General features: G+C 40.7%; 5 protein-coding genes across 16 annotated transcripts; 1 reads left to right on the top strand and 4 right to left on the bottom strand.

Moving 5' to 3' along the window:
* Positions 1 to 8272: 8272 nt before the first annotated feature.
* egflam (EGF-like, fibronectin type III and laminin G domains) lies at positions 8273 to 45947 on the bottom strand. Of its 4 annotated transcripts, none has more exons than XM_071917992.2 (27): positions 45838 to 45947; positions 44306 to 44307; positions 39138 to 39247; positions 35303 to 35389; positions 34751 to 34777; positions 34333 to 34450; positions 33669 to 33804; positions 29586 to 29752; positions 25451 to 25525; positions 23989 to 24101; positions 23520 to 23767; positions 21534 to 21721; positions 19896 to 19996; positions 19710 to 19810; positions 18731 to 18875; positions 17914 to 18103; positions 15964 to 16089; positions 14554 to 14797; positions 14257 to 14368; positions 13260 to 13376; positions 12622 to 12802; positions 11282 to 11305; positions 10942 to 11020; positions 10407 to 10550; positions 8987 to 9070; positions 8530 to 8633; positions 8273 to 8424 (listed from the first exon to the last, which is right to left on the bottom strand). In XM_071917992.2, exons 1-27 carry the CDS (start codon positions 45945 to 45947, stop codon positions 8273 to 8275), a joined length of 3285 nt encoding a protein of 1094 aa, XP_071774093.2. The 4 variants fall into 4 exon arrangements, with proteins under 4 accessions (XP_071774093.2, XP_078141431.1, XP_071774094.2 ...); XM_078285305.1 differs by lacking the exon at positions 44306 to 44307 and adding an exon at positions 27653 to 27670 and having other exon boundaries at positions 21534 to 21740; positions 23605 to 23767; positions 25451 to 25504; positions 29574 to 29752; positions 45842 to 45947; XM_071917993.2 differs by lacking the exons at positions 25451 to 25525; positions 44306 to 44307 and having other exon boundaries at positions 45830 to 45947.
* Positions 45948 to 57120: 11173 nt separating this feature from the next.
* LOC139926312 (glial cell line-derived neurotrophic factor-like) lies at positions 57121 to 58927 on the top strand. The gene is made up of 2 exons (XM_071917996.2): positions 57121 to 57358; positions 58338 to 58927. Exons 1-2 carry the CDS (start codon positions 57124 to 57126, stop codon positions 58925 to 58927), a joined length of 825 nt encoding a protein of 274 aa, XP_071774097.2. The 5' UTR covers positions 57121 to 57123.
* Positions 58928 to 78890: 19963 nt separating this feature from the next.
* Positions 78891 to 89609, bottom strand: ndc80 (NDC80 kinetochore complex component). Its single transcript, XM_071917990.2, has 17 exons — positions 89558 to 89609; positions 88957 to 89055; positions 88203 to 88286; positions 87837 to 87963; positions 87102 to 87274; positions 86556 to 86658; positions 86242 to 86331; positions 85720 to 85813; positions 85318 to 85418; positions 84758 to 84902; positions 83961 to 84166; positions 83399 to 83551; positions 82764 to 82841; positions 82524 to 82616; positions 81888 to 82018; positions 81699 to 81801; positions 78891 to 79229 (listed from the first exon to the last, which is right to left on the bottom strand). Exons 1-17 carry the CDS (start codon positions 89563 to 89565, stop codon positions 79101 to 79103), a joined length of 1917 nt encoding a protein of 638 aa, XP_071774091.1. The 5' UTR covers positions 89566 to 89609; the 3' UTR covers positions 78891 to 79100.
* Positions 89610 to 90496: 887 nt separating this feature from the next.
* nipbla (NIPBL cohesin loading factor a) lies at positions 90497 to 119083 on the bottom strand. Of its 3 annotated transcripts, none has more exons than XM_078284989.1 (47): positions 118953 to 119083; positions 118522 to 118687; positions 117754 to 117854; positions 117420 to 117534; positions 116769 to 116932; positions 115051 to 115199; positions 114517 to 114610; positions 113957 to 114178; positions 113327 to 113581; positions 112433 to 113187; positions 111678 to 111888; positions 111270 to 111446; positions 110633 to 110809; positions 109911 to 110072; positions 109450 to 109553; positions 109056 to 109142; positions 108408 to 108639; positions 107843 to 107994; positions 107538 to 107618; positions 107153 to 107253; positions 106708 to 106837; positions 106459 to 106541; positions 105927 to 106059; positions 105085 to 105228; positions 104411 to 104497; positions 103796 to 104016; positions 103460 to 103562; positions 103191 to 103289; positions 102733 to 102879; positions 102005 to 102139; positions 101554 to 101652; positions 101298 to 101351; positions 101091 to 101199; positions 100298 to 100428; positions 99415 to 99555; positions 98466 to 98559; positions 97860 to 98014; positions 97356 to 97446; positions 95838 to 96011; positions 95188 to 95378; positions 94886 to 94993; positions 94396 to 94596; positions 93550 to 93696; positions 92997 to 93367; positions 92664 to 92838; positions 91933 to 92130; positions 90497 to 91804 (listed from the first exon to the last, which is right to left on the bottom strand). In XM_078284989.1, the coding sequence occupies exons 1-47, from the start codon at positions 119014 to 119016 to the stop codon at positions 91442 to 91444; spliced, it is 7653 nt and encodes a 2550-aa protein (XP_078141115.1). In that variant the 5' UTR covers positions 119017 to 119083; the 3' UTR covers positions 90497 to 91441. The 3 variants fall into 3 exon arrangements, with proteins under 3 accessions (XP_078141115.1, XP_078141116.1, XP_078141117.1); XM_078284990.1 differs by having other exon boundaries at positions 114517 to 114607; XM_078284991.1 differs by having other exon boundaries at positions 114517 to 114607; positions 117420 to 117531.
* Positions 119084 to 126766: 7683 nt separating this feature from the next.
* On the bottom strand, positions 126767 to 142378 carry slc1a3a (solute carrier family 1 member 3a). Of its 7 annotated transcripts, XM_078284994.1 has the most exons (10): positions 142195 to 142378; positions 140723 to 140860; positions 132172 to 132376; positions 131702 to 131744; positions 131304 to 131348; positions 130486 to 130757; positions 129692 to 129925; positions 128767 to 128961; positions 128095 to 128229; positions 126767 to 127089 (listed from the first exon to the last, which is right to left on the bottom strand). In XM_078284994.1, exons 1-10 carry the CDS (start codon positions 142376 to 142378, stop codon positions 126882 to 126884), a joined length of 1659 nt encoding a protein of 552 aa, XP_078141120.1. In that variant the 3' UTR covers positions 126767 to 126881. The 7 variants fall into 7 exon arrangements, with proteins under 7 accessions (XP_078141120.1, XP_078141121.1, XP_071774085.2 ...); XM_078284995.1 differs by lacking the exon at positions 131304 to 131348 and having other exon boundaries at positions 130486 to 130650; positions 131634 to 131744; XM_071917984.2 differs by lacking the exon at positions 131304 to 131348 and having other exon boundaries at positions 130486 to 130754.
* Between the last annotated feature and the right edge of the window lie 1801 nt (positions 142379 to 144179).

Genomic DNA, 144179 nt, shown 5'->3' with positions numbered 1-144179 from the left:
TAAGAATAAAGATGTTATAAAGAAGAAGAACTGAATGTTTCTTTGAGATCCTCTAATACTTTGGGAAAAGGTAATGAAGTATAAAATAACTTAGTGGTTAATAACTCAGAACAAATCCTTGGAGACAAAAAAAAAGGTTAGTCTCTCAGTTCTACACAATGCATCTCTGGCGTCTTATATTATATGTATAATTTATTTTAAATTCAAAAATACACTTGGGTGTCAAGTTGACACTAAGAGGCAAAAGCGGACTGTTCTTTTTACTCTTCTAAAAATAGAGCCAGACACCTTAGTGCTGAGTGGTTAATATACTTACCTGAGAATATCTTATTACCTGACCATATAGGTCTGAAACCCAGCTCAAGCTGCTCGCTCTCTCTCTCTCTCTCTCTCTCTCTCTCTCTCTCTCTCTCTCTCTCTCTCTCTCTCCCTCTCTCTCTCTCTCTCTCTCTCTCAATTCTCAAGGAGGATAGACTGAACTCGTCTTTAACAACAAAAAGATAATGATGAAAAATGGTTGGGATTCCAGAGTGTCGTGCGTAGCTCTGAGATCAGACTGTTGCTGGTCAGTGAATCAGATCGTTTCAATGCTTTTTGCAGACTGACGTCTTCCCTGTTGAGTAATACCATTATCCTCCAGCCTATTAATGAATCATTGATGGGGCACCAAGCTAACTGCTCATTCAATCCTCATGCGACTGTCCTAGTGCATTAGCTTTGGAACAGAGTGTTCTGTTCTCCAAATTACTTCAGTAAGGTGTTTATTAAAGTTTATGGTAACAACAACATTACAGCAATATAAATACATCATGTGTCCAGAATGAGTGATGATGGTGTATCAAACTTGTACTGTGATGATTGAGTTATATTTTTAACATTTCAATTAACATTTGCTAAAAGGGACCCGTACATCAGGTGTGACTGTGACCTTATTGTCATGAGACAACATGCTGCTAACTGAAAAAATGCAATTTACGTTGTGCTTGTTATAAATGAGATTGGCTTACTATTATAAAAACAGAGCAATTGCCTTGGATTGCATTTTAAAAGTAGGTAATGCAAAAATGTATTGTTTTAATCAATGCATTTTATGTGAAGCACTTTGAGTTGCATTCTATGTATGAATAGTGCTATATAAATAAACTTATTATTAAAAATATGAGTTACTTTTAATAAAGAATAACTTTGTAAAGTAGCCTAACTAGTTACTTTTTAAGGTCAGTAAAGTAAAGTAACTAATCACTTTAAAAAGTAGCTTTTCCAACACTGCTCATAAGGTCTGTGCAAGAGCATCATATCAAACAGGAAGTAAATGCTCTTGAATGATATTCAGATAAGATACTGGCCAGTGGAAAAAGACTAGGGTGCAGTCTAAAGCAGTGAAAGCTATTGAACTAAAACAAATCTCTATTTGGCGGTGCTCAACTGTATCCGGCCCTAAATATGTTATCATAGGTAGAGATTACAAATCCAACAGCCATCATCTTGTTTGGTGGTGTTTCAACATTAACAGCAGCAGTCCCCTATCTTGTCTATGAGCAAAGATAGAAAAAACAAGTTAAGCATTTGTTGATGGCTCCGCTCTGCTCCAGCAGTGTGTACCAAGACAAACCTACTACTGGAGTTGTCCTTTACATTACTTTCCCTCCATCACTTAGATTTAAAGCTTGTGGCCTCTGAGTGGGCAAAGCAGCTCGGCACAGAGACACAAGAGCCACAAGATGATGCAAAGAGTGCAATTTTCTGCTCTACTCCAGCTCTCCCACTACAGCTCACTTATCACTTCTTTCCTTACAGCAATAGCAAAGCAACAGCCATGCAATATGTGGTGCATATGAAATGCTTCACCTTTATTCTATCTCTAGGCATCAGATATACTATAGTATGTACATATACTTGTTGTATATGTTCCAAGATTGTAATTTAGATTTTAATTTAGCAATTAAAAATAGCTGATATCATCATAGCTGATAAATTAACATTGTGATTGAATGAGGTATAGAGATTAAAACAGAGATCATCATCCTCGCTGCTTGCATTATGCACTCATCTCTCCTTAGTATCACACGCTGCCATGCAATTGTTTTTCAATAGGCTGCTTGCAATGATGCCGTTCACCAACACTAACCCTGCTGTTTAATTTCTTATAAGTTGCTCTGGTTAAGGCATCAGTAAAATGTGTTTCAATTGTAATTGGAGCTGCTACAGAATGAGGTTAATTTGTTCCTTTGCTCCTGCTCTATTTTAAAAAGTAATGTTTAGTTATGTTTAAGTTATTAACATTAATGTTAGTGCTGTGAAACGAGCAAATACAAACCCATTCTGATGACATCATTAAAAAAAGGAACGTATGATCAGATCAGACCAATTTATGACTCGCTCCAACCAGCATTCATTATCACAAATCAAATCTGACCAAATTAAAGGGCCCAAATCAAGCAATTCCTTTAGGGATTAACCTTTAACCTTAAACTATTATAAGCTGTGAATGACCTCAATATAACTGAAGGCTTCCACCTAGATGAAAAGGGTGCACAGTTTTTGCCTTAATAAGCTCCTTTGGGTGCAAAAGTTCAACAGTTTAGTATAACTCTAGTTTCATATATGGAGTAACATTGGTGTTCAGTACTGCTGGTATTACTGGGCAGACAGCAGGAGAGAAATGGGGCCAGACATGGGTTGTGGGTGTGCGTGTATGTGTGCATGCATTTGTGTGTAGCTGTGTCCTGCATGCGTATGTGTATGGGTGTATGTGCGTGCATGGAGGTGCCACGTGACAGGACAGAACAATAGCACCAGGACAACTGAATGAAATTCAATATAAACTCCTGAGTGACATTCAGACACCAATTAAATGTGTCTTCTCATTCCCAGCTCTGTGGAACTGAGGTGGTAACAGATGCTGGGGCATGTTAATGTTGCTCAAGCCGGGTAACCGGGGGAAACCGGATCTAGGTTATCTGTAATATATTTAGCTATTAGCAACTTACATCACAAGGGGAACTCTAATCACTGATATGATTACATTACCGTGATTGAGCTGTGTGCTGAATTTAACCAAGAAAATGTAATTTTTTTTCTGATCTGAACAAAGACCGGGACATTAGCTGTGCTAATACATGTTACAAGATTTGAACTCAATTGAGTCCCAGTTAGGTTGTTAACATGCATTTAGATAACTGGAGTAAAAGCGTGGCAGTCATTTTAGATGTAAATGAGGACAAAAGATGTTGAAAATGAATGAGGAAGCTGATGTAATCAGGAGGACCTGACATAAGTCAACAGATTTCACACATCACAATGCTGATGTTTTTATGCATTCAGACCACTGCAGTGTGCGCACCAACTGTCAAGTCAACTAAACTAAAACAGGGTCAAGTTGGAAAACACAAATCTGTGTCCGTGTTAACAGATTACCAAATTCTTATCAGTAGAAATAACAGTCACTGCAGTATTGCCTCAAATACCATGAATGCAGAGTCTGCAAAGCCTTGTTGTCGTGGAATATCAGAACCAGAGGCCGATTGAACAGATGAGTTGTATTGTAGCTTACAGAGATGCATCAGACTGCCTTATTTTCAAAGCACAATAGAACCATGTCACTGCCATATGGAAGTCAATATATAGCCTTGTAACAACACATTATGTAATAACACCGCATTATGTAATAACATGACAAAATGTAATACATTTTCACTTCATTATGTAATAACACCCGCATTTGACATGAAGTCCCTGAGTTTGGCTGTATTTGTAAGATGATAAAAAGCTGATCTTGTTACTGCTTTTATGTGGCTATTTAGACTAAGATCAGAGTCAATTATAACGCCGGCCTAATTTAATATTTGGGAAGTTTAATTTAGCTTAATTGTTAAAAATATAACATGTGTACAGATGAAGACATCCATTTTGGTTGGTTATTACATAATGCACTGTATTATTAAATTTTCATCATAAAAAAAGTGCAACTCCCGCATTTTGTAATAACCACCGCAATATGTAATAATTTATTATAAAATGCGGGGAAATGTATTACATATTGCGTTCAAGCTGTGTATTACAAAATGCGGCAGATTATTACAAAATGCGGGTGTTATTACAGAATGAAAATGTATTACATTTTGTTGAGTTATTACATAATGCGTTGTTACAAGCCTACCTGATGTGAAAAACTCCTAGCCAAGGTTGTGTGTGAAAAGACCTTTTCACAAAGGACCAGAATAAAAGGGTTAAAGAAAAAAAAGCACAATAAAATAAAAATTACAGTCAGCCAAGGTGTCATTATTTTACTGCAGACCAACCCCCTTCTTTGAATGTTATGTTCCACTGCTTCTGTGCGAAGTGTTCAAAAAGGCTCTTAAAAGTCTGGCGCCACAATATATTCTTTTTTTATTTAGAACTGGTGTCTGGGTATTACACAAGCTGCTGCTGTGTCACCAGTTGATACTCATGGTAGTTTTTACTAGAGTCTACAGAAACAGGCCTAACCGCGACTAATTAACTGTTATTCATGCCTCTCAGTTTCCCTCAAAATAAGTCTGAGTGATTCCGTTAGCTTCTTGTTGCCACTACTGGGGATTTGTCAGCTTTGCCATAAACAGCATTCAATTTTGTTGCATACTGGATGTCATTTGTAGGGTGTCTCTTCACAAAAAAGGCATGACTGATCAGTTGACAGGGGATTGTAATGAAGTGACAACTGCAGCCAATGAGCAGTGGTTAGGTTGTGTATGTGTGTGTGTGTGTGTGTGTGAGTGTGTGTGTCTGTTTCTGTTTCTGTGTCTGTGTGTGCCTGCATGTGTGTATGCGTACATGGCGGTAATACATGACAGGACAGAACAATAGAACCAGAACAATCGAATGAAATTCAATATGAACTTCCACTGAGCGACATTCAGCCACCAATTAAATGTGACAATGAGATGGCTCTTGTTTTCTGGTTGATTCCTTTGGCTTCTTGTTGCCAGTAGTGGGGATTTGTCAGCTATATGCTAGAACAAGTATTTAATTTGGTTTCACATTTGATATCAGTTGTATGGTGTCTCTTAACAAAAAGTGTGACTGATCAGTGTTTATGTTAATGTGCCGTATTGGTAGGACATGCATGAAACACTATGTGAAAACTATGAATACTGATGTAGTGTTTTTGTCATGGCTGTGGAAAAGTAGCTTTCACTTTCCTAGAAACAGATCCTAGTAATGGGAGATGGTTAGAAAATGTATCAACCATGAACACAACCTAGGATTTCCCTCCCCACTCCAAACTTTACCCCTTTTCCTTGTAACTTAAAACGTGCCTTCTGAGAATTTATTTCAGTATCAAAGATTTCATTTATTATCATCTTGACTGGGCAGGATAACCATAAAAAAACAAAAAAACACAAAGCCTACTTAAAAAAGGACAGCTGACCTTTCCATTAAGTGCATACACACCACACACACACACACACACACACACACACACACATACACACGCACAGATACTTGCATATGGATATCATGGTTTCATTTAGAACTATAAACAAAACTATGCCCCCCCCACTCCATCCTTCCAGTCCCATTTCCCTGTCTGCTTTATATCTAGTAAAGCGTAAACAACTTAAAGGTCATGTCAAAAAAATATTTACTGCAGGAGAGGGTGTTTACTGTGATTATGGATACAATCATGATGTGGAAAGGTATGAGGCGCATGGGCCAACCACAAAGGATCGTAAAAATACTTGTGATCACAGTACAGAGCATCCTCTTGTGTGTTGATGTTCTAGTCTGGGACATAACAGATTGAACTCACATTCAAACAAGCCCCACCCTGATAATTAATGACACAACTGTCTGCACAGTAGAGTCATATACATTTCGAGGCACCACCATCTCACACACTGAGGAAAAATGTCTCATCAATCACCAGGAAAGCACAACGACGCATGATCTTTCTCCGTCAACTTAAAAAATCCCACATATCACACACAGAGGGTACAGCAGGCAGTGTTGACAGCACAGCACAAAAGCTAACTACTGCAACTACCAACTATTTCTGTCTAGAAAAGTAAAGAAGGGAATTTAGTTTTTTTTTCATCTTTTTATTTCTTATCGCTGCCTCTCATGTCTTGATTCAACACCATCCCCAAATGAAAATGTAGAGTGACGAACATCACATACAAAAGAAACATTCCTTGCTCTTCTACCTGTGATGAACCCAGATGGGTTTTTTTGGTTTGTGTTTACATCCAGACTCTGGTTTCCGACAGGCAGCTGTCACAGTGAGGCCATTACAAACACAGTCAACATTTCTTGCACTTCAGTTCAAATAAAATAATTTTTTTGGTAACATCCTTATCAGTTATTTGCAGTCATTTGATTTTGTATTATATGACATGGCAGATTAAATCTTGTTTCAAAGCAGTTTTAACTACTTTTTTCTAAGTAACTTTAATCAACAAACTGTATTTCTCATGAGGGTAGCTTTGCTGGAGTTCCTCGTCTTCCAATGGGAAGTAACTTAGCGTAGCTTATAATGTAGCTTATAAAACTATTCTTTTAAAGTAGCTTACCCAGCACTGGAAATCCTTGCCTAGCGTTGTCTAGCGCCATCTAACAATGTTGCCTCCCAGAATGATACACTGGATCTAATTCCTTTGAGGTTAAGCAGACAAAGTTGGAACATTACCAGCTCTGACTGGTGTTAATGACTGGTGGAAAAAACTCCTTCAGATAAAATGAGTATGTACTTTATGTGCAGTAGATGGTCAGTCTCATTCAGTGGACATCATGTTCATGGTGTATGTCATAAGATACAGCTCCTGTCATCTGCAATGCTTTGCAAACTAACTGGGTGAAAATGCTGCAGGCAACAATAAGATCTGATCTTTTTCCCCTCCTAAAATTAACTCAAGATGTAAGTTCATTGAATACATTTAACTTTTAATGCAAATGTTATATTTTTTAATCAGATTATTCATCACTGGAATTGCAATTGAATATTCAGCTGTTAAATTCAAAATGTTTTCTTTATCCCCAAATACCTCTCATTAATTATTCTTCTTGGGACATTGGGAGTACAGTGTCACCAAAACATTTTCACAACAGCAAAAAAAATAAAATAAAATAAAATAAAATATGGACAAGATGGAACATTCGCAGAATGTCCCTTTTAGGAGTAAAGCTCTTATTGCAGGAAACCTGGGCCTGGGAGAGAACTAAATTGACAATTTTGTATTTGAAGCATGGAAATGCACAAATAGGAGACATGATCTATTTTCATTGGTCCAAAAAGAAAAGCTACAACACAACTCAACTCAAAAGCTGAGGTATACAGTACAGTGCATCATGTCAAATTATTATAACAGGCTGTCACACACACAATTTCTCCAGTATTTTGGCCGGTTTACAGTGTCAACAACAACAAGATTTTCATGTGACTAGCATCTGAGAGACCCAACTGAAGGATATATGGATACTAAAAGAAGAAGGTAAAAAGAAACAAATATTCTATGCAGTTGATTCTTTCACCTTCCAAAACTAGCAACCTTTAAAGAATTGACAGGAATTAGATTTAAAAAAAAAAAAGTAGTCTATAGACTGAAAAACAAAAAAAGATCACAACACAAGAATACAACCAACCACAACAACAAAAACAACGGAAATCCTATAGCGCCAAAATCCTCTACAAAGAAGTTTACCTCTAATTGTTCTAGGTCAGGTTCATGAAAAACGTCTTATGATTCCTTGGATCATTTGGTTCTTCCAGCAATCAAATAAGGATTTACAGTAGAAAAAATAAAGATAAGATTGAAATCATCCCATGAAAAAATGTCCTTCAAAAGCTTTTTCAAAGACCCTCATGTACCATGATACTAAGTTGTTTTTCTCCTTTCACAGAGCACTTGTGCTTTGTTATGTCCTTTGGTGAACTTTGGTCATTTTTCCTGTGGCCATGGGTTGAAATTGTTTTCCAGAGCAATTCATGTAGTTGATAAAAGTGTTAAAATAGACCTTGCATTTGACATCTTGGTTTGAGAAACTCAAGTTCTGCACATAGGAGCCACTTAAAGATATTCCAGTGACTCTCAGCAGTGTTGGTCTTTTTCCAGTTCGAGCTGATACCCTGTAAGCATTGAATTGACAGAGAGTGAACTGGCAAGGTTGTTTTAGTTTAGTTTTGACTCATTTGGTCCTGGTAGTTCAGCTTCAAGATGACAAATGAGCTGGTGAAGATGTTCACTCCTGTTGGAGATGATGTTCAAAATGGACCCTTGTCTGTTCAGGTCAGTTTCTAGTTGGAACAGGTGTTGATGTTCTTTCCGTCAGCAGCGTCCTCCACTAGTGCGAGGTGGTAGTCAGTGGAGAGTGTGAAGTGGGACACGCAGCCAACCAACCCTCCCATGTACTGTCTGTTGGTGTGTAGCGCTATTTCCTTCATGCCACCTTCACAGGGAGATGAGAGGGAGAATAATGAGACATAGAAGTCAGCATTATTGTGATATGTACATATATGTATATGTGGGGTCATCAGATGTGAGCTCCACCTACCAACATATAATGGCCCGTTGATGTTGAGTTGTCTCATCTTGCCAGATGACCTGCCTGTCTTTGCTCCATAGTCATCCACTGTCAGCTTCCCTGACTGTCCGTCCCTGGAGAGGTGAGGGAGACTGGTGAGCTGATCATCAAACTTGAGATACATTACAAAAACACTGGTTTATAATTCCTGGAATGGCACAATAGCTTGCTTTCACTTGCACTATTTTGCATCCCCAACTGAATTACATGTTTTATTTGAACTAATGTCCTGCAGCGGAACGGACAGCAGAATGCTTTCTAAGAGGGATGCAAAATGGCCTCTGCGTTATGGCTACAGGTAGCAGCTGCAAAATCAAGTGAAAGCAAAGCATAGATGTGTTACTTCTCTATCCTTCATGGGAAAATGTACAGTAAATGACAGTGTGGGAACATTTCCCAAGTGAAAAGTGAATGTGTTAGTGCTTACCTGACAGCTTTGACTCTGTGCCACTTCCCATCACTAAAGGACCCGTTGACAATGATGTTAGCCATGCCACTGCCCAGGTTATAACTACAGCAACATGGAAACACATGTTAATTAGTTTACCTGAGTTCACAATCGCACAGCACTCCACAGACAAATCCTGGTGCTGACGTACAAAGCTGCCACTGGATCTGCACTTCCATAACTCCAGGTCAGGGTCCAGTCGGAGACTCCAGGCCGTGTCTTTGCTCTGCTGCCACTGGGTGCTTAGCTCTCCCTGCCCAATGGTGGAGTGAGCGTCCCACTCCATCATCTTCCTCTTCTACTTGCTCTCAATTTGCTCCTGTCTTTTTAAAAAAAACACTCTCTACCTTTTCTCCCTAGATCATATTTCTTCACCTGGCACAGGGATGGCCATGGAGAACCAGGAGGTGTTGGACGTAGGGCTGCGGGGGGTTCGGCCGCACCACAATCATCAGCTTTATTGGTGCTGGTCTCCTGGTTTATGTGTCAATATGCAATTACGCACGGTTGGCTCTCCATTTTAGGCACCGCATTTGAGGACAGCGAGTAAATTCACAAAGGCGATGACTTGCTTTCACAACACTTGATGTGTAGGCTGTGAACTGTTACAATCCTTTTAAACATGAGATTATTAAAATCGTGTCCGACTGTGAAAGTAAGGAAGATGAAACGTCTCCCACAAGTAACAGCCTGAAGGGGCTTCAGCAGCAAAAGGAAGCAACACCAGAGAAGCCTTTTTGATTTTATGTTGAAAAACATGCATTTTGAGCAGTTTATGTTTCACACTGTTTTAGGCATGAGCTTTTGGATATCCTCAATAACAGTTGTGGCATTTTACTTACTTTTACTTGAACTAAACATAATTTTTGGGCTGAAGTCAATTTCCCACTGCAACGCACTGAGCATCGAATGAAAATTACATTTTATGGGCTACCCCAGTCGTTCGTTTGGACATTTATTTGTATTCATCTATGCAGAATAGATAAAATACAGTGATTTCATAAAAGTTCCCACATGTTTTTATGCATGTTTTAATAATCCAGACATTTCAGTCTCCTGGATGATCTCCATTCCTGATGTTAATAGTCTATACTTGAATTTATTTTGCCTGCTATGGAGAAATATTCCAGACATTGAGAACCATGGAGAATGACAAGAGTGTGAAAGGACACACACACGCATACACACTCACACATATCATACTGACAAACATATACACTACGCTAAATGAAAACAGAAGAATGTATTTTTTACGCAAACCAATCTTATAAAATTATTCTCTTAAAATTCACCAAAAACTGCTCATTTAAGGAGTGCAATGCAAACATTTCTCCTCGCCCCTCCCCAGCCAGACAGGACAGCAGCTGATTTCACTGATTAGTTCCTCGCATACACACACCTGAAGATTAGTGCGCCATCCTGAAGCCCCATAGACAGGAAGTCACTGTTGGGTCTCATTGGACTCTCCCCTCGCCATAGCAACAGGCCATCCTTGGCTGTGCTCTTAAAACGCATGAAAAGGTTGTTCCTGGCCCCAGACACCCTGAGGACACGGAGAAACAAGTAACGAAAGGAAACACTTTAGTCGGGTTCAAACCTCAAACCAGCATATTTCTGATATATTATATAATTTTCTTTCTTGCTGGACAAACTGAGGATAGCCACCTGCCTTTCTTTTTCCACAAAATTATGCAGCAGGAGACTTTGGTGTGTGTGTGTGTGTGTGGGTGTGTGTGTGTGTGTGTGTGTGTGTGTGTATACACTGTGCCTTTGCACATCGGTACATGTAATACATGACCTTTTCAGAATTTGTATTCCTAGAAAGTTAAATGTGGTGATGTCATTGGAGTTGAAGGGACCTTTAAATATTCAAAGCAGAAACAGTATTATTATTGTTATTATTAGTTTTATCTCAGAAGTGTTTAAAGACCAACCTTTTCAGGATGTCTCTGTTGTCGTAGGTCAGGTAGCTTCGGCCAATGAACTGTGGAATCTCAATGGCCTCAGTCACAGCTGGTTTGGAGAAAACATTGCACTTACTTATTATCATCACAAGGTGGCAGCATGAGCATGTATCCATGAGCTCAGGCCAACCAACTACATACTAACTTTACAGTGAAGCATTACCAAAAAGATATGAGGGTAAAAAAATATGAATATTATATTAATGATGAAGTTTATTAAGGATTTGTTTGTTTTAAGGTTTGTTAATTTCTTAAATTCAGTAATTTCTTTCAGTAACTGCTTTTTAATTCATACTAAAAGAAAACTTACTGTTCAAACAGTAATTTCCACATTCTGTTCAGCGAAAGCATTAAAAAAAAGCAAAAAAACAAAAAAAAACAGAGAAGGCACAGATAGGCTTAAGGGATTAAGTTGTTCAATACATTACATTATATTGAATTACATGACAATGGACAAAACACAATATTTAATCCCTGAGAGCAGGAGAACACAGCTTAGAAGGGAGAAAGATCTGGCTTCATGGTGAAAAACAAATATTAGATACTAACAAAATAAATCACACATTAGTCACTGCTCTGATTAATTTCTTAGACAATGAATTATAACTTGAGTTAACTGCTATAGTTCTGCTCTTATTCCTCACTGAATTGTGCACAAGTCTCTATTCAGCCATAAAGAAGTACTCAAGTGTAAGACGTGTACAGTTTTAGTTTCACTGTATCTACAACAGACAGACATGGCAAAAACAGAAACAAATTCTCAATAGCTGTAGAAAGCACATGCCAACAGTTTCAAAACATTCTTTTTCATAAGCATCACATAAACCATACACAGCTTACAGTGACCAGTTGATCCCTGATGCTCATTAATCACAATCCAACACACTGTGATATGGCAGTCCTTCTTAAGTTAACCTGCTTCTACACATATTCACGTTGCTGAACGCGTATAATTCTGCTGCTACTGCGTCCCGTCAACCTGTGGGACGTTCACTGCTGGTAAACACTTCAACTTTGGTTCTGCTCTGTATGTGAATTCGTAGTATTGTGCGAATGCCTGTGAAACTCAAGCACACTTGCCTAATGTAATGTAGCGAGCAACTGGGCAGAGGCATCAATGCCAAGTATAAGTGTGTGACGATCTTACATAAATAAATGGTTACATTATGACCAGAGTGTTTGCTGACTGAATAACAAGCCGGATAGATGCTGCCTTTTAAACTGTGGATATTTTTACAGACATTAACCTTTTTTCTATGCTTTATAATGTTTTTCAGTCAAGTTTGAATCTCTACTAATGCAATCACATTCGTTTTTTTTCTTGTAACTTTCTATAGCAGTATTACACTTTACCCTTATACACATTTGTATGTACAGTGAGTTATAGAAGGAGTTGGGCAGTGAGCTGAAATTACAGTTTTCTTTTTTCTGTCAACTCATCGAAGGAGTAATATGGATTTTGTATCAAAAGATGAGTTTGGGGTATAAGAGCAAAGTGCCACCTTTTCATTATGGGCCTTTCTTGGCCTCTGTGTCAAAAACTGTTCAATGTCATTGGCAAAGAAACCCAACTTTAGCTCACTGTACCAAAACAAAAGCCATTAACTGTATATTGTGTAAAAATAAGACATTGAAGCACATGCGGCTGACCTTTCTGGCAGTGCCTGCCGTCGTACCCTAGGGGGCAGTCACACTCATATCCATCCCACTTTGGCCTGCAGGTCCCTCCGTTGGCACAGGGGTTCTCCACACATGGGTGTGGAGCGTTCGCTATGTTAACCCCACCAGCAGAACCAGTTGCTATTGGGATGGTGCGGTCATTGAGTATCAGCTGGGGAGGTGAAACGACATGAAAGGTGAGAGGAGAAAAGACAGAGAGAGAGATGGTAGAGATGGGAGAGAGAAGAACAGAGCCAGAGAGAGAGAGAGAGAGAGAGAGAGGAGGAAGGAGAAGCATGAAAAGGTGTAAAAATTCACTGTGAAACTTGTCATATCTTATCAACATCAAGTTTATTGCTGTATAGATGGGATGATCCTCCTCTTCAGAACAGATGTTCATTAAACTGTTTCTGCCTGGGAGGCAAATTTAAGAAATTCAGTTATTGCCCTGACACCCAGGCTGGTGTAAACATACAGTGGGCTCCAATTCAAAGTTGGTGCATGTACACTTGCATCCTTCAGCCAAGACAAAAACTACGTGAGACAACATCCTCGTATTCTGAACTAAAGATTGTCTTTTTGCTGTCTACTCATCACCAGTGTAATGGATTTGAAATGTATAGTCATACCTTTTGAATTGTTCCAGTGAAGGGCTGTAGCACACCTGCAGTGCTCTTGGTTTTATCATATGCTGGTACTCCACCGACATAGAGAGGAGAACTGCATTTAATCTGAGTGAATGCTCCCTTAAGAGAGAATATGACAGAGGGATATAGATGAATTACGTCAAACATTCAGAAATTAATATAAATGAAAGGAGTCATACCATATAAAAGCACAATAGCATTTAAGGGGGCTATTTGTTTTGCTTATCAAAGACTTTGTGACTGCTGGTCCATTTGCATAGTTGTATGTCCCTTTAGGGTTGATGCCTTCCATTTTCTCTTTATATGGAGTGTCACATGAAGCATGCTGAAATTTGTCAGTTTAATTTTGCTTTGCTTAGGGATTCATGTTTCACCAGGCAGCACTCATTTGAATAAAATGGTTGTTTTTTTTTAAATTGATTCGCACTGATGCTCACTTTGCCCCTCAACAGTGTGTATTTGGGGAATAACTACGCAAAGTACTTTTGAAAGTTGAAATTTTGCTTGATGGATGGTATGTATACATAGATTCTGGATTAAGCAGTGGAACCTACTGTAAGAATTGGGAAAAGGTCTTAAATCATGGGGTCTATGGGGTATGCATGTTTGTCAGTAACCAAGGAAACATTAAACTTCCAGATTTTGGTATGGAGAGTTTGACATGACATTCTCTTCCATACAAATAGATAAAAAGATAATGGTCCCTTTACTCCTACTTGGGAAATAAGCATGCATAAGATACAATCTAGAAATCCAAATACATGAACCACTCAAGTTTAGCTGCCACATACAGCCAATTCCTGTATCAAAAGCTCAGATAATACATCTCATCTACAAAAAAAAGTCTTAAATCCAACAAATCACTCACTGTAAATAAATGTGATGGCAGGGGAACCACACTGCACGTATAATTTTACGCCTTTAAGCAACACATAAAAGCAGAGATAAATGCACCGAACAAGTGGCAGAATTGAAATACCTCTGCAATTGCTTCCGTCGGCCTCTGGTTGTCCACCTGCAGGATGCCGCTCTTTGCTGTCCGAGAAACCCTCAGCTCGTGCCACGTGTCCATACTAATCTGCTCCTCACTCCTACAGGACAAATCATCACATACATACACGGCATCTAGTCAGAAACTACAGAAAAAGAGTGCAAAATGGCGTATTTCATAGCAAGAAAACAAAACAGAAGTGGAAGTTTAAAGCTCCACTGTCACACCAAAGACATACAATTAATTATTTCTTTTTTACTGACACAGAACAGAGTCCATCTGTACCTTATCACAGCGCCTCCAGAGCCGCAGTCAAATCTGAGCTCCACATATCTGTCCACCAGGCTGATGGCCAGGAAGTCTCCGCTGCCTGCGTCATCGCTGTACAGCAGCGTCCCGTCGGGCGTCGCCGGCCGGAACGTCAGCTCGAACTCCATGAAGGACAGATAACTCTGGGAGGACTGAGGCCACGGGACGACGGCGTAGGAAAACACTGTCGCATTGAAGAGGGGCAGCGACAGCGAGAAACCTGAGGGGTGGTGGGGAAGTGATGGGGGAGAGGAGGAGAGAAAGATGAGATGAGATGAGATGAGATGAGATTACACTTCCATTTTCATAGAAATTTGTTTTGCAACCAGTGCCAGAACAACATACATCACACATCACACCAAACGGGTAAGATCACAAGACTAAAAACAACCAAAAACAATATTGCACTAAAAAATTACAGTGTCCAGACAAGATACATATTTCTCACCCTGCCTCCTGCCTCCATAGACCAAGTCTTAAAAGTGTGTACATGTGTGCTTATATGTGTATGTGTGTACTTGTGTATGCCTATGCAAAGACCTAACGTGAGTCCCAATGTTGGTTTAGAGTCCTTAGTGACTAGTGACTAAGTTCTTAAATGTGTTCTTTTTACAGTTCAGCAGTCTAAACCACTTCCCCGTAAGAGCTGATATTCGTCATGTAGGACGTGGGAAGGGTCCAGAAAAATGTTGTCTGCCAGTCTCAGAAAGAAAGAGCACAGGCAGGAAAATGAGGAGGAGGAAGATAGGGGAAAGGTAGAATGTGCAGGTGATATTGTGTGGAAGCAGGTCTTATTTTCACTCAATCCCTTTGCCTCCATATAAGAAATAATAATCCTTATTTCAACCAATTTTCCCTCATTTTGCACTCTACACTGAGGCCCTTAAACTGTTCAGTAGCTACTTTAGCTCATCTAACTACAACAAAGGTCTGTGCAACAATGTAGGACAGCCATTATGTTGGATGAAAGGACAAGGGGATTTTACTTTCTGCCTTCACAGAGTGCACCTCCGAAACTCCTGCTGCAAACCCAGACAGGTGTGTGTGTGTGTGTGTGTATGGAAGAGTATTAGGGCCATTGTAAGTGCATTTTTTTGCAGTGAATTGTATGTGAGGGGGGGTAATATTCTGAGAGAAAAATGAGAAATTTGAGAGAAAAAAACTGCGAGAAAACATTTCTGAGATTTTGAGTTTTTTTCTCACAAATTTCTGAGTTTTTTTCTCGCAAATTTCTGATTTTAATCTCAGAATTTCGGAGGGTTTTTTTTCACAATATCACCCACCTACAATGTCCCTAATGCTCTTCCGTAGCGTGTGTTTGTGTGTGTGTGTATGTGTGAGAGAAAGAACAAGGAAAAGAGAGAGAGAGCACAAGCACCGACTCACTCTCTTCGCAGAGCGTCCCCCTGAAGCCGAGCGGACACAGGCAGATGTAGCCGTCGGCACGGTTGGCGAAGCAGGCCCCTCCGTTGGTGCAGCTGACCAGGTCACACACACTGTCGCTGCACTCACCTGGCACACAGCAGATTAGGACACACACATATGAAGAGACAGACCCGGCATACGTGCACTGTACATAGATACCGATGAATAAAGCAGGGTTTCAATGGTTGTATTATTTCTAAGGAGTGCACATGCTCCAAAATTGGAAAAAAAAAAACACAGAGACACAGAGAAGAAATTTAGGAGCATGAACTGTGAAATAATTCAAAAGGCTGATGTCTATTTTGAATAATAAGTTGCATCTCATCTCAACTTTCTTTTTCAATTTTTCAATTTTTGAGCTAGCATGAATTTATTTTAATAACATGGGAACACTGAAGAACCCTGGAAAGACAAATACATACACATCCACCCACAGATACAGATACAGACACACACACACACACACGCACACACACACTGATGTAGACAGGCAGAAGTACAGAGCTTATTAAAAAAAATGAACCCAGAATTTGTCATACATGCCTGCTTCCCGCTGCACGGCCAAACTGGCCAGAGTTTATTAATTTGTTATGCCATTTAATTCCCCTCAAAAGCAATTTTTCTGTCATTGTGATTCTAATTTTAGAGGGTAATGATGATGACTTTGTTGGCCTTTTTTACACAAGATGATGGTAAGTTGTTTTTCCACATATCCCTACCAGATACACAGATGTTTTTGAGAAAGATGAGAGCATAGAGTCACCCATTGTGCAGTGTGCCTGGATGGGGTGCAATACTACTGCTGACAAGGTTTTTTTTGTTTGTTTGTTTGTTTTACATAAATAGATAGAGCCTTAAATCTTGTAAACATTTTGAGTCGGCCCTGGCAAGCCGCTGTACGGCTCTGTTGTGGAAGAGCGGCTGGCTGTCAAAACCTCTAAACCAACTCAGACTCCTCTGTCAGATGGCATTACTGTTGGCTGTGCCTGTTGAACTGCAGAGCAGAGATAAATCCACTCATCAATACTCTGTCTGACTGCTGACCCACTGGCCTGTACAGTAACCCAGAGCGTGCCAAAGACAACCGCACAACGGGTGGGTTCAATTTACTGTCAAGTCAATTCAAAGAGAGTTTACATGATGAAATTGTATCCATCGAGCGGATTATAAAAGTGTTATACCACCCCTCTCAAACGGAATGAAATGTCATTCGGAATGGGACAGTTCAATTCATTACCAAAGTGGGTTCTTCTCAAAAATATATTTTTTTTTTTGCATGAGAGGGTTGTCATAGTCATTAATAAAGACTAAATACTGTCATTATCATATGAATAGCAGTTTTCATTTGGATTTTATATAGATTGAATTGACAATAGCCCCAGGCTGTACAGTGAATGAACACTGTGCCATCCAAATTCAAGCAAAGGCCTCAGACTTGATCAGAATTATTTATGTCAGAAGCCCAAAACTATGTGGTTCTCAAGACCACAGAGAGACCTGTGCAATTCTCTCAGATGAATTCTCCTCCAGATGAATTCTCTCTGAGCCGCTGGCCAGCAGACCCGGCTTGTACAGCTGTAACACATCTCCCATAATAAGGTGCCAACTATACTGAGCACCAAAACCTGAGCAGAAAGCCAATGCATAATGGGCAACACGGACGTAATTACAGTCCAACGGCAACAACCAAAGAAAAATACTGAAACACCCATAACACAAACTAAAAAACTCAATTACTGAACTTAATTTCCACAAAAGAAAACCCCAGCCCCGCTTCCCCTTACTATAATTTCATTTATAACTTTCTGATGCAGTCATGACTCTAGGGGCTTGTTAATGCTTGTAGCTGTGTGCGCATGTACTGTATCTGCACACACACACACACACACACACACACACACAGCTCCTCACCTATATCGGCCCCACTCAGCGCTCTGCCCAGAGGCCACGGTCTGATGTCTGTCGCCTTGTTGTTGATGGTCAGACTCTGAACGCATCCCATGAAGCCGCGGTTCGCCCCTGTTGCCCTGACCAGCCAGTAGGCGTTCGGGGATCCGCCCACATACAGCGGGGAGCGGAAGGTGATCTTGGTGTACTGGCCCTGCAAGAGCGAGGGTGAAGAGAATAAAATGTGTTTCATCCTTCACTAAATTCCTTCACTTCTATATTGGGATTTTGAAGGAGATCCAATTCCTGAACTGACTACATTTAAAATGAACTACAGCCAATATTGTTTGTAATGGACAAAACATCCTGTGTTATTAAAATAAACAGTTAGACATTTGCAACGGGAGAGGAGAAACTCCGTTAGATTCTTCATGATGGTTCCTTAGAGTGATAATGATCTCTAAATCAATATTGTAATTAACATATTTACAATATCTACTTAAATGTGTATATAAGGCGACATAAACAGCGTGTGTACTTTCACTAGGTGGATTTATCCACAAGGAGACTCAATTATTTCCATATGTATAGAATGTTAACAAGAAATATTGGACCAAAATCGATTTAAATAATGAAACATACATGCTGATTGATTCAAAGAGTCCTGAGTCTTTGAATAAATCAGCATGTATGTTTCATTATTTGCAGCTGAAATGTTTTCCCTTGCCCAGCAAAAAACACACAAAAAATAAATAAAAATCCACTTCCATACTGATTTGTTTGTACATTGCTTGATATATTATGAGGCCCTTCATCTGTATGTACTGTATGTTGCTGTTACCTGTGAGCGTCCAGATATGGGAGTGTCGTTGTCCATGCGGAGCCAGCCGCTCATGCCGTCTCTGAAGACGGTTACTGTGTGCCACTGGCCAAGCACAATACGACTCTCACTAACGATCTGAGCTGCTCCTGTGCCACAGTTAAACCTGAAGGACAACAGAACAGACACACAGTTTTAATTGATATGTAAACTGTCAAGAAATAAAATGGTTCAAATGGTATAAATGTGCCCTCAAAGGTACACTGCTGCTAACATGGTGTTAATATGCACACATTTGGTCCTAAATGTGCAAAAGCATGTATCCTTTTCAACAGAAAAAGGTATAAGGGACAGTAAAAAAAAAAAAAAAATAGAGAAAGCCCAAGTGAGAAAAGTTCAGTGAAAAGATTTTTTTTTCTGAGGGGGTATATTCTCTTTAAAAACACTTACAATTTGTTATGAATTCACATAAAAGTTCGCCTTTTTCTCAAACGTTGCATTAGAAAAGATTTCCTTTAAATCCCTTTTCTCAATTCAGCACTCACTACTTATAAGTGAGTGCTAGAGACCAATATACCTGACAATGTTTCATGTAGGATTTCACTACATGAAATCCCAGCTAAATTTAACATTATAATGACCATTGGTGTTTTGTTTATATCCCCTTTGAGCTGCTTTCTATCATCAGTTTTCATTTGTTTTCCTCTTTGTTGCTTCTGAAGAATTTGTTTACCAGTGGAAAATTGTTCCTGAAACTGTCAGCTTTATTCCAAATAAAAGCAAGAACCAGTTTTTTTTGTATTTTTTTTATATAATCTAAACCATTGAGTTTGCTCTTGACTGACAGTATATGTCAGATAACATCAGTTTTAAATGTATTTATTATGTCTGGGTTGCCTCTCAGCAAAACCTTCAAGAATCTACAGAGCCATAACTGATACACACTGGATTGGGGCTTCAACATAGTACCAGGGAAACAGTCAGTTAGTGTTGTACTCACCTGTAGTGCAGCTTGCCCCGCACCAGGGCCAAAGAGGTAAAGTCTCCACGACCGTGTTCGTTCTCCCCACAGTACAGCAGCAAGCCATCCTCAGAGTCTGACTGCACCAGAGAGAAACTACTTTAGAGGCTTTTTCAACCTTTTACGAAAAAAAAGTTTTGGTGGAGAAACTACACGGTGCCTTACCTTGAACTCAATAGTGACCTGAAAGGTCTGGTAAGAGTTCTTCAGGGGTTCAAAGGTCATGTGCGAGTAGCCAAAGAACCTGGGAAAGTTCACCAATACCGCTGGAGAACACAGAGGATGAAATAATGACAAATCATTTGAAAATAAGGATAAGATATTTTATCCTTTTGTTCAATTAAAAATGTTATTCAACAACACAATTTGACTACGAACACGTTATTATTTATAGTAACAGACCTGGTGGGTGGAGCTTCATAAGGAGGAAGGGCTACATACATACAGACAACCACAGCTATGATGGCCGCTAAGCAGTTTTACTGCAGCTTGTACCCATCTAAAGGCATGAAACATGTATAATGGGCACTCTGACAGGAGCTGTTCAGGCAGGCAAGAGAGCTTTTTTTTAACTTCCCCTCACTCAGACTTTCTTAAACTGTGAGATTTGAACAGGCAGAAGGAGAGATGGATACAATCACACAACAACAAAAAAACAAAACAAAAAACAATGGGAGAGCAGAAATCCAACTGAAGTGCATGGAGGAATGTTGCATCCAACATCCCTGCTGACAGACAGAGTGGGAAGGACACACCGTAATCTCCAAAAAAGGACATCTGGCTGCAGACTCTCTTTGAGATCCTCTCTCCAGACAACTCTCTATTTCTCAACAATGAAATAACATCAAAATCCTCTGATTACTGACAGGTAAGCCCTTCTCTCTGACGTCCGAGAGAGTTGCTGATTTGTAGGACACATCACTCATGTGCCTATGTACTTACTCACTCAAACACACACACATGCACGCACACACACACACACACTCCTTTGTAAAATCGTAAAAACGTGTAAAAAGTGTTAAATGGTGTAAAATGTGAGGTTTTTACCCAATTCCTCAAAAATTGACTTTTTGGAGATTCACAGGATGCTAAGAAAACTATGGAGCTGGATGAATATAAGTTTAGTTTTTATGTGATTAATGTCTATAGGTGAGAAAGGGCTACTGCAAAACAGATTGAAAGCCTACTCTGCATTTCTAATATATTAATATGAAGTGATTATTGCTGTACAAACACTTGCTAGCACAGGGAGGTAGAAGCAAACAGAGTATATTGTAGGTTGTAAGAAGCCAATAGAACAGTGAGGATGCAGTGATAAACACCATCAAAAGTCCCAAATCTGTATCAACCCGGTTTCTAGCCTCCACTAGTGATACTGCAGCAACTGCAACCTATTTTTCCTCAAATGTTGCATAAGAGAATTCAGTATGCATACTGTAACACACAACTCATGCCTCTAAAACAACAGATTGCCAGATTATTCTCTCTGAAGGCTGAAAATGGGAACACAATTTGAATTTCCCAAACAATAGCTTTCTAGAGAGGGCAATAGTGCAGCACTATTTACTATTTCAGTGTGTGTGTGTGTGTGTGTGTGTGTGCATGTTGTGGGGAATAGGGTTCTGCATGTGATATGTGATATATGTATATTTTCTCTATTTCTACTATACTTTATAGTGCGGAGCAGATGCCTCCTCACTGTCTATGCTGGAGTTCATCTGTGTGTGTGTGTGTGTGTGTGTGTGTGTGTGCTTGTGTGTGCATGTCTGTGTGTACCTAACCACACATCTATGCCTCTCTCACCCTCAGAGCAGGTGTCCCCTCTTCGCCCCAGGTTGCAGTGGCAGCGCGAGCCTCCGCTGTCGTAGTCGCTGAGACAGAAGCTGTCGGGGGGGCAGACCGTGTCGTCGCAGGTCAGGTCGTACACACGAGGCACCTCGCCCTTCCAGGGGGACATGGTGGGGGCGGGGGTGGTGGTGGGCAAAGTGGTGCTAGGGGTGGAAGGGGAGGGTTATTGTAAAAAAGTAACTTTTCAAGTCAAATTGTTGATTTGACACCACTGACTTTTGATATTTTACAATGCATTATCAGTGGTTTGGCTAATAACAATTTATCAACTGCAAATGCAATGCTGTCTTGCATTTGTTGCATTTGTTGTATCTAGCGCTGCAACTAACGATTATTTTCATTATCGAATAATCTCTTGATTATTTTTTCGATCAATCGATTAATCATTTAATCTATAAAATAATGACAAATGCCCATCACAAGTTCCCAGAGCCCAAAGTGACACTTAAAATTGCTTACTTAGTCTGATCAGCAGCCAAAAAAACACCCAAAGTATTCATTATATAATGATATGAAACAGAGAAAAGCAGCAAATCTTTGCATTTGTGAAGCTGTAACCAGGAAATGTTTGGTATTTTTACTTGATAAATGACTAAAACGATGTATCGATTATCAAAATTATAATCAATTAATTTTCTTTCGACTAATCGATTAATCGACTAATCGTTTCAGCACTAGTATCCTCGGGTTGTTAGACCCAAAGCTATAGGCTGGCTTGAAGTGCAAAGCAATGTACAAGCCAGAGTGTACGTGACAGAGAAACAGCCTATATTCCTGTCTGTGAAAAGTAGCCAGTTCTACAGTGTGACCAGTAGAAGAGAGTTGCAAAAAACACAAATTCCATCAATACAAACAGCAGCTCAAATTAATGTGACATTTTAAATTGCCCCTTTCCTCTGAGGGACCCTTTGTTCCTTGTATTTTAGGGGTAGAATTTAACTGTAAAAAGCAAAATGTTCACCCACATGTAATGAAACAGCAGTAAGGCCAGCCTACATTGGCTCCAGTTAATGACATACCCACCTGAAAGACAGCTCAAATTGATGTGACATTTAAATGGGAGAGTGTGGAAAAAGCAAATGGTAGATAGCTTTTAGGGAGAGCACAGAACTGAGAGAGATAGCAACCTAGCAAGAGGTGTAGCAATACAGCTCCAACAGGTATTTGGATTTTCTCCTGCAGGTTTGATTTGGTGCAATGAAAACAAAAACTTATATTTGAGATTCCTGTTTTTTTTTCTTTTTCTCTCCATAGAAAAGTGCCTGTATATGATCAACTTTGTCTTTAAAGGTCCCATATTCTACACTTTCCAGTGTTTTATTTTATGTCTTGAGGTCCATTCAAAGCTGTTTGTGTGGTGTCATGTACCAAAAACACTCTCAATCCATTTTACATGTTCATTTTCCAGCATCTCTTTGAGCCTTGCCAAGAACAGGCTGTTTCTGTTGCTGTGCCTTTAAGGCTCATTAACATTAACGACCCCTCTGTTCTGATTGGCTAACCGTTTCAAGAGTGAAACGTGAGACTCCACAGACATGGCAGCTACAGACAGCAAGAGGCAGGGAAAACTCTTCGGTAATAAACAATGACAACCGCTCAACCGCTTTGAAAAAAACACTTTGTTAGCCTTTTATTTATTACAAAAATTATAATGAACGAACCTTTGTGACGCCACAAAGTTACAGAAGTCCAAACAGCTCGTTAAGAGTCTCGGTTTTCTAATATGGATTGTGTGGATTTAGTTGGCGACTGTGTGTTTTGATACTTTCACAATGTTTAGATAGCACATCCAACTCCTTTATAATCAAAGACGCAAGAGAAAACCCGTTTTACACACATTTTTAACACACAGCACCTTTTTAATTCTAAAGCTGGGTTTCCTTCAACAAAACAGATATCACTAACCTGGAAAAAAAACAATGTTTCCAGAGTGTGTCTTACCTGGTAGTGGTGGGTGTGGCAGATGTTGTGGTGCGCAGGACGGTGCTCTGCTCTGAGGTGGTTGAGAAGACCAGATCTGTGAAGTCTGGGAGGATGGAAGAGGAGGTGGAGGAAGCTGGGGCGGCAGTGGTGTTGGGAGGAGCGACGGTGTTCATGCGGTAAACCACGTTCTGACCGGACGGCGGACCGGAGCGGGAACGGAGCTGGGACTTCCTGTTGTCTTCATTGATGCCCGGGAACGGCTTCAACTTGGAAGAAGAAGAAGAAGAAGAAGAAGAAGAAGAAGAAGAAGCAGAGAGGAAAGGAAGGAGATAAAAACACAGATGAGGAAAGTAAAGACATAGTAAAAGATGTGAGAAATGATGCGTTTAAGTGAGACGCTGCAGTGTAACTCGCATTTTTGAGGCTGCTGATGAAGTGAAGATGAATGCACCTGAAACTTAAAATATTTGCATCATTGATAACCCACCTCTTCAATAAAGATATCGTAGTCAGAGTCGTCAACGTCAAAGCTGTCCTCATCTTTGATCCTTGAATCTGTGTAACGCTGCCCGTAATCTCCGCTGCCAACATCTGACGTACCTGTTGAGAATGTCCATGATGATAATTAAAGTTAAGCATTTATTTTGTTGATGAAAGTTAAAAAGATCCATATAATATTTGGAGTGGGTCACAAAGATAATTTCAAAGGGTAAAATGACAATACATATGAGTTAATTAGTTGTAGCAAACAAAGAGGTGGTTACAGTGAAATGGCTGAATGGTCAAACACAGATCCACAGTTGGTTGAATGGTGAAATACAAGTCCAAGTATAATGGATGCTGGTCAGAGAATAATTAGAAAACAGGAAAGAATGCATGTGGCACTGTAGACTTTTAGCTGGAATTTATGGTACAGGTGAAAATAGTAATCGACTTTAAAACTTTTTTTTTTTTCACTTTGTAGCATGAAATTCCCAATGGGCAGTCAACCACTTAAACTGGCTGCCCCAAATATCTGTAGTGATGACACTCTTTTTTATTGTTCAAAAACTCTGACTTCTAACATCTATATAAAAAAAAGGAACAGTGACCCGTATAAAACTTTCCTGTGTTCTCATAAGTCGTGATTGTGCCTTTTTGCCATTATCGACAACAAGAGTTACTAAAAAATGCATTAACATTGTTGGTTAATATTCATGGGTTATATTCATGGATTCAAATTAGGTTATGTCGGTTGAAAACAGTGATTTCTATTTGACTGAAATATCACAAGGAAATGACTGCAATGGTATTAGCCAGACACACTGAGTCACTGACACACAGAAGAGTGACAGCATCTTATAGGTAACTTTTGTGGTCTACTGTTTGCTGTACTATAACTTAGCGAGAAAGATCGATGTCTCCATAATCCATTAACATTTCACCAAAAATATTTTGGAATTGTCAACGGTAAAACGCATCAGAATTTTGTCTTGAATGAATATGACCACCATGGGTGCTAGTTCCCGCTTTCCCTCCATATTGCATTATGCAGTATGACCACGTATGTGTGACGTCATTAATGATCTTTCAATGACACAATGACAGCTACGAATATTGATGATCACATTGTTGTCATGACCCTGACAATGAACAGCAACTGCAGTCACAGATACAGCCATCCTAGAGGTCCCATTTTACATGCTTGTTGCACTGTTGCTGTACTTTTGCTTTTGCTTCTTTTACTACAACCCATCAAACAAGAGGAATTGATTAGAAAATCTTGCAGTGCTGACACACACAAGATGGTAAAGAAAGATGGTTGACTGTTGTGCAATGGCTGTTCCTGTCAGGCATGATCATGGATGTGTGATGATGTGTCACTGATGATGCTTCAATGATGTTAGTTGAACATCATGGGACAAAGACACTGAGCAGTAATACAGCTGTTGCCGGCCTGATGGCTCTACCTGTTAGCCTGTATCCAGGCTGCTGCACCATGTAGTGAAAACTGTCTCCTAGATACACATCAGCACCAAAGGCTGCTCACAGAGTAGAAAGACAAATCCAGACAGTGAGTACAGTAGGTAAGCACAGTGAGCATGGCATGAAACAATCTTCTTGGTCAACTAACCGCAGTGGCATGAAAAGACAACTTAATTATTTAGCAGCAAAAAGCAGTGTTTAGGATAGAAATGGCTAGTTGAATAAAAGTTGATGAATTCTGCCCAAGATGAATAAAAAGAGAGGGAGGTTTTCAACAATAATCCCCTTCGTAACATTGAGAAACTGACATTTTCCCTTCCTTAAACTTAGTCTAAATATAGTGTTATATATTTGGTATATGTTTGATTTGTTGGGTAATATGCTGTAATATATAGATTTTACATTTTAAGTATTTAGCTGATGTTTTAATCCAGAGCAATTTTCAGTGAGTGAGCAGGTAGGGGTTCAGTGTAGGAACGTAGTGCAAGATATTATAGATACTGTAGCATCAGTGGCAAAAAAATGTGTTCAAATTCACAGCAATTATTAGAGGGGATGTTGAAGTCTTAGCAGATGGGAATGGGAATAATGGGAACACAGTACATCCAAATAAGTGGGAACAAGTTGTTTAATTGTGCCATAAACTATAGTAAAGGACAATGAAGATTTTGACCTGTTCAAAAAAGACAGTCCCCTTTGTCTTTAAATATTGACCATAAGATATTCATAAAAGAAAAGGTGGACAATCACAGAGCACAGGTGCAAAGTTCCAAATACAAACAAGGGGGAAAAAACCCCAATATACTCAGATGCAGAGTATCTGTGATACTGAATACTGGAAATATTGCCTCAAGATGTTCAAAATGACAGTCCTTTCCACATAAAACAGTAGAAACAGTTGGAAAAACAGAGAAGTGCCTGTTCAATATGACAGCTCTCCTCCCTCCTCTCCTAACCCCCGGAGAGCCTAATCTTGTGTTACATAACAACATCCCCTCCCTCCCTCTTGTCTGCTTGCCCTTGTACTTCCCCATTCATCTTATTTACACCAAGTTTCAGAAGTGAATCTAGTTATTGGACAAGTTGGGGGATTAATATGTAATATATAGGGATATTACACAGCATATACATTTAGTATACTGTATAATTAATCAGATATGCCACAGAAATAGTCTTAAATAGCTTGACTTTTAAGCCTGAAATGGATGCAGAGGTTTAAACTGTTAATTAGCAAAGCCTAATAACATTAAATCCTGAATACGGAGTGCTGGCATACAGAGAGGGGGAATGCCCAAAACAGCCTTCAGCAAGCTAATCTGCTGTTGTGTAACAGTCCCCCTTGCCCCATACTACCCCCCTTCCAACCACTACACACACACACACACACACACACACACACACACACACACACACACAGATCTACCAAAACCCCTCGTGAAGCCTCTGCCTTTTATGCGAAATGGGGGTTGGGGCAGTTAATAGAGAGAGGGACAAGAAAAGTATGTCAGTCGCGCCCACCCCCGCAGTTCACTGGGGTGGCGGTGCGTGGCGTGGCGTGTGTGTGTGTGCATGTGTGTGTGTGTGCATGTGTGTGTGTGTGTGTATGTGCATTAGGGGCATGGATGGGCAGAGAAGGGGTCTGCCATCCCGCCCTTAATCCTGTCTGATGAGACTCGGACGTAACCCGCTTTCATCCCCCGCTGAGAGACCACGCTTCTCTTTCTCTCTCTCTCTCTCTCTCTCTCTCTGTGTTTATGTCTCTCTCTCTCTCCGTCTGTCCGTTTCTCTCTCTAACTCACTCATTTTTATCTCGCTTCACGTAACGTTCATCGACAATATCGCGACAGCTTCTCTCTATCATTGTCTCTCTCTCTCTCTCTCTCTCTCTCTCTCTCTGACCAAGCCAGCATAGCTTAAGGTGCTTAATTCAATCTGCCCAGTTTAACAGTTTGACAGCTAGTGTAGCGTGTGACGCAGCGGCCTGTGTGTCCGCCCACACGGCTTTCTAGAAAGAGCAGGGTTGTCAACAGGTCTCCAGGTCACAGAAAAACCCAGGATATAATGTGTGTCTGCGTGTTTGTGAAGTGTATGTGTGTGTGTGTGTGTGTGTGTGTGTGTGTGTGTGTGTGGATGTGTGGGGGCTGGGGGGGTTGAGAAGAGGTTCATTTTGATGATTATGTCTAATCTACTACCACTCCAGCTCACTATGCACATGCATACACACACATACACACACAGGTCCTGTGCATCCTGTCTGCACGTTTGAAACACACAGCAAGTTAAAAACACACACATACACAAGAAAAGAAGAAGATCAAAAGAAGGGGTGTTACTATTAATAATATAGCATTTAAAACATTTTCATTCATTGGAAAGAAAGAGAAGATATTGCAAACATAATAAATAGTCACAGTAGACCTATATATATATATATATATATATATGTGTGTTCAAACGAACACATTAAGCTCACTAAGCTTTGTTGGTATTAGCGCTTATGTCTGTAGTTAAACTGCTTGAATGTCATGGCCTTCAGTCCATTAAGACATTACTGTTGCTGCATGTGTGTGTGTGTGTGTGTGTGTGTGTGTGTGTGTGTGTGTGCATGCATGTCAGTGTGTATATGTATGCCTTTGTGTGCATCTGGCATTCGCAGGTGTTTCTGTGCATGTGTATGTGTAACTGGTACACACATATACCTGTGTTTATGTGTGTGTGTGTATGTGTGTGTGTGTCCTCGCATTTTAATATCAATCAGGCCGAAACGTCCCCCTCCCCCACATACCACCAGCAGCCAACCACATCAAAAATAATAAAGTAAATGACTCTGTTGCTCCGTATCTCCCTCCATGTATTTAAGGCTCCGGTCAGAAAACCCACTGACACACAAACACAGGCGCTGGCCTACATGCAAGCAAGCGCTGAGAGAGGCAAACTGCACGGCAGGTCGACTCAGACTGCACATTATTTTAGAGTGAAAATCTTGATTCTTTTGTTTGGTAAGTTGAGAAGATTCTGTGACCCCCAGCACCCAAGAAATATATTGTAAAATTGAAAGAAATTGTCACTTACAGTAGCTGAAAAAAAGATGATCCTACTTTTTGGGGATGTGAGGTTTTCATTTGACGTCAGCAATATGTTTATTATGGATTCAAAATTTGTTAAAGATGCTACATGTCATTTTTTCTCATTAAAATATTGTGACATCAGTTGTGATTAATTCACCCTAATGCTGGCAACAAAAAAAAATGCTGTTTCCATTGAAAACAGCACCAACAATGATCTGCTTCTTGCTTTCATTTGGTCCAGTTTGGGAGTTCTCAGGCTTGATTCACCATGAAATTGATGCAGGTAGACTTGTGAGTAAAACTGGCTGGGGGAAAAGCTCAAATTTATACTACAGTACAGAACATAGTGCTAAAGGTCATTATTACACTTGGGTTTCATATGAAAATACTACAAGGTTGGCCTTAGTATATTTGAAAGAATTTCAAACCAACTTTGTCCCAGCAGGAACTTCACCTCCCACAGTGCCACATCTCAATTACTCAATTTTCAATTTGATATAGAGGGGTCACAGTTTGGAATACATTTTCATATTTAGCAGATTCATCTCCCTCCATAATGTATTTAAATGAGAAATAAAAGAGGTTTTGATTTCAGGTAGCTGCTAATGCTCTCAGTTATACATTTGATGGATTACCTAATATCCTGGAGATTTACATGATTTATTAATATTTGTTGTACCAGTTTACTAATCACTATTATGTAACTACATTTCATTAATTGTGTTTTCATTATTGTAACTACTTAAAATTAACTTGTAACTTAATTAGTACAACCTCGGTGAGGTTTTGATATAAGCTCATAAGTTCAGTGTGTTTCTCATATGTTTGTTTCAAATATGTGACCATTGCCGTGAACACAGTACATGTTTGATTGTGAAGAGGGATTCGGTGACGTGACAAATGAGCAAAGCCTGATCAGTCATAGTTGTAGTTGTAGTTGAAACCAAACCAGTGGCAAAGTCCTGGCTGGCTCTGTTTGGGAGTGTAGCTGAAACCTGGCTGCCACACCACAGGCACACTCTTTGGCTCGGAGATGGACTTTCGATCTTACCGAGAGTTCGCACGGGGTTGTTGATTTGGCTCGGCGGGCTGGCTCCGTGCACGTTGACGGCCCGCACAACAAACTGGTACTCGGTGTCCGGTATTAACCCCTTCAATACCATGGAGTTCGCCTCGATGGGTTCGCGGATGTACGTCCACTCCGTGTCCATTTCTGGCCTGAGAAAGAGAGAACGTTCATAAAGCCATATAAACATTTAAATTAAACGTACCATCTGCATATTAAAGATTGTTAGATCTTAAGAATTTTACAATACATTATCAGTGGCTCGAAATGATCCTGGCTTCATAAGCATTTTTTATTTCACTAGGAGAAATTTGTTTGTTCAATTTGGTTGTTTAAGTCACTGACAGTAATGTAAATATATAATATATCCAAAGTTAGCATTTGGTAATTTTGACTTTGATGAAGTAAGTTTGCTTTTACCCAAGGATCCCAAGGGAAATCAAATACATAAATGTTGCAATATCAAAACCACATGTGACACATTGAAGTTGCACACATGCATATCACTGCCAAGCATTACTACACACACAAAATACACTTACATAAAATCAATAACATTGTTTTGAGGAAGCTTTGTGTTTTGAGAGTTATGTTGTGCTTTTGTGAGAGATTCCTTTCAGGGTTATTTGTATAGATTATCTTTGACATGTTCATCCTGCCGTTTCACATTCAGATACCACATTTGCATTTAAATGTGCATACAACTAATTACAAAGAATGTAATGATAAGTATACTGGTAACACTTTACAATAAGGGTACATTAATTAAGGGTTAGTTAATGCTTAATAAGAATTAACTAACCCTTAATTAACAGTTAACTAATGTGTCTGGTAATCATTTACTAATGTGTTCATGTTAACTACGGTATTAATTTATACATTATTTAATAGTCATCTTTATAAACTATTAAAAAATGTATAAATTAATACCTTAGTTAACATGAACACATTAGTAAATTACACATTAGTTAACTGTTAATTAAGGGTTAGTTAATGCTTATTAAGCATTAACTAACCCTTAACTTAGTGTACCGTTATTGTAAAGTATTACCAGTATACTATAGATATACTATATGCTTTTCAAACAAAACATGCGATGTTACTGTTTATGAGGCTGTTTCAATCTCCAAGTCTTCTTTGCCTCAGTCTACTCGGAGAATTATAAAAGTATAGCAAACGGCGACATCATGACCTCTTGAACTTCTCTTTTTTTATTCTCCCTATCGTCTCCAACTTCCATCTGGAGCTGCCATCTTTGTCCCGACTTTGGTGACTTGGACAGGCGCCTGGAGCCACGACTATTTGTTGAATAGAGTCATCTTCGCCGCCACTCAGTGTCTCTCTTCAGCGAGATTTCTTTTGATGTGTGAGGGGAAAAATTTGCCTCTGAGATGGCTCTTGTTTGAGGAAAATGCCCCCGCATGCAAACACAGACTGACTCATGTATACTCTCTCACAGTAACTGACAGTTTCTTTGCCTCCATCTCTCTCTCTCTCTCTGTTTCTCTCACTTTCTTTACGACACCCGCCTCCCCTCTCTCTCTTCCTCAGGATCAGGACAGTCAAGGATGATGGTTCTCTGTGTTATGCTTTTTGATCTCTCTTCCTTCATGTTTTCTATATCTTTCCGAACTTTGCTTTTGCCGTTTTCTTTAACCTGCAATTCTTTCAATCTGTCTGCAAACACAGACTGACTCATGTATACTCTCTCACAGTAACTGACAGTCTCTTTGCCTCCATCTCTCTCTCTCTCTCTCTCTCTCTCTCTGTTTCTCTCACTTTCTTTACGACACCCGCCTCCCCTCTCTCTCTTCCTCAGGATCAGGACAGTCAAGGATGATGGTTCTCTGTGTTATGCTTTTTGATCTCTTCCTTCATGTGTTCTATATCTTTCCGAACTTTGCTTTTGCCGTTTTCTTTAACCTGCAATTCTTTCAATCTGTATCTTTTTGTAGTGGAGGATTTTTTAGAATCTCTCTGCCTTTCTCTCTTTCTGTCTAGCAAATCACCAGAGCACTCCAGGAAAATTATTTTTGACTAGGGCTGAACGATTTTGAAAAAATATCTAATTGCTATTTTGACTGATATTGCAATTGCGATATGATTTGCGATATTAGAGGGAATGATCATTTTTACATCATTATTCTCATTTTCATTGAAAAACGTATTAAAATGATTATGGTGTGATTTTTGCGGGGCTCTGTACCAAACAAAGATGTTTTCTTAAGTCTGTAGAATATGATGTGTAGGCCAGGTCATCTCTGCAGCACGACAATATTTAATTTAAAATGGTATTTTGACACACATTTCACCTTTAACAAATATTGCGCCTCCTGCGATGTGAAAATTGCAGTAGGCCATATTGTGATTTCGCTAAAATTTCGATAAATTGTTCAGCCCTATTTTTGACCTCAACTTCTTTGACATTACAGCCTGAGGACTAGTCTAGACATGGGAGGTCCTGCATGTGTGTGTGTGTGTGTGTGAGAGAGAGATAGAGAGAGAGAGAGAGAGAGAGAGAGAGACTAGCTACTACTGTAATATCTGGACCCAGAAAGCTATTCCGAGAATCTGAATTTCATTCTTTCTCATGTCCCAACTGACCCTGGTGTCAAAACATAGCGGGGTTACACTGAACAGACCAGCAAGAGCCTCACGCAATTCAAAGTAAAAGAGAACAGTGCACTATGTATAAAACTGTATTGCAGAGAGAGAGAGCGCATGAAAAATGTTAAAAAGCAGCATGCAAAGATTTGAGTTAAGTGACAGCGAGTGAATACAGACTGAATATGCAGCTACCTACATACGCATGAACATGGATACAAGATTAGAAAGGGATTTCATGTAAAAATGTTGATCTTTTATCGAGATGGCAATGGGTTTTTTTTTACTTTGATGCCAATAAAACACTCTGAATTCAAAAATCCTAAATATTTTCATCTTGCTCAATCAACTCTTTCCCCAGATTGTGTCCATCAAGTGTTCTACAGTAAAAAAAAAAAAAAAAAGCTTAATATGATCAGGCAAATTGGCTGAGAATGCTTGATATGTTGGAGCAATGCTCTTGGAAAAAAGTTTATCTGCATTGTCTCTCTCACCAAGTTTTGTCCAAAGACTTACGGCTCATCAATGAAATGAATGAATGAACAGACAGCAGATAAAGCTAGTCAGTCTTTCAACTGTTCCTCACACAGCCAGTGATGGAGCAAGGCTTTCACTTAGGCCTTTTCTCCTCACCCATAACCACTTCACACTGCTCCTCACCTGCTAAGTGTCCATACGGGCGGGTTTGATGGAGATTTATGTGACCTGTGTGTGTGTGCGGAAGATCATTTCTGTAACCTTGAGCCTACGTCTGAAAAGCTGAACAGAATCACGAGGCTGCTGCTCACGATCAGGTATCTTGTGTAAATGTACACTACCAGTCAAAAGTTTGAACATGCAAATTTTTCTTTATTTTTACTATTTTTCACATTTTAGAATAATAGTAAAGACATCAAAACTATGAAATGACACAAATGGAATCATGCAGTGACCAAAAAAGTGTTAAACAAATCAAAACTATCTTATAGTTTAGATTCTTTAAAAAGTATCCGCCCTTTGCCTTGATGGAAAGGAAAAGGCTTTGGAAAGAAATTCATACATAGGATCAACTTCACTATTTATATGTCTAAAAAATAAAAGCATTTAAGCATAAGCTTTAGATCAAAATGGCAGTTCATTCAATCAGGTGTGTCTAAACTTTTGACTATAGTGTATTTGCACATTGGCTTTGTGCAAATATATTCATTGATGGTTAACGGCCTTATTTAATATAACACTGCTGCTGTCACTGCCATGTTGCTGCCCCCCCCCTCCTTCCTCCCAATTAAGAAAATCAGCTTCTGCTTTACTGTGTAATCTGTCATAGTTTTTGGAAACTGACTTATGCATGTGACCATGTGACCATGTGAGGTTGATCTCCGTCAATGGCGAAGAATGCTGTTCTCCGTTCATTAAAAATGAACTTTCATTCGGTTTATTTATCATTCAACTGACTGAACATTCAATTAATCATTGATGACTTACCTGATGTAAGCTACCAGGAAGTGCAGGACAGGTGCGCTTCCCTCGCTCTCTCCTTGTTTCCATGACAACGCCAACTCTGTGTCAGATACAGCCGCGACGACAGGCTGGGCGGGGGGTGACGGGGGCATGCACATCTCTGTTGGCAGAGAAACAAATTGAAAATCATTGAAACATTACAATGACAACAGTATTATAACAGAAATAATATCATTAACTCAATGGATTCCTACCAAAACTCTAGTTCCTTAAGACAATAACATAATAATAACTATAATGGAAGGAAAGGAAACATCAAAATTCAAATGTAGTAACTCACAAAACACAAACAATACTATAAATACTAATAAACTACACTAATAAAATCAATTCTATAGGCAGAAGAACACAGAAGTATAATCTCACCATACTAACACTAATTACAGTTACAAGACAGTACCATAATATCACATTTTACAGGTGAACACGTGTGTGTGTGTGTGTGTGTGTGTGTGTGTGTGTGTGTCTGTGTGTCTGCAGATGCATGCACATGTCTGCAGGAGTAAATTTACGTTTACATTTTATGCATTCAACTGATGCTCTTATCCAGTGCAACTTACACTGAAGGTACATGCATGTATGTGTGTGCATGTGTGTGTGTGTGCATGTGTGTGTTTATTATTCCTACCATGTGCCGCAGTGCTGACGTCTCTGGGCATACTGGGTCTACCCTCCCCTGCCCATCCATACGCTCCAACACTGACTCGGTACAGTGTGTTCACCTTTAGGTTACCGATCTCCACATCCTAGAAGATGGAGCGAGGGAGAGAAGAAGGAGAGAGAAAGACAAAAAGAGAGGGCAGGAGAGAGGGAGAAAAAGAGAGAAGGGAGAAAGGAAGGAAGTGGAGGAAAAGAGGGGTAAATTACTGATTGCGGATTCTTTCACAGAGTTCAAGTTTGCTTAGTTTATTATTATATATTATTAGAGATGAGTGGGAAGTATATCAAATCCAGACCTAAGTAAAGACACACAAATTGTCAGCTGTGATAGAGAGCGGTAGCAGGGTCTAATCCAGTAAAAAAAAAAAACGCCAAATGATACTTACAAAGCTTGCTTGTCCATCAAACTGCCCCTTTGAGAAAATAAGAGCAGAGATATTCAGTAATATTTGAGTGCAGAGTACAGACAATGTAATGCCATTTCATAGTGAGTCCAAAATAAATCAAAATGCAACATACTGTAAGAAATCTGCAGGTTTACCTTCTTACAGAGACCTTACATCTAGCCTTAAAGAAATATGAGGGTGAACTGCTGTGATTACTGGTTTTCTAAGATTTGGTCAGTAAAAACGCTAAATGCTGTTTTTCACCTGCAGATTTCATTGTCTTTCTCCTGCCTCCATTGCTTTTTAAGTAGTACACTAATAAAGCCGCCCTGTTAAGATTTTGCTGACTATAATACCTGCAATTTCCCATATTGTCCGAAATAAAAGCCAGAAGCAGATAGGTGAGGGTAATGATTATAATGGTTATAATGGGAGCAGACACATTTTCCCTAGCATCTTGGCCACTGATTTGACAAAGATATATTGATGACAAAATGCAGCACTTATAGCTGTGAAAGAGTTACAGCTGTTAAAGAGCGTAGGCCTACTCACAGTGGTCAGCATGTCCAAGCTGAGAGGAACCTCCAGCAAGGAGGCTGAGCCCAATGGACGGTTGCTCCTCATCTCTGTGTAGAAGACCTGATAACACACACACACACACACACACACACGGATACATATAAAAGATATGATCAGAAAAAATACAGCAGATGAATGACCTACTAATATATAAGCTGACAATTTATGCAAAAGTTACATGGGTGCCTCAAACGTGTCACAAACTCTATCAATCAACATAGGATCCAAGCCAATTTCCCAAATTGACTCCCCGACAACATCTCATGCTCCCATAAATATTGACAAGAATATCATTCTACAGCGTTACAGTGGCTTTCCTCTTCTGGATGACTTCTTCATTCCTATCCTCCTATACTATTATACTACTATCCAAAAGTGTAAACCAATAACATCCATAAATAACCCATAGTGTTGTTATCCATAATACATACATTTAAATAATTGAATGTGAATAGTGAATATCAAAAATGAAACATCAATAGTTGCTGTTTTTGCACTGAACTTCCCAGAGATCACTTGGCAATACTACTGTGTACTACTGGTACTGTGACGTCTTTTTATTTGAAGTTTCTGTTGAGGAACTTTGAGTCTGTGTAGGTGTTGCTCTTTTCTTTGCCTGTTCAGCCATGGTTGCTATCGCTGCTCACGCTAACTACCCATTTCTTCTTCTGTTTATTCCAAACAAACCACTGTTGCTGCTGCCAGAAATATAAAATGCATTGCTTCCTGTGCGCCACGGGATTTCTTTCTGGGAGAGACCTACCTGACACCGGGTGCTTAGAACAGAAACTGTAAAAGCTTTCACATGAAAATGTTGCGGGTTATTACTGTAAATTTAGTCATCAGAGAAATGAGACCTGTTGTGTCTGTGGTAGGTTTGGCAGGCGTTCATAAATGTCATGTTTGAGATGTTCAATTAAAGCAGTGAGTGTTGCTGACAGGAAGGTAACCCTACTGATCGAGCACTCTGGTTGATTGACAAGGCAACATACCAGTATCTCACTGACAACAACACATTATCAAGACGTGTGTAGGCAGGGACAATGCAGACAAGGCATCATGAGGAGGAAATACTATGAGAAAACAGGATTATTTACGAACTTCCAAAGTGACTGGCCAATTGAACACACACATGCTAATCTGTGAGTTGTGGGGCAGCAAGCTAGCCGACTAATCCTCTTAGTGCAGACATATGGCAGAGCACACAGTGTCAAACTGATCTACACTTTGTTAATGTCTTCCTCAAAACAAACACTAGGAAGGGAGGGAGGAGAAAAGAAAGGGAGGAAGGAAGGAAGGTTCAGGAAGGAACGGAGACTTATTTGTTATTGAGTATCTCCAACTCTTTGTTGATTAAATTATTCTCTTTGATGATTCAAATATCATTTGTTGATCATTTGTCTAATGATGGATAAAAGGGGGACTGCTGGTTACAACACTGTTAGGTGTTGTGATTATTATTAAACCCAATTATTTTCCCTCTAACTGGAAGTTTGTGACTGTAACTGTGAGATGATGTTGAAAGGCAGGAGCAATAAAGCAACACAACAAGATGATTTCTGTTTAGGATTCTTCAGTAAAGGTTGAAGGCTGCAAATGAGTTTGTCTAGTTCCAGCAGAAGAACAAACTGTGTTCTTGCAAAGGCTTTTTATCTATTTCAAAACATAAAATAATACAACAGAGTGCATGAACACAAACTTTACCAGTGCAGCTTGCCTCTGACAAGCTGTAGTAGTTATAAACAACCCAAGAATGCTGACATAACAACAAAATGCAGACATGCACTGGAAACTCGAGAAACAAGCTACAGAGCAAAAAGAAAACTGAGATAAGCTTTTGAGGACAAATCACCATACATTGCATACATGTTTGCATGTTAGTATCTGTTTACCTTGTTTTGAACAATAGACACAATTATGTGCAGTTTGGCAATCTCTTGATTGCCAAACAATTTTGGCAATCAAGGGACAAACCCTTGACCCTTGATTTGGCAATCAAAGGACAAACCATGATGTTTCTCCAGCAGAACATACCTTAAGTAATACGAATATTACAAAAAGTATGAAAATAGTCAGAAACTTTTAGTGACAGAGCTCCCCTAAAACATGTGTGGCCAGGTGGTTGATATGTCTGCAAAGGGTAGAACCCAGGACAGACTAAGACAGCATGATGAGATGTGTTTGAGAGGAACAGGGGGGTAACGACAAAGATGATAATTATGTCAGTAAAGTAGAGGTTATGAAACAGTATGTACGGTCTTGAAAAGATTGTCCATGAAAGTTTTACCATAAACAGACAACATAAACTCAACCGTATGGTAGACTAGCAAACATCAAAATGAAAAAAAATGAAAAAAATGTTGGAGGTTGGTATTTGGGTTGCTCGTGATGAGAATTTAAAGTAAATCCTTTTTTTCCTTAGCTCTTTCCAAGGGTCACTGTTAAATACATTTCAATTCAATCAGTTGAATCCACTTTACTCTACAGGTACCTAGTGTACGAACCTACTGTAGCATATAAGACTGCCCATTGTAAGCAAAGAGAAAGAGCAACTGTTTATGTTGCCGTCTAAGCAATGTAAGCAACAATATGGAGAGAAGCAAATGTTTCTGTATGTGTTTATTGATTAAGAACATATTGCTTTCTATCAACAAAAGTAAACACCACTTCTGTCCTCAAAGCACAGCTTGTCCTTCAGGAGATGTTGACTAGAGTGGAGCAAACACACAAAAAATCAAAAATCAATCGACGAAGTACTAGCTAAAAGATGTGTGACCACATCTTTCAGTCCAAGATTGCCCCTGAAAAACATAAATTTGGCTCTGTGAAGGGGCTCCATCAAAACACCAAGAAATTTCGAAATGTCAATCCAGCCCTCAAGGCCATCTTGCTGGACAAAGAGTTTGACTGGCACCTTAAAAGCAAATAGGGGGAGCTATCTGCATCAGTGGCTGGCAGAGAAAATGGGCTTCCCATGCAGGAAAAAGAGAGGAAATTTGATGTATGACATATCTGATAAGATATTTTGACGTTTGCTGGGGTGAAAGCCTTTCATTGCAAAGTTTTAAAGATGAACAAAGTGATAAAGATGAAGATGTGAGGCAACGCATTTTAGCCCACGATTGAAAAGCCCAAAGTTTTCTCAAATGTAACACAAACTGCTACGGCAAGGTATGGTTGTGAGGGATTAGCCTTAATATTACCTATGCAAAGGTTTCTTTTAATTCAAACCTAAATTTCCAAATACATTAATGTAATATAGAACAGTGGTTTTCAAGTGTTAGTCTGTGGCAAGTGTTCTCTAAATGGTGTGCCATGGCATTAACTCAAGTGTGCCTTTTTCTTCTTTGTTTTTTCCCTCAAATGTTATGAGAATCAACATGGTGTATGCTGATAAAGTGCTGGATTCTGGTGCCATAGAAACTGACCAATGATTTTGTTTTTTAACCTAAAATTTACAAAACTTTCTCTTGCACCAGTAGCTCTTCGCATTTTCCTATCCTGTATGATCATACTATGCTTTTTGTTATATTTCCAAGTAATTCCTAAGTAGCTGTTCCTGAAAATGTCATGACTTGCATAGCGTATCCAAGTATTAAAATGGCATGGAAATGATTTTGTGTTGGGTACCTGTGAAATAATCTTCACACGCAATAAAGTTTCACTGATGTGAACGTGATGTTAGTAGCCAGTGAGGGTGATAATGCAACTTTTTAATGTTCACCATAAAACTTAGAAGTAATATTAAAATGGTAATGCAAAGTACTACCTTAGTATTTTACTAAGTCACAGTTTGTGATTAGCCTACCTTGTATCCAGTAATGGTGCTAACATGGCGTCGGGGCATCTTCCATCGTACGCCGAAGGCCGTGCAGTTGACTGTCTCCAGCTGAATGTCCAGCGGAGGACTCAGACGATCTGGTTTACACAGAAACACAGGCAAACAAAATCATCAACAACAGTGTAGGGAAAGTGGATACAAGGTAAAACAGCTAAGCAAATATCTTGAAACAGCTTGAATTATGTTGAAACCAGAATGAATATCTTTTTTTCTTTTTTTGTGGAAGGAAAGGTTTAAAGGATTTCAATCAAGTGCAAAGATACAGTTTTAAAAGATTTTGTGTCATTGTAATGATACGTCTGAGCTTTATTTTATAATGGAGATAATAATGGAGGACACCCATTTTCAGGAGCCAATGTTCAGCGTACTGAAATGCCTGCCTGTAATTGTTTGGTCATTTGGATCTATGCTCATCATGAACCAGAGTGAGTCTGTTGCAATACCTTTCTAAAGATCCCGCAGCAGTCTGAACAGAGAATAGGCTACTTATATGTCCAAATGGTTGAGGTGGCCACTGAGCCTATATTTCAAAACCCTTAAGTCTCTTTGAAGGGTGAAAGAATGGCCACTTGAGATGACGCAACCTATAGCTTGATGTAATGGCTTATGATAACAAGGGGCTCTGACTGTAGATGTTATTACTTTCATGGTCTGAGGTAGAAAGGCATCAAGCCCTGGCTGCTTCTGTGACACTTCAAGAGGTCAAGATGGGGCAACCAATGTCCATATGTCTGTGTTTCAGTCTGTATTTCAGTAGGAACAAAAAAAACAAAAAGGAGCTATCAAGACCATGAATGTCCCTAATGGCCTGCATGCATTACCTGGCTTCAACGGGGAGACATGACCAGAAAGAGACTCTCGAGACTTCAGCCTCATAGCGGTGCACTTTATGTCATAACATTTACACATAGCTGTGACACATAATAGGAGGTTGCCACATAAGCGAAAAGCTACTTAAGAAACACTAGATTCTGATAAAGCTGAGCATTATGTGTTCTTGCCTAACCTTTCACAAAATTTATTTCAATTTTTTCCAATCATCATTTAACCATCTTTTTTTATTATTTTTTTTGTCCCCTTTTCCCTTTACCCTTTGAGAGGTCCTTTTGTCCTCTTGCTAGGCCGTCATTGCAAATAAGAATTTGTTCTTAATTGACCTGCCTGGTTAAATAAAGGTTAAATAAAAAATAAAAAATAAAAACAGGTGATTTAATATATGGGTATGGCCTGGTGAAAGACACTTATGTAGGCTATCCCTTAAAGGAATAGTTGCACCCAAAAATGAAAATTCAGTCATTATCTACTCACTCCCATGCCAGTTGAAACTCTGGTGAAGCTTGTGAAGCATAATCTAATTCTTTTTTTTTTCACTCACAGAGCAATCGTATGGCGTCAGAAGACTTATTATTATGCTGTATGAGCTGCATGGAGTCATTTTATGGTTATTTTTTGTTATTTTTGGAACTCTAAAGATCGGTCCTCAAAGACTTCAATTGTTTTGGAGAAGGCTGCTACGGAGTCGTGCTGGGAAGCTCCGGGACTGTTATATGGACTAACAAACTTCACCAGAGTTTCAACTGGCATGGGGGTGAGTGAATTTTCAGTCATTATCCTTTGATATTCCTTTAATCTGTCTGCACAGTTATATTTCACCTACAGATTCAGGTTAATGTGTATAGACACAGTTGATCATTCTAAGCTAATGCAGCAACTCAGGATTCAATTCAACACCACGATATCAGCGATGATCTGACCTTCCCCTGTCTGAGTGACTTAAAGGACAGAATTCACTGGTGTAGATTCTAATAGGGATCAAACAAGACCAAATACAGCAAAGCAGAGCTCAGTAAATGGAAATCTCATGTAGGGACGCCACTGCTCCTCTCCACTTATCTTTTCCTCTCCTCTTTATTCTGCCTCTCTGCTATTCCCCTCTTCTCCTTTCCACTCCTCCTGTGCCTCTCTCCTGTCCTCCTGAATCCTCCTTTCCCCTTTCCCTTCTTCCTGCTTTTCCATTGGAGCGGGTAATGCAGTATGTCAGCCGAATTCCTTGTTCATCCAGCGTGGCCCTGCTAACCTACAGGTGAACTTAACACCTAGAATTAAAACGGATAGAAAAGAGGCTTCCTCATCTCTATCAAGATACCTAAGATGGAAAGAGCATCGTTTCATGTGCGGGGTAGTATGAATCGAAAGTTGTAATGTTCAATACAATGAGGAATCAAATGATGGAAAGGTAACTTCTTGACTCTCTAAAGGTGTGTTCATAAATGCAATATAATGTGTCATTTCATAAAGGAGAGCATTCTGAATCCAAGTGCAAAATATCAAAGGGCAGGTCAGATAACAGATTTAATGACAACTCCCGAATCGCTGAGTTCCTCACCCTGTCGTGGAGACAGTGATCCTCCAGAGAAACTTCATTTCAGCCATTTGTACCTGCAGTCTGATTCTGACACCACCCACAGCTGGTGACCACAGGTGAGGGTCAGATCAATAAATCAAGAGCTCTGCTTTGTGGCTCAACTCTCTCTTCATCGCCACGGTCGGACACAACGCCCAGATTACTGCGGCCACTGCACCTAACCGGTGGTCAATCCCATGATCCCTTTGACCCTCACTGGTGAATAAGACCCCGAGAACTGAGCCTGAACTCCTCCGTTTGGGGCACTCCCCATATAAATGGTACAGGCCACCTTTTTCTAAGAGATATAGATGATCTCAGACTTGGAAGTGCTGACCGTCATCCTGACTGCGTCACACTCAGCTGCAAGCTGCTCCAATGTGTGATGACAGCCCAATGAGGTAAAAAAGACAATATCATCTGCAAGCAACATGGATGCCACCCTTAAGTCAACAAGTTGCACACTCTCCAGACATCAGCTGCACTCTCATATCCTGACCATATCTTGGCATCCTAGTAAGAGTCCAGCGCCTCCACCTTGAATGAGCCTCAGAGAATGCAAACATGTACAGGGACCAGATGGCCCCAGCATCCCGTACACCGCAGCTCCCACCGGATATACCTAAGAGAACATGGTCATAGGCCTTTTCCAAATCCACCAAACACTTGTAGTCAGGATTAGCAAGTTACTTAATTATCTGTGAGTGGGTAAAAAGCTGATCCATGGTTCCGTGACTTGGACAAAATCCCCATGGTTCCTCCTGAACCTAAGGCTCAACCATCAGCTGGAGTCTCCTTTCAAGCACCTGGCATACGATTTTGTGTTAAAGCTAATAGTCCAAATATGTTGTCATCTAAAGACTGATCTTTACTGTTGTGGAGTGATAACTAGCTTGCAAGGAAGTTTAGCTTTTCATTCACTAGTATTGTAAACATTTCAACGCTCTGTTCAACCGATGCTACTTCTTAGCCAAAAAAAATCAAAGATGAACTCATAATACTTGCTCTAAATTTATAAACAATTCAGTTTAGAGTGCCTATTTCCGAACACAGCACAACTATACATTCTCTTCTATCATTTTGATTCTGTGACTGCACTTTAAGACCCAGTCATGTGGAACTGCTGCTCTTGCCAGTTCTGAGTTATCCCAAAGTGAACGAGCAATAACACACACGCCACTGTGTTGCCCTTACATGCGGCTCAGGGAATACTATGAACATTGAATCTGAAGGGAAGTGTACTTTCAAATGTGTCAGCCCCATGATCATAATAAAAAAAAAACAGATTCAAATATTGATCGAATTTTGTCATCACTGCCTTCCGGAAAACAATGTTTATGTACTATGTTTGAGTGTGATGTGATAGAGAAGATAATGTAAAACCCATGACCTTCGTAACAAGTAAATAAAGTTAGCATATGCATTATATTAGATAGTAGATAATAGTAGTAGTAAAATAGGTTAATATATTTCAAATATTTGAAAAAAGACATGAGGAGAAATTTATTTGTATTTTCCCGGAAAATTATGTTTCCACTAGTGACTAAATTGCACTTATTTGAAACATTAAATTCAAATTTCTGCATCTGGTTGCTAAGAGAAAGCCTCTGAAATATTAGGATTGTCTAAATGTGTTCCAGTATTTGTAATTTGTCCAACCGGAGCAAAAGCTGTCAAAATCTTGAAAAAAATGAAACCACCCTAGGGCACGAGCACTGCCATTCGATATTTGCCTCTTTCCTAGGACCACCAGTCCTGTCAGTTTAGGCCTGATGTGATTCGTCTGGACATAAAGCCCAATTGACATTCTCCCCTCTTTTTAGAAAGGGACCAGAAGGACCTCAAACCATACAGCCAGAGTGAAAAAAACACAACTACATATGTCACTGGCATCAAAACAGAACTACAGCGCTCTGTAAGGCAGCTCCAACTGTGGTGAGGTTTTCTCTGCTGACAGACAGACAGACAGACAGACAGACAGACAGACAGACAGACAGACAGACAGACAGACAGACAGACAGCTGCAACAGTCTGCCTGCTGTGGCCCGCGGGTCAGAGAGAGGGGGAGAGAGAGAGAGAGAGAGAGAGAGGGAGAGAGAGAGAGAGAAACAGAGACAGACTGAAAGGTGAGAAACAGAGAGAATGAGGGAGAGACGGAAAGAGAAAGAGAAGGAAGAGGCCGAGAAAGAAAAAGGGTTAGAGAAAAAGCCCCAAAAAAAGATAGAGACAAGGACAGAGTCAGAGGAAGGGCCAGAGAGAGAGACAGAGGGAAAAGAGAGAAAGAGAGAGAGAACAAGAAACTTACTTTGCCAAGTAAGCACATGTATTACAAGTATTTTATGATTATTTTTTGTAATGATCACTGTTATTACACAGACATACTTTATGTAAAGAATCTATTGATTTAATATGCAGCTTATTTCATTTTATTTTCATTTATTTCGATTTAATTTGTGTTTGAATCTATGGATTGGCAACATGTGCACATGTACATCATGCCAATAAAGCTTTGAATTGAATTGAATTGAATTGAATTGAATTGAATTGAATTGAATTGAATTGAATTGAGAGAGAGAAAGAGAGCACATTTAAAGTTGTCAATAGCTTGACAATGTACAGACTCAGTGACCTGATAGAGACAGGCAGATACACAAGAAGCTGGAGGCCAAGGGAAGAAAGACTAGAAAGAAAGAAAGACATTGTGACTCAGGGGAAAGAGAGAGTGAAGAACACCTCTTCTCTCCTTTACTAAACATTAATTCATCAGAAGCGCAAACTTTTCAAAAATCTCTGAAAGAATAGAGCATTTTCAAGATTGAAGTATCAATGACGAAATGTGTATTCTCCTCTTGAAACAATGGTGCTCAGTATGTGATGTCATGCCATAACTCATCAACTCTGTAATCCCTTCTTTTAACTTTGCCTATGACAGTATTTTATGATTATTTTTTGTAATCATCAGTGTTATTATCCAGATATATATTGATTTAATATGCAGTTTATTTCACTATTTTATTTTACTTTATTTCTGTCATTTATGTTTTAAATGTATGCTTTGGCAGATGTACGTAGTGCCAGTAAAGCTCATTGAATTGAGCTGAGAGAGAGAGAGAGAGAGAGAGAGAGAGAGAGAGAGAGAGAGAGCGAGAGAGAGAGAGAGAGAGAGAGAGAGAGAGAGAGAGAGAGAGAGAGAGAGAGTAACAAAGAAAATAGAAAGTGTCATTGTGCTCCTGAATGAATCAACATCCAGGTTTGCTGGCATGCTGGGAGTCTGTCAGTCTAAACTACAACCTTTCTTTCTTTGGCACCTAGTTACACATGCTGTAAAATGTATGTCAGGTTTTTCAACACAAATTATACAGTTTGTTTAGAAGAAGAAAAAAAATCCTCCACTGCACTCTCTGTCCTCTTTTCCATCTCTCTTCTCTCTTAACCGTAATTGTCATGCCTCCAGTATTAGACTTGGAGAGAGTGTTAAAATTACAGCCTTCTTGGACAGGTTTCACATATTCACACATTTTAATGGTGGCTGTCATTGTGCAAAAAGTGTTACTAGTTTGTAGCACAGTGCTTAGAGTGAGGTAGAATACAGCTATTATGTGCTGTCCAGTGCTGAACTAAAAGTAGGGATATTTTAAGAGGGTAAACCCAATAGGTAAACCCAGGTTAACCAAGCTGATGTATTGAATTGATGTAAGTTACATGAAGATTGGGTCTTTTAAGAAGAAAAAAATACTAAATTAATCTGAAAATCGAAGTTTTTCTTGTTATTGGTGTTTGCCTAATGTTGAGCACTGACGGCAGGTGATAGTTTTCCCACCTTAGTCACTTTGATTAATATTGACATGTAGCCTTGTTGTAAGCTTTAATGAATGGGAATTTCTGCTAAAATGTTATGTTCCATGTAATAATTGAAATATTACGCTACAAAATATTAAAGCATGCTTAATAACAGTGCAATGGTACTGTTTGCAATGGCAGTTAAATGCATTGTCTACAGAATCACTAATGTTATCGACAGTGATAAGGCTCTGGTGTGCAATCAAACTAATGGAAAGGTGAGGTTTGTTGCACATACATGCAAACTATAACTAACTGCTGCCCTCATCCCGCATGTTTCATATTCTACCAAATGTAATTCCACATATGCTACATGGCGTTTATTATTATTATTTTATATATATTTGTTTGATTACTATTGTTGTTGTTCTTGTTATTGTTATCACCTTGTCACCTCTCTGGTTTTAAGGTCAGCTGGTGAACTTACCAGATCTCCGAGCGTTTGATCTTTTTGCACAAAAGCAAACGTTGGCCGTCCATATTGCGAACAGAAGTAAGTATAAAAGACTCCTTTCTTTACTTGCAGAATCCATGTCTTCTTTCGGTCGAAAGTTTAAAACGGTCAAATGCTCATCTTAGTCACACATTCAAACGTCCCTGTAACTGTAAACGTCGCTGATTCCTTGGCTGCTAAAAGTTTCCGCAAAAAAACAAAACGGTTTTATCCAACAATTGGCGCAAACGCCATCCAAAGAGAGCCCAAACTGAACAGAAACGGCTACTGTCCGAGAGGAAAGGGCAACTACGGTTTGACACTGATAAGATTATAGTCTGCAAAAGATCAGTGGGTTGGACATACTAACGAACGGACGGATGGCCACTCTGCCCCAACAGGCGCGCGGATGGAGAGGGTTGTCCCGACAATCCACGCGTAATGCGTAAAGACTAAAACAAGTGTATGGGGGGGCACTATATTTTGATTTTTTTACGCACGAATCTGGTTTTTCGTTTCACGTCCTGGTCGCGTCTTAGACTGCAGATGAGATGAACAGCGAAGTCAGGAACGTGGGGCCATTTAGAGCTAAGAGGATAATAAGCGTCTAATCCGCACACTGGACACAGATGGAGAGCATGTCTTGAAGCAGAAGCAGGGCAGCCACTGCAGCAACAGACTCCAACTAGTACAACTGTGTGTGTGTGTGTGTGTGTGTGTGTGTGTGTGTGTGTGTGTGTGTGTGACCAAACGGGGAAAAAACAATTAATTAATGTGAATTAAAGTGATGGCTTGTGTTTTTGGTTTTGGTGTTTACAATACCTAACAATGACCTGAATCAGAAAAGAGGCATTAAAGTTTGAACAAGAGGAGTGGTAAACTCCATTGTCTGCAAGGGAGTGTAAACTCACTGTGTGTGTGTGTATGTGTGTGTGTGTGAGAGAGAGAGAGAGAGAGAGAGAGAGAGAGAGAGAGAGAGAGAGAGAGAGAGGAGAGCAGTGTTTGCAGGAGAGCCAAATTGCTTATGCTTAAGTGACCCATGATATCAGATGCATGTTTTCCTTATCAAGGAGGAAATAAGAAAGGGTGGGAAAGTAATTGGCACAACTTTGTACACCCAAATACTACTACTACTACTTACACTGTTTGACATGACTGGATTTTCAAAATCTAATAGTAGTGAGCGGTGTTGACTGTCGGTCCACAATGCCTCCAATATCAGGGTGAAAATGCTCTATCATCACTTTGACTTTCATCCCTGGTTCTATGTGTCCAGCAACATATTTTGTCAGAATATCCCCATACTGCTAAACCAAACCGCAGGCAAACTGTGCTGTAGTCCAGTGGGTAATAGCCCAATCTTTTCCTCTGCGGGACCCACATTTTCAAAAGATTTTTTCTGCCTGTCCTCATTATGCAGGCTATTGTATTTGCTAATCTAATATAAAATGTACCCTACATTTAAAGGAAATAACCTCCTGGCTGAATGTATTTTATTCAGTCTATGACATGTTGAGCAGGTAGTGGCAGCACAGTTTACACAGCAGCCAGGAACATGACTGATTTGATGAGCCATTTTCCATCTCACTCTGCTGGTCATGTGTAGGCTGCTTAGACTTGCATGGCTTAATTTCTGAGACAAGCATATTGTATTGACAGACAGTAATTCATACAAAATCAGTATTCAAAATCCCTCAGTTGTTGAAGCCATCAATTTGTACCGAATAATTTGAAGATCCATTTGAATCTAATTATGATCCAACTTCCACACTGACAGCTGAGTCTTTTCATGTAGGAACGTGTATTTAAAAGATATTTCCAGGACCAATGAGGTACAGTGGTAGCTACTGCATTATGTCAGGGTGTGGCTACTTCAAAAAGGTGAGGAGAGAAAAACTTGTTTGCTTAGGATGTAAGATAGCTAAATTAGCTGGATTAGCCTAGCAATAGTTGTCAAGAGGACCTAGAAACAATAAATAAAAAGAGAAAAAGGAACCAAGCATGCCGGTTCCCCTCTCAGTTGTACAACCAGATCAACCCAATGGTAGTTCAATAACTCAGGTTACACACAATCTCCACAAATTGCAAAACAGGTGACAATATCAGCATTGCATAACAACGTTAGATAAAAAAATTATTGCAAAAAACATACTTCTTAGTCATTCTCCCTCTCGGTCCAGCTGGTGTCTTTCCCTTAGGGATGTTTATCCTGTTGGTTGTGCAGAAGAGTGTGTGCATTGTAACTTTGATACTGAGTAACACTATGATCCCTGTTCTTCAATGTCAGCCATAGATTCAAGCAACATCTGTGTACAGTCCCATTTGTTGTAGCGTACTCTCTAGGGCTCTAGATGACTGGTGACAGAATTTTGTCGTAGCAACTCCTGAAATCCAGATTTCAGAAAATAAAAATACCCGAGTAAAGTTGGTATTTGCAGTTGGAAGCACTGACACTGACTATGTTCACTTAAGGAGCTACTAGCCTATATTAGATGTATGTTTTTTTCCAGTGATGTCTTCCTTTAAGATGTCCAGCTATCAGTAGGAACTTCGCAATTGCAAAATCTCTGTGCCAATCATAAGCTTCCTGCAAGCAAGGACAACACAATCAAAGACCTTCAGAACAAAAGAAGATGTAAACAATGCATGATAATCACTCTATAATCAGGGTTCATAGTCGTGTTGATTTCTATTCTGCTCTCTACCATCCATCTCTGCATTCACATCGTTATCTGCCACTTATGATAATCAAGCACCCTCTGGGTCACAGGGGCTCAATGTGGTCTGATTATTTCTGTTTCTGTGCCCGCTATTTATCAACTCATTACCAAAATATTACACAGGAACAGCCAGAGTAGTGCACCTCTGCAGAGGTCAGGATGCGTTGTAATGGGTGAAAATATCATCATACTACTGATACACTTACACTGTATTTACAAAAAGAAGCTGATTTTCTGCATTGATTATCATACATTTTTGGCAGGTGTTATAAAGCATTTTCACTGGTGTTGCTTGGTTTTTGGTAATTAAACATTTCCAATAGATGGAAGAAAATGTCAGCGCTCAATGTGGAAAATGGTAATCAAATGTTTTCTGAACCAATGATTTTCAAGGTCAGTGACTTTAGGAAAGCAGACAAAGGCTTTGCTTACTCAAATTCTCACCTGTTCTGTGACTTTTGCCCTGCTCTGGCCACTGGTTTTGAGTCCTGATGTACAAGAAAAATAGATCTAGACAATCCTGCATTCTCTGTGCTATAGTGCATGTCCCTCATGAATTAGTAATCTAACTCTTCTCAGACTTAGTGGACTTGCCTGGCCTGTTTATCCAGACTCTCAAAATCACTTGTATCATGCTGTTCTCTCTTTTTTAGCTTTTGAGTTTTAGTGTCACATGATGGTCTAAATGCTGTGTGAAAGACTTTTCCATCCTGACAAGAATTAAATTCTGGGGAAAACACTGAATCCTTGTAGTTTTGGGGATTTTTTTGAATGAAAATGGTCCAATTTAAAGATATTCAGTATTGCCTCAAAATATCAGCTATTGGCACTTTCAATCCAAAAATATCTGTATCGGCCTTCAAAGAAACATATAGGTGTCTGTTTTTAGTGGATCCCGATCCCAACATTACATTACAAGAGTACTAACATGTTTTATATAATGAATCTGGACGACAGGGTTAGAGACTAATCTCATTTGGATGTTTACAACCACCTGTATCATGTAGTGTTGCGTCATATTGCTCTTCATGATTACATGTCTCTAAATTAGAGATGCATGATCTCAACCACTGTCCTGTATATCCCAAAACATGGATGCACCCTAGTCTACAAGCTCAATGTTGGAGAGTCCTCAGTGTCAGTGGTGACTGACTGGCTCTGTGTATGCTTGTGTGTGTGTGTGTGTGTTAATGTACATGCATGTGAGTGTGTGTCTCCCTGTGCTTATGTGTGTGTATGTGCATGTTTGTGTATTTATCATAGGACTGGTCTCATCACAAAGCAGCTCTCCCTCTTCAACCTCCATCATCATTCCTTCTCTAGCATCTCATCCTCCTGAGACCCAGGAAATAAGGCAAAAGCAGGCACCATTCAGAAAGGAAATTGTTGAATTCATTGGCCTAGAATGAACCTCAGTCTTGTTTTCTTCGCTGGAAATGGGTTATGGAGGGAAATATTAGTTATTCAAAGGAGAACAGTTATCCTGGAGTGATGGGGAATTATTGAACAAAGGCAATAAGGGGTATAGTATGAAATACCCTCAGGGCCGGCCTTGGATTATGTATATATAATGCTTTTGCTGCTATAAGCCTATGGATGCATTAGCCTGGTATACTGTATGTTCATATTTATCAGTTATTCACAGTGGTACACCCCTTATCATATTGGTTTTGACATCTAGCAAATACAGTATTTACTATACAAAGTGAACTTTTTGTATTTCCACTTTAAATCAAACACTATAAAATGAGCCTATGATTCCAGAAGTTAGTCTTTCTAAAGCATATTTTTTCACACAACTAATTATCATCCAAACAACGAATCTTTTTATTCCACAACCCAATATTCTTTCCCTCTAATTAAAAGCTTCCTGGAACCAGGAGGCAAAACAGCATTTTCCCTAAATCACAGCGCCCATGCAAGCGAGCAGTCATCATCGCTTGATCCAAATGAAGAAATTATGCATTACTTGTTATTCCGATCAGAAACAAGCAAATAAACAAGATTGGTGGGTTAGAAAATTGTTTCTCTCGGGGGAGCAAACAATATCCTGTTGTCAAAAGGATCTGACATAATTTGTTTGAGTTTTTGAGAACTAATTGGTTCTTTCTCACCACATCACAAAGCTTAACAAAAACACCAAGCTAAATTGTTTTAAGGTTTTATGTGCTTCAATTGTGTTTTGTCCTTTCCTGCACCTTTCTGTTATGCTGTCATCCCCTCCCCCCTCTCTTCTTCTTTTATCACAGTTTAGCATGTTAACATATTAAAAAATATGATGAACAGGAATGAGTCACTCAAAATTACAATTATTCACTTGAGAATGATGCACTTTCTTCTCAGGTAGCTCCTGCATTGAACTCAAACAAATGATGTTAGACTGAGCCTGTTTGAGCCTGCCTATTACAATTTCTCATCTTTTTCATCATGAATTAGTTGGTCTTTCGCTCACAGCCCTCACTGTGTTCAGCATAACATCCGAGAATGATGCATGTTCTTCCCAGTGATCCTGAACCCAAATGAAATTTTAAATGATACAAGACTAGACTGATTTTAGCCTACACAACTTTAGTGCATTCCTTGTGCCTTCCCAGTAGTCACAGGTATTGTTCCCTTTCTCTTTACAAATATTTACAGTGATGATAAAATGCATTGTAATTCAATGAACAAATGTTGGAAGTAGTTGTAAATGATGGAGAAAGAGAGGGGAAGAAAGTTGCATTGCAAAGAGGTAGTTAAAGCTGTAAGTCATTGTACTTAAAGACCTTCCTGTGTGAATACAGCCAATGTGCTGTTCACTGCTGTAGATGTACAACAGAATGACAATAACGGCAGTAAACAGTGTCCCCTAGTGGCAGCAAGTCACATCAGCGACTGAGCTGTCTAGACACTCCTGGTGCAGTGGGGAGGGGGACATTGAGTCACTCTCCTCAACACACTAAGAATGACATGTGAGAAGGTTATGAGGTCAGATTTGAACCCATAATTCATGAGCGCAAGGTGTGCACTTCAGCCCAATGAGGCCCCAACATGTCCACAAAATGAAACAAATGAAATAATAATTATACAGTGCTTTAACAACAGCTGCACCACACCAGGACACAGTGAAAGTGACAATGAAGCAATAAAAGTCAAGGAGCTTTCATTCCAGAACTCTGTATCCCTTTCGTGAATGAACAAACTAACAGTAAATAAATGCATAAACAAACAAACAAACAAATTAATAAATACATCTTGCCTGATGGGTGTTGCTTGATATATCAGAAATACAGATAATTACATCCTCTACATGTTTACTATTTTACAAAGCTTTAAAGATAGTAAGTTGTAATAGTATTTGTCATATTTTTCAAATGGTGGATATCTCATTTGGTAACCAAATTCTTTAACTGTCCACCTGAATCTGACTGAAAAAGACATGGAGCTCGTTGCACAGTGGTCTCCCTGAGACCTTATGTGCCCAAATCTCTTTTTTTGGCCAGGGTGAGCTTCGCCTCAGCCGGCTGACTGGCAGACTGGTTTGGATCATCAGGTGGGGGGGGCGCTGTTTAGAGTCCAGTCAGTCACACTTTATACAGCTAAATAAAACAGGGTTAGGCTATTGTGTTTGGTGGTATGAGGAAAGAGGGGTGGATTGGATTTACATTAGAGCGAGGGCTCTTAAACTTTTCAGCCAGTCCAGAACAAAAATGAAAGATGCGCTCTCACCCTGTGATCCAAGCTGTATAAAAACTACAGCTGCTTTTGTCATTTGAGGCACCAGCAACAGGCCAAATGACCCATTTTGGGTCCAGACACGGGCAGCATTTTAGTTTAGTACACTTCAATCACCATATTACACAGAGGTAGTACATTATTTGCTGGTCTTCAGATTTCCCTGAGGTACACTCATACATGTGACTCTTACACGCACATGTGTGTGTCACTAGAGGAGTACGAGTGCAGGTTCAGCCTCAAGCGCCACTCTGGAGCAATTAGAGGTTCAGTGTCTTGCTGACACTTTGACAGAGATTGACACACTCAGACACACTGTGATTCATCGGACTTTTGAACCCACTTTATAATGCACATAGGTTTTTTTCCTATTTGTCCCACAACTCCCATTTGTTCCACACTCCCCATCTCGACTAAATGCAACATCGCCCATCTCCATTTCCTCAAAATGAAACCAGGCATTAAGATATCTTTATACAGCCACCTAGTGGGCAACGTTACAATTACAAACCTGGAGACAAATGCAGAGTGAACAGTATATTTACTCAACTCAAACGCCATGACTGTTACTGACCCGTTTTCTGACATTTTTGGGCCCATTCCCAGCGGTTCAGTTGAGAAGACCCCGTCCATTCTCACAGCTCCCGCAGCCTGGTCTCTCTCTCTCACCCTGAGGCTCCAGCAGCACCAGGCTACATATGGTATGGATTACTTTCCAAACACCACTGTGGCCGGCCAAGTGGTCACTATGGATTCAATAATCCTTCCACCACGCAAATCTGTGAATACAAAAACTTCAGCAAAGCAGTTCTTCAGACAGAAATGTACTTTTGTACCACTCAAATTGAGTTAAGGGTAAAAAAGCTGTTGTGCAGTGCCACTGGCAGCAACATATTTGACTCTTCACTGTCTTTAACAAATTCCATGTCCTGCTACGACGATTACTACTACAAATCTTGGTTGAGGTCAGGGCTGGGATCAATTAATTTGCTAATAATTGGGAAATTATTCTTAGTTACTTCTTGGCCGGTTTTTAATTGGCAAAATGGCAATCTTCTCATACTAAAAAGTTATTTTGATGAGAATCCACATCCTGAATTGACTGAATCCAAAGTGAATTGAGCCCAGCCCTGGTTAAAGTTGACCCTGAGGGCTTAATAGTGATCAAATTCCCTGAGTCCTAACCCTAACCATTAGTGGGGAAATTGCCAAACTGACCCCTTATCATCCATTCACCCAACCCAAGTACAAAATAAAAGAAAATAGGACCACACTGCAGACAGCCAGGACATCACCCCACTTTATCCACTCTTCCCCCACTCTGGCCTTTCTGTGGAGAGTCAGGAGTGTTTTTTCGACCCGCTGCACCACAGCGCTCCCCGGCAGCCATGTTCCAAATCAGACCTCCATTCCAGCTGTCAACTCCTCCCTCCCACAGGCACTGCCATTCCGGGGCTGCAGTTTCATGTTGGGCGCATAATGAGGGGTGAAATGACCCATGCAATTAGCCCCTTACATGTGAGTCAAACGGAGCCCCAAAATGGCTGCCAGATTCAATTGCAGATCAGCCCCAGATTAACCCTCATTCCTTGCAAGACAGGAAATGGCCATCTGTTCGGTGTAGTTGCTGCTTGGCAAGGGTGTAATTGCTTGAGGATGAGGTATTTCCATACAGTTAAAGTGAGCGATTTAATGGAAAGGGATGCCTCCTTCTGAGTGATTAGTGTGCTAACTGGTGCAAACACAAGCAGTAGACAACTGTGATTCTGTATTTAGTATTGTTTAGTATTTTGGGGTGCTTAAATGTTTTTTGCATGAGTAGAATAACACTGAAGTGATTACTTTATGGCTCACATATGCACATGCACACGCACGCACACACACACACGCACACAGGCTTCATGAAAAAACACTAAACCCCAAGCATGTATAGGCGGAAATGTATTTGTTTACTGTATGCATACATATGGCTATATATGTGTGTGTGTTTCACATCAACCTTGCTCATATGATCTGCTGTAAAGCTCAAGGCTCACATTAAATTAGAGCAGAGGAAATTCTTAGTCAGCTCTGCTGGTGAAGTAAATAAAACACTTTTCTTCTTCCTAGAAAGTTTTCACTGGAAAAACAGTTTGTGCGAATGAGAGCAGTTGTACATTATATCCACAATAAAAACTCTGAAAGAAGAATTTGGCGACAAAATGAGATGTCCACCATTTTAAAACAATGAGACAGCTGCTCTCTTAAAACAATGGACAGCACAAAGTAGAGATCTGCAAGACTTCAGGAATCCAGACAGTCTTGTGGGTCCCAGCACTTTTTTTTTTAGATGGTTGGTAACTGAGGTACTTGGTGGACAAAATCAGAACACTTTTACAGGCTGGAACCTTGTAGAGATATTGAATAATGAACTATTTGTTTAACCTATAGTCCTTCTTGATCACATCCAGCCCTTTTCTCTAAATCATTTTCTTAAGAGACCTAATTTGGGAAATTTAGCTCTGCCCTCTGGTCCATTGTAATGAAAACATATTGCTGCTCTTGTCATGTGGGAGAGCAAAAAACAGTACCCTGATCCATTTTTGGTCCTGATTTATAGCATAACAATGACCGCAGTAATGATATAATCTTTGCTTTGATTCTCTCCTTAACTGAACTTGTTCTTGTTCTGTCTGGACTTTGAATCAAATATCATGATAATGTGGTTTACATTATCCCAGCTCATCTTGCAGGTCCATGTTACTCTGAACACACAGTCCTAAAGCTTTGCAGCTGGGTGGGAGCAGTTAGACACTACCACAGCCTCACTGTGGAACAGACTAAAGTGAAATAAACAAGCTTTAACTACCGCTGGCAGGAAAACACTTGACACGCATGCACTAAGTCTCCTGATCACATTCACTCTGCTCTTTGCCCTGGATGGGTGAGTCTCAATAATTATACCTTCACTCAGATCCTTACCTCATGCCCTTTACTTCCTCTGTATTGATAGATAAGGATGAGTTTTGTCTTATTCACATTCTTCCATGGAAGTAGTCCTCTCCTGCATCTTTTAGAGTCATGGAGGAGGCAAATGAAGAGTACTGAGGGGGAGATCTCAATAATATGATAATAGAGGGATTTTCCTCTGCAGCTTTATTTAAAGTAAAGTTCTGAGTTTGCTCATTAACACTCACTATAGTTGTTTTACTGTCCAGGTTTCCAAAGGCAGGACACAATGCTTCACAGAGCTATTCAATTACTTATTACTCAATTAACAGCTCCATTAATACCTAGATGTGCTGTACGCTGGTCCATATGTGTGACGTTACGTGAGTTCATGATTTTCATCAACTGACAGCAACATTAGATCTTGCAGAATGTCAGAATTTAATACAGAAACAAATGTTTTATTAAGTCTCAGAAATGTAACCTTTTCTTGACACAAAGTAGGACATTTCACAAATTGCATGAGGCAATTTCACTGATTTCAATACAACTCAACATGTTTCCAGAATATCCTTTTGCACCTTTCTAAGCCAATGGTAAGTATACTTGGCATGTGGCACAAGGAAAATTGAAAGGGAAAGACTTATTCCAGAAGAAATGAAATGAAATGACATTTCCCTTTACGCACCTCAGATTACACAAAACAGAAAGACATGAGCACATCCAAATACATGAAGATTTTCTCACTTATTGATCGGTGCAGGTGTGCAGAGATGACAACTTAAATCACTGTCAGAATTCCTCAAGCCAAACAACACCTCATAACAGTAATGGATATGTGGTCAAACCCCCCTTTGATATCAAATGTCATCTGCTCATCAAACATAAGGAGGAGAAAATAGAGGGGCTATAGGCGCCAGAAGCTCTGGGTGATTTCAAGCATATTATGATTGTGAAGTAGCAACTCAATCTATTCAGTCTGTTTTGACGGGCTGATTGAAACACGTTCTTCATCCAATATCAACCAAAAACGAGAAGCAAAATGAGGAATCTAGTGGATTGTTAGTGGAAAAGTGTGAAACAGTGGCCCCATCCTTTCTCCCTCCCTCTCTCCCTCTGCCAGATCTGAGTACACAGACTGAGCCCATTTCATAACACAACTCCTCTAACCTCACCAGCTTCAGACCTCAAGTTCAATCAAGGATTTAGACTCCATCTGTTTGTGTATAGTCTGCGCAGGTGGTTCCTTCTTTACAAGTAGAGGGAGGTTTGTCTCTGTATCCCTAATGGTGGTGGTGACAGCAACAAGGCAGAGGATGGACTGTCAGACGTCACCACCACTCCCCATCTCTCTTTATAAACCTACCTCTTCCCCACTCACAGCTCAGTAGCATTGATGGAGGGTGGAGATGGGCAGAGGAGGCAGACAGATAAGGACAACCGACGTCACTCATCTGGCAATAGAAACCATGTGCGTTCAATGAAAACCTAGTGACGGACTGTAAACTGGGAATAACATTTTTTTTTTTGTCTTCACGCGTCGTTGGACCCGTCCCTTTTGGACACAACTTCAGAGGGAAGTCTGGCTTCTGCACGCTGCCCTTCTGTCTTCGGTTTCCTGCAACTCGGCTGCTGTTGCGCCACGCTTCATGTTTCTAACGTTTGTCAACTTGCATGTGAGTTATAACACAGCCTGCTGTTTATTTTCTTCTGGAGTTACACAGCCTCGTCCAGGAAAAGACAGTCCAATTTGGGTTCTACGTGGGAAACCCCGAACGGGAACACAAGGTGATGAACGCGCCCCACCTTTCCTCTCCAAATGTAAAATGTCTACACAGTCTCGCTGATTGATAGCCAGATGATACCTGTTGATTTTGCATCGCGCCATGTCCTTCTGTCGGACTGAAGTGGACAATGAAGTTATGGGATAGCCTGACCACTTGTTTGATCCTGCTGAGCGCCGTGCACGCCAGCCCTCTGCTGCTCCGAAACCGACGGTCCACGTCCACGACGAGGAGAGCGCGCGCCGCGGAGAGTCCCCTCGAGCTCCCGCCGGTTCAGATCCGACTGTCTATCACTTCCACAGGCAACAGCCGCGCGGAGGTGGACACCGACGGCAGGGAAGGGACGTCGGCTGGGGAAGAAAAATGTAAGAACGTCTGGTTTCCTCTGTAACACTGCCAAGAATCCTCCTAACAAGTCGTTTTAGTGTCGAGTCTCTCATATATAGGCTATATATAGATATATAAATAAGTGTAAAGGGGATAGGTGTTTTCATTTGCTTCTAATGCAAATCAACTTGTTTGAAGAATTTTCCCGAATAAATTGTTATTTTCTTCATGGGCCTACTAGATCCGCCTCGATTCACGATCTTGGCACTTGTTCCCAGAAAATTCCTGAAACAAGTGAAACCGCAGTGGAAACAAGCGGAATTGTCACCAGATTTTTGAGTTGTTTTAAGAAAAAAAATAAGATATTAAGACTGAATATGAAATCAAACTACTTGTTAAAATGGATTTTTTTTTTGCAGTGTAGCCTATGCTCCAGCCCCCCCATCTGTATAGCAGTGTCCTGAGGGCCTGTTGAACTTCATTGAATCATGTTGCAACTCACCCTGGCCTACCTGTCACCTCATCCACTGACCAGGCACACATACAGATGGAGGCATTCTGGTTTGATGCCATACTTTATTCATATCCCTCCCACAGCACAAAATACACAGACTTCAACATCCACTCTTACCAGGTTTTGACAGAGTGCTATTGAGCAAATACAGGGTGCACATTACACTGTTGTATGGGCTCTTACAACTGACTGGTGTTAATACAGCAGGCTGCATGGAGGCTGCTATCTTATTTGCAGCTGGTCCATTCCCAACATATTTACCAATTACATTAGCAATAAAACTATCTGGTGCATAATGGGATCAAGTTGTAACGTGAATGGGCAAGTTCACTTGGAATTCCTCTTCAGAAATACCTATGCAATTTTCACATCCACACATGTAGTGTTGGACCACACAACCTTTACAATAACCAGTGTTATTTCAATAACCTATGTTATGGTGAAAAGTGAACACAGGATGTGCTGTCCAAAATGACACGGCCCTCTCTGTTAATGTCTTGCAGATACCATGGAGGAGCTGCTCCCAAACCAGTTTGAAGACGTGGTGGACTTCATCAAAGTGACCATCAGCAGAATACGACGCTCGTCCTCCACCACCGCCTCCTCGTCTACCTCCTCCTTCTCCTCCTCCTCCTCCTCCTCCACCGCCTCGCCCTCCGGCCTCAACCTGAGCTCCAGGACTCGACACAGAAGGGAGAGGAAGAAGGGAGCAGGCCAGTGGAGCGGTGGGAGAGGAAGAGGAGGAGAGACGAGGAGGAAGGTTAGAGGAGGGGGAGGCGGGGCGGGCGGTGGACGAGGACAGGGCTGCGTGCTGAAACAGATCCACCTCAACGTGACGGACCTGGGTCTGGGCTACCTCTCGAGCGAGGAAATGATATTCAAGTACTGCTCCGGACCCTGCAGGAAGTCCGAGACCAACTACGACAAAATCCTATACAATCTCGCTCACAACAGGAGGCTTCTGCCCAAAGACACGCCCCCGCACGCTTGCTGTCGGCCAATAGCGTTCGACGATGACCTCTCGTTCCTGGACGACAACCTCATCTACCACACCGTGAGGAAGCACTCCGCCAGGAAATGCGGTTGCGTGTAGGGAGTGGGGGCCGGTGTCAAGCTTTGTATAATGTTTTTTTAATTCACTCCCGCTCTAAAGTATGATGTTGAGCTTTTTTTTGATATTCTGAATGACAAGTCTGAGTTATCACATTATGGGGAAGCATTTGACTATGATGTGTGGCTGTGTATGACTCCCTGAGTCCATCAAAAGAGGAGTAAGTAAGGAGAGGACATTGGCATCACTGGAGTTAGTACTCCAGTGTATGATTCCTAATGATGTCGATATCCCATCCTTTTCTTCTCCTCCTTGGGTCCGTCACATTGTCCAGGCTTTCATTTAGAACCTAAGCCTTAGATCACTAATAGGGGTGGGACGATATGCTTATCTCACGATACGATTCGATACACGATATGGGGTTCACGATTCGATACAACAATGATGCGATTCCAAGATGCCACAGATCTTTCTAGCAATATTTGGCAATTTAAAAATGTCATCACACAGTGCAAATAATATAATTGAAATAATTGAGAGCTTGTGAAATTGTGATGGGCAAGCCGTCTCGTGTGATTATTACAGCGGAATAAAATGTAGCGAGTATCACGATTAATTTTTCTGCAACACGATACGTATTGTCACATTTCTGTATCGCGATATATTGAATTTCTATATATCGTCCCATCCCTAATCACTTACATGTTCAAACCCAACATGTGACTTTAAATCTTCCCATGGATTTTCAACCAAAAGGACTGAATTCACCTCAGACTCGGACACAACGGACGATTCAGCAGACTCAATCTGTCTACTGTATAGCAAATATGTTACATGGCAAACTTTATACACTTATGGATTGTATTTATGAAATCTTGACTTTATTAACTTATTATTGTTATTTATTTTGTTTTTTTATAAAATGAATAAATGCTATTTATTACTGTAATGTGATATCTTGAAGTGTGCCAAAGGTTCAAATCGAAGAAGTGAGTTTATGTGATATTTTCCTTACAGAAGCAGTAAAGCAGTAAGTGGTTTACATTGTAAAAGCATCTTTTACAGATCAAAACTGACCTTAAGTCAAACGTTTCCTTTACAGGTGTTTGTTCCCTCAATATCTTCCCTCATGTTCTTCCTCAATTTTAGTGTCAGCCGATTGTTTTTCTTGTGTGCAAACAAGTGTTCCAGTAATTTTGTGAAATAGAATAAAGTTAGAAAAACAGTCTCCAAAAAGTTTAGTTCACATAAATCAGGACCGAAGACTAGTCGATGATTATTCACTTTCCATGAAATGTCTTCTCACATTAATTTATGTTACCGAAACAAAGTCCTCGCTTTAAATCATGATTTACAACTTTATTTTTATACAGTATTCATTTTTAAATTTTCATTGAATTATTAATAAATGCATTCTTCCACAACGTATAGTGTGTTCTGTAACTCATTTACTGACACACAGGATTTGATGTTACAGTCCTTTGTCCCTTAATCCAGGGTGAACTTTCATACAGAATCCCAATGCTGGAACAGCAGCTCAGCAGACCAGAAACTGAATTGGATCAGCAAACAGTCTATTTTTTTTTTTCTTTTCTCAGTTTTTGTTTGACAAGATTATATATATAGCTACGTCTCTCCTGGGTCCTTTGAAAGTAAATGTCAGATCACATGGAAAAGAATAGAGGAGAGATGAAAGGATGAATAGAATCTGATGTTATCAAACGAGAGGAACAGGAACGCAACAGAGGAGGGAGTGGAGGGAGGAACAGATCCACATGGTTTTCAGTCTTCCTTTCTCAAGAGTGGAAATTGATAGATGGAGAATAAACAGTAAGGTAAGATGCAGGAGTGGAGAATGGACGAGAGATGAAATTGCAAGGAAAACAAGAGTTATGAAAATTTTTGTTTTTTTCCAAAGTGCAATCATGCATCACTTTGCACCATGGGAACATTGCAACGCGTTAGGGAAAAATACTTTTTTTCCCCATTCGAAGGAAGTGAAGAGCTAAAATATATTTAGGAGAGAAGAAAGAGAAAAAAAAAAAAACACAAGACAACATGATTAAAGGATGGAGAATATCCAAAGAAGAAAAGACAATGATGTAGGAGTTGGAGAACATGAGAAGAGAAGATATATCTCGCTAAACTAGTGTGTGGTCGATATCCGATCCATCCTCTTCTCTCTCACATTACACACCCCTTCCTCTGCCTGTCTTCTGGACCATGACTCAATACAGCCTGGTTTATCAACTACAGGGCCGAGCCGGGCTAGCCAAGCCTTTCTCATTTTTCACACAACTCATTTTCTCTATAAACAACATTCTGTGATTCCCCATGAGACGTTCTGAAACCAGAGATAAGTACCAGCCATGCTCAGAAGCATTGATTAATATAGTTTGACAAGTGAGATTCCACTGGTAGCCATGTTTAGCTCTACAGTTCTGCTCTAAGTAACTTGAAATCAGAGATGTTACCGTCCCAATGCTTGGAATTCTGATCTTCAGAATGTTGAACATGTCACCATGGTAACATTGTGGAGGAAACTGGTACGTATCTGCAGCCAATACTTCTAGAGGAGTGGCAATAATAAATTGGTCATTCACTATAACACTATTTTCATAAATGAAAAGGAACTTTAATTTAAAGTAAGGGCACTGTTCAGTTATATTATTTGGTGTTTCCTCAATTTTACTGTCAGCCTAGATATGCAGTACACATAGAATGAGTCAACACTTTAACACTTTCCATAATCCACTTTCCATTACTCAGTTTTATTCCTTTAGTTTCCAAACCACAGATAAACCAATTGTGCTGTACCAAAAAGGCCAGAGTCAAAACGCCCTAATGCACAACATATTTTTTTTTCATCATGGCACCCATAGTGCAGCTTGGCCAAACTCTATCAGTGCTCCTGGCTGTGCTGTTCTATAGTCTAATGTCTGCTTTGGACCAAGTGAAACTTTTTTTTTTTTTTTTTTTGAGTCAGCCATCACAGGGCCAAGCCCTACTTGGCCCTGATGTGGAAAAATGGTATACAGTACAACAAGTGATTCCCCAGCTTTAGCTGTGGACAACAGAGGAAGCCATTAGAGCCAACTGACAACCAGAGGACAGCGTCATTAGTTAGATGAGTCTTCTGCTCTTTTGTCCACGGTGTCAGGGGAGCTTGTAATGAAGGGTAGTATTCCAGAGCAAGACACTGAGCTGGACACAGGAGTGTAACACAACACAAGCATTAGTGGTGAAGGGGATGGTGTTCCAACAGGTGCTAAATACTGGCAGCACTGCACACACTGGCTTTACAGGAACTGGTTTGGTGTTTTAAACACCCCACACAACTAGGTAGAGCTGACATTTTAAATATCAGTCAATGGAATACTCTCAGAATTAATTTGACATAAAATAGAAAAAATGGAAATTAAAATGTAAATTAATGAAAATAAAAAAAATGCACTTGTCATTGCAAGATGAAAAGCTTTATATGGGAATCTCCCCACTTGGGTGAGTGTGTAACAAGGTTGCTGTTGGCCACTGAGCAACTCTACTGGAGCAGTTTAGGACTCAAAGGCCCTTTGACAGGCGTTACTGAGGGTGGAGAAAGCACTTAATGTTCACTTCTCCCATGATTTCCAGGCCAGTCTGGAGATTCAAACCAGTGACCTCGCTATTACAAGTTGACATCTCTGACATTCAGGCCAACACCACTCTCTTTTGTGTTTGAAATTCTGGTTTCAAGATTTACATTACAAGAAGTTTTGCATCACAGTTCAAATTCTCATCACTCAACTCAAATCAGTGACCACTTTTGCCAGCATGTTTACAAGATGAAGCAATTGTGGGCAGAGCCCATCTCCCACTATTGTGCCAGCCAGCGTGAGAAAAGATACAAATGATAACCTGAATGTAATCAATGTTATATCAAATATGTTGTGGGTCTTTATGAGAGATCTGACAAACCACAACAACTTCTTTGTCCCGCTGCTCTGGAATCTCTCAATATGACTCAGTCTATATGAGGAGTCAACTGTAAATGCAACCGCAGGAAAGTGAGGACAGACATAATTGCCACAGACATCACAGATGAAAAGAAACAATAGAGCTACCAGTTCAAGTAGAATTACGACAACACAGGACAGAAATTGTTGCTATTTCTGCTATCTAACCCAGTTTTTCTTAAAATATAGCTCAGGATCCAAAGAGGCATATCTAGTATCTACTCATATTCATAAATGGTGTGTTTTAATGAGCCTGGATCTCTGAATGAGAAACTATGTTTTTCATCTGAGTCTTAAAATGCCTAAGAACCTCTGGTCTAAACCAACATACAAACGAAAGAGGAGAGCTACCGTTTCACTGCTAAACATCACTGTCACAAAATGGACAGTAAAAACTACAACTTTTTTCAGTCCAGGAATTTGGCTTTGCCCTAGGGACAAGCCTAAAGAAAACACACGAGTATCCTTGTTATGTAGGGGCCCACCAGAAACAGGCCTGTGACCCGTTCTGTGCCATAGTTTAAGAAACACTGCTGCACTGTCGTTTGACTGGCTGCAACACAAAGCAGAGGCAGAGGGGATTAACATGGAGCTGTAACCGCACTGTACGCAGACTGATCATCATCGTCAACTGGCCTACTGCCAAACCTTTAGTCTGGACCACCAGCCACAGGCTCCTCACTCATCACTATTACCACACACACACACACACACATGAACACGTGTTATCAGTCATCACTATGGTGAACTACAGATGGAGTATACAATTATTCAGCCAATGGCCAATGTCTGCTCTGTTCTCCTGGAGTACAAGCAGGATCTCATGCTGTCACTGTCAGGTCAAAACCACGAAGAGAGAGAACATTCGGCTTTCACCCTTTCTCACATCATAACGTCAGTGTCCTGATATTTAATAAAACCCTCGATTTCAAAAAAGTCAACTTTTCGAGAAAACGTTTTGCATTTTCCATTGATTTCCATTCCATTCCATTCTGTTGGGACATCACTGGTATGGCTTGGGTTCAGGGCCATAAAACATTTTTCTTCTGCTTCTAGGAACCATGTCAGGTCAAATATAATAAATTGGAGATAAAGTTTCTGCTGCACACAAATGATAAGCATGATGTAGTCATTTGATATTTTGGGGTCATGGGTCATTGTTATCAGACAGGGGTACTTGCCCCGGTGTAAAACATAACTGTTAATCATATTTCACCCCCCCGTCTTGACTGCTGCTGTTGCGGTAGGGAGTGGTGAGTGGTGAGGGGTGTGAATGTAACTCTATCATGTACGGCTTCGTGTCTGCGAGGTGTTGACTCAGGGTCCACATGGTTAAATATTCAGGTGAAACCCGAGAGGGCGTCTTCTAACGTTCTGTCTCTGCCTCACACCTGTGCTACATCACTGTGTGTGTGTGTGTGTGTGTATTCATAGAGGCATTGATGTATAAACCCCTATTTAAAAGAGCGTTTTTGAAGATGAGAGAAACTGACAGCCTTTCCACTGTAGCTCAAAAAACGATTTTATTGGAAAAATGTGAAGTTTTAACCTTGTCAGCAGTTACATATTAAACCACTTGGTTCTCATTAAAGGTGCGACCACAAAATTTGAATTGATAGAACGGTCATTCCCGTTCAAATCTACACTGTTGAATGGTCATTTGGCTGGTTCACTTACAATGGCTGCCATTGAATGTTTGATAATGTTGTCATGGAAATCAGTGTTGATTGGGGTATGACAGTCAGAAAGCTCATGTGTTACCATGGCAATATCATTATTTGGATGAACATTCCAGTTACACTTAGAACATTCTAACTTACTGAGTCTCAGTTCAATTCAGTTCAAGTTGGCTTTACAAGAAAAAGTTATGCGTTACCAAAGCATTCAGTGTGATCATAGGTCAATATTACTATAATTACATACAATAAAATCATCACTGTAATATTTTAGTATATAGGGAACATATATACCAGTATGTACATAACAATCAACACAGAAAAGTAAACCACAGTACAGCAAATTACAGTGTCTTATCTTTCTTATCAGTTCAAACCATTTCTCTGGTCATCTTCCTCTCCAAGTACATTGGGGAGAGGGCAGAGAAATCCGGTGTCAAAATTTGGAATTTATTTAAATCAATTTAAATTTCAAGAGTCTCATGTTTACTGCCCACACATGGAACAATGTCCGTTTACATGACAACACCATAAAAATTCTATGGAAGCCATGTTAGGTGTCCCAATGAAATTACCATGATACACCAAGAAGTGTCCTTTCTATCTATCCAAGTTCTGTGTGTGCAACACAACAGAATTGTGGTATGCAACTTCTGTTCCTAACCCTAAATCTCTGTCTCTGTCACTATTACTACAATGGGACTGTGAAGTCTCAGCCTTAATCCTATTTTACTGATAGTTTTGTGTGCAAGAACCTAGGATTTCAGCTATATTAGGTTGATGTGCATACCCCATCTAATAAATCAGGCACAGTTGTTGTGTTCGGCCAACATAAAAATAGTAATCCTCCCTTATCCGATGCTTTACGGTGAAAGACTCTGTTGCCCTGCCATGTCAGCACTGGTCTTGAGAGTTTATGAGTGTAAACCCGTATCTGAATGAGTGCCCCGTGAATGAATGCAGGCCAAGCCGAAGAGTGGCAGACAGAGAGAGAGAGTGAAAGACGGGCAGGTCGATGACGTGGTTTTCCATCCGCTTCTGTCTGTGTTGTTAAGTGTACGATCAGAAGTAATAGCTCACAGACGGACAGTAGCCCTGCTGGAGTGGAAGCTGTCCGTTCCACTCTGACACACTACATCAAGCACAGAGGTTACTGCTGAGATGATGTGACGGCCTGTTTGAAAGGCGTGTGATCCTGAATGACCCTGTCACACACACACACACACACACACAAAGGAACAGAGTCACATAAAAAAACGCATCTCTTTCTCTCTTTCCCTCATAAGCCTGCATACACAATTCATATTTGTCTCAGTTAGAGGAAAACTTGTTCAAAATCCAAAATCTATATTTATTTTGGTCTATCACACAGTATGTACTGCTCAGTGGCATTTCTACCTATCAAAGTGATTATCAAAGTTTTGTCTGAGTTTTGATCTTGGTTCACCACCGAACTTAGAGGGTCATTTGTGTGAAATTTCTGCCTGTGTAACTTGTTTATCGGATAAACCCCCAATACTGCATGATCGCATCATAAGCCTTGTTGTCAACTTTCAACTTTAATCTGGCGGTCAAGAGTTTCTGGGAGTTAAAGTTTATTTAGAGAGTAATGAGTCAGATGTGAGTAGATCTGATACGGCAATGTTGGTATGTGTGTGTGTGTCCCATCCATGCCTGTATACCTGCCTGCTATTGTGCCCGTCTGTGAGCACAAATGTGTGTGCACCTGGGTGTACGTGTGTGTCCAAAAAAAACACAGACACACAGACACAGATAGACAGGCAGACACACACACAAGATTAGTGCTTTCCCGGGACATGAAGGAGATCGGGGCCAGACAGACAAATGAGTTTGAACACGACTCGGGCTTGGTTTCAGGATAAGTTCATTTATTTAACTGTTTGGATTGCTGCTAGCTGTTTCATAACACCGCTGCTGTCAGATCAAAACCTTCTATCTCCAAAAGGCAGCAATTAAGAAAAACAACATGAAACACGAACTTCAAACAGCCTTGATTAACGGCCAGTCCATTGTTGTAACTTAATTAAAACTTCATGGCCCCTGAGGTCATGTAATTTGCTCCATCCATAAGGGAGCGTGCGTCAGGTCAAGTAAAAATATAAACATCACGAAAAAGGGAGTTACAAGGTTTTCACATGGCAACACACAACATTTTACAGCTGTTCCCTCTGGGGCTACAAAGGATATAAATGTTACAAAAAGGATACACTGTCAATACATCAGTACACATTCCTCTCATCGTTTACACATGTGGGTCTGAACCACCTCTGCTACACCGAGGTACAGAGTGGAACCATTCTAATCTCCTTTGTAAACACAGTGGTGGTGTGTGTGTGTGTGTGTGTGTGTGCGCGTGTGTGTGTCTAAGACCCCGAGAGGCAACCCAGGCCCCTAACTCACCTCTCATCCTCCCCACACGCGGAAACAGCAGACCTCCCTCTCTCCCTTCACACCATCCCTCCTCCTCCCTCTATCTTTCGATTATACCGCCATCCTCCCACATCTCTAAATATCCTTCCCCCCATCCCCTCTTCCTTGTGTCCCCCCCCCCCCCCCCTTGCGTTTTGATGTCCCTCTGCTTCATCCATTAATGTCTCCATCCTTCCATCCTTCTGTTTTCTTGTTCCCCCTTTTACCTCCTGTGAGTAAGCGCAGCGATTTGGCTCGCTGCCACGTCCCATCTCTGTGTCTTCTGTGTCTGTGTGTGTGCGCGAATCCTCGTGTCTGTGTGCATGTTCCCCTGTGTTAAAGGGAGGAACCTCTCACTTCCTTCATAAACACCTCGGTGGTATGCAAAGGATCTGCAGCGAGGACTACGAACTCCTTCACTCTCCGTAACTGCAGTCATGCCTCGTAAAAAATACATCAAAAGACAGAAAAACAACCCTAGGGAAAAATAGGCAAAACCTTGGCTTGATATTTCACTTGACAAGTGTGCTCATTTTTCTGAAAAGACACTTGGACTTCTAATTGGCGTCGTAGAAGTTGGACTGGATGGACCTGGGTCAGTAAGCATCAACCCTGCTGAAGTGTCCTTGAGCAAAACACTGAATCCCTACCAGCTGCAGGAGTGCTGATCTCTAACTGACTCTGCACTCTGACCTATTTCCCATATAGGGATTAATAAAGTATCATATTATTAGTCTTACCATGTTCTCAAACATCTCACCTACACACATAAATTCACCTAATAGATACACGAGGTCCTAATACATACATGAGAACTGGAAACTAACCTGTAACAAAAAATAAACTCAACTTTGTGAAGCCCTATCTGTCTAAATCCAGTCTGTATTCAGGGAGGAAAATACATGTGTCATACTGTCAGCACTTGTTGTGTCAGTATATGATGTGGTGCAGCTCATACACACATGCACAAATTATTTCATTTTCTGCCTCTGGACAATTTTACATTTCTTTGATTTCCCTCCCTCTGTCATTTTATGCTTGTCATTATTGCGCTCTCCCATTTTCCAGGCTTTTGTGTTCTGTTGCCACTTAGATTGTCATCCATCTAAGTTGCTCATTTGCTGGCCATCTTGATTTTGTTGTATTTTGTGCTTCTTTATTTTGTTTGTTTTGAGGTGAGTTATATTTATAAGCCACTGGGTCATTTTTCTTTGTCTCACCAGCACACATTTGTACTCCTGGCCGTGAGTAACTAAACTAAGCTAAACTAAACTAAGCTAAACTAAACTAAGCTAAACTATAAACTAAACGTATCCCTTCTCTATGGTCATCATCTTGAAAGGAGAAATAGCATTGCTAAGAGGTACCAAATCCAGCAACTCAGATTTATCTGGCAATTTCCTCCCTCTCAATTTCTCTCCCTCTCTCTCTACCTCTATATCTTTCCCTTCCTCTCTAGCTTTGCACCTCTGTCTCTCAGGCCATTCTTCCTTTTTCTTTCAGCACTGTCACAAGATAATAAATCTGTTGAACACAAATCTGTTATTGAGAGGAAGTGCCGTATCTCACAGGTTGGTTTTAGTGTCTGACAATGTCTCACACACACACACACACACACACACACACAAACACACACAAACAAACACACAAACAGACACATGAGTACAGTACTCCATATCATCCAACACAGACCACGTCCATACTCTCAGCTCGGGCCAAATGGAAAGAACAACACTGCAGCATGCCAAAAATTGACATACCACTGAACCATGTGTGTATACATAAATCTACCGCTCATCAGGATGCTAAAACAATATGGGCTCTCCAACCATGTAAGCAAGCATTCCTCTCTGATAGCTGTGCGCTGATCATGAAATAGGAGCAGCATTGCACAAGTGTTTTCTGTCTTTGTCCTCAGGGGAAAATTCATAGCGCTACAACTAAACATTTGGTATCATTTATCCTAAGCTAAAAAGATGACGATTTATAGATTTAAACCTCTTAATTCAATGTGATCTTTCAAACTAAGTTTCAATGTTTATGATAATTTCCATGCCGTTTCCACTGCACTGGATAGTATACAGTGGGAAGAAACAGGAGAGATGCTGGGCAGGGGAGGGAGGGAGGGAGGGGGTTTAGAGTGACATGAGCATAAAGTCATACACCAGATTCAAACCCACAACACTGTGAATATACTGTATGTCTACTCTAGCCAACTCATCCACAGGGGTGCTGAAAGAAATATCAAAAATGCGGACTTACAATAAAAAAAGAGCGTATAAAGCAATGACTCACACCATTTGAAATGTGAATGCACTGAAAAACAACATTCCCACTAAAGACCGAAGTTATTCACTCCTGACCAAATCCAAAGACAGACATTAGTGTGTGACATCCCTAAAATACCTACAGCAGTATTTACAAGCCTCTGATCCTCTAACAGACATCTGTTTCCCCCCTGAGGTGAATGGACCCTGAAATGGATCCTACTAAGCCAGAAAATGACTCACAGAACGAAAGCGGGGAGCGAACAGTTCAAACCTCTGACTCACAACCCCTTTATAACCCCGCTATAACCTCCCATAGTCTCGAATGACCCTCTTATGACCCCTCATAGTGCCTTAATAACCCCCATTCAAGCCTGAGTGAGCAGAGACAGAACTGGCGGAAATTTGATATGCCATGTTCGGTTGCCCTGTAATTCACTCACATCACAACTGCCCCATCCCCTCCACCTCCCCCTCTTCCCAAAATCCACATGCAAGTATATCTGCCAGCAAGTATGCAGGCACTTCAACATGGCCACACACTCACGCACATATGAACACACACGCACACACACACACATTGACTGATGTCCCCGTGTTGCAGGCTTGGGAGAAAGACTGCTACTTTTCACCCTGATCGAGCAAAAAAGGGGTCAGAAGAGAAGGGGGAAAATGATACGCCATGTTTATTTGCCCTTTGATTCATATAAGTTATGCCATATGGTGGATGTTTTCGCCCCAAAGTACCTTACGCCACCGTGAAGCGGACAAATTTTTTAACACAGATTACCAGAACAGGAAACAAAACATTGACCGTTAGTGCCGTGCTCTGACCACTGAGGTACACCAAGGTACACAGGACAACGCTCACCATCCCAAAAACATCTCTTCTCTACTCCGGAGGGTGGGAAAACAAAATCTTGAGACGCACTGTCTTGATCTTATAGGCTACATACACACTAAACACAGAGCTTATACTTTTAGTTCTAACAGCCTTCCTTCATCCAGTTTTCCTGCCCTCTCCCAAAAACATCTGTTTCACCAAATAACACTTAACTTTAAGAATTTCCATGTTACTATACACTGCCCATCAAAAGTTTAGGGACACCTAGCTTTTGAAAATGTTCGATAAATAAGCGTATTTTCTTTGTCGGTTTGCAATAACTTAAACCCATGAACATGAAGCTGAGTGTTGAGTATCCACAGTATTAGTAAATAGGTATTTTATGTTAGCAAAAGCATTGCTGCATTTTTTTTCTCACTTCTTCATTGAAAAAGAACAGAGAAAATCAAATAGTACTTTGAAAATTTAGAAAAGTCAAGGTGTTCCCAAACTTTTGACAAGCAGTGCATGTTGTCAAATGTAGAGACAATCATAAACCAGTGTCTCTCAAAGCTACGAACCAGAGAACCGAGAGTCTAATCGGTGATTCATTATAGAGCTGCTAAATTAACCGTGAATAGGAGGCTTGAAGAAATTTGGACCTACATTTCATGATGAGGCTGAACGTTATGAACCACAAAATGTTCTCTTATCCCCAGAAAAACACCCTGGGTAGAATCCCAGTCAGTTTTCCACATTTTGTACTTTTTGGAGCTGTATACCTGGCCATGGCATCGCTGATTCACGACTGGGATTAACTCTTCGTTCTTGTTTTCTGGCTAAATCTGTGGTGATTGTTGCATGCTGTTGATATGACAAACTGTAGTAAGACAAAGGAATAACATTTGTGTGATGGTGTGGTTTCACCCTTTAGATGAATTATGAGCAGGCTGTTTTGGAGGAGGTGAGATGGAAAAACACGCGGCGTGTACACCAGTCACTCAGTATGTCTTTTATTCCACAGAAGAGAGCCTGATTACATTGCGCTTCACACCGAGACCAACAACACAGGAAACTGTCATCATGCGCTGAAGTCCCACAGGAAGCTGCCATAATGTCAACAGAGCAACACAGGAAGCTGTCATCAAAGGAACCCAAACAAGGAGGAACCATCGACCTCACACATGCAGAGGGAGCAGTGCGAACGCAAAAGGTCACGCATAAGACTGTGATGACAGAGCGAGACACTTTAGACTCGTTTTAGGCTGCAGTCAAGACCACCTCAGTAGAATTCAGCACAAATCAACACCAAAGACGGGTCCAGTCCAAGTGAAAATGGGAAAAATTTTGTCTTATTTGAGTTGTTCCAAATATACTATCAATGCCAGAACAGTGGTCTAACCTTTCAAACTTGGTTCGAAATTGATACTCAGCGGTGAATTCTCTGAGGAGCATAACACATTACCCCAAAACAACAATGGAAAAGGTGCCGTGTGTAATTTTCAAATGATTCTGACAAAATGAATGACCGGTGAAAACCACATCAAGGCTACGACAAATTCTGACACAAGACCAAGACTTTCAAAATGATACCGAGGCTCGAGATCAAGACCAGACTCAAATGCTAAATGAACATGTAATGGAAAGCCACTTGTGTCCACATGTGGATCAGAGTCTCACAATACAATCAGGAGATGAGTAATACATACTTCAGTAGATCAATGTAGCAAGTAAAGGCACTAAAGGCAGAGCAAAATCTGCCTTTAGTTCACCATATATTTGACAACCTTAAAATGACGCATGGGCATGTTTGTTTGTTTTTTTGTTTGTGTTGTTAGTAATAATGATTGTATGTCAAACGTCAAAAGTCCCATGTAATTAGATAGATGGCAAAATTGCGAAAATCTGAATCTTATTACAAAAGTTGCGTCATTATTCCATGTTTGCCACACACACACACACACACACATTTATAGCAGGAGTTGATTTGTCTTCCAAATCTGGAGACAATTAGTTTCTGGAACAGAAATAAAAATGCCAGAGCTCGTCATAATGTAGGTCTAAGGAAGACAGATTTCAGCTACACAATGGTGTTTTGACAGGGAGCTGGAGAGAGCGTGGCTGAACTATAATACAGATCTCTGTCTCTCTCTCTTTATCTCTCTCTTCTCTTTCTCTCTGCCCCCATTTCCCACATCTGTACAACAGATTATTGTAGTGGCGGATGGGCGAGATTAACCCCTAATAAGACTCCACATTAACACCTCGCCGCTCTACCGTGTCCGCCTGTCCCTGCCTTGACGGATTAGCTGCAGAAAGCCGTATGGATGACGCGGTCTCACGGTACATGGCAAGTCAGTGACGCACACCTTCCCCACATCATGGAGGGGGGGAGAAGAAGAAGAAGAAGATATCCTTTGCATTTGGGCCCTGTCTTTATATCTCACTCTTCTTCTTTGCATCTGAATGTCTCTCTCTCTCTATCTCTCTCTCACTTCCATTGGCACACACGCATGCACACCATCACATACCTCCTCCTTACCTCTCCCTTCTGTTAGAGGCCCCATGGGAGTTACACACACACACACACACACACACACACACACACACACGCACACACACAATCCCTAGAAGAGCTGAGCTTCTGACCACGGCTGGGTCATATTGACTTCCCCTGTGTGATGGCAGGAACATACAGTGTATTAAGAATTCATGGTGCATGTCTTTGACTCCAACGATCCATGATAGAATAGATCCACAAAGGCTGAGGGCCACGACAGCAAGCCAACAGTGGAGAGACACACACACACACTCGCAAGCAAACGTGGCATCCACACACACATTTCTAGTCATAGAAGCACAAACACACAGGAATTTACGCAAACACACACGTTTATGTAGACATAAGCGCGTAAATGCATGCACGTGGGCTGGCACACATGCTGAAACAGTCACACACACACACGCAAACACAAACATTCATGCCAACATGCACATGTCTCTGGAGGCACAAACATTCCAAGATACACAAACAATGACTTTCACTTTCTCACACACACAAAGGTGTACACACACACACACTCTTGAGAGTCATGTCAAACGGTTTGTATGGATGCCACTTGTCTTTAGAGATTTGAATAACAAACAGAACAAACTGTATCTTGCGGTTTAGTTTTAGGATTTTAGGATCAAGTCTCTGTAGTTATTAACACATGCCATGGGCCTTTCTCCTTTCTTTCTCTTCCTGCTTTTCATTCTCCTTTCCTTTCTCTCGCCCCCCACCCAACCCACCAAGGACCTGGGTTGCCTCCTCTTGTGGTGGAAGTTATCCATCACATTTTTCATTCCCTCTCTCCATGGAGCCCCTCACAATCACCTCATCTCTCCTCATCACATCTGCCAAAACATTTCTCTCTCACGCTTGCAGCACTGAAGGTTTTCAAACATCCCCCTGAAAAAAGTTCTAAAGTCTTTACTGTATTGGCAAAGGAGATATGATAATGAGATTGGTGTTTACGGGACGGGCCATCGGCCAATTCTCTGGTTCTCTATTCTTTGGTTTTGTTAAAGAAAACACCCTCAGATACTCTTACACTTTTGTGATGAAGTGTTGTAATTGACCTTTTTGTTATACCCGCTTTCCCTCAATCTGCCTCGTCTGCTTCTACTTCAGTGAGTGATTTCTTACATTTCCCAGAATGCCTTTCAACAACCCTCAGAGAATGTGCCTGGACTTGCTGTATTCAGCTGGGTGCAGGTGGAGAGACCAATAACGGTAGTGATATCACTAGCGTAGTAAGAGCAAGAGAGCGAGTTTTCCAGCTGTGAAAAAGAGAGCGTCGCACACTACTCAAAACGCAGCATGTCTCGTGGCTGCATTGCATCATGGTATACTGAAGCTAAAGTCAAATGGGAATCTCTTCCTCTCCTACGATGGATTTCTCTCTGTCGGATTGTTGAACGTTGATGCAAACCTGTGAGTCTATTAAGCTCTTGATCTTTGATCCTGACGAACTGACACTAAAACCTGACGTTTTAAGTTGATGTTTTAGATAGTTGAAAAATTTCAATCATCTACATTTGGCAAGTTATCTAATAACAAAGTTATTTATGTTATTTAACAAGAAAAATACCAGCAAACCAAACAAAATAAACCAAGAAATGCCAGGTACATCACCAACAGCTGCTTTTAACAATGTTAAAGAGTTTTAGGGTGGATTTTCCCTTAATGTGGAACATCACAGAATTGGAAAAAGGTGCAGTTCTGCAAAAATCATAAATCAACACCACTGTGTCCAAACAGAGCAGCTAAATCAGAAAACAGACATCTTTATGTGAAGAGGATCCTTTGGGCCTGTGAACTCCAAGTTTCATAAGACAGACCAGCATTTGATAAAAACTGGATCAAGGCCCAATCGTGAGACACAGGAAGATTAAAACCTTTCCGCAAATTATTTTTTAGTGGTGAATCAAAAATGTAGTAGTTAGAAAAGCAAGCTGGTGACTGTAAGATTGCTGGTTTGAATCCTTAGACTGGATGGGAAAAAAATGGGTGGGGGAAGTGAATGAGTGAATGCGTGGACAAGACTCCAAATACAATTGCAAGCCCCAACAGTAGCTGCTCACTGACCAATATTAAAACACTGGTTGTAAGTTGTGGATGTGTGTATGACCCCTAACTCCTGCAAGTACTAACCCAGACCACTTCTGTAATGTAAAATAAAATTTAGTCAACTTGTTTGGATAAGTAAGGCTTAAATAAATTGAAAATATATATATACATATTCTTTATTCAACAAAATAAACAAATTAAGCTAAATAAATCAATACAATAAAATAAACTAATTATGACAAGTGGGTGAAATCACTTCCTGAATAAGCTAAATTGGTATGTTTTCAAAAATGTACAAACGTTTGTTTGTGTTGTGTTGATTTGTTTGCATGAAATTGTGCGTACAAAATAATGTGAGGGCATTAACCAAAACGATGTTACAATATGTATTTTGTGCGCTTAAATAAATCAAAACAAGGACACAAGGTCTATTTTGTGCGCACACAATATCTTCTCGCAACCTTGATGTAGTAAATTGTGGCCTCTAATTGTTTTTTTTTTTTTCTCCTGCAGCCACTTCCAGGCTCTGTAGATTTAGAAAACGGTCCCCAGAGAAAAACTGAATACATTAACAGAGGCAACTGAGGTCAACTGTGTTTCCAGAACTCACTAGACACCGGCAGTTGTTGATGCTGTTTTTGTGTTGGTCCACATGCTACACATTGAGACACAGATGATTTCAAACTCTGGTTCATTTGTTGTGGATGAGGGCTAAGTGACAGTGACTAAACAACAAACAAAAATCAAAGTGGGCATTAGCAAAAACAGAACAACAAAACAGAAAGGTCAAGCAGAGGATGGCAACAAGGCAACATGTGTTTCGTTGCATTTACTGCTACCCAAGAAAACCTTTTTTTCCTGCAAAGGTTGGAATAAAACGATGTGTTAACTGATTTTAAAGGGAAAGTTCAGGATTTTTCTAAGCCTACTGTTCACGAACGAGATCTCTCACTGGAACTTCAAACAGGATTATGCTGCTGTTTTGCGTTTGAGAAACTGGCAATCGTCTCCTGTTCACACTTGTTATTAATTGTAGCGCAAGTCAGAGGGTAAGGAAAGCATGTGATTTTCAGTATGACTCTGGACACAGAGTGAAATAATATTCACTGATTGACAACAGTCAATCAGTGAACCAGGTTGGTTTTCCTTGGATCAAGGGGCAATTTCTGGTTCAGAACTGATAGCGCTACTACAAAACCTATGTAAAAGTTAAAATAAACATGATATTGAGTTCACAAAGTCAGCCTCAGCAATGTTCCCTACTAACAGACTTATATAATTATTTGGACAGTTCTGTGCATAGCTCTGTGGTTCCTTCATAACACTCTAAAAAGCTATGTTATGTATGCACATTGTACTAATAGGTAGAAAGAGATATAATGGCAAATAATTTTTGATATTTCTCCCTCTTTCTCTGTCTATTCAACCAACCAGTGACCTGAACACTCATTTTACCAGTCAGTGGTGTGTGCTGTCCTCTAGTGGTCTCAGTACAGCTGGTCGGTCAGTAACCAATATACAGGATCTGATGTAACTAACGCTTGTGTTATTTAGGGGGATCACCTGTGTAGATGTTAGAGGATGTTAGAGGAAAGGATGAGAGTGTTTCTGTCATTTGGGTTATCAAGTGGGCACCTCCCAGCACAGATATTTAGTTGAACTACACCCACAATAACTCAACAAGGCTCATCAGTGACTTAACATGGGCTTTAACTAGATTTTTGATGGACAAAATGGAGATCACTCTTCTGTTGTGTGGCTGATTGAATCTGGGGCCAAATGATGCAAACACTGCAATGCTTTTTGCAGGAACCAGGGAGTTTTTCCTTGGGAGTTTGTCAACCTCTGCATTATCACACTAAAGAAAATCTCCCCCTGTAGAGAGATGAAGATGTAGAAGATGAAGATTATCCCATGTAGAGCCGCTTTGAGATACAACACCTATTCATAGTATTCTGTTACATCACCACACAGCCATCTTGGTAGGAAAATAACAGGTGATTGTAATTAATTAACAGGTGATTATAATCAAATGACAGCCACAGCCAATGACCTCTGTATATGGCAAAGCACCATATTGTTAGGAAATGCATGTGACATCATGGGAACACTATGAACATGTTTCTCAGGCAGCCACATTGGTGCTTTAGCTCACTGATTCTCAACCATTTTCATATCAAGGACCCCTAATTTAGTCCACATTAGGGCCATGGACCTCTATTTAGATTTTGTCTCTTGAACCCAAATCTGGCAATATTTTTATTGTTAGATATGATTTTGCCCAGAATTCCTTGACTATCTGTATTGTAGGTAGAGATAACAGAGAAACTATGATCAAAATAGTCATTCTTCTACATTCTCTAATTGTGTTCACTTCTTGTAAATGAAATACTGGTGAAGTTTAACAATTCATCAATTTGCTGGGGACCCCCTGGAACCCCCTCAAGGACCCCTGGTGGTCCCCGGACCCCACTTTGACAACCACTGCTTTAGCTCACTTGTTAGGGCAGAGGACTTTCCCGCAGGGTCTTGGGTTCTAAATAGGCCTAAATAACAGAACAATTATAAGACCCGTTCATCACATCCTTACTGCACGTAAACGTAAACAAGTACAGACTAGCACTTGTCACAACAGCCCTAATAAGGTAACCTGCACCCATCTGTTCGCAGCTTATCACAGTTTACGTGCTAGTAAAATATTCTCTTTTAGAATTAAAATTCCTCATGTCCTCTACCATGAGCTGGGGATTATTTGCTTCTCACACACTAGTTTCATAAATATCTCAAGACATCTGGTTCACTTTAGTACATCTGATAGGAAAGTGCATTAGACCTGGAGCTGATGACGTCTTGCATGACATACTGCATTTTGCACCTCTTTCCATATAGGCTAACATCGATTTGGTGTTCTGGCTCTTCAATTTGAGGGGTGTCTGGAGGGAGCCGTACCTCTCTATGCCTTTTCCTATCTTTGCGTGTCTTTTCTGGGGGATTTTCTAGCTCTTGCCTTGTTACTTTCATTCAGACAACCACTCTTCTGATTTGGCAAAATTAAGGGGATCCTTGTAAAGTGCTGTCCTAGCTGGCACTTTCTCTCCCCCCCCCCCCCCAAGATTCCCTGCACTCTTCACCGCTATTAAAAATGTATCGTTTGCTTGTAGCACATTGATGCGTTGTTTTCATACCTTTCTCAAGTTACTTTTACAGTTGCTTTTCTTATTGCACTACGTAGTTTTTTGAGATTGCCTAGTCTTCTCTGGTTGTGAGCATCATCTCTCTTTTGTCATAGTCATAAACAACATCCCCATATTATGTAGATAATTCTCAACTGTTCCCATTCCTCTTTCCAATAGCCCGAGGCCATTTCACTTTTCCTTCCTTGGCTGCTTTACCTCTCTGTCCTCCACGCCCTGTGTTTCAGTGAAAGAACAAGCAGAGGAATAAGAACAGCTTTCCTGAATTAGTTATGCTTCATGAGGACAAATCTTATATAAGGAGGAAGAGGAAGACCTATAGTAAGAGAAGAGAAAGAAAAGAAAAAAACAAAACAAAAAAAACAGGATTGTTACTCTTCATATACATAGTCAACCTTCCTTTGTTCCAGCTTTACATGTGACTATTACAACATCCACACTATCTTGGCACACTGCAAAAAGTGAAATGCTTAGCAATTTTCTAAATGTTGTGCTCAGACCTGTCAATAAATCTATCTTACATATTAGTCACTACACTACACACTCAGCTCACCAACTTTCGATCAAGTATAGAAGTGCAAATCATGCAGGCCAGTTCCGTGATCTTTTCTCCTGTTAATTTTCTCTCCGCCATTTGCTCACACACACGTTACACATTTTAAATAAACAGACAATTGTAGATTGTTTTTTTTAATGTACGTCTGTTTTATATTACACAGAAAATAAGCATTCGACAAAGGAAAGTAACATCAACGATTCAACACAGAACATGAGCACGTAAAAAATATGAATTGAGTAAACACCAGATAACTACAAAAAGACAGATGCACACTCCGTCACAGCCTGTCATATCACTTCCTGCTGATTTTGTTCTTATTTGATCTTTTTTGCAGAAATATAAACAGTTTAGTTCCTGTTTTTTTTGTGTTAAAACTATGATACAGAGGGAGTAGAAATGAGTAACTCGAATCAGTGTTAGTCTTTGGGGAGAGTCAGTTTGAGTGGGTAAAAAAATATCTTCGGTCCACTAAAACCATTGATGAAGCCAATAGTGGAGTGACAAAGCGAAACAGGAGGCATTATAATCTTATTCCAGACGTTGTTTTCTTCATGTTAGAAACGGCCTAAAGACTACAGCTGACAACTACAAGGGAGATCCCACACCCTCTCTCAGTCCCCTGCATTAAGACTCCAAGGCCTCCGCCACAATGCCATCTCCTATAAACTGTTTGCCTTGGATATGAAGGTCTTCATCATTTCCCGGAGCTTCTGTAGAGCGGCCTCATCCTCTTCTATTGCCTTGGAGCAGCTGCGTTGCACTCTGCTGTGCAGATCCTCCAGAAACTTCTGTTGTACGGGAACAAGAAGACCCAAAGGTGAGACAAAAGGAGGGAGCATCCCTATGTGCTGAGCACAGCCTGGAATTGTGTTTTTTGTGTTTTGTTTCTTTGACCTTTATTGAATTTCATATGTAAATCAATAGGAAATCAATTCAATAATATACATGCCACACTTAGGAAATATTCAGAACCATGTGTGAAAATAAATAAATAAACAATATTACTATTTATTTGGATAGTCTGAATAAAAACAAAAGCACACCTATTGTGCTTTGAAAGGTTCACAAACACATTTTTCCTCATGTTTTTACGCTAAACATCATAATTGTGAATAACATTTCTTGTGCATTTCATACAATCATACAATAACATTTTTGTGCAGGAAGCTTCGAGATACCTCAGATGTTTTAGTAAGTCAATGACAGCTGCACTGATACATCCGAACCACAGTGTGGTACTCACCAAAGATGTGTTCTTATCGACCCTGTGCTTGTGACATGCTTGTGCTGGCAAACAAGTACAGATCCTGTACAGACCCACGGCACGCATGTTCAGTTCTGTGCACTGAAACACTGCGATGCACAATTACCTAATTCCACTAACGTAAGGTAAGAACGTTACCTACCGTTAAAGTTTGTAGGGCAGTAGAAGACGTGTTATTGTTTACAAATCCCGTTACTAACACAGGCGAGTTAGGAGCAAATTGTGGAATGTTAAAGGATAAGGCCGGTGTTTTTTAATGCATTGCTTACCGTCAACAAATCCTATGAAAATAACAAAATCAACAATGCGTTTGCTCTACTCCCGTTACTTTCTGACTTCCCACGTACCGTTTTTAGCCGTCAACCCGGAAGTCACTGGCTCCAATTGTAAACTAAAAACCTTGAAATACAGCTCACAAAGACATAGTTTCAATTTTAAAAATCGCTAACTGTTACCATGAAAAGTCAGGCTGTTATAGTTATTACCAAATCAAATGGGAACAAATTCTTCATTACGCCGGGGACTATTTTCGGTGCTACGGAACTACTTTCCTGAGATCGCAAAGTGTTTACAGCCGGCTTATTAAGTTGTTATGTTATATGTTGCCCAGAGCAACAGCATGGCTCTTTGACGTGTTTTTAATAGTTTTTTTTAATACAATGGAGTTCTATGGCTGCTGGGACATGGCTTCACTGGGCACCGGCTACATGGACGAGACTTGTTGGCAAAACAAAATCACTGCCGATTTTGTTATTTTCATAGGATTTGTTGATGGTAAGCAATGCATTAAAAAACACCAGCCTTATCCTTTAAGTTTCACTTTTGTTTTCTCTGTGGATTGAGTGCAATGCTGCTGGTCTGCACATCTCCAAATAACAAACTTGATGCGCCCATCAGAGATCGATTTAGATACATTTCTATACACTGACCAACTTGATTTTGTGCCTCTGTATGGGAAACACTGCATATCACAGTCAAAGACGCCCTCTAGAGGCCATCTGATGAAGTGCATCATCTCACTAAGCGTCCCTGACTGACTGACTGACTGACTTGAATTTTCCTTGTGATGCCCTCGGCTGCGCTGTGGGAAAAAACACTTGATCTACAAATTTGAGGCCTCATTTCTCTGTTTGCTCATGATCACAAATATATACCTAGTGCTCAGAAGAGTCCTTGGATATCAATAACTTGTGCATTGAAGTACAATTTCTTTCTTCTTGTTTGATGTTCGATCTCCACACAAGTTTATTAATTGTTAGCCGTATTCACAAAGCTTCCTAGGACTAAGAGTTGGTACTAGTGGTGAAATTCTAAGAAAATTCTTAGAATCATCACGTTTTCTAATAACTTCCCTTTAAAAAAAAAGATTAAATCCTAGCAAAGATAAAATATAAGGCTCCGTGCTGGCTGAATAAAGTGACGTGACCTAGACTTGAGGTAACTCCGGTTTGGCCGGAGCTTTCATCAAAGCTGGTTTATTTTGGGAAGTGGAATTATTTTGGGGATTCCTTGTGAAGATTTATTTTTGTATTCTAAAGGAACTTAAAGGAACCATTTTATTTTTGGTCATAAGGAAATTCTGGAGTGGAATTACTTTTTTGTTGAGCTTTTGACTCTTTTCTTTAACTGTCTTGAACTAAAGAATATTCTAATACAAATGGTAGACTGTGTTTATGATGTGCTAATGTTTTGCAAAGGTCATAGGTTACACAGCTTATTTTTATGCAATAAATGCAGCTTATTAAGTCATCCTCTCCTTGTGATCACTTTGTTTTAAGTCTTGAATATACCGAGCGAACAAAAATTTGAACGCAAATATAAATTGCAAACCGCCTGCTGCGCCATCTGACCAAAGCCGACCGTGCCAATATGCCATCCCGCGCGCCTCGTCTGTTTAGGTTTTTTCCGGTGCGTACCACCAGGCCTGAAAAAAATTCTAGGGGAAACAGTGCACGTTTTAGTCAATAAGTTAGCAAGTTAGACAAATTTGTACCTCTGCAATCGCCAGGTGGTTGGCAGCATTGGTGAAGATAGACGCAAGATTGTTGGTTACCGTTCGCCTCTCCTCATTGGTCTCCTGCAACACCAAGTGGTACCTGGGAAGAGAGGATCACAAGTCAATCTCTCTTTTCTAAAAGATACTAATCACAAAACAAACTATAACAACAAAAAAAACACTAACTGCTGCTGCGCTGCCTTCAGTTGTTGCACAGCGTCATCGTAACCGTGGTTAACCTTCTTCTCTAGAAGCTTCTGGTGGTTTTCCACCGACTCCACCTCTGCTTCCCACTTCTGTTCCTCACGTGCTAGCTCCTACAAGCACACACACACAAGAAATAATAAAGTATGCATGAGTAAATAGTGGATCTATTATGTCACTGACTTGTAAAGAACATGCACACACAAAAATATTTGCTTCTATGGTGGTATTAGCTTTCTTTGTGAAAAGCATGCTAACTGTTTTTGCTATATTTAGTTGTAGACAAGACTGATTTAACCATGCACTTTAAACAAATACACTCCAAATCATTGCCAGTTGACCTGTGAATTTCATTACAATGGATACTATCACATATACAGTATCATCACTCCCCGTCGTGTCTGGCCTACCTCTCCTGTAGATATTATAACCAGGTATATTTAATGCAGCAGATAGCAAGTTGTGCAATGCAAAATCTCTACATGTGCACTGTATGCGTACACAAACAACCTGCACAATGTGTGTTTTGTTGCCAATACGTATCACTATGGTATCTACTACTAGTGCTAATATGGGAGGTCAATGCCAATGGACTAGACTGTACTACATGTACTATACCTGCATGTCATGCTCCAACCGCTCATCCAGCCTGCGAATCTGCTCTCTCAGCTGCTTCAGGTCATTGGATTTGTCCAAGAAGTTAGAATTCACCTGGAAAATACACACACACACACACAGTTAACCATTTTACATGTTGCAATGCAACCAGACTAAAATGCAGTTGCTGTATATTTTTGTAATTTTTTCTGGACTTAACCTAGATGTAATACAGTCTAGCAGTAATCACAATATTGTTACCTGTTCAATAGACTCATCCAGACTGAGCTTCATCATGGCCAGTCGACTGTTCTCCTCCTCCACATTACTGATCAATTTCTAAACATCAGAATGGACCAGTACAGTTACATGGAATACCAAAATCAATCCATCTTCAGATGCAATAACATACAGACAGATTTTGCAGGCCTACGACGGAATAGACATTTGAATATTATACAGTATGGACCAATACAATTATATGCAAGAACAAAGTCATGGATCGCTGCATGAAGTCGATTAAGACCCATAATCAAGATGAACAATAGTAATAAAAATGAAAGCATTGTCTTTTCCCAAAAAGATGGGCATCGAGGTATCAACTCTCATAATTACACTGCAGAATTAAATACACCTACAATAAAATTATCTGAAACTTAATTCTGTTTAAGTCCAGTAATAAGAAGATTAAATTATCTTATTATATCCTTTCAAAACTAGAAGAGTCCTTAAAAGTTTTGTGCCAATATCCATTAGACTATTAAATGAAAAAAACATATCTTGGGAGTCAAACTGCATTGGCAGATGAAGAACTGTTATATTTACTTAATTTTTATTAGTTATTCTATTCCATCTCATACTCAGAAGCATGAATGTATATGGAGAGTTTTAAGTACCTGTATCTGCGTTTTATACTGAACCATGGTGCTGGGTCCAAACTCAGAGTTGGTCCTGATCTCATAATCATTGCCGCAGGCGTTCTCTGCAGACACTGGTATCAGCTTCAACTTACGTGCTAGCTTGTGGTACTCTACTAGCTTCAACTCCGCCTGGGATAGTGAGGGGAGACAGGGAGGGTGTACAAGGGAGAAACGGAATAAGAGAAGTCAAAGGTCAAAATGTGCATCATTGAGCTGAAAATTAATACTGTAAATCTAGATTGACTATACTTAAACTGGGTATCACAAAAAAACACCTGATCCACAATATTGCAATTTGACGTTAATGAGAAATTAATCCTTTTCCATTTAATCCCTCTTCCCTTTAATCCGTCATATTAAGAAAGAAACAACTAGCTTTGTGTATGTTTATTCTAGCTTTGTCTCAGATATTGTCACAATATCATATCATGAATCCTGCATCATATACCCAATCATATCATGATCTGAGCATATCAACTCATCCTAACCAAATGTCACCAATGCTGCTCCTCCTTGCATACCAATGAGGAGTACAAACCTTCTCTTTCACTTTAGCCAGGGCAATCTCTTCATTCCACATATGCTGCTCTGCTTCCTCAAGGGGTTTGGTGAGACTGGAGATGGTCTGCTGGAGTTCCCTCTTCTCCCTGTTGATCCTCTCTACATCAGCCGGAGTGAATTTCTGATTCTGCAGGAGATGCTGCAGTCTGTCCTGCTCCTGTTTAAGAGACTCCAGATGATGGCCTGCAGAAGGAAAGAGAGAGAAAAATAAAGACATACAATATATACACAGTTCTAGTCCGGTCCTGATTTGCTGGGAAATGCTCAAAGCTGTTGTAAAATACCTGGTAAACACACATCTGTGACCACATGTAGTTCAATTAAGTAGCAATGGGCTGAGCAAAAATCACTACTCTGCTACTTATGTGTTGCTATATGACGTTTAGCTACGGTTCAAGAATTATGTTGCTTGGCGGAAGGTAAACATGTAAGTATTATTATATGTAATTATTATTGATAGAAAATAAGATGTATTGAACATATGCACTCCACATCATGCCAAACAATGCCTCTTAGCTCAAGACATGAGTCCCATTAACCCATATTAACCTGTAGTACTCATGTAGATACCCGGCAAACATAGGCCCAGCGCCAATTTTTGGTGCAAAATATAGATTAAAACATGTAGTGCAAAGTAATAAGCACAGAAGACATCACTGTGTTAACTGGAATATTCAGATCCATAAGTTATCATATCCCCACAGGAATCAGTGGGCTCTGCCAAGGAAAAGACTGACTGCATGAGTAGAAAGAGCTTTTAATTCCCCCATTTACCAGTGGCCTCCAGCTCTTCGTTTAGTTCTGAGGCTTTGCTCTCCATGTTGGCTTTGAAGGACTCCAGGCTGCTACGATAACTCTGGAGCTTCTTGAGGTCTGTCTGCAGCTTCACCTTCTCCATCCTCTTGGTCATCAGACGGTCCTATCAAGGAGAAGGAGATGTTAGCTAAACCTGTCTTAACAAGTCTTATTCCATTTAGTTGTTGCTTACACTGAAAAATATGTTTCATGTTCATGATACAACTCAGAGCGGAACCTAGTGCACAGCGTGCTATAGCCTGAGGGTTGATAATATTTCAACCACAGCCAAAAAGCAGTGCGCCTAAAATGGAGTCATAAATGTCTCCTTTTCTTCTCCGTGACGTTTCTCTCGCAGCAGTGGAGCATTGAGTAAATGAAGGCAAAAGACAGTAAAAGTGGCAAAGACTTGCTGCTCGCTAAGAATTACTGCAGTATGAGTAATAGCTGAAGTTTCTAAGATATTATATTATTCCTGTATGGGGTGTAAAATGACTGTTCTAGTTAAGACGTGTAAATGTAAAAATTATGCTTCTGACCGTTTGGCTCTCTTTCTCCAGCCGTTCCACCTCATCACTTAGTATTCTGTGCTTCTCCTCCATCGAAGCCAGCAGGGCCTCATCAACGTTGTAAAGCTTCTCTATGGAAGATGGACACAAAAAATTGTTCAATACAATTTCTTCTTACACACATTTCAGCAATATTAATGTCAAAACTGTTGCAAGCTAATTTGATGTCAAAAGAGATGATGTATTCATTTTTTCCTTAAAGTGAAATATACATTTCCTCCTTATTGGTCAGGGTGGTGGTCAAAAAAAAAAATTTTTTTTATTCTCTGCAGATGAACTTTGTGACATTGATTAAAATCGATTGGCATGATCCTTTAAACACAAATGCATACATACATTCCACCTATTTTCAGAGATAGGTGAAGTGCTTACTTAATTTAGATAGGTATGCGTCATCCTCATCTTCAAATGTGTCGGCTCCCTGCATAAACTTGCTGTATGTTTCAGCTGTGTAGTCTAGGAAGAGCTGCAGGAACAAACTCAAAGAGAAGAAGACGAGAGAAAGGGAGACATGGATATGTACAGAAGAGAGAAAATGAGAAAGGGTGCAGCGAGTGTGTCAGATATAATCTTATACAGAACACTGCCTGTTTTGGCAGTGTGATCAGTGAAACACAACCACACAATTAAGCAGTAGTGTGGAAAACATGACAATCCCATGCTGTATATCCAGACATAATAGTACAGACAGAACATACTGTATGTAACAGCTCATAACTAGAAGGTCTAAGGTTTGATCCCAGTGACAAACATGTCCTGTTGACATGTCTGAGTACCCCCATTTTCTCATTCACTGTATGTCATTTTACATTAAAGCATCAGCTAAAAGAATCATAAACATTGCCTATAGTATTCTATGCTTTATATTGCTGATTAAAACTGCTGCCACTGTACCTTGTTATACTCAGCCCCTTCCTCGATATTGATGTTGTCTTCAGAGAAGTCACTTAACAGCAGCTCCTGCTTACTCATACACCAGTAGACCTGACACACATACAAACACAACATGGATTCCCAGGAATTTCATAGAATGCTTCAGTAATTACACAAACTCACCAGTAGCAAATATATGGCTATCTTTAGATTTGTGTATCTAGGTTACTTTCTTTCGGTTGTTATCTCTTTCTGTCCCATTTTGCAAATGAATCTAATGTCAGTCAATAAGTGCCCACTCTGATTTCTATGGGAAAGTGTTGTTTGCTCCTCACCTTGACAGTGTCAGTTAGCCAGATGAGAGAGCCCAGGACCTGGGGCCAGGTGTGTGGAGCTCCAACAGAATACATCGAGCTCTTAGAGAGGGCAAACGGATACCTTAAACCAGAAATAGAGAGAGAGAGAGAAATAGAGACAGTCAGGCACCCAGAGCAGAGTTTCTTGGGAGATGGGACTATGGGAGAGGACCCAAAGTGGAGGCTCATGGAGCTTGTTTCTGATGGGTCCCCACATGACAAGACTGCTAGTATGTTTTAATGAGCCTAGTGTCTGTGGTGAAAAGTAATTATCTCAATTGGATCATGTGATGAAATAGTTCAATAAACAGCATGCACATGATTTCCATCTCATAACAAGAATACCAACAAGACATATATTGAATATATTAAATTGTGGTTTAGAGATTAAAATCACATTTGCCCCATTTTATTTTATACTTGCAGGGTTCCAGAATAGAGACTGGCCTGATTGGGCAAGTGGACAAAAAATGATGTTATATTGGTGTGTAAAAAAAAAAACCCAAAAAAACAAAAACATTTTACCCCAGGTCTTTCATGATACGTGGCACCTCCTCTTCTACTTTTGAGGTTGGCATCTGAAAAGTTGGGTCCAGCTGACTATAGATGAACTCAAACATCTTAAAAAACTCCTTGGAGGAGGGAGACTGGAGCATTTTGGTTGACACAGAGCCTGGGAAACCATTCTCTGACAGGAACTACAAAGAAGCAAAAAAAGAATGTCAGGCTGGGTAGAACAAAAAGATTGGAAATTGCATTAAAAAATTGCACAAGATTTTTCCTTCTCCATAAACAGTGGCAAGAAGTGCCACAAACTTGACAAAAGCCAATTTGAAGAAGAGTAGATGGAGGCGTGTGTGATGGATTGAGTGCAAAGCTGCTGTCCATTTTCGGCTCAACTCATGCGAGCAAACATTCTTGGCAACGGGACATATCAATACAATAAGCGCAACAGACGAGCACCTTGGTTCACATGGAAAGAAAAAAAAAAACTTTTTCTAGCAAAAACTGGAGGGGAGATTTAATTCTAATTATGAATTGCTCGAACTCAAAGTCCTTTATGCAACTGACACAGGTATAGACCAAGACAAGTAAAGATCTCACAAGAAATGAAATCCTGACAAATACTGGACAGAAATACAGAAGAGTAAATATATTAATTTACTAACCTAACAAAAAGGTTGGGGCAAAATAAAATTTGACAATAAGTGCATGCGGTGTGTATATATACACACAGATCGAGAAAGAAAGCCTTCATACCTCACACAGCTGTCTGATACACTGCTGAACAAAGGCCTTATCATGCAGAGGTCTGACATCCTTGATCTTCTCAGTTCCTCCAAACCCTCCCATGGTGCTGTTGCGAGGCAAGCCAGCTCCACTAGTCCTGCATTCAAAAGTTCACAATATTAACTTTCCACCAATACAGAATTTTTTGGATCAGGTAACAGTTTCGTTGAAGGAGGGAAACTAACAATATCCAATCTATCTCTCAATAAATTTCATTTGGTTGAAAGATATGCAGCTCCTTGGTAACTTCTCTAGAGTACTCAAAAATGAGCCCACTCCTTGAATGAGACAACCATCATCGCTTGTCTGCTTTCTGTTTCATGGAACTTTACATACCGAGCACCAAAGAAGCTGGTCCGCCTTTCAGAGGTCACAGACTGAGGTTTGGGTATGTTGAGCTTTCCGAATGAAGGCTGCTTACTGTAAAGAAATAAAACCATACCTCATGGTCAATACTCATATAGGTAGATCTGTACATCACACATACAGTAATAATCAGGGATGCTATCAGCATAAACAAAAAAACTAAACAAAATAGGATTGTCCTTTAGAAATGAATGGGAGCAGTCTGACAGCATGAGAGTTTTACATGCTCTTAAATTTGGCTGTTGCAGGAAAAACAGATGACAACATGTTCCGATTGTTGATGCCTTTCCATCTGAACAAATCTCTTCAAAAGTCCAAGTTCAACTGCCATCACAATTATTGGCTTTTTTCATTGGGTCACCATATCTTCAATCACAAATGTCTGTAAATAGGAGCCAATGCCGACATTGGTTGACACATAAATTAGGCAGCCTCTAATGACATAATACCCCATATATCTGTCTGGGATGAGTCTCTCATCTCATGGGAAATGGCATGAAATCATACACAATATCTTGTTTGTGTGACATACTGTCACTTCAAGTCCTCAACAGTAGGTCATATTGTAATATGTTTGCTACAATGGCATATTATAAACAGTCAAAAAATGTAATCTTGTTATATGGGAGTAGTTAGACCTACCATAATTAAGCAGTGTCTCGGCTACACTGTCTGAATTGAAAGATAAAGTATTGCCTATAACCCCAAAACACTGTAAACCAACCTCTGAGGTGTAGTATACACCATGCTCATCCTGTTGCTGTCTGCCACCCGCATAGGCAGTTCCGACAGTCTGCTGCTGGGGGCTCGGCTCATCCTCCCACTGGACAGAAGTTACACAAAAAGAAACAGGCCTAGGTAATGTGGAATAAGGTTCTTCTACAGTAACATCAACTCCTCCAGTTCGTCAAAGTACATATAATTGCGACAGTGTTAGCCATAGTCTGAATTTCACTTCACTTGGCCACAGCTGACGTCAAGTCTGTCAGAAAACTTTAACATAGCTTAGCTAGTTGCAGCAATCTGTAGTTGTTTTTGAATTCAACTAAATTGAGCATGCTGGGTAACGTATGTTCTTAGTCCAAGCACAAAGCTTAGTTAGGAAGTAGTTTACAATAAAGTTATGGCCATTGCCGGCTAACGCAACGTAGCTATACCAAACCACCACAGGGCGGCTGGCTAGCAATGCTAAACAAAACACAATACAGCGAATTAGCTACGTTATGTTACGTTAGTTTTCGTCAAACTATACGCCTTTGACTAATGATTATTTTTACCGAAACGACACAACGTTTTACGGTTCTTTAACCTAATTCAAAACATACCGATCCATTTCTCGTAGCTGGAAAGTACTGTTCTACAACTCTTACAGACGACACTCATAAAAACCGCCAAAGCAATACAAACCAACGGACGACTGGTGACGTTCGAATAGGGTACGGAAAGCCTCTTGGACCAAAAGTCTTTCTCTGTCGGCGTCAGAGAAAGACTGTTAGCAGTCGGACCTTTATGCATCCATGGAAATTACTATCTAGCGATTAGTAAACCTTTTATCATTAAATACAACCGATGAACTCTGATTTTGTAATAAAGTCCGCTGACATTAACATTGCTTCGATTAAGTTACGCAAATAAGCTATGCTTGCCGATGTGACAATGACTGGCAAAATACCATTTAGTTGCTGTACTGTCCATGGATTTAATGGTATAATTAATTGGTAATGATTAAGAGTACAAATTGTGGCCACGCTTGAGGGTTGGCACTTTTTTCCATGTATGTTCAAAATACTAAAAAAAAATACTTGCTGCCATGGGAGAGGGTCGTCTTGCAGCATCAGGGGGGGTGAGGCTGATTTAAGGCTCTCTCCATCACTTCATGTGAGACACGCAGAAATGGTGATCTACTGGTTTTGAGCGATACCATCGGATAATTGGCAAGCCATCTATCTCAAGCCAAGTTATTCAAGCACTGTTATTGTGTTTCACTTGGCGGATTGACCAGACGGAAACCGAAAGAACCCCAATGAAGTTCCTTTGGATATATAATATATATAATAGCTTTTCATTGCAGCCCAACTTGAAAACATTTGTCCATCTTTGTCTGGTGGAACCCGGAAATACCTGGTTTGCGGTTGTTTGCAACAATTGAATTTGCTCAATAGCTTACTATTGTTATAGTACCTGAATTAGGTACAACATATCGTATGATAATCTTGCGTTATTTGCAAAATGAAAAGATCAGATTGACACTTTGAGCAGACAAGTGACAAAGAGAAGTAGAAAATTTATTGCAGTATTTGTTCCACAAAAGGGGTATGAATCCCCTTTCCTCTTATTACTAGGGTGACCTAATACAACAAAATCTACATTTACAAAATATCCTCCTGCAATAGGCCACATATACTGCATGCGTAGTTCGAAATAGAATAAATTATATCCAGAGGACTCTGCCATTGTACAGCATGGACAAATAAAAGTGAACAAAAATAAAAATTCTTCTTTTTTTTCTTTTTTTTGTTATTTTTTTCCAAAGGTCTAAAAGCTAAAAGGAAAAACCATCAGGGTGCTAGTAGTATAATAAACTCCAAAAACACTTTTTAATAAGAACATCAAAAAGACTAATTTCCAACATTCACTTAAGGTTTTATTCTTTTTTTACAGCTTTTTTGTCTTCAGAGATATAAACATTTTAGTTTTTTGTCGTGTTAAACTATGATACAGTGGGAGTAGAAATGAGCGACTAGAATCTGCTGCACAACAGCGAAGGAGCTCCCACAACAATGTTGACAAAACATTTCCCTCCAGGTCTCTTCTCTGATAGCCTTTTTTAAGGGATAATTTGAGTGAATTATTCCTTTAATGCCTTCTGGATTCTATCCTCTGCACTTGTACACAAACAAAACATGAGCAGTCTCTCTAATATAATAAGTCTTATGTTTTTGTTTCATTTTCATTTCTGCAAGAATAACGCATGTAAAAGTATGTAGTGTCAAATATTCTTGCCCTCTTGTGTTTTCTTACAAAAATGAGGAGGGAGAGGAGGAGGGTAGGAATCCAGTGAAGTTTGGCTGTGTTGTTGGAGGTGGCAGGTTGAGGAGGAGCAGGAGCGGGGAGGAGGAGGTGTCTGATAGATAAAGTAGAAATGGGGCGGGGGACCAAAAAAAAACAAAAAAAAAAACAAAAAAAAAAAACAACAACAACGGGGGCCATTAGCTAGCCCCTCCCTCCCGCGCTGCATACAGCGAGCGTAAAGTCTGCACTACTTTGTTGCTCAGTTTGTGGTTGCTGGTCAAGGCAATCTTCTTGAAGATGATGTCCGACTCCTTAATAGTGTCCACCCAAGGCACCAGTTTGCGGCCATCCCGTTTCTTGGCCTCCGCCCAGGGCCCTGAGTACGAGCCGGCCATCCAGTGGATGCTGTATCCATTGGAGGTCTTCTGGATGACCCTAGCTATCTGCGGCCGGTCCTTGTACTTGGGGCAGCAGAGGGCAATCACATCCATAGCATCCACTGTCTCACTCATACGGCCCGGGTCTGAGGAGTCGCCCAATCGCTTTGACCTTCGAGAGGACTGGAGAGAGAGGGGAGGAAAAGTTAAAGGAACATCTTTTAAAAGAAAGTAAGGAAAATAACATCTTATATTTTTTTCTCTCCACAAATTTAAATGTATTTCATGAATACTGTGTGCGTCCGTCTCACCCCAGGGTTCCTCTCATCGCCATCACTGTCATCATCATCCGTCTCTGGTCCTGCCTGATTGCGTGGACTGGGTCCTGACATGGGGCCGGAGCCTCCCAGCAGGGCATTTATGGCTTTGTTTCTGATGTTAGCACTAGCAGACGCTTCTCCTTCCTCATCCTCCTCGTCTGGGTCCAGGTGTTCCATCAGAACCTTGAACTGTGGAATGAAAAGAGGAGGAATTGACCTTCAGAGACACACTAAACTTTAAGTTTCGCAGTCCACAGCAGTTAAATTTCTATTTCCTAGAGCAAAGTGTTACAGAATGGAGTTGGGGTAACCACTGCAAACTATTGGGGCCTTGAATGATTTGGTGGCATAACTGAATGCATAGCTGTGGCTAAAACTAGCCAGATGATGACATTTGTCACTGACCAAGACCAGACAGGAATGTCAAATACAATTAAATTATCAGCCAATATTGGCTTACATTTTTATATCAGCATACATTGGTTTGTATTATTGATTATGATAGATCCAAGAAGAAAAGCATGTCTGATGTGACTGATATGTGAACAAAGTATTGAACCAAATTCAAGGAAACGTTTTTCTTTAAATGCTAATCTAAGTGAGCGATGAGAGGAAAATAAATAATATCACAAAATGTCTATTGGAAGATGAACTGGTAATCTGTAATTTCGTTAATTGAATATTGACAGGGGATCCAAAACTGGTTAGGCCCTATTACTTACATCTAGGTACTGTTTGACTATCCGTCTTTTGACGTCATCGGTGAGTGAGGCGTGAGCCATGTTGTTGGAGATGAAGTCGATGGTCTGTCGGGGGTTGAAGTGAACATTGCTTTTTCTGTTCACTGCCTTATCGTACACCTTGGCTGACTCCGTGGGAGAATACTTCTGAATTTTACTGTTGGGGAAGATAAAAAAAAAAGTGACTGGGGCATAGAATTTCTTATATGGCTTATTGTCCATAAGCTACAAATAAATAGTTGAATTGATACAAGTAATCCATATTGAAAAGTTAAGGTATATCCTTTTAGATAAAGCGTATGATAATATAATTACCTGTCGGAAAATCCGTATTGGTTCTTCAGATGCTGTTTGAGCACCAGCAGCAACAGGATGCCCTGCACAGCGTTGGCAAAGTCCAAGAGAGCTGCAGGATTCTCCGGGAGGCGCCTCAATACTTTCTCCGCATCGTCCACTTTCAAATCCTCCAGCTCCGAGTCCGACTCTGAGCTCTCTGAGGCTGCCACAGGTTTTCTGGCCTTTTTGGGCCGCCGTACCACTTCTTCATCCTCACTGTTGCCGTTTTCTCCATCGTCACTCCTGGGAGAGTCGCAGTTCATCTTCTCCTCTTCTTCCTCCCCATCCGATGTATTCTTCCACTCCTTCTTTACCTTTTTCTCCTTGCGCCTCGGCTCCTTTAGCAGAAGCTAGGACAGGAAAGAAACTGAACTGAATCCAAATCCTGAACGGGCTCCATTAACCTAACATTTATTACTACACGTTTTTCTGTTGTGTGCTCTTAAAGATTCTTCAACTTCATATCCTGATGGGAAGCACACCCCAACCAGCAACCTTTAGATGTAAGCAACTTTCAGTAATGGTTTCCTACCTCTTTGAAGGTTTGCAACAAGTTGCTGCCAGACACAGACAGGGTGATGTCTATGTGGTGCATGATGAAGAGAGGCTCCTCCTGGCTCTGGTATGGGAAACAGGCCAGGTTGTCAGCTATAAACAGCAACATGTTCACTTCTGTCTTCTGCAGAGACAAAAGGAGAAGAGAGAGGGGGAGAGTGTGATTGAGAGACAGTAGAAAGCAAATTTGGGTTGGGTAAACTGAAATTACCCATCGCTCACATTGCAACGTTCAGTTGTAAGCATTTTTTAAGCTTGGCAGCAGTACTGGCAAGCGTAAAGCAGAGTGTGAAGTAAATATTGCAAAATATGATGGCATGTTCAACTCTGCTCAGTGTTTTTGTGTCAGTAAGAATAGCAGTTTCCAGTTTAATAGATCAGGTTTCAGAGGTCTGAACAAGTTTATAGAATATGCCAATATGTAGTGGAAACATTTTTTTGTGTAATTCGTCTTAAAAATATCTATATATTATACTTAGAAATATTATACATTTATGTTATATTGGTTATCGGCCCCCCTTGCCCTCTAAAAATCAGCATCAGCCCTTGAAAAACCCATTTCAGTAGACTGTTAGATTTGAAAGACTGTACACCAATGAAATGTAACATATTTACACTCCAAACCCTTTGTCATCTCTATAAAAGGTGTTACTAAAAAATTAGAGGTGTTGCCTGCATCCCTGACAGTCACAGAAAATTCTTACTACATCGATTACATTTCTTGCCAAGACACTCACAGCTGACAAACGTGTTAACAAACACTAAGTTTGTTTTCACTAGCATGTGGTTTAGCGGCTGTTAAAATGAGTGCAGGTTAACTCACAGCACTGTCATCGAAGAGGTTGAGCAGTGAGATGAGGAAGGCCCTCCGGTGCTGCCGGTTCCCCCTAACCATAGAGAAGAGGTGGGAGCAGAGTGCTGAGTGAGTCTCGTCCTGTCTGAAACCTCTTATGATGGCCTTACGGGACGAGACGATGGCCTGCTGCACCTGGTATGACATCTTCATCCCAGCTACTGCCTTCATCTGAGAAAGACAATGAGGAAGTAAGGTTAGACTGGCACATCTTGGGCATTCTATCTCTTCAAGAGCCAAGATGTTGCTAGCTTGGTTGAGTGATCATCTGATGGTCACTCAGTATTGAGAGCTGATAGAGGAGAACTGATAGTTAACCACTCTGTCAATTTGTAACTAACTTTTTAGACTAATTTGGAATTCCTCATCTAGGTACAACTGACTTCCGTAACTCAAGTCCTCAAGTAGCAAAGGGAGTTATTCATTTAGAAACTGGACATGACTGTGGACTCAAACTCACATGGATGAATCCTGTGTACTTCTTGTCAATCTCCACCAGCTGCTGGTCAGCTTTGTTCCTCATGCTGGGCTCTGGGTCCGTTCCCATGGCGATGAGGTAGGGGACACACTGCAGACATAGGACAAAAAAAAGATCTCAGTTGGGATGCATTAGATGTTTACATAACAACCTGCATACATGTGTATATGAGTTATGGGTTAAAGGGGAAATAATTAAGGTTTTTCTGCCCCATAGCACAAATTGACCATAATGTATCTGTAAGGAGTTGATATCACAAGTATAAAATCTGCCTCCCTTCTTACCTGTACTGGGTGGATGAGACCCTGGTTGAGTGTGAGAGCAATGACATTGAGAGCGAAGTGCCGTACACTGGATTGGGTGTGGAAGAATGCCTCCAGCACCTGCTTAAGATAGAGCTGCATAATGGAGCTGCTCATCCCTGAAGAGATGTCCCCCATCTCCTTCAGATCCTCCTGTTTTGACAGTTTCTTCCCTGCAGGGACACAAAGAAAAGTTTATAAAAATATTCTGTGACACTCTGATGAAGGCCACTCATGACTGAAAGCTCAAAATTAAAAAAGGGAAAACTGCATGGATCTTAAGTGTTTACACTACGGAACAATTTGTAGCTGGATGGACTCGAACTTAACTAACAGCAGGATGCAGTGCGTTATCACATACAGACATAAGTTCAGGGCAACACAACAGAAGTAGAAAATAATGTAGGCATCCAAATTTATCAGATTCTATTAATTGCTGCAGAAATAAACAAACAACGTATTAATTACTGTGTGTTAAACAGTTTCAGAGCCAACATATTTGTGCCACCAAAATGTCTGCTGGTGCCACCAACAAAGACTGTAAGCCATCTGCGGAAATAGTCTGGAGCCCTGAGGCTGTCAAATGGGAGCATCACTGCTACTACTACAGCTGTGACCAGGCCTTTACGTACATTCTCTGTCAGCCTCCTGCATCCGTGTGTCCTCCTCCTGCAGGTATGTCTGGAGGTTTTTGAGGATCTGGATCTTGAGGTTGATGGAGGAGGTGCTGTCGGCCAGGATACCATTGTACAAGGACTTCACCTCGGGAACAAACATCTGGCTGGGATGCATGATCACAAGGAAGCCTGATAGAAGAGAATGACACAGAGCAAAGACATGTTAGAATAAGCTAAAGGAAACATGTCATCCCCCACAAACACACAGCAGTGTCTTGGCTAATCAGTAACAAAAACGCTACCTTGTTTTGGCCTGACACACTAGAAGACCTAACTGATTTTGAAAACACATTGCATCACACACACGACACATTTCACATATTTTTTTCTCTCAGTCATAAATATGCTCACACTACACGATTAGGCAAAGACGGGGTATCACATATTTATCAATGTAACCGTTCATCCTGCTGATTCCTAATACAGCACTGACATCACAACCTCAAATCTCATAGGAACCTGCATGATCAAGCATGCATTAATATGCACTGAAAAAACAAAGACAAAACACAGAAAGAGATTTTGGTATTCATGAAGATTTTAATTTCAACGACCTTAAAGAGTGCGTAGACACCCTGTTTTCAGCCAGTCTCCGTCTAGTACACAATTGTGAAAGATACAAAAAAGTGTGTTGGGGAGCGAGAGCGAATAGGGGTGTGTGTCTGTGATAACAGATCACCAATCTGTATTTGGGGGCGGTAACAATTTTCTGATCACAAAGCATTTGATGCTGCCAAAGGCTAAATACCTGCCTTGACATCACTGATTGAGGTGTAGCCAGAAGTGCACCACAGTTGAAACTTTCAGCCCACAGACAGCAGTGCAACAACTGACTTAATTAGAAAAATGTTGAAATTAAATACAGGATTGATGCCATTTACAATACAGAAGCCAAAGAACGATGTTCGCAGTTTAAAAAACTTAGTTTACTGCTGTTATGCTCTTTAAATAGTTATGCTAAATGATCATTAATATAACTTTATAATATGAACACTTCGGCTTCACCTCACTTCACTACTGGCATTCTCCACTCCTAGGATGAAGCTGTGATGCTGACAAATTACAGGACTTGTTCAGGACCCATGCAGATGTCAGGATGTAAATATCAAACATGTCTGATATTAGTCAATCGGGATGGTCGAGATTGAATTTGTAAACCCCTCACATGATCAGATAATCTTCGCTGACCATCAGTCCCGACCGAGCCTCCAATTAGGATTTCCCCTCAATTCATTAAAACGGGCAAATCTGATGTAAATTGGCCCGATAATCCTCTAGCGTGTCCCCAGCCTTATTGTAGACCCCCTTTTGCAAATGCTTAGTATGTACCTGACAGAAAGTCAGTGAAACAGTTACAAACAAACCCATGCTATCAACCTTATACTCAGTCGCTACTCCTTTTGTATGTGCAAACAATATGGTGACCTTTACACTTCTCAGATACAATCATATATCTAAGCATGGTCCTCTTACCTAAGCCAATGATGGCTTTGGTCTTGACCTCCTCATCCTCATGTTTGGTGAAGTAGAGCAGCAGCTCCAGCACTTTCTCCTTAATCACCACCTGTACATAAACATACACACATGGTAAATAAAGCTGTGTCAGAGACAGTGTATCCTTTACCATTTGTTGTAGCAGAAGTGGTAGGGCAACAACAGTTTTGGTCCTGGCTCTAGCTTAGGTTGCAAAGCTTAAACTATTCTAATCTGTGTCAATCTATTCTAATTTATTTAATTTCACATTCTCTCCAACAGTGGCTGTTTTCTTGCTGTGGTGTCCCAAACAGAGTATTACATTTGACTTAATATGATTAATGTTGTCTGTCTTTGGATAACATCCCAGTGTTTCAGCAATTTTGCCACTGTACAGTGTCCATAAAAAGCCAAATCTGAAAGAATTTACATAACAGGAATAACATTAAAAAAAAAAAGATATTGCACATGTAAAATATAAATAAATATCAGTTGCCATCCTACCTTGTTGGTGCCTTTGAACTCCTCCAGATCAAAATCAAAGTGTCGTCCCAGGGCACCCACAGTGAAGAGCGATCGCAGCAGGAAAGGCTTGTTGGCTACCAACGTGGTGCTGTTAGGATCCTCCTGATGCTGAATCTTCAACTTGTTAAGCGCACCTGGAGTAAACAAAAAAACTTTTTAGATTAATTCTTAACAATTAAGGAGCCTTACATCACTAGTGTTTCCTAGTTGTTACCTCTGCCAACGAATTGGACAGGGTGTGTGTGTCTGTTAGCAGGATCTCTCAAAAAGTTATGAATGGATTTGCACAAAACTGTGTGGAAAGGTTGGTCATGGGACAAGGAAGAACTGATTAACTTTTCACATCAATTGGCCAAAGGGGGCATGGCAGTGGGCGTGGCTTCTCACAAAAAACTAGGAAGCTAGGAAGCTAAGCTAGGAAATTTTGTTTCTTACATTACAATTGTTTGTTTAAGTTATATTCTCTGCCTTTGAATGTGAGAAATGTGACAATTCAAAGTACAATATTGCAGACTGATGTGTAATGCTTGCAAAAACTATATGTACTGAGTGTATGGGGTCTAAGTTGCTATTCGTGCATCTCACCATAGAACCTGTTGAAGCAAGCCCAGACAAACTTGTAGTTGTGGGTGACTTTGTTAACAACAGCTCCTAGACAGCTCACACAGTGCTGGACCACCTAGAAGAAGGACAGAGATTTAAGTGTTAAAAGCCAACATGCCATCTATATACTGTGCTGGATTACACTTTACATTTTAAAACCAAGACTGGTGCTACACTGGTGTTCTGCCCAAAACTGTGACCCAAAAGTGAGAGAAGATGAAAATGACAGGCCATCCAAATTTATTGGCTGTTATATTGCCAATGGCAGTGATAATAATAATCCAGAATATTTTGCCAAATATTGTGATCAATTAATTACAATTATTTGCCTCCATTTCAGGAAACAATACTTTTTTCAGTGCAGTATTTCTCAAAGCAGTAGCGACTACAAAGTCTTGTTTTCACTCTTACTGTCAGTTACTCTTAATCTTATTGTGGTCCTTATATACAAAAATTCAAATACATAAATAATTACTACTTTATTACCTTGGGGCACAACCCTAAGGCAAACCTTGCACAGAATCTGTACTTGGTTGGTTTAAAACCAAAGTATCTCCAGATGACAGACGATTATACACTTTTAGACTCGGGAGAAGAATTTTCCTCTCCAACGTCGGGCCAATCCATTCTTTTCCAACTTTGCTCGCCACTACATTTTTCCAAAGATTGTCTATGTAAGGTTTCTCTGCCTGCTTGATCTTCACTTTAGTTTTGGTCACATGGGTGCATGTTGCATATTCAAAGGTTGTATATATATATATTTAACAAACACTTCAATATTGCCAAATTAAAATCATGAGATACGGATTATCTACGATTAATTGTTCAGCCATATGCCAAATAATAATACCCTGCAAAATCAGTTCACAAGATCAATTCACAAGAAGAATTATTTTGTACATATTGGTTCCTAGAAATCCACTTCACATACCGTCATGCCATATTTGATGATGAGCTTCATGAGGTCTTCTTCTATGGTGGCAAGGAAGGTCTCACTTGGGTGCTCCATCAGAGGAACCACAAGCTCCAAGATCTTCGCCACATTACAGATGACCATGAAGTCATTGGCAGTCTGCAATAGACGCAATATAACAACAATTATTATAATTACTATAAACTCTGAGATTTTTACTGCAAACAGATCACAATGAAGACAAGTGGCAAGACAACCACAATGCTTAACCTATTGACCATACGTATATTATTAATTAAAACACATTAAACATCTAGCATTATAATTTCAATAATATAACTAACAAAGCGTTATCAATGTTGCTGCAGGTCACTATGAAGCCATTAGCACTATAGGATTAACAGAAAAAATGTGGTCCCTATGAATTTTGCAGTCACTCATTGCAATCAGTAAGTTATACTAATGTGAAAAAGGTCAGTTTCAAGTCTGTTAAGCAACAACTCAAATACATTTTCTAGGGCCATTTGCAATTATCTTGTAGTCTTTTCTTCTTTCTTTCTTATTTGTGGCACCTTATATTGGTCGACTGTATAAATGATGCAGTCACCCACTCTAATAAATACATCTAGTAAATAAATGAAAAAGCCTGAGAGGGAAAACTGGTTTCCAAGAAAATCTAACTGATACAAAATCCAATATGGTGTACATTGATTTGTTGAGCAAGGATAATTAGATATGTGCGTCAAATTCCATGTCATTTGACCTTCCGGTGTTAGAGATATGACTGTTTAAAATAATTTTTCATTGTGACCTGTAAAGGCAGCGCCTTCCTGCGCATTCCTTTTGCGAATCCACGTTTTTAAGCAATATGAAAATGGATTAGATGACAAAGACGACTTACGTTGCACTTGGTGGTCAGGTAGGGTTGCATGGTCATGGCGTGTTTGACCATGAGCTGGGCCCTGATCTTGCTGAACAAGTACAAGGTGGTGATACAGGCTACCAGCCGCGTCGAGTTTACACCCTTGTTCTCTACAGAGCAGAAGGAAAAGAAATTTGAAGAAACTCTTAACTGCCAACTTTAACAGGTGCTCTGACCACAAAGTGCTGTCAGAAGTGTAAAAACATGCTCATATCTTTTTATTCTTTCTTGCAAGTAATTGTATCAAATGTACTATAGGAAAAATGTTTGACTAACTGAAGTAAGAGTAGAAATTCGGGATGCACCTATCCAAAATCTGATCCGTGTGTATTTTTGAGGTATGGTTGGCTACAGGTTGTTTGATCAACTTCCGACCCATTTATAAATGTATTTAAATTTCCCCCCGCTCGTCCATTTATGCAAATTGACATGAAAAAGCATTTGCTGTAAACAAGCGTTGTTCATCACTTATGGCAGTGCGGCACACTGTTTGAAAACAGCTGGGCAGCAGTCATGTCTGCAGTCTGGAATTACTTTAAACTGGCAAATGTAAGCTAATTGTAATGTTTGCAATGCAAGTGTTTCGAGGGGTGGCAGCAGCAGAGCTAATTACAAAACTAGTCATTTAATCAGGCACTTGAAGAAACACCATTCAAAGGACTATAACAAGTTCCTAGTAGAAACGGTAGTTTCAGAAAAAAAGGATGAATTGCCATCGTGTGACACTATTCAAGCTGTTGTCTTCTATCAGCAGATAGACAGAACTACGTACCTGCAAGAGACTCCTCATATTTGAGGATGTGCTCCACCAGATTGTCGACTAGCTGAACACAGGCCTTTTTGGCTGGCTTATAAGACGCATCCTCTTCAGACTTAAGCAGCTGAAATAAGAGAGAGAAAATTCATGTTTAAAAGGCAGAGACTTGACACAAGTATGTTCCTCACCGGGCAGAGCCCAAACACGACCCTAAGCACTTACATTCTGAAGAAGCTGCTCAAACCAGTCATAGCCGGTGTCTTTACACGCTGCAACCTGAAGAAGACATCAGACATGAGAATTAAAGACACAATGGACAACATTCAGCATTACACAAAAATTACATAGGATAGAGAGGATGAAGATGCTGCCTATTTGTGTAAGTTTAATATTATGTTTGATATGGGAAATTGGCATGTCAAGGTTTCTTGATTAGGAACAGCATAATGCCAACGGATGTGACAACTACTCCACTCACCACGTCAGTGATGTTGAGGATCTTCCTGGTCATGGTCTCCTTGTCATGGGCTGGAGTCGGAGTAAACCACAGCTTCTGGAATGTTTCATTCACCAGTTTCTAGAAAGAATACAAGTACATTGGGCAATGCATCAGTTATGATTTACACTTTGTACACATGATTCAAATTCTAGGTTTAGTGAGGAATTTGCAGCAATGGTCTGAGGGGTTGTGTAAGTGTGGGGGGAAAAAACAAGAAGTTTGTGTTGTATTGGAGAGAGATTTATATAAGAGAGGTTTCACATTTTATAGTGTGCAGCAATATGATTAGAGCAAGATATGAAATGCAGTAGTAATAAGAATAGCAAGGAAACAGGAATCTTAATTAGAAATGAATGGGAGTAATGTCTCAAAAAAAGTGAAAATGTGAAGAGAAAAAGCTAATTCGCTGATTACTTGAGTGCATGCATACCTTGATACCCTCTTCGTCGTTGACCCTGCGGATCATCCTTACACACATCTCAGTAATCTTGCTGAAGGTTGGCTGCTCCAGACAGATGTCTCTCAGGATCTTGATCACTCGCTTCCTCACGCTGATACCAGTGTCCTGTGGACCGAGAAAAACTCTTGTACTTTGGATTCATAAAGGGTGTGCAATGTTCTGCAAACAGTACACAGCCATCAAAAACACAGCCTTTTGTTTCGATTTACAAAAACCTACAGCATTGGGTGCAATAGCCTTATTCTGCCAATAGGTGGCAGTATAAGACCATACAATTGACAGAGTGAACTTTTCGTGAACCCTCCAAACTATTTCCATGACAACAGGCGCAACAATTTCAATGCGTTTACTCCTAAGACTGTGAGTACAAAGACTGAATAGAAAGCTTTATTGTGTTGGATTGTGTTTCTAAATTAATAGCATATTTACCATAGCCACAACAATGACCTGCATCCCCATATACTGTACAGTATATTAGACTGTGTGCACCTTTTAAACTGACACTTCATTTAATTACTTTGATTACCTAAAAGAAAGTTTGAAACATGCAACTTCTAGTAGTGGAAGTTTGAATTCCATGTGTATTTCAATTTCTAAAAGCCTTATATTCTTTGCACAAGGTAGTTTTCTGCTCTTCAACCCCTCATCCTCTCATGGGAAAAACACAATATTAAAATGTGTCTGTGTGGGCCATTTACCAGTATCCTCTCTATAAGCATGTCGTAGTACTGCTCGGTGAGTTGGGGTCTGCTGAGCACAAATCGGCCCAGCAGTTCTACAGCTGCCTCTCTCACACTGGTGGAGTTGTCCATCAACCGACCGTGGACACCGCGCTGCATGTCCGACTGCAGAGGCAGAGAGAGCAGAGGATCAGTATACAGCAGAACACAGTAGAAGAAAAAAGACCAGAAGAGAACTTCCAACCAGAGGTTTCGAACAGAAAAGAATAAGAAGCAGAGGCTTGTAATTAAAAGCATACATAACAGAATACCATTGCATAGCATAATAACTGGAGACACACATTTTAACAGAGCAAAAATATGACAAGAATAGAAGTGGAGAGAGCTGACAGAGTGAATACAGAAGTAGAAATTAATGTGTGCACAAGTCAGTCAAGGCAAATTGTCTGTCTCACAAACACACAGAAAACACGTACCCTTGCCAGTATGCTGGGGTCCACAGCCACAACCTCAGACAAACATTTCATGGCTTTAGTCCTTACAGCGATGGCACTTTCCCCAAGGACTCGCAGGATCTAAAAACAAAACATAAAGTTAGGGATTTTAGGGAGGTAAAAATAAATTGATTGAAATTACTTATTTCCCATTTTTTGTAGCAATGGTGAAATTACTTTAAGGTGTACTCCTGACGACTTTTGGTGAATGAATAGGACTGATACATATGGAAGTAATATATAAAACTTACCTGTGTTAAATAAATATCAAAGCTCTGGGCGAACGGCCTCATGGAGGCCAAATAACGCACGATCAGACACGAGTCCTCATAGTCCACAGTGTCAGAGTTCATTCTGGAGAGGATCAAAAAGGAGGACAGATTTAGGATTATATAATCATGCAACTGACCATGACACTGTCACTGACAAGCAGTTGTGGCAGCAAGAGAAAAAAAAGACACAGCAGGAAAAAAGCAGGCTATCAGAAAAAAATGGGATATACAGAATGTCAATGGTGCAATGGTATATTGTAGAAATACAATAAAAGAGTTTGTGTTAACTGTGATGAAGTGAATCCCTGCTCTTACTTCAGTGTGGTGAACTGAGCTGGCGTGGTCTTAATGATGGTGCGCAAGAACTTCTTGCGCTTCTCGGCACGCTGCATAATTTCGCCGGTGGTTTCCATGTCCTTGGCATGGTGCGGCCCGTCCGACGAGTCCTCGTCCTTCTGATTCTGGTTCCGCATGGACTTCTCAGCCTCCGTGGTGGCGTCCCGGAACCACTGGGCAATGTAGAACTTTCTGGCAAACTGAAGCAGAAAGAGAGTCTCAGGTTCAGATTAAGCTTACTCCCAAGAATAACATTCTTTCTTTAAAATGAAGATCAGTGGAAAAAAGGAATTTAGTCAAAGTCTGTTACTGGTTTGTTTATTTTGCCTGTGGATCATAGCAAGAGTGAGAGGGTGTGTTAAAGGGGCATTCTCGGTTGTGCAATTTGGGGGAGGATTATAGCATGTGTAAATGAGTATAGCAGGTTTAAGATGGATGTTTTCAGTGATACACCTATCTGGGGTATTGAATTAAATTAAATTAAATTAATCAAGGCCACCAAGACACTCAGAACAGGCACATAGACTGAGGGTTTTCAAAGCTCCACCAGTGTTTTAAGTGACCACCTGTGAGTTCAGTCTGTAGTAAACTCACCACCAGTGAGGCGTCAGTCTCAGCGTTTTCTTCCAAGTAGTCCAGTAGAGCCTTCTGCAGCTGCTGGGTCTCATCATTACCTGGGGCCTATAGAAATGGAAATGTGTCAATCACAGTATTAGTGTGGAATCCATACTTTCTTTTCTCCTCAAGGATGTTAGGCAGTGTATCTTCTTCAACATCGGTTTTCAGAGAGATTCAGTGGAGTGAAACGGGAAACAGAGCAGAGGTCCAGCATAGCACGAGCCACAATTCAATGTTATGCAGTTGCCACTCTGTAGTGTACAATTATAACACAGTATTAGTAATCTGTGCCAAGCAGCAATCATATCAATAATTTTCATGAGGGTGGATCAGTGTGTTGAAGGAACATGGATCAGTGATGAAAAACTATGAAGTAATGATGGATCATAAAATAATGTAACAAGGAAATAAACTTGAGAGTTTACAGTAAAAAAGATCAATAATCCTTTGCTTTCACTTGATATCGCATTATCAACTAGGACTACCAAATGTTGCAGTTAAAAGGAGCCTGTAGAGAAACCAGATGGTTTAGCTGTGGTAGCTGTGTTCTATGCTCATTCCATTATACTTAGTTCTGTCACTATGAAGAAAAAATAAGCTTCTATCTTCAAGACCAAGTGAGGTAAACAAATGTGAAGGCTTTCTTCTACCTCTTGCAGGATGCGGTCAATTGATCTCTGGTCCATCTTGCTGGTGACTGCATCCTTCCTCAGACGGGCAGCCACCGTGCCCAGGTAGTCTAGAGATGCCACTCTCAGAGCCATTTCGGTCTGCTTGTTACTGAACTGGTGCACCTGGGGGAGCAGAGACACAGAGAAGGGGAGAACAGAAGAATAGAGGTCAGCAACAAAGACACTGTTGTCACATAGTTACAATATCATGCTACATACATAAATTGACTTTCGATGACATGCTAAAAAGATAGTAAAATGTGAGCCAAATTGATACTATCGTTGCACCATTGCTCTCAAGTTGAACTTACTTTAGCGTGTGCTTAAAAATACAAACTGAGAACAGTGTTTTGTAACACAAGACAGAAGCCCTGACAGAAAGGTGCAAGGATATATTACATTACAAACAATTAAAACACACTGTATAGGCCAATTTATTTCAATATTTCACTCCAAAAAATCACAAAGTAATGCTGTTGCACTTGAATGACTGAATGAGTATGCGTAGAATAAAACTTGACTTCAAAAAAAGCACAACATGCTTCTCCAACATGCCCTTAGTGGCTACTTGAGGAACTACAACAACAATGCTTAAACTGCACTGAATGCACAAAATATGAGGACCACTTTCCAAATATTGAGCTGCAAACCCTTTCAAAAAGTCCATGTCTCAATTGTCTCAAGATTAGAAAAATATATTCAATCTTTTCTCCTCCCTTCATAACAAGGGTATGGTCTACTAAGTTAACTGCACGGTGCAAACACTTTAATATACATGGTCACAATTCTAGTTAGAAAAGCTCTGAGACTGCCACACTAACCAGTAGTCTGCCAAGCAGACTGAGCAGCAGCTCTGCAGCAGGCCACTCTGGTTTGTTAACTGTAGACAGCAGGTCCTGGACAAAGTTCTCAAACAACGGCCGGTAGTCTTCTTCTCCCTGCTTACTGCCACACCTGGGATAGGGGAAGGAGAAAGAGCGGCAGAGGAGGAGAAAAAACAGACAGAGGGAATGTGGTGAGTAGATATGGGGGATGGGAGGAACGAAAAACAGAAATTACTGTGTGAAATGTAAAAGGCACTAGGAGCTGCATATTGTAGTTAGTGCAAAACATTACCGAAACAGCCTCTATGAGCAACTTAAAGCTTTTGTTTGGAAGAAACAGACTTAATTATCGATTCTAAACCATCAGAAAGTAAAAATACACTGTCCCTAATGGCGAGGCATAATTGTGCTACTATAGCACTGATGAATCCAGTTTAAGTGGCACAGCAGAGTTTTGCTACATTGCAGCATTATAATCAAACAGTACATATAGCATATTTAAAGGCAGCATGGACATGGAGGTTATTACTTCTTGAGGAAGACTGAGAGGAAGTTTTGCGCTGTCCTCATGGCCGTCTCATAGGAGTTGGTTATCAACACATCTTGATCCACCTGAAAAAAAAAAAAAAGGATTCACTGGATTAGCCTCAACACATATGTGTGAATGCGCTTCTGTTTGTAAATGGTATGTCTGAGTGTGTGCATGTTTGTGGATGTGAGCGTGAGCTTGTATTTGTATGTGGTGTGTCTGAGTGTGTGTGTTTGCTTGCTGTCCTACCTTGCTGTCATACTCGTCTAAGGTGTCCTTGTCGTTGGGGAGGTGGACCACACACTGGATGAGCTGCAGCACCAGGGCCGTCACCATTTGGATGTACATGGGCTCTCCATCCTTGTCCGAGCTGTTCAGCCTGAGGACACAATAGGTCATTGTTTTAGATGATAGATTCTTATTATGGGTAGGGGTGTTTAGGATTATTGTTATTACTGGGCAGTAGAGTGGCATTGATTTTTATGGCTGGTGGGTGAAAAGAAAGACTGGAGACAACATTGGGAGTGTAGACACTGATTAAGTCTCACTCGAGGGGAAAAAAGTAATTTTCAATGGAAGAAGTATTGGACAAGACCCAAGTTACGGCAGTAAGGTCATACTTAAGCATCTCCACTTATGCCTATTGCTTGCAAAAACCAAAAACCAATGCAAATACATAAATAAAACGGAATACCTGAAGTTCCTGAGGGAGCGTTTGCTGGTAGGCAGCCTGGCCAGAGAGGTGAAGATCTCCTCCAGGATCAGCTGCCGATGCTTCTCATAACGCGAGAACACCTGGAGAAGGTCAATAATAGGAAGGTTAGTTTTTCCCTTCAGAGTTTTGTGCTCAGGTAAAAACAGATGCTGGAACAGAGCACTAAGGGGTGGATAAGTACACAAAAGTCAGGTAACTGTTTAAATGATATGATGTTTGGCTGAAAATCATGCAAGTATCTAATTATCACAAAACAATTCTGTGTATGCTAACCCATACAGTGGATTGCAAGAAGGCATCTTCAAACAAACACTGACTTAGCATTCTTAACCCTTGTACATGTTTTAGATAGGTAAAAGCTTACCGCTGTAACCAGTTTGATGGCACACAGCTGCAGCTCACTGACGTTCTCCACAAAGAACGGAGTGATTCCCATGGAAGAAACCTGAGGGAATGAGGGGAAGATGAGTGCAAAGAAGAGATGAGGAAGGAGAGAGAGAAGGGGGAGAAATGGGGAAGAGTGTGATGAAAGACATTAGAGGTGGGGAAGTGAAGTGGACATCATCTCACATCATCTGGTTCCCACTCAAACTATTTACTTTTTAACAACTATTTGCCTTGTTAAAAAGGTAACTGAGACCAAACTCTGTAAATATGTTTTGTTATTACCTGGAGGATGGTGGTGTCTGTGAGCAGTTGGATCTCCAGGAGCTCGGAGATGTTGCTGACAATGTCGCACACCTTGTTGTACAACATGACGATGACACGTTGCTTGTGTGTGGCGCATTTAGCCCGCTTCGCCTTGGAGCTCAACAAGCCACCTATATGGAAAAGAGTAGACTTTTCAAACCTTTTCTCAGTGGGACCCCCCAAGTGTTTTTTTTCCACAAAAGTAAATTTTGCATACTATTCTGCAGGCTAATCTGCAGGCTAATGTTGCCTAGTGTAGTCGATAACATTTGTGCTCAAGATATATTTCTATACAGGGAGAGGCTATACAGACAGTAATGGAGAAAGTTGTATTTGGGAAGGAGAGCCCTGTCATTTCCAGACATCGGGGATCATTTCCTGCCATGTCTGTTTGCTGGCCTCTTAGTTCTCCTCACATCCCCGGGCAAAGCCTTAATGACACTCATAAATTCACAAGACTCCGGTGCAGGGTTCTTCAAAAAATTCAGCCAGAGACCCAAGCTGAATCAATTTAGTTTCACTCAGGTTTTTGCCTTATCCTCACCTCCATGTGGGTCCACCCTGTAGACGGGGTCGTATTGCGGATACAGTGTGTTCTGAAGATGGAACTTGGTGTATTGTAGCACCCGTTCTATGACGTCTTCTATGTAGACAGCCTTGGGCATGTGCGTTGAGGTCATGATGTTGAGGGCTGTCAGACAGGCATCTGCTGACTTTGTGACTCTCTCCATGATCAGGTCTCTCCACAGCCTCTCCTCATCTTCGGCATCGTGGTCCTGAGGGTAAAAAGGAAAAGAACTTAGATTTGTTTTTCTTTACAGCAAGGAGTCTTAAACATCTACAATCTGGGAACCACCTTTGAATTTTTTAAGTCACTCTAGCAAAGAAACACTTGTGCAGTGTTTTAATAATGAGAGCTTCTTTTGCTTTTGAGAGCATTATTTGATAACTTAATTTTGCTAACACACAAGAAATATCAATCCAACATTGGCAAGGATGGCAATAAATGATTGATTCATAATTATTTTGATACCGTACCAACAATTTCCATTTGTCTGCCAGTATCATCAGAGAGAACATCCTTAAATTTTTTATATGGATATGAATTTCAGCAGAAGTCCACATAACAGTCTCATGTTGACTAAGTGATGTAAAACACCATTTTCAACACATAAATTGTAAGGGAGCTCACATGGTTCATCAGGGTGGTGAGCTTGGAACCATCCTGAATATTCTTCTCCAGGATGTTCAGCAGCTTCACCAGCTTGTCTGAGGGGATCTGGGATAACAGAGAACAACGTCATTTAGACCTACATCTGAAGCAGCAATGCTGGAGACGGGACAACAAACATCCAAAACAGTTAAACTGTACTGGGCAACATGGCAGAGTTTCCCTCTCAAAATATTTGGGGATACGGTGCAAAACAGATATTTTTTGCTAGAATCCTCTGGATTTTTTGGGAAACACATTAAAAGATAGTTAGGTTTTGGTGTTTGAGATTAGTATGTGTTACATATATAAATATATATTACATAACGATACATAACTAATATTCATATATATATATTTAGATGTTGTACAGTACCCTGCTGGAGATGCCCATGGCCTTAATCTTGGCGGACTCACTGCCCAGCTCATTCAGCTGGTGTTTACCCAGCAGCAACTCCTGAGGGATCTCATCGTCATCTGCTGTTAGAAAACAAATATACAGTGAAAATATTATTGTATGTATAAAAGTATGAATACTTAACAAAAACACAATAAAATATGGTGAGGCTGGTGTCTATTTTGTTGTTTTTCAAACAATGTTTCATAACCTTCAGACCAAAGAATATTAATGCTAATAAAGTTTTGGGGAGAAAATGGTGGCCAATTTTCATGCAGGTGAAGAAAAATAGGTTCACATTAATCATTAATAGGGAATTAACAACTAATCCCTTTTTACACAAGCAGATAATTCAGGAAAATCCAGAACCAATATTTAATATATACCAATATTTAATTATGGTGGCAGTGATTGGAAAGTCAATCAGATTAGATACTTACCCATGGTAGTGAAGTCCACATCCTCCAGATTCTCCAGTATGTTGTCGATGCTGGCTAAGAACCTCTTGAACGTTGACGAGTCCATCAGCTCTTCTTGGGTCAGCTTAGGTTCATAGGCTTTCCTTTTCTTCTGCTTCTCCTTCATCTTCATTTTTCTGGCAACTGAGTAAGACAATTTTCATCTTCAGTTTTTACTATGTTTTTGTTTTTTTTTTTACTTCTTGGATCATGTTGTTTTTATCTTGTGTGCCAGAGCAAGCGCTATACAACTCCGTAAGTAAATTCACTCATTTATTTGTTTTTTGTTTGTGACCCAGCACTCGCAAAGTTTTTTTTCCCTCTTCTGTATTATCTTATACTGTCAATGAGCAGTATGAATTGCCTGGAAAATATATAAAAAATAAAAATAAAAATAAACAAATAAAATTACTTCATAAGACCCTCTTCATTATTTGGGCTACAGACAAATTGTTACATGTACCTTGCATTTACATAAGTAAGTAAAATGTTGATTTATTTCATTTTACTCTACTTATTTATTCCTAGTCTGTGATGTCAAGTGCATGTGTGTGAGTGTCTGTGTGTGCACATAGAAAGATTAGTCATCACTGTGGTGTCAAATAATGACAAATCTTACGTGGCTGTAGATTTCATTGTGAATTGGAAGAAGACCCGACAAAGACACATTATGCAACTTTCAACACTACGGCTTGAACACAGACCTTCACTTATGCTGGGCGGTGGTGAATCTTCCTCGGATGAGTCCCGGTAGCGACTCCCTGAGCCTCGCCGGCTGTCTCGGTGCCCCCCGCTTTTCCGATGATCCCCTGAACCCCGGCGCTCCCTCTCCTCGAAGTCCCAGGCCTTGTCTTTTTCTCGACGCTGTCGCTTTCTTGCAGCTGTAGGGATAAAAAAAAGTCAGATAAAAGGCAAAGTCTTCAAAACAAATAGGCCCAAGGAATCTAATAATGAAACCGTTAGGCCAGAACAGCTACTAACTCACACCTATAGTGAGTTGGTGGCCATAAAGAAAACCATCTCAATTTCCATCAAAATTCATTGAGATTGGTCACCACTGCCTGTCTACCATTGACAAGAGAGCACTTCAAATCGATTAGATTGTATGAATTGTAGATGTATTTTTTGTAGAAAATAGTATGAACAGTATTCTGAAAAAGATTTCACTTATGCTTTCAGCTTTATTATGCTTTCAACTGTAACAAAAGTTGGCCAGTAATTTCACCATTTTCACTAGTTTCCACTCATTCTCTCTCCTCCCCATCCATAGTTAATGAAATCTGATCTCTCCACTGCTGGTGTAAACTCTGCAAGGGTGAGAAGTCTTATCCAAAGACTCACATTCTCCATTGGCGTCAAAGTCTTCATCCGAGCTGACCTCGGCATACTTGGGCTTCTCGTTGACAGTGCTTCGTTTCCTCTTGTTCATCTTTACCCTTTCACACAGCGGCATGGTGGACTCAATCTCTGCCAGCAGCTCCGGAGGCAGCTCCTTCAGAACTGCCGGGTCCATACCACCTGAAGGTATGACACGTAACATGGTATTATCAGTCTTTGGTAAACATACACACACAATGTTGGCATAACTGTTTATAGAGAGCTAGGTTAGGAAAAGAATGTCCTGAAAAGTAATCAACATATCAAACAAAAAAAGTGCAGGGGAGAGAGAGACACAAGAGTGAAAAACGTCTGTAATAGAAGTGGCAAGAAATGAGCATAATTGCTTGCAGTTGCAAAGCTTGTCCTTACTTTTGCCGGACTTCCCTGAGAACCTGTTCTTGCCAGACTTGCTGTGCCGGATGATCCTCTGGACCTGGTCAATGGAGAGCTTCTTCAGCACCACCACAGGCTTGGGCCTCTTCTCAAAGTCCTGCACCAAACCCAACCTCTCCAGTTTCACCTTGGGCTGGCCCCACATTTGCCCTTCTGTTGACCCACTGCCATCCTTATCACGTTTCACCTGAAAGAAGGGTGAAAGGGGTGAGGAGAGGATTCTGAGGTTATTTTCTGACAATGCTCACACTTCAAAGTTTTGGGCTTTGAAAGATATGAGCTTTGATTACAAACCAGAAAATAACTAGGGTAATAAACAAAAATGTAAACAATGGATCAAACTGATATTATGACACTGTCGAAAAAATAAAGAAAAAAAATAAAGTTGTTTTCCCAAAATCTGATTAGTGATTATGATGTTAGTACCCAACATCTTTTTGGCTACAAAGAGCTAAGGATCTTGCTTTTGGCTATACTCAGGACTTACAATTTAACAAATCAAATTAAACCATTTCCATCTATTCCAAACAGATGTTAGGTTATAATTCTAATGTGTTAACAGAATTTTAAAAACCATCCCTGGGATAACCAAAAGGCTTACAGATGGCAATGATTCAAAACAAAAACAAGCAAGCGAGCAGTGGTGTGATTTGGTTTTGTGAGATTGCAGGCAGTGACGGTTGAATGATTGGTAGGTGGGTAGGTATTGGGTTTGGGTCGGTCCAGATCACCTTAGGGATCTGGAAGTTCTTCAGCGCGCCACTCTGCCCTCCCAGGAGATGAGCAGGGAAGGAGTCTGGAATCTTGGGACCAGAAGCGGAGGAGGCCGGTTTGGACCCATCTTGCCTGCTGCTACTCCGACCAGGATCTCCAGTGGAAGAGGATCGGAACCCAGACTTGTCTCTGTCACTTCGGCAGCGTGAATCGGGTGAGCGTCGGTCCCGACCTCCAGTCTCACTCCGATGCCTCCTCTCTCGGTCAGAGTCTCGGTCCCTGTCTCGTCCATGTTCCCCGCGGTTTGATGACTTTGGTGTCTCTCCCCGTCGGTCGGAGGAAGGTTTCCCATCATGTCGGTGCTTTGTTGACTCCCGACCTTCTCGCCTGCCATCATGTTTATCCACCCGGTTCTTGATCACTTCCGGTCGGCCATCTGGTTTCAACCGCAAAACAGTGTCGGAACCTTCCACTGCAGCAGGTCCACTAGCTGGGTCTTCGGGCCAGCGTTGGGCCTCGAGGGCTGGAATAGGGGCGGCCAGACAGGGGTCTAGCTGGCCATCAGCTCTGCCTGCCTGCTGGAGGTCGATGCTCACCATGAGGGGAGGGCGGCTGGCTCCGTTCCCAGCCGCGGTGGCCTCTTGCGGGGTCAGCTTGCCGGCGTTGCCCCCTCCTGCTGATCCACTGCCTGGGGCTCCTGTGGGGCCGCCCAGCCCACCTGCGCCTGGTTCCAGGGGGAAAGAGTCCTGCTTTCTCTTCTTTAACGGCTTGTCTGGAAAGAGAACGGGAGATAAAAAACAGAGGTAAAACCGCAAATTCATACACTAGGAAAACCTCTGGATTTCTACATGCAGCACAGTCACAGTTCAGTTTCTTATCCCCATATGAATTTCTACAGATATCTTACACACCTTTGTCTTGGACCTCCTTGGAACACTTCTCGCTGGCCGCCTCTCGTTCTATCCTTTCGATTTCAGCCAGGGCATCCAGTTCTGCTTCATCGTAAGGGGAGGAGGGAGGCTGGAGGCCACTGGCGCCACCTGTCTGCTGGGAGGCCTGCTGCTGCTGGCGGGCTCCCAGGTTCTGCTGGAGAACAGGCACCTGCTGGAAGCCCAGTTCTGCTTCCATGTTATCAGAGTTCTGGTCCATGACTGGCACAACGTCACCTGGAGTATTTAAAAAAAAAAAAAGGTTTTAAAAGGTTGTTTTAAAAGCGTTTCTCTAGACAGTATATAGTGAATAGAGACAATCAATGGGGGGTTGGATGGTGACATTCAAGGGATTCAAGGGTTCTGATTGACAAGGTTCTATCTTTGTTGTTGTTTTTTTGTTTCCTTTTTTAAGGAGTGAGAGCAGCATATCCTTTTCTAAGTATTTATAATTTAATAGGTACTTATGAGAAGTGTGAAACTTGAGGCGTAGGAACCGTAGCAACACAATGGAAAATATTGATGATAGATAGCTGTGGACATCCAACTACAGACTGGGCCAGTTCAAAATCTTCATTAGACCCATTTACATTCAGTTCAGGAAGCACTTACCTGGGGTGTCGGACTCGTTGGACTTGACCCTGGACAGCTTGATGGTGAGTTTGGTGGAGTCCTTGTTTGGAGAGCTGACAATGTCGTACATATCTTTCTCCTCTTTCACCGCCGGGCCCTTCTTCCTTTGTTGAAGCTGCTGTTTCTGGTCAGGTCCTCCCTCCCTTGGTGAGGCCGCATAGGGAGGTGGCGACTGCAGGATCAGCGGGGGACGAGAGCCCGCTGAGAGGAAGCAAAGCAAAAAGAAAGTTGTCTTACAAGGCATGAAAAAAAGTGCATGAACCCAGGTCTAACACTGTGATGACATCTGAAAAAGAGAACTGAAAGCATTCCACTCTAATGCTATGCCATCTTTTCCTAAAGGAAGAAGGCCACTAAGGTTGAAAAAAACATCACCAGTGGCCTAGCATCACTTTTGAGGCCTGATAGCATCAAACTACTTTGTTGTTATGAAATGCAAACTGTGAGGCTTTTACAGCACAAGAGGCTGCTCCTAAATGAGAAGAGGTGAGTTTGCATGTATGCAATCTAGTCCCATTTTCCTCCCCCTGTCCCCTTACGTTTGGGTGTACCTTCACTCCCTGCTGGGGAGCAGCCGGACTGGGGAGACCTCAGAGGGAAGGAGGCGTTCCTCATGGTGGAGTCACCAGTCTCCTGGACACACATACAAGACAGAGGTTAGCTACCAAGCATGAGCCTTAAACTCGAATTTCACCAAAGTTTTGCTGCAAAAATGTCTTTACACAACTAACAGGCAGGCCAAAACACTGAACTTGGTGAAAACAACAGAGAGTCACCACTCTTTGAAAATGCTTTCAATGGTGTAACTTTTTAGCCACCTCAATAGATGTTTCAGGCAACAGCATCATGTGTGATGATAATCTAGCAATAAAAGAGGTAATAAAAGAACACCATGTGAAAATGTACTAAATGTTTGGTCCCCAGCATTTCATTTTTGTGCACATTGACTGGCTTGAACGGGTTTTGGAGCGGGATATGCATGTTTTTCTTTGTTGCTCATTCTTACCTTGTTGGCAAGTTTAGGTAGTATATTTATCATGTATTCATTTATTTCTACAGTATCACAGTCTTACCTCGTTGCCCAGCCGGTGTACAATGTTCATGTAGTCCTCAGTGCCATGTCTGTCTGGGTGGTGGTTGGCAGTGTTGGCCATCTGACCCGACACCTTGCCCTCGTGGATGTTCCTTATGCCACCTGGAACCATGGGGCTTGCCACGGACACTGCCAGATAAAGTGGAGAAGATGCCACATTTATTGAAACCATCCATTAATCAAAATGGGTGTGTGTCCAAAAAAATAAATCATGAAATTATTAGATCTATTTGCTTCATCAAGAGAGAGCATCAAGCACTTACTTGAGCCAGAGTGTTATTAGAGAATTTTGTTCTGAGTATTTGATCACTTGTAGCAGAAATTCCCAGTGTGGGGTCTGAGTTCCTCCTGGGTCCTTTAAGGGGTTCCAGGAGATCCCCAGCACAATGAGAACTAATTTAAAATCACTATTAGCTCATTCACTTTAAATTAGGAGAGTGAGAGAACGATATAGGAGTGTGACTCTCCCACACTTATCTCCCCACCAACAGTATAAATTCGGTACCAAATTATATCCAGCAATAAACCCTGAAATTAAAACACTTAAAACCCCCTGACTTGAGGCATACATTTAATTCTGCAGTTTGTGTGAGCCTGAGTCTGTGTGAGCCTGAGTCTGTAGGCTGTCTTATTTCTTGCAGTTGATCATATAGGCTACAATAGCCAGGGTGCTAGTTATGGATAAGGCCCTTTAATTTCCCAATTGAAAAATGCATTTCTGAGCTGTCATTTCAATGGCAAGCAAATCATTTTTGACTGAACGCCACTTATTTTAAAGTGGCATTTATGTGCTTAAATATGACACGTTCCCTGACATCTACTGGAGAGTGGTCATCACTTGCCACCGCTTTTATTTGCAGTTTTATTGCAGACTAAACGAAACAACATTCTTCCATCTAAAAAAAACGTTCAGTCATATTAACTTGCATCTTTGAATCTGTAGTTGATAAACTCAGCAGGACCATTTGGAAAAAGGTTTCAATTTTCAATGAGTTCAAATACTTCTCATATGTTATGCAAAAGGAAATTGAAACAAAATACATGTCTTGTGCCAGATTTTCTTTGCCCAATGTAAATTTATGTACCTAAACTTTATCCAATTGTATCCATTTTGTTCTGTTTCAACAGTAAAGGTCTTTGACAAAAAATTAAATGCTTAACTATGTTATCAACTGCCATTTTTTTTTTTTTTTGCAAAGGCCGTGTCGGTGCATTTTTCCTAATAGGAAGTTCTATTATCTCTGGAACACAACATAAGCTGGTGTTCAAACTTGACATTTCTCACCAATGTAGTTTACAAAAAACAAAGGTTTCATTCTGTCAAGCACTTTGCACCTATGATGCAGTGCATAGTGTTGTTCAGACAGACAGGCTGGAGGTGCTGACACAAACTCAACAGAGGCAAAGTTTATGTTAGCCTACACTACGTGATGACAGGGTAACCCATTTATAATTAGCTGTATGCTATAATTGCTTTGCAAACCTAGCAGTAATCAGATGGGAGTATAACAGTCAGCTACTGTAGCAAGTTAACCAATGCTTTTCTCATTAGATTAAATAGAGTAAGATAATTTAATGCCTGAACAAAGAAAAGCAACTGCGCTCACTAAATGAAATGTCTGGGAAACACTGATCCATATTCAACAAAAACCGCCATGCACACACACACACACACACAGACACACTCCTGAGTGTCACCTTGCTGTATCTGTTGGTGTTGGTTATAGCTGGGTGGTTGTTGGTGGGGATACTGCTGCATGTAGCCAGTAGCAGGGCTTTGAGGAGTGTAGGGGCTGGGCACTGGACTGTTCTGCTGGCCCATATACCGGCTACTGGAACCAGACTGGGACGACACAAAACGGCTGGGAGAGGTGGAGGAGAGAACAGGGAGGATGTGAGCATGATATGGGAGAAAGAGAGAGATAGAGCAGGAGGGTTGTGGAGAGAAAAAGCAGAGGGAGAGAGTAGAGGGAAGTTGCATGGTGGACAATAAGAAAAAAGTACAAAAAAAAAAAAAAAGTACAAAAAAAAAAAAAGTAGTTATTAGTGTTTTGATACCATGATATAGCATAGCGATAGTGCCCTTTTATTTCACTATTTTTCAATTAATCTAAAATATAGAGATACTATGCAATGAGATTTGTGCTATGACAAGACTATACATACAGCAAATTATCCACGAAACTGTATAATAATGCCAAATCATGTGGTGTGATCAGGAAACAGAGATATAATCAGCAAACAAAAAGGTAAATAATGTGGGGAAAAAAACAGAAGTGACCATTATAAATGATGCCACTTGATGCTATACTATCATACTAGTGAATTCCATTTCCCACCCCTACCTACCTTGATGGGTTGGGAGAAATGGCTGCCTGCTGGAAGTTCCCAGACTGGGCTGGGCTATGCATGGAATTCTGGGTAATCTTGTACTGTGGTACCATAGGCTGCTGCATAACATCTGCTTAGGAATAGAAAAAAAAATGTTGTCATTATGTTACAATTACAAAGGAGGTAACAGGTGAGAAAAACCTTTACAGAATTATAAATGTATTTAGTTTATAAATGTCTGTGTGAGTGTGTGTCTGTATGATTGTGTTGTGTGTACTTGTAACTGTGTAAGTACATCTGTATGCGTGTGTGCCTTCATATCACAATGTTCTGCATGTGTGTGTCCCCATACTTTTCTCCCTGAAGATGCCAGGGTTCCTGGCCAGCATGGTCTGCAGCAGCAGTGGTGCATCTCCCTCTGGCTCATCGCTACCCAGGTTGTCCTTCAGCTCTCTGGAAACAGACACACGCAGTCACATTATAATACACAGGAAGTATGATGGATGGGTCACACAAAGAATCAAGTTCAAAAACTGTATATCCTGATCCTCAACAACAGGTGCTAGAAAGAATCCATACTATGAAAAATAGAGCCTTCAACTGTATTCTGCTCCCACGGTGTATTTTGAATAACAAAGGCAAAACTATTAAAATAGTACCAGAATGCTACAAGTTATGCATTTTTGGTTTACTATCATATGGACAAAGACAAAAGTAATTTTGGTGCTACTGCTCTTTCAAATTTCAATATATGCATGCATAAGCAATTGCACATGCAGAAAATGTATACTGGGAACTTAAAATAATTTCACTGATAATTTATATACATATTATTCAAAATGCATCGGCTAAGATTTTGACTGGTACAAACAAGACAAAACTACATCACTCCAGTTCTGGCCTCTCTTTGTTGGTTTAGAATTAATTTTAAGATTTTACAGGTCATTTTTAAAGCAGAGTTACGTCTGGCCCCAAGCTCTATCCGGTTAACAAACGGGTTCACACTTTTCAGGCCAATGTGCAGCCTCAGATCCACAGGCAGAGCCCTTCTGGCTGTTCCAAAGCCTAGGCTTAATACTTAAGTTAGCCGGTCCTCAGCCACGCATGCACTCCTACTCACATGTGCTCTGTGGAGACCTGGTTGAGGCCATGGGCTAGCTGGGAGGCCAGATTCTCATCCCGACAGGCCAGCAGGCAGGTGACGTCCTCTGCAATCCTCCCATTGTATAGTAGGCTCTTAGTGGTGGTGGCCGGGAGAGGGGAGGGCAGGGGCAGCTGGTTCAACACTGAGACAAGGAGAGAGAGAGAAAGAGAGAGGAAGCAAGGGTGGCAGGGAGGTAGGGAAAGAGGGAGGGAGAAGAGGCAAGCAAGAAAGGAGACATAGTGGTAGAAAAATAGGGAGAGGGAGGTAGACAAAGCAAGAGAAACCAGAAATACAATCACAATTGGAAATTTACAGCTATTACGACAGAACTTTTCAGCTGGTAATCTAAACTACAGGAGAGAGAGAACAAAAATTGTGTGTTTGTAACAGGGCTGTGTGTCACTCACAGTCTGTGAGGCTAGCAATCCCAGCAAGAGTGGTGATGGGAACATGAGGCATATCCCCATTCATGCTGAAGGTGAGGGTGGGGGAGTGTGTCGATACACAGGTAGATCAGGGGGGTCGATGGACGACACACCCGTCCTCACATCTCCTGACACCTGGGAGAAAAGGAGGTTAGTGGGCGAGGGAGACAGTGAGAAGGAAAGAGAGACAAGGGAGAGGAAAGGGAAGGAAAAGAAAGAGGGAAGAAGAAAGAGGGAAAGAGTTAGTGGGGGGGGGGGGTGATAAAAGAGAGAGATATGGAAAGAAAGGAGGGAGAGTAAAAACAAGAGAGAATGGCTGGTATTAGTCAGGGATGTCCCAAACATGGAATCACCTGGACGCCGACTGCCATCAGATATTTGCTATGATATAAAATCAGATTGACCTGTTAGCCTATCTGCTCTGATGCTGAAATCAGATTTTGTCAAGGAGAAAAGTTGTGCCTTTTGCATCATCTGTAAGCCACCAATCAACGTGTCCTAGTACATCCTGTCAGCTAAGAAAAAATGCCATGTTATTGACCATCTATTAATGCATGATCTTATTGTTTTCACTCACACATCTAGTATACTAGTATTTTCATATACTCTATTGATAAGCAGGTGGGACATTCTCTGTGCTCTCTACTTGTTGCACAGGGTAGGCCAGCTAGTGTGGTGCTCCTGGAGCAGGTGGAGGTAAAGCGTCTTAGGGGTCGTGTCCACCAACCGACCTGTTGAGCGCTTGACGCACTGGTGCTGAGTGCTTTGGCCGCATCAGGTGAGTGCTGGAGCGGGGAGCTGAGAACACGTCTCCTGGTGTTGTTGCTATGCTAAACATTATCCTAGCTAACGTTAGCTAATAAACGGCAGGATGCGGGCTCTTGGTCCCGCCCCTGCTTCATCCTCATTGGTTGGTAGAACTCTAAAGTGACATTGATGAGTGGTGCGCTTCAGAAAGTTGAACTAGTTTCAACTCGAGAACAGGTCAGCGATCACGGCGCTCGGCGCTAAAAAGAGGTGAGGTACCCGTTTTGGGTCGTAGGCGCTGAAAGCGCCGCTTTTCCATTGGACTTAATGACAGAACAGCGCCAGCGCTTTTTTCACAGGTCTCTGGTGGACACAGGGCCTTACTCAAGGATACTTCAACAGGTATGGCTGCACGGGGATCAAACTACTACTATTAGATTCTATTTACAGAAACAGACCAACAGCGAATTTTTGAAAAGAAAATCATCTGAGCTGATTCTAATTTATTAATACACAGAGTGTATTAATTTCCAATGTTCTGTTTTAAAAAAAGATACTTATTTTGAGTTATGTGAATAAATGTGATGACAGAATGTTCAGTCTTCCACTAGTAGCACATGTGCAATATACCTCTATACTTCAAAATGCAAACTGTTTGCATTCTCTGCATGAAATTATTGCAATACCCTAGTAAGCCTATTACCAGTACACCAATCACCAATTTCATATTTATAGTGAATATCTACTAATATTAATCAGTGATAACTGATGGGGGGGCTACCCTGAATCCAAGTCAGTATTTTGTCCTTTTTTGCTGTGTTGAAATATTGTATCTGTTCTGTCCTTTGTATCTATCAACCGCCGGCAAAACAGATGCAGAAATAAGTAACAGAAACGCTGTTTTGGAGGGAATAGTGTTGAAGCTCAATAATGAGTAAGCCCTTGACATCCTGGTTGGCCCTGTCACGGATACCAGGCTTTCAGTGTGACATCCGTGGGCACATCAACATTCAAAAATAATTTAAAGTCTTTTCTCTACAATTCTCAGTTAATGTACCTGTTACATCTACTTTACATTAGCAAAAAATTATTGAGCGGTAAACTGCCCTGGATCTTTCGATTACTACCTTGAAAGTACAATCTCCTGCATGGATTTCAAACCATAGGCTTGAATTTGGTATGAACTCTTCCCTCAAGGCATAGCATGTTTTGAAATCCACGTGACATAAGTGGACGAGCTAGGGCCCTATGGTGCTTTCAAATTGTCTGAAATCCACATCCTTGTAAGATGTCCTTGACCTCTCAAGCAAGACTATGAGGGAAATCAAGGAAAAGGGGAGGGAAAAGCCAGCTGCAATTTTCAGAATATCTAAACGCAGCCCACGCTTCACGGATAAGACTCGTTGCTACAATAAAACGCAAGAAGGCCAGCTCAGGGCTCTCTTGTGATCTACATCATTTAATTTTCCCCAAATCAAAGTTTTGGTGATCTCTCTTACATCTAGACATCAACACTGATGACATGCAACATATTTTCAAAGCTCTTCCAACATGTTAAAAACATTCTAAATTGAGGCAAAATACACCTTATTATGAAGAATGACTATGGAGTGTTCAGGAAATCTTAAGCGACTCAAACCAAGCCAACCAAGACACTGCCTGCTGGTACAAATACCTTTTTGAAGAACTCTGTTCAGTCTCGGTTGGACCCACTGACATTTCAGAGAAAAGTCCTACTCCTACAATCTGTTGAAAGAAAAAATGTCACTACATCAGACTGACAAATGCTGCATATCATGCTTCCTTATGACAATTACAGATGTCCTGCCAATGGCAGCTAGACTAAAAACCAGCCCAGAAAAGCATAATACTGGAAGACATCACATCATAATATTCACTGTCACACATACATTTAATATTGGCAATGCTCTCTTTATCGCCACACATTTCTCAAGACTGATAAACAAAATTATATGTAACAATGTTAGTCAAATGTGAAACTCTCCACATCAGGCTTACTTCTACAGATATGCAAAAACTTCTTCAAATAACTTCTGCATCAAACTGATGGCATGTAAATTTGTCAACACAATATTGCAACCAACAACTTGAATTCAATGATTGAGGACTTATTGGAAATATGTGAAATAGGTTCTGCATGACATACAGCGAGTCTATAGATGGAAAATGTAAACACCACCAGCTAGCTGTCGCACGCTGTGTCTATGCCCTCTCTCTCTAGGCAGGGGCTTGGCTGACAGCTGTGAGACTGACAGGCAGGAGGCAGCACAAAGGAACAGATGCACTGTGATGGTGGCGGCGGTAGTGGGGGGGCTGCATCCTCCTGTAGCTAACAGTTACCGTATGCTTTTAGCAAGCTGGCTAACATTAATGCAGACAGCAATGAAACAGTGTTTGTTGTGGTTAAGACGCAGGAATATTTACGATCCCCACTAATCATAACAACTTATCTACCAGACGCCGATAGTTAAGGTTAGCTGAGATAGCTTGTGCTCAGTCAGTAGGAGGTCAAAACATTTCAAAACAGGACACCAATCAAAACTAACGTTAGCCCTGCAAACCAGTCTGGGAAGCCAAAACAGAACGTCTAGGATCAGTCAAACGATAGAAAATAACGTTAGCCAACATAACGTTAGCCATTCAGATAACTGTTAATCTTAGTAAGCTCGAAATGTGAGTTGCTACCCGCTATTTGCGAACAAAACCATTACACTAGCATGAAGTTAACTGCCTGGATAGCTTTCGAGCTAACGGCGTAGCTAATGTTTCCACTTACGCTAGCAGCTAAGCTCACTAACGTTAGCTGCCTAACGTTCGCTAACAACAATAGTCGCGCTTTAATGGCTAGCTAGTTAAGCTAACAAGCTATAACTGTTGTTAGTTAGCTACTAACGCTGTTCCGTCAAAAGAAGCGAAAGCTAATTAAAATAAACTATAAACCGCTAATCACGTTAATTAACGTTAACCAAACAAGTGTGAGCTTGAGAAAATGCGAAGGAATTGGACAACAAGATGTAAAGGCAACGGCACAGATTCTAATTCCGTGGCAACGGCCCAATCCTCGGGCTCGACAAATGACATCCAGTTGAGGCCGTGCGCCTCAGCAGAGCAAAAACACACCTAGCTAGCTGGTTGGCTAGTTCGTTAGCTTCCGTTACCTCTCGGTCAACGATTATCGACGCTATCGGTGGTATGCAGCAGATCATTTATTTAGCATTTTTTTTAAATCGCAATATATAAAGTTCACTTAATCAAGATGGGGAACTGAGTATATTTACCTTCGGATGTTGCGTTCAAAGGGAGGGGAATGTTTTAGCTTGGTTTGTGTCCGTGTCCGTATCTCTAGCTCCCCCTTTCTTCTCTTTCGCAGCTCCTCCAAAAGGAACTCGATTGGCTTGCCAGCTAGCTGGTTAGCTAGCTTGCTAGCTATCAACAATAATCCGGGTCGGACTGATTCGTTCTTCTTCCGTCACTCAAGGGTGAATGTTCCAACGTAAATTTATGGGGAAACATTCGTTCTTCGGTGTTTCAGTCGGTCTGCACCGACATAAATAAAGAGCGTAGCCAATTTCGACAGTAAACGAGAAATATGACGATTGTTGCGATGATCAAGAGGCTCTCCTCTCGTAGAACAAAATGCCGACCGGAAGTTCTGCCGTCTGACTGACCAAAGATCTCAAGAGTGACTCCCTCCATCGGCGCCAAACGAAATGCCATGCAACATGTCGCACGAAAGCCACTAGAGGGCGCTGCCATACAAGTTTCTGCTCTCTGTATGTGTGTGTGTGTGTCCCTTATGAGAGAGAACTATAATCCTAAAATCAATATCTTGCTGTATTCGTATAGTCTCCTAAACTATACAAATACAGCAAGGCTATAAGGCTATAAATCCCCATATGAATATTATAGTGGTAATAAAACATATAAAAAATACCACAAAGTACGATAGCATCACCATGAACTTACTACTGTGTACCACAGACACACAAGATTATTGTGAATATTATAGTGATGCAATCGGAGATAAAACAATACTATAAATTACGATAAGGTCACTATTAGTACCACGACACATAGTAAGTCCCTACTGGTAAATTATTATAGGAATATTTTAGTGTTACATGGAAGATAAACAAAATACCATAAAGATATAGTTGCTATAAACCCATTAGTAGGCCCTATCACTGACAAACCACAAGTTCCTATAGAAATATTATAGTGGTTTTATTTTTTTTACGTGTGTACGTGTTAAGATAAAGGTAAGGGATAAGGTTAGGCATGTAGCTGTGAGGATAAGGGGTAAGAGTATAAGTTGATAAAATACCCTCACAATGCAAGGGTGTGTATGTGTTAAATCTGCCCAGAGCAAAAAAGACATTACCTGTTGTAAAGACTGTACTTGCACTTCCAAATTTACAGAAAATACTGTATTTTTTCATATATAGGTCATTTTTCTGTGCACTACTTTTTCACTTTGCAGGAGATTAGATCACTATTTGACCTCAAGGTGTCAGCACATAGGCACTTGTTGAATATCATGGGAGTCTATGATGATCTCAAATTTGTCTCATTATAATTGACTATGAGGAAATATATATATGCAAAATCTGTGCTCTCTCTGTTTGTCAGAGTGGGGCAGCAGTAGCCTGAAGGTGAGGGAAGCGAGATTATGAATGGAGCTGGTTTGAATGCTATTTCCAGCTTGGTGGGGGGAGGAAAATGAGTAATGCTGTCCTCTCCATTAACAACAACCACTGATGTGACCTTGAGCGAGGTGCTGAACCTCCACCTGCACTCAGTGAGCTGTTTAGTGGCTTAACAGCAAATGATTGTGGTAGTACTGGGCAGCTGCCAGGTATGAATATGAGCTTCCTTCCCTTCCCAACAACTACTCCCTAAGGCCACTGCTGTAAATAAGAATGTGTCAACTTACCTCATTAAACAAGGATTTAAAAACTCTGTATCTATTCATCAATGTGTCTGTCTACTGAGCTGTACTTTGTGTTGATCTATCTGTCAAACTACAGTTCCTATTAATTTCCCTAGAGGCTTAGATGTCTTATTCTGTCTTTCAGATGCTCAAGATAAATACACAGCCACTGATTCCATTTATTTTTTTTATTCAAAAAATTCTATACAAGAAAAAATCTACTCTTATTCAGTTTTGTGTGTGTGTGTGTGTGTGTGTGTGTGTGTGGTCACACGTGTCTGTTCATGAGGGAAATGGTCATATCAAGAAAGACATCAGCAATTGTAAACAAAGGAACTATTACATTTCCTCAAGTGTGTAGAAGAAAACATTTGGTCCTTTAAATCAGCCAGCAATGCATTTGTAAAAGGAACTGGAGGGATCGTTAGTTTGGTTCTCAGGTTCTAAAGGAGCGTGGTTACAGCATCTTCACAAAATCCCCAAGTAACCTTTTACAATTCAAATCTACAATTAATGTACACACATATCTACATTTCTCTATATAAATATATTCAGAGGAATCTTCTATACAAAGCAATTTCTAGCAGAGAATGAGAATGTTATATTTGTTATATAGAATAAATTACTTCAAATAGGCATAGCACTTGGTAGGTAAGTAAGATGGGGGAATGCAGTAAAATCCATTACTTACAGCATAAACCCATATTAAACCATATGAAATAAGCACTAGATTTTATTACTTACAGTGAATTGAGAATAGTCAAGACTAGAATTTACTCATGTTAAATTTTAAAATCTTCATGGCCCAAACAGTGAAAAACTATTGAAACTAACTAAAATTACCAATCTACTAAAACTACCATTTCACTAAGCAAATAGAAAGTAAATGCTAACTTTACAAGAAACTATAAAACATTGGCATGCGAATTGACTAGAAGAATGTTTCAACCACATTATTTAGAGTCCCCCTTAACTGAGGGTCCGCCTCAGTTAAGAGCTTAGTGTTGTGAGGCAACAGACTCACGATCACCATTACCATTTATTAGAAATAAAATCCTTACTATCTTCCCATTGAAACAGTACTGTACTATTGTGTGTTAAGTGTGCTCTTTACAAAAATAAAACATACAGAGAATTTGGATGATGATTTTGGTGCATTTTTGGTCAAAGTATGATGCTGATCTCATTATGGACAGTTCAAATTCTCTTGGTAGTTGATCAGATAAGTCTCCACTGATTTAAAAAAATCTTTCAACGCTGAGAAAATTCACAATTAAAAACTTGGCTGAGTTATTTTGGTTTGTCAGCCCTAATGATTGGTTTGAGGAACACACTATATAACATATTTAACTGAAAACAACATTGATCAAACAGTCAGACAAAATGTGAAATTAAGAGCTATTGACAACTATTGCCAAGATATTCCGAGAGCTTCTTTTGCCTAATAATAGTATTTACCGACCTTAGACAGTTATGATGAGGACAAAACCATGTCTGCTTCATAGCATTCAAACAACATCATTCTGTCAGTGTATACCTGTACAAAAACAATAAATCAAATCACACATGCAAAATAACGCCACTAATGTCTGTACAGAGACTTGTGAAAAGAGAGCCCTTCTTTCCCCCAAAGAAGTTAGCCTGGTCACCCCAGTGTATGTGCATGATATCCAACTCTTTTATATCGCTGTCATGTCAGTCTATGCAATTTTACTACCAGAAAAAGTGTGTGCCAGTACGTGCTGCACTCTACTGTGGTCCAGAGACTCACAGCAATACTGGCCTCTAAAGGGTGAGACAACAGTTGTGAGAGGAGTTGGATATCATGTAGACAGCCCACAGACCACCAGGCTCTAGAGTATTTCATTCTCAATAGTAAACAACTGCCACCCTATGGCAGACTTACATATTGTACACAGACCCTTAGAAAAAACAGTGCTCCGGAGAACCATTTTGGGTCTGCATGGCACCAGGAAGGCTTCTACATTGGACATCCTACACTGGTTGGAACTCCTCTTAGCTAATGTATTAGTAAAAATAGATTCTACCTGTTGATCCATTCTATGTGAACCCTCCCATCTCATGAGGGGAAGGTTCACGCACTGACAAATGAAGTAGAGCTTTCTCGTGCAGAAAATGGTTCAGCGCACGCAAGTTTTGTTGTTGTTTTTTTCCCTAAGAATGCATGCAACCACAGAGAAAATCTTCCCCCTCTACATCTTGGTCTTGCTGTCAGCGGGCTTCTCGTTCTCGTACTCATTCTCCTGGCAGATGAGCTGGTACGGCTTCTTGTCCGTCTCCTCCACCACCGAGTTGCCCACCTCTGGGTCCTTGCTCTGCAACTCGTGGCGAGACAGGTGTTCCACTATACCGGCGCCGATGGAGTCCCCGAGAACGTTGGTGGTGGTGCGCAATCGGTCCCTGAGAGGAGAGGAGAGGAAGAGGAGAGGAGAGGAAGAGGGAGAGGAGAGGAAGAGGAAGAGGAAGAGGAAGAGGAGAGGAGAGGAGAGGAGAGGAGAGGAGAGGAGAGGAGTTTATCCTTACGTTTGGGTACTTTAGAAACCTTAGACAAAGTTTATTGTGGAGAAAACACTGTAAAAACATTCTGTCTCAGTATTTCTCTGATGTGCTCATAAGTTTGAAGCCTCATTCTTATTGGCTGATGAGACTTGCCGTTCACAACCTTACATGTACTATTAAAAGATGCATATGTTACTCAATATATTTACAGAGTGCATACAAGAAATATTAAACATTTCCACTGAATACATCGCAAATTGAAACTGCATGGAGGATATAAACAAATCTATGCACATAAAAATATTGTGTATAATGATCCTCATTGAATGCACATGTCAGACTGCTGGAGGTATATTTTTAATAGCTCCAGGCAATTATCAAACCACATGAAGCACCACAGCCAGTAGATAGGAGGCAGTAGACCTTCTCAGTGGAATAAGATAAGGACAGAATCAGAACCAGATGGATTGAGGGACGTGGAATGCGAGGGGAGTGTCTCTGTAACCTACTCTGTAACCCACTCAAGAGCATACTTGGTCCCTCCCCCCTCCCCAAAAAAAAAACTGGCTGGGATTTGTTTGAACTCACACCGCACTATCTTTTATTTTCCTCGTGACAAAACTACCGCAGGCCTCTTTATTCCTGCCTAAACCAAAACTCTCCAATGCCTCCAGCTTCTACATAATGCAGCAGTTTGAATTTTAACTGCTGCAAAACAGGAGAAATCACAATCACAGGGGAATGCTTCCATGTGTCTTAGTGCTATAATTAAGAAGAAACTAGAAGAAATGAAGAAGAAAGAAGTGGTGAAGTTCAAGTTCAAGTTTGTTTTCTTGTTTCTTTATACAGCAGGAATATAACATTCAAGTTAGTAGTTTTCAGAGACATTATAGAGGCAATACTTACAGGAACCAATCAACAGCAATGATGAGTGTGATGTCATCAGTGGGCAAGCCTACAGACGTTAGCACTATCACCATGGTGACCAATCCAGCCTGAGGGATTCCAGCTGCTCCAATACTGGCTGCTGTGGCTGTGATACTTGGGGCCAAGTGCAAAGGAAGACAGATCCTTAGAAAACCAGTCAGACCTTGGCTGTATTTTAATCGTGTAAAAATCATTCATTAGAGTGTAACTTTTACTCTTGCAAACAGAGGGAAAACAAGACAGACATGCCCTTGGATTGATCTCTCAACACGTTTATCCCTGGGAAACAGCGCTGAGTAGATCAATTAAATTCATTTCCTTGGTTGAAATACTATCCACCTACTAATTCAGAATAGCTGGACTGGTGGCGACGCCATCTATAAAGCTGGAACTTGTGGTTTTGAGACTTGGAGAAGGCTCATTCTGGGTTGAGGCAGTAATTGTTGCTATCATGAAAGACAAATGTACCACAAATATTCTACCGTATATCCTTCTCCAAGACTGTCTCATATCCGACTCACACAGCAGGGAAAAAACTGAGTCGAATCCTTTCAGGCTCATTAGGGCATTCAAACTACAGTGAAAATAATTAAAGGATTTTCAAGGAGCAAAAGGTGAAGCACATTTTGAAGTACACTGTACATTGCATACCTGATGGTGAGAATCTGTCCGAAGTTAAGGTCGTAATCATTGACCTGAGCGATAAAGATGGCTGCCAGGGCTTCGTACAGGGCCGTGCCGTCCATGTTTATGGTGGCGCCCACAGGGAGCACGAAACGGGTCACACGCTTATCCACTTTGTTGTTCTCCTCCAGGCATTTGAAGGTGATGGGCAACGTGGCAGAACTGAGAGAGAGTGGTGGGTTACAGGGAGGATGAGAGAGAGAGAGAAAGAGAGAGAGAGAGAGAGAGAGAGAGAGAGAGAGAACAGAGACAAAGGGAAAGAAAACATAGTGAGGAAAGTAAAACAGGCTACATTTTGAAAGATTTTAATAAGAGGGATAATAGTGTTACTCATTGTCATCAGAGTAATCTATCTCTAATTAAAAGTCAGTTTACAGTATTTTAGGATTTGGGTGCATATGAGATACAGTGGTAGCCAGTAGAAGTCTCCCCATCCTCCATCTTTCTTGAATATGTATTGTGAAGCAAGGATGTAAAAAATGGGATGTGACTAATGGCTGCATCTGTAGCTGCTGCATTCCTAGACAATGTGACATGACACCTACCGAAGATGAAGTTGTTGGAAGTTAATTTTGAAGTTTTGTTGAAATTAAGGAGATAGGGATGTTACTGAAGTTACTTCATTCAGTTCAGTGGGAGTTTGAACAATATTTTATAGTATTAGTAGTAGTATTTTGTGAAATTCAGGGAGGCTGATTACATACCAAGGTCTAGAATTTTTTTTTTCTTCAAACCAAGAATTGTAGAATTTGCATATTTAAAAAATGCATACATTCTTTCACTATAGTTGGAAATTATTTTTGGACCAAGCAGGCACACTGGTACTGGCTGTTCCCTTGACGGTCTGTGAATTGTGACTTAACTCAGTAATACTCAACCTGTAGTTACATACCTAGAGGATGTCCCCAGGGCGGTGATGAGCGCCTGCAGCAGCCCCCCGATGAAGACGAAGGGGTTCTTCCTCGTGACGACGAAGTAGAGCGTCGGCAGGACGAAGATGGCGTGGACGAGCAGGCCGCAAATGACCGTCACTGTGTACATGCCCAGCTGGCCGCCCATGGATGTGATGTCGTCCATCTCCACGATCTTACCGGCAATCAGGAACAGGATACCGATAGGGGCGTACCTGAGGACGGGAGAGGGTCCGATAAGACAAATGACACTAAGCAATGTTGCTATACTGAGTTTCTGCACACCATCGGGAGCCTCATATATTTATGTTGCTCTTTTTCTCTCCCAGCACCCATGACTGAAATTGTCAGATGTGCAAACTTTATTTTGTTATACTGAGTTTGTATTTTGCCAAGATCCAATCATTTATTCAATGGTTTTTTTTTTCTTTTTCCTTTTCTTTTTTCTTTTCTTTTCTTTTCTTTTTTAAAAACGGAGCTGCTATGATGCATAACAAATTTCAGAGAAATCTGACAATAAAGTTCTGTCGTATCGTATCATATCGGAGCGTATCTTATTGTATCGTATCGTATCCATTACTTTTATTGAAACGTTACATTTTTCATATTCTTTGATCTAGTCTGCCAATCATCCATCACTTCATCTATATAAACATACATACGTCCCATCCTCCGTCACTCACTGCTACCATTCCTCCCTCCCTTCATCCATCCATCCATCTATCTATCCATCCCTCCCTCCTCAACTAATCCGCCCCTCCCGCCTTGCACTCACCACATGATGATGGCGACCAGCCTCATGATGGCTTCGTTGAGACAGTCGAAGAAGTCCTTCAGCGGCTGCCCCTGCTCCCTCATGCTGCCGATGATCAGACCGAAGCACATGGAGAACACCACCAGGCCCAGAGCGTTCACGCCGTTAACCGACCCCGGCACTGGGATCACCTCCTCCCGCGTGATCTCCTGGCTGCCGTTGAGCGTGAATAACGTGTCGTTCACCGTCAGCTTCACATGGACCACTCTCTTGCCGTACTGCGTCTTGAACTGGTTTTAATACAGAGAGAAAGAGCATGGGTTAAAAAGCCATTCCTGGGTCAATATTGTTTTGGGGGTTTTTTTCACATAAGAATAGTGTTGGGGTGAGGCTCAGGGTTAATGACAAGCCTCACAGTTATATCTAGCTGGTTGAACATGAGTAAAACATGTCACCAGATAATTTTAAGATTTCCAGACTAATTTATTACATTTCACTGCTTTAATTGTATAGAATCAACAATTCTGATCAAGATTTCCATGGAATGGGTAGGTAATTGACACAGAAGCTCAGTTAATGAGTCACTTAGAAAAAACACTGTTGTGTGTCTGTAACTAGGGGCCATCATAGTTCCTGTGAAACCATCTGGTGCTCTAAATTTCACAATCCTGCCAGTTACATACCCACATCTAACTATAATGCATAGATTGTTCATGAGAATGAGGAAGCGAAAGTGGCATCAGGGGAAAAGGGTCGTGGCTGGCACATAAATACGGCTATGTCAGGAGCAAGTGGCAAGCATGGGCAGGCAAACAAACCCTTTATTGCCATCCTTATATTGCAACTGTGGGAAGAGTCATAACACTATGATTCTTTGTATTGTACTTCATAACTGTGTAAGACTTTACCAAGTTGTTATGCAATTGTGTGTTGCTAAACCCAAACTAGATTAACAGGTTTCGATAACGAAAGTTTAATATTAAAAACTAATTAAAACTGATATGATTAATGATGCGCGATTGACAGACCTTGGGAGTGGCTGTCATTGTAACGTGAGAAAGTAAATCAAAAGTCCAATCACTTTATTTGAGAACACTCAGGCTTGGATAATAAAATGCTCAAGTAAGACAACTGGAAGAAGCCTTCAGGGCTCAATTTTATGCAATTGGGCACTGAAAGAGATGAAGAAAAGAGAGAGATAAGGAGAAGGTGAGCGAGCATGAGGAGGGAGAGTTACCTGTTTAGTGCATGCTTCCACAAGATTAGGAGGAAACATGTTTCTGGAATACAGAACAAAAGCAATGCAATGTTATTAGGATGAATACATCTAATTATTTGCATAAAAAAATGCACATCTTTTTTCAAAACCAAGCAAAATACACTGAATGTACAAAATATTAGGGATATCTTCCTGATATTGAGTTATAGCCCCTTTTGCACAATCCAAATTTCAATTGCCTGAAAGCTTAAAAGTCCTTCTCTAACTCCTCTGCTTCGCTTTATCTACATCTCCTCCTTTGTGATTGGTATAGATTTAGTAATTGGAATCAATAAGGGATAATTGCAATTACCTGGATTTACCTTATCAGTGTACTTCATGAAAAGATTAAGTGTCCCTAATATCCCTAGATTAAGATGAAATGTCTCTAATATTTTGTACATTCAGTGTGTGTGTGTGTGTGTGTGTGTGTGTGTGTGTGTGAGTACCTGATAAGGTCCAGGAAGGCATCTGCAGGGCTGACCTGCTCTATCTTCTGCTGCTTGGTGAACTCATCCTTGGATCCTTTTCCAGGGTGAATGATGAGCACCATGACGATACCGATGAACACAGCGATGATGGTAGTGGTGGTGTAGTAAACCACCGCCCGCATCCCCATCTTACCAGACGCACGGCTGTCCAGAGCGGCCATACCTGGAGAGGAGACACACCAGTCATTACATACATTACACCCACATTCTGTATCAGTACTACCCAATTCCTCTATCACCCTGATCCATTCATTCATTCATTCATTCATTCATCCATTTTCAGTAACAGGTAACAACAAAGTTACAAAACAAAATAACAAAATAAAATCACATTTACAGCACAAAGAAAGTGATGATGTGTTTTCCTTCACATGCAAGAATCTGAGAATTAAGTTGCCAATGTTTACATGCTTAGATTTTGTTGTTGTTGTTGTTGTTGTTGTTGTTGTTGTTGTTGTTGTTGTTGTTGTTGTTGTTTTGTAGCAAGGGACAGTAAAAAAAATAAAATAAAATAAGACCCTAAGACCATAGCCTGGGAAAAGGTGTTGTAATTATTGGTGGAATACACCCGTCTGGATTATCTGCCTATCTATGAGAACAAAGGGGAACGGCCTCGGAGGGAGAAACACAATCTGAGACTGACCTTTACTGGTGGGAAAACAACACCTACAACACCCTGGGGGAAGGTCTAATGTCGAAGATCTGTGTATATACTGTATATACTGTATATAGGTACACACATACAGTCTAAACAAGAGTCACAGAGAGAAACTACCATAAATTATGATTTATCCCACACATTCAGACCAAAATTCTGAGATACTCTTCCTGCTGCGGTGTATGTTTTGTGCATGTCACCCCAAAGTGAGCTGGCAGCATTCAAATCACTGTCTATTGTTTGATCACACAACAATGCGAAATGCGACATAATTTTTGTTGCGAACACAGATAACGGATTGAGATGTGCACTACAGTACAACAGTCTGACCTCAACTGAATGTTTCTATCATGGAGCAAAAATCTCTGTTCAGTGTAGCTTTATATCGCCACAAAGAGAACAAACAAGGTCACTAGCTTGTGTTTTATTATAGAACAGAATTGCTGTACAATGTATCTACTGTAACCAATGATTCCACAGACAAATTATATACCTCCTGCATTTTAGCCTTGGCCTTTCAATCATCGGAAAGTCTCAGTTAAGAGCAGATCTGTGATGCAACATCATATATACTGAGAGAGAGATGTATACTGTGAAACACATCCAGTCAATGCTTAACCTCAGAATGTAACTGAGAAAAAAACCCACAGAACAGACAGATTGTGTCAGGGACCAAAAGATTGGAAAATTACAGAGTACAATTGTTTACAAAATAATTCTGAAAAAATGAAATTGCTGAGCAAGAAAATTGGCTATTGGCTATGCTATTGACTATGTTTTGCTGACATAGCATTCCAAAGTCCCTGCAAGATAGTTTGGATTCTGTCGCATTGTAAATAATGTCAAATATGCGGCCAGTTTTATTAGACAGGCCTGCACCATAACCCACAAAGTCAGTTATGGGTTGCAAGAAAAATTGTTTTGGAAAATGTGGGTTCCCAGTTAAAGATTGGTAAACCACTACTATAGAAAACACAAAGTTTGATGCAAGCCAGATTGAAGTTTCAGAAGGTCACAGAGCCTGAGGCTGAACTTCTTCTACAGCCCTAACAACATCAAACACAGCTTGTAAGGATGAAGGTGGCAAAAGAAATATGGCCATTCAGAAAGGGGGATTTGAAAACGGATAATAAGTCGTTTCAATGGCATGACGTTAGCGTAGTTTTTTCAAAGTGTCAGGTCCTATTATGGCCATTATCTTCATTCAGAGCTGTACAAGCCACAGCAGGCTTTGTGCAATGGGAGATGTATGTGCTCCTTTCAGATGTGGCACTTTGACTCAGAGTGCATGCATGTGTGTGTGTGTGCTGGTGTGTGTGTGTGCGTGTATCTGAGTGCCTACTGCCCCCTGTTTGGCCCTCTCTGTTCTCTTGTCTCAACGTGCCCAGGACCTGGGTCTTTATCCATTTCTTTTTGATCCTCCTCCCCCCTCTCCTTCCCTCCCTCATTCTCTTTCCCCAAATTCTTAACCTCCTCTCCCTACCACCCCTCCATCTACACCTCTTGTTTCAGTGTGCCCCTGGTCCTCCTCCCCTCCTCTTCCTCCCTCCCTCCCTCTTCTCTCTCTTTTACTTACGCCCTGATCTTATTGCTTCAGCCCTCTTTCATTGCCCCCTCTTCCCCCCACCATTCCCCCTTTCTCCTGCTCTCCTCCTATTCCTTTTCTGACAGCCCTGGGAAAACTTGTTGACTTAGCCGGCCTCGCACGGACACAATGATCCTCGGCCTGTTGTCCGGGCGACAACAGACGCAGCCTCACCAATTCCATCCTTTCAAAAGAAGGAGAGAACCAAAATTGAAGGAGAGGAGAGAGAATGACTTTCTTTCTCATATGGGGAATGTTCATCGGACACAAAAGTGCTTTAGGGGGAAAAGGTTGACGTTCAGGACAGAGCAACCGCAAGAGGTCCGTGTTTAGGCCAATTAACATTCAGTCCTGCTCAGCAAACAATGACCCTTCAGTTCTCACAAGGCTTTACCTGGAGGCCAAGTTAGACTATGTAAATATACGGCTGCACAAGTCATTCTATGGAGTTCAATAGAGCATAACACCAATACTGCCAGGATTAGGTATGGAGATAGTTCTGTCCGGTGCGCATGCTAACGCTTTAGCATACAGTGTGTTAACCGTAGGCGATTAGCATCTAGAACTGCTGAAAACAAAATCTCAATCTTCATCATTCATGAAGTCCAATGAAAACTGTTAGCCAACTGTTTACACTTCCAGTGTAAACAAAACAAGTTACGCTCAAAGTCTCGCTGAAAGACAGATCTTCTGCCTTTGAAAGTGCATTCTTTTTGTCAAATTGTATATCTATTTTACTAATTCCCTACACAAGCCTGGCAGGTTTAGACCAAGCGGCCAAAACCACGGGTGAATGCAGACAACCCCCAGCTTCGCTCTGGCTGCACTGGCTCCAAAAAATGTCAACATGGCGGCCCTTCAGAAACCTATGGGTGACGTCACACTCACTACGTCCATCTTTTTTTTTACAGTCTATGGTTTAGACGCATCATTAAAATGAATGACAGAATGAATCACATTTTGGGTAAGGGAATGGGCCAAACTGACAAAGAATCAGTGCAGCTCTTTAGTGTTGGCCTACTCCTTCCTCATCCTCCTTTCCATTTTTTCCTGACCTCATCCCTGTTCCTGTTTCCCCCCTCACGTCCCTCCTCTATAGTTATCCTCCTTTCCCCTTTTTTGCTTCCCACATGACCTCTTCCTATCCCGTTCCTCCACGGGCTTATACATTTTCTGCGGTGGCCTCTCTTCTCCGGTAATGAAATGCCTGAAGACAATATTGCTTTTGCGGCAAACACATGGAGAGTGGTTAGTATTGGGGAGGGGTTTTGAGAAAGAGGTGTGTGTGTGTGTGTGTGTGTGTGTGTGTGTGTGTGTGTGTGTGTGTGTTTGCGCGCACGCGTGTGTGTGTGCGTGCGCGTGTGTGTATGTGTATGAGTGCGTGAGTGAGAGAAGGAGAGAGAGAGAGAGAGAGAGAGAGAGAGAGAAACAGTGAATCAGGGATAAAGAGAGGTGGAGCCAGAGATGGAGGAGCAGATCAAGGGGCCTCTAGAGTTTTATCCTTTTCACTGGGTCAGCTGCTCTCTCTCTCTCTCTCTCTCTCTCTCACACACACACATTACAGAAACCATTTCTCACAATCCTCTGTTCTCCCGCCTGCCTGTCCGTCCATTTCTGTCTCTCAGTTCCTACCTGCCACGGCCCCCTGGACTCTACTCTAACTTTCTGATTTCTGATTCAGCCTTACTCTAAGTTCAAAGCGAAGACCCTCAAGAAACCCAGTTTGCTACAGCCGTTTCACATAGAGGCACAATTCAGCCTTGGAAGCGTGAAAGTCCGTTTGCACTGCATGAGGCCACGTGTTTGCAATGCAAAAGTCACAGGAGCTTAGCCCATGCAACGCTCTTATGCTCTAAAATATGTTTTGCTCATAGTTAATATGCTCCCAGCCATAAGGCAATCTTTGCTCCAGAAATAGGTCTCTGAAATGGCATTTAGACTGCGTGACATTGTTCTCCAATTGAAACCAACAGTAATTCCATTATTTTAGGTGGGGTGACAGCCCCTATAGGTGGCGTGGTGAATCCTTTCTGTGCTCCGGTGAGGGAAACACTGATGTACGTGTAGCCTTATTCTGTCAAACTGCTCTTCAAGAAGAGGGAGAAGGTGTGTCTTTATCCATAACAATAGGGCCAGTCATATAACTTCTCAACTGAGGTTATAGTTTCACCGGAAAATATGAAAAACTGTGGAAAGAATTAAGGGGATAACAGCATGTAAATCATACCTTTAATAAACCAGAGCTCTACTGCTGTGTTGATGCCTTTTGCAGGTGTTTGGAAATGTTGTCATCTAATATGCCAGCCAAAAAACATTATGTAATAGCTCAGACATAGCTCCACATAGTAGGACAATCCTCAAAATCAATTTGTTTATTTATGTTATCGTTTTAAAACTCGAAATAATTGAAATTCCTTAAAGACGAGCAGTGTGCGTGCGTGAGTGTGTGCGTGTGTACGCGCGTGTGTGTGTGTTGTTTACTGAAACAGTTCCTTTTCACAGCCTCAGTCAGAGAAAGCCTCTTTTGTTGCTGCTGTTGCTCATATCCCTGCATGGTTACCGCGACCTCTGACCTCACTCTACTCGAAACGTCTGATTGGCCACTGATGACAACAACACATGAAGTGTAGCAACACTTAGTCCTTATCATTACTCATGAGAAATGTGTTCAAATTTCACAGGTGGGATGGCGAGCGTGTGTGACATTATTCTTTCTTTAAAAACTATTGTAAACAGAGTCAAAAACAAAACAGATGGCCATTTCCCTTCATTCCTCTGAAATCTCCTTGTGTTCATTCCTCTTGTGACCTTTGCCCTTCCTCGTCTTCTTTTCGTAACCCCCCTCTCCTCTTTATAACTCCTTCTCCTTCCTCCTCATTCTGCTACCCCCCGTCCTTTCCCTTTTCCAGCATTTCCTCTCCCTCCTTATTACTACTCTGTTCTTCTTCCCATTTCTTCATGGACTTTCTCTCTTTTCCCTCCATCTATCTACACCAGGCTCTCATTTAGTGAAGCTCACAACTCAGGAAACTTTAACTCATTTCAACCTTGGGTGTGTTTAGATGTGGCCCTGATAGAAACTTCAAACCAGAAAGTTGAAACTTATTCAAGCCACACTACATTAAACGATAAATAGTCTATTAACTTGGGCAATTAAGGCACCAGATCATTGTGTTCCTTGCGCTGGTGTTTTTATGTGGTACTTTGTGTATGTAGCTTTTTTGGCTAGAGATCACTTCAACGTGACTGCCTATGATTAAATTAAGGCTGGAACTATAAAATGAAATTTATTCTCGTAAGTTTTATGACTCATCTTCAGGAAAAGGCCTCCAATCAGCTCTTGGCTATAGAAAAAGATAACTTCTCATATATATTTATCATAATTGATGTCTCTAAGATTGAGTTGAAGCCTTTACATTTTATTTGTGTAGCACTAATACTGTCATGTGGGAGTCAATTCGCATTCGATCTGCTTACATTCTTGCAGGGTGTAACCAGATCACGTCAACCCAAAAGCACATGTTGCGCTGATATTCATTTTGTTGTGTAAAACCAACATGAATCAAGCAGTATTAGCAAATCATTTTTGGCGTTATTTTTAACCTGCATGGCGTACCAGATGGGTGGGGTTTACAACATCAGGACAATCAGATAGTGTCAAGTAAGTTGTCAGTGACAGAAAAATGTTGACTAATTGACTGTCAGGTACTTTCCTATGATTCTTTGTCCTGTGTTCACACGTATTGTCCTGAATGGTAAACCCCACTCATCTGGCACCTAAGTGAACTAAAACAGACCATAAAAAGTGCAAATACTAAATGTCCAAAACGATTTGACCTTGGTCTTGTATCAAACCATGGCTCTAGCTGAGGATTGACTACATAGACTTTGAATAATGCTCTGTGGTTTTAGTCAAAATAAGTAAATGAGTAAATTTTTTGCTAAATAATTCACAGACTGGACTGAGAGAGGATTATTAACATAAAACATTATTCATGGTATATCATTACTGGTGTTAATTTCGGCATATCAACTTGATTTAATAAGTGTTCATAAATGAAAAACACAGGACACAATAGTCGTCTGAAATTATCACCATGGTTCTCCCTTTTTTATTTTGTAAATAGCCCATTGTTAATAAGGATTAGAATTGACTGTAACTAGGTGAAATGCAGTAGGCCGTTTCTGGGAGGATGATGGCACCGGCTTGTTAGCAGAAGTTACCAAATACAATACTGTAGTTGAGTATAAACTTAACTTAATTTTTCTGATTATAAGGCCTCTTGTTAAATCTGAAGATATCAGCCTCTGGTTATATGGAAATGTCTTCAGTATGCTGTGTATTTGATGATCATTGACTGTGTAATAATGATTTTATCCAGCAGATAACATCACATCTGAGAGGAGAGAATGAAGGCAGACGTGCATTCACGCACACACTCACACACTCACTCACACACACACACACACACACACACACACACACTCACTCACACACACGGGAGGAGCTGTGTGGCTGATATCTTGACCACAGAACAGCACTCTTTGTTGGCTTCCACATGTTGTAGCTGCTGTCATGTGACATGATGTCAGAGGATGCTGATGCTACGCCCCACTGCAGCACAAAGCAGGTTATTATCGGACATCGTGTCTGTCTCATCCCTCAAGGAGATTGGCTCCTGGCCCTGTCAATCACTGCACCATAACTGGATACAAGGTCTCACTGTGTCCCGCCTACTTTCCGTCAATCCCGGTGTTATCTGACACTCACATGTTCCATGATCCCACCTGAACTTCTGCCAGAACAAAAACAAGCAGAAGCTCTGCTCAAAAACAAACCCGTGTGCTTTGCCCCGGGAAGGAAACACATGTGTGTATCTGAATGGATTTACTAAGCATGACAGAAGTGATGAATGGACTACTTCACATCCCTTGATTGGAACTGACAAGCTCAATGTCATAGGTCTGGGTTCCTCTGAGTTTCAGGCCTAAATGCATGTGGGCCCACTACAAATGTCAACTAAATTGTGAATCACTCAGGAGCAGAAGCAATGCATTTTTGCACACACACCTGCTACACCTTTTCTCTGAAAACATATATAATATTTAAAACTTAAATGTGACGTCGGCTGTCATCACTGTTCAAGTGTCTATATAGGAAACCTTGTGTAAACCTTGGGTAAGTCTCTAGATGTACTAAAAACACTGATTTGCTTATTCATTTAACACACAATGTGGTTCCAAATGCACAAGGCACGTTGTCACAGCAAGGCCGGGGCCTTGAACTGGGGACAAGCATGTGACTGAGACCAATAACTTCAAACCATGAATCTGCGTTGGTTTATCAAACAGGACTCTCTCTCTCTCTCTCTCTCTCTCTCTCTCTCTCTCTCTCTCTTGCTCTTTCTCTTTCTCTTGCTCTCTCTCTCTCTCTCTCTCTCTCTCTCTCTCTCTCTCTCTCATGAGGTCATCTTAACACCGTCCACTGCTGGGCCCAAAACCAACAAACAGCATCGGCTGAATAAACAGCTGGCCCACTCTGCCACCTAAGGTACTTGGAGGACAGTGGAGTAACAAAACATGGAGTTCAGAACAAACAGCACAGCCACAGTCAGAGAGAAAGAGTGAGAAACATTGTAAGGTGTTTTTTTTTTTAGTGATATTAACATTAGGACACAGAGCTGTGTTCATGCAGTGTGTAAGTGAGTTGTTGGATATAAATTTAGAACAAAACAATGTTTGACAGCCTGGAACTGGAAGTGTCTGGGCTGTGTGGACTAATTTTAGGTATCTGAGGTATGTTTGAACTAAAAATAGCCAATGATAGCTAAACCCTGATAAATATTTCCTGTGATGGTGTTGCAACCAATTGTTAATCAGGCAAAGCATGACTATAAGCATTATGTGTACGTAACATTATGATATTTGTATTATAACAATTAGTTGTACTATTAGTTAAATTATTAACAGTTGATTTCAATAATTTCTATAGACTGTAGATCAGTGACTGTTGCCATAATGTTGATCAATAAGGTTTGGGTATAGCAAAAAGTTGAAACAAAAATATATGAATCAAAAGCAAAAACTTATATCAGAATTAAACTTCTTGCTGTCTGATTGCCGACCTGGTCTTCTGGCTGTGTATTGAGCACACAGAAAAGAGATGAATTAACTATATAAAGGAATATAAGGCTACACGTTTTGTGGGAAGTGAACCTGCAGCCCCTGCAGCGTCCCGGTTGTGCCGATGCTTCCCTTGTTCATACCTGTGATGAGACTGGAAACCAGCAGGGGCAGCACCAGCATCTGAAGCATTCTCATCAGCAGTTCTCCAGGGAAAGAGAAGAACTTCATCTCGCGGTAAGACATGTTGTACGGCCGCAGGGCGAATCCCAGGATTATGCCTGCGGGAAGGAATAGAATTGGAAGAAAAGTGTGTAAACTTTATTTTTGATTATTTGAATATTTTTTTATATTAAATTGGCTATGCCTTTCAAGATTTATTACTATAAGTAGTCCCAGAATTGACATCTGTAGTGGTATACTATCATGTCTGAATTGGAATCGATAGCATATTGATATTCATCAATGTGAGAGCCTGAGTTACCCCTGTGGAGTTCAGAATTGATCAAGAGGTGATATTTAACAATAAATATCAATATGAGAATCCCAAAATAATATCTAGTGCACACGAATCTCCAACATCAGGGTGAAAGCCTAACTTTTTCTCACGAGACTCCCTGCCCTAAAATTAGGTGAGAAATCTGCAAGAAAGAGTTTATCCACTATAACATTTTCACAAATGAAACACATGCCCATTAAGCAATGATGCAAGAGAGGGAGTGCTATCCTGAGGCCAGTGATTACATGGTCATAGCTGGGAAAAGTATTAAAGTGCCAGGATTACATTCATTAAAGACTAAATTGAATTTTCATTTTGGTGGCTAAAGTGTAAGATAAGGGCCTGGGGGAAATGAGTGCCCAGTTCTAACACAGGAGCACAGACTAAATGTAACTTGGTTGCTCTTTACTTGAATCAAGAGCTGTTCTTTCATCAACACCGCTAAAGCCCATTCCTAAAAGTGTCGGTTTGTTTGTTGCAGCACTAATCCACCAACGGGCCCAGGTGGCTGACCCAGAGGCCTGGAGTGAAGTGCATACCCTGAATTCAACAATCAATCAAATGACTCTTTCTTGGCGCTGTGTAATACTATCAGGGCTGCAGATGTGGAAGCAACGGGTGGGCCTGGCTCACTTCCTACTGGGTGAGGTTCAGAGGTTAATGGCTGCGTGTCAAGGGTCAGCTGCAGGGTCAGATAAAGGCCAGTCTGCAAAGTTCATCTGAGTTTTCTCCATTCTCTGATCCTGTGAGTTGGTTTCTATTCTATTCCTTCTTCCGTCCCGTTGGAAGGGGGTTGTCACACCACAATGACAGATTGTTGGGAGTGATGGAGAAAATCTGGAGCCTTCTTTTTACAAAGATTTGTTTGAAAAGAGGAAGGGTTACGTGATAGAGAGGAGAGGAGAGGAGAGGAGAGGAGAGGAGAGGAGAGGAGAGGAGAAATTGGTAATACAATCTCAATCATGTACTATTATGTATATATATATTATTACTATGTATTATTCAAGTCCCTTTCTGTCTGAGGACAAATAGAGCCTCTTCCAGTAACCTCTACTGTTTAATCACCTACCTGCCTGACTAAAGTGCAACAAAAAAAAACATTCAGCACCCACTCACCAATAATAACAGCAGCGACAGTGAAGATTACAAAGGCATTTCTCCTGAAGAATCCTTTGACATCATGTTTGGTGATGTTCTCCACTCTCTTCTTGGCCCTCAGTGAGCGGGACTGGATCCCGTCCCGGATCTGGCGGAGACCACTCCGGGTCCGCTGTGGGTTCTCCCCGTTACTTTGAGTCATGGCTGCTGCTGCTGCTGCTGGGATGGGTACAACTGGAATCTTGAGATCCGTTATGAAATGTGTGGGAACTTGCACTCCACGCCACTTAACTCTGACATGAACCTAGAAGGTGCCGCAGATGTTGTTGTGTTGTTACCTGTTGCTCTTCTCTCTCACGCTCTCTTCTCCCTCACTGTATGGTTTGAAGCTTGCACTGTTGCCTGTTATAGAGGATAAGGGGAGGGAGGTAATGTGGGAGTAAGCAGTAGATAAGTGAAGAGAAGTGAGGAGATCAAAAACTAATTATAAAAAGCAGTCATACACTCTATCCAGTCACACTTTATCCAGTCAGACAGTCATTTTTCTGAGAATGTATGGTGTTTGCATGGTGTAGTCAATATCCTAAACTCTACATGGACACTATATTATACACTATATTGTCACTCTAACATCAAATATCTCATTATTTATACATTCAAAGTGGATTGGAAAAGGTTTGGGTTCAGAATCACCAAAACATCAACTCAGAATTTGCAATAAACTCAAAACCATGAGTGGAATGTTGAATATTTGTATGACAGATATTGTCCTCCACATATAGAAAATGTTTCATGACACTGGGACCATTAAAACCCAATAAAACGCATTATGAAATGTCAGAAATACGCAGCGGTCAATGGGAAAAACTGCCATCTCTACACCTGAAAAGATGACTTTTCACACACACAAGGTTTTAAAAAGGACATGAACTGATGAAATGTAAAACGTTAAATGTAAAACACTTGTGCTAAAACAATGCAGTATTCCCTGAGTCAAAACCACATGCATTGCACATACACCCACAAAGCAGACTTTCTCATAGAAGACTGCCTGCTCCACATGTGGACCATTTGGATTCTCTACTGGCCACACGGACACTGATTCCACAGAGTGAGTCACAACATGCTTTGAGTACATACAACCACACACACACACACACACGCGCACACACACACACACGTCAAATGGTAAAAAACATATGCACAGACACATCAAATGGTAAAATGCTAAAAGAGGAGCTGTTCCTGTACCTTTAGACTTGAGCAATAACTTCTTGTAAAGTAATTTCTCAGTTTCTGTAGGGGATAATTCTGGTCTAAATCCTTGGTGAGTGTAAGACGGACAGAGGAGCTCTTTGGCTGTGAGCTGGTTGGTGTGAGCAACCAGCACTGAAGAGAGAGAGCGGAGAGGAGAGGAGAGGGGAGAGGAAAGGAGGGAGCAGCGGAGGGGATGAGGGGAATGAAAGAGCCAGTGAGAGAATGGAGGCGGTGCATAGTAGAAGAAAAAGCTAGTCTTAGTCACACACACAGTATGGGCTTGTGGAGAGGGGAGGCGGGGACTAAAAAAAGTAAAGTAAGAGGGGGGGGACCTGCCTTTCAGACAGAAGGGAGCTTGAGGAATAATGAGCTTTCCAAGCAGGAAAAAGAGAAAGGACCTTCTTGTTTTCTTCTCTCCCTCTCAGTCTTCTTTTCAAATGGTTTTTCACGCTTGATAAGTTCAGCCTGATTGGGGATTCCTACGGAGAGTGAATCGACGGAGAAATAAAAGTCCCCCATCCATCAAAAAATATGGAAGTGGATTACCCATTCATAGATTTACTTTGGCAGATCTCCAACAGACACAATCATCAATCAATCTCAGTTCAGCCTTAATGGTGTGGCTTCTTTTGGCTGCATTGTAGTGCATGTACACAGAAAGTTGACATGCACACTTCTCAAAGTCCACTTTTTTTCCCTGAAAGGCCGTGAAGTCCTTAGTTTGTCAAGCTAAACAGAGCGGGTAA

This window comes from Centroberyx gerrardi, chromosome 8 (assembly GCF_048128805.1).
Source record: "Centroberyx gerrardi isolate f3 chromosome 8, fCenGer3.hap1.cur.20231027, whole genome shotgun sequence".
Taxonomy (NCBI): Eukaryota; Metazoa; Chordata; class Actinopteri; order Beryciformes; family Berycidae; genus Centroberyx; species Centroberyx gerrardi.
Note: the sequence above shows the minus strand (reverse complement) of the source record. Positions and strands in the feature narration are given on the sequence as shown.

Bases quoted from the DNA above. Each gene is read 5' to 3' on its own strand.
- LOC139926312 (XM_071917996.2), top strand. From the start codon at position 57,124: ATGAAGTTATGGGATAGCCTGACCACTTGTTTGATCCTGCTGAGCGCC. The intron at 57,359-58,337 runs GTAAGAACGTCT...AATGTCTTGCAG, and splicing joins GTCGGCTGGGGAAGAAAAAT to ATACCATGGAGGAGCTGCTC.
- ndc80 (XM_071917990.2), bottom strand. The intron at 87,275-87,836 runs GTATGAAGGCTT...GCTTCTTTGTAG, and splicing joins GTATCAGACAGCTGTGTGAG to TTCCTGTCAGAGAATGGTTT. The intron at 83,552-83,960 runs GTTTGTACTCCT...TCACTATCCCAG, and splicing joins TGGCTAAAGTGAAAGAGAAG to GCGGAGTTGAAGCTAGTAGA.
- slc1a3a (XM_078284994.1), bottom strand. From the start codon at position 142,378: ATGACTCAAAGTAACGGGGAGAACCCACAGCGGACCCGGAGTGGTCTC. The intron at 140,861-142,194 runs GTGAGTGGGTGC...TCCTTCCCGCAG, and splicing joins TGTCGCTGCTGTTATTATTG to GCATAATCCTGGGATTCGCC. The intron at 127,090-128,094 runs GTAAGTATTGCC...CTCTCCTCTCAG, and splicing joins ATTGCTGTTGATTGGTTCCT to GGACCGATTGCGCACCACCA.
- egflam (XM_071917992.2), bottom strand. From the start codon at position 45,947: ATGGATTCTGCAAGTAAAGAAAGGAGTCTTTTATACTTACTTCTGTTC. The intron at 34,451-34,750 runs GTAAGTATCATT...TCCATCTTCTAG, and splicing joins TTGATGGACAAGCAAGCTTT to GATGTGGAGATCGGTAACCT. The intron at 13,377-14,256 runs GTATTTCAATTC...TTCTCTCTTAAG, and splicing joins CGACGGAAGCAATTGCAGAG to GGAGCATTCACTCAGATTAA.
- nipbla (XM_078284989.1), bottom strand. From the start codon at position 119,016: ATGAATGGGGATATGCCTCATGTTCCCATCACCACTCTTGCTGGGATT. The intron at 98,015-98,465 runs GTGAGATGCACG...TGTTTACTCCAG, and splicing joins TTGCTTCAACAGGTTCTATG to GTGCGCTTAACAAGTTGAAG. The intron at 94,597-94,885 runs GTGAGTTTGAGT...TGTCTTTCTCAG, and splicing joins AGTACACAGGATTCATCCAT to ATGAAGGCAGTAGCTGGGAT.